We start from the raw sequence: 144,179 nt of genomic DNA on the forward strand, positions 1-144,179 counted from the left end.
ATCTTCTTCTTCTCTACTCAACACTCAACACACCATATACAAGATAAGAGTACTCACAATATGAAAGGTACTCAACCAATACATACATGGGTTCTCTATAGTGTGAACCCAACTAAATGAGCTGGCACTATAACTATCACTACAAGACAATGCTGCCATACACGCGTTTCATACACGCGATAAATTACGAACGCGTGTATGGTCGCGCCTGTATTTGAATAGAATCGGGCGCGTGTATTTTTGCATTTAAATTCGCGTGTATATTTGCATTAATAAACGCGTGTATAAAAGCGTCTATATACACGCAGTAATACACGCACCTATACACGATAATATTTACGGGGTAATACTCGCTATTATACACGGATAAATACACGCTACTATACACGGATTAATACACGAATGGCAGAGAAAAACTGAAAAAAAACTGAATTCCTTTACAAAATTAAAAACTATTTTCCTTAAACCATCTCATAGTACATTACAGTATAGATCATTACACAATCCCACTACATGCATTTACAACAATGAAATATATTCAAGAATAAATCATATTGCATATGAGATGATGGAAATGTCATCAATTTAGAACATACAGTGACGGATTGGTTAGGGTTCGATCTCATCTTCAATAAGATCCATCCTTGCCAAACGATCAACATCAATATCCATTTGATCAATTGGTAAGGCTACGATTAAATTTATTCCACTATCGATATTCTGTACTCCATTGATAATGGTATCGATGTCCTGATCATCCTCATCAACATCACCATCATCCTCAATGGTAGGGTCATTCTCATGATCATGAGAAATGGCATGCTCATCCTCATTATCACGATCATCTCTTATTTCTTGATCATCGATCACAACATCTTCAATGGCATATGCATGTTCGACGTCATCTTCATTGCGGCTTGTTACATCCTCCATATGCTCCATATCAGTGAATGTATTATACATCACTTTGGAACGTGGTGCAATAGGGATGACGTACCACCATTTGATGTCATGCACCATTGGTAGATAGATAACCTACTCAAATACACACAGTACAGTAATTAATTAGCATATCAAAAGTCAAGGGGTACGCGAGCTTAGATATATATGTACATGAAACACATTAGTAAAAAAATGCATACCTGCTCACATTGTTGTGGCAATACGAGCCTATCTTTCTTTGTTTGCCAGAACTTTGTAGAGTCAATAGTTACATATCCACTTGCATGGCGTTTTATCGTTGCATCAGGCCCTTTTTCCACCACGTTCATTTGCCATTTGACATCCAAAACATACACAAAGAAGCGACGAAAGTCGAGCCTAAATATGTCTTGGATTATGCCACAATAATCATCCATTTTTCCATTAGCTCCCTCAAAGCTACTAATGACACCGCAATCTTGTGTATTTCTCTTTTCATCAATTCTTTGTGTTCGAAAATGCTTGCCTTCACACCATATAGCATTGAACATAGTGCACTGGACCAAAATAGAAACAATATTTGTGTAAGCAATGTGAATAAATATTAAAAGAAAATCACTTACAACTAATGCAAAACATTAGTTCTATGTACCTTTGACATGCATCCTCGTGCATACTCCCATTCTTCCGCCGTGATATGCAGCCCCTCGTCACTCTCTGCTCTCTCCATTTCCTCATGCAACCAATCAACATGGATATCATTCGGAAGTGTTGCTAGATGCTTAGGGTACGCCTTCCGAGAGCCATGTTGCCTCCGAAAGAGAGCTCTTTCTGCTTGCCTTTTTGTCTTTGCATCCTCATATCTTGTAACCCATCTGCTCATCACATCACTATTAAGGATACAAGTGAAATTGAGATCATCAATCAACGTTTTGTCAATTACTTTACTCTGTCCTTTTCCTTGAGGCACAATAGAGGTCATCCTCAAGTCCTCTTCATTGCTCCATAGTCGTGGCAAAGAGCTGTCCACCTGACCAAGAAATTCTGAAATATATACAAGCGACTCTTGTATCAACCAACCCTCGGCCATGCTTCCTTCAGGCCTTGCACTTTGCCTCACAAAGTCTTTTAAGGTCTTCATGAAGCGCTCTAGGAAGAACATCCAACGTGCATGCACAGTACCACATAAAGCAATTTCGTCCACTAAATGCACAATGAGATGTAGTTGACTTGTGAGAATGGTTCGCGGAAAAGTCTCCTCTACCAAACAAACCACCTCCACTGCCATAACACGCGCATCATCCAACGTGGCTGGATCAATTGCTTTGGAACTAACATATCTGAAAAATAAATAAATAGTACGTTATACCTCATGCACGTTCATTTTGCAAGGTATAATGAAGGGTGATCTGAGCATGGGTTTTACATACCTCACAAGCTCGCCCATCTTATAAATACATTTTTTCAAACTCTTATTCGCACAATGGTCGATGCTAGTAGGTAGTATGAACTGCGCACATAAGAGCACATTTATGGTTTATGGCATTACAAAATTTAATTTCAACGTACGTACAAAACTTGGAAAACGCTTACTTGAAGCATCTTGTGCCAATCGTGGGACTTCAACCCATATAGTTGCTCAACGCCTCTTTTCTTAGTGGTTGTAAAGGCTCCCTTCAATGATCTCATGCATCCAGTGGGAGTACGCAAAGTGGTGATGGCCTGCTTTACCTGCTTCTCCTCTTTCTTTGATATAATCCATGGTGCAGGCGGAAGACGAACGTGCCCACCCACCTCTCGTGGCCAAGCTTGACGCATACGTCCTGCGACCCGCAAGTCCTCACGTACGCTAACATTGTCTCGTTTACCAGTAATATGTTCCCAAATACCAGATCCCACATTCTTGAAGATGTGCATGGGATCAAGAAGATGGTTGATCTTAAGATGGGTCCAATATGGCAGCCGGAAAAAAATGGAGTACCTGCACAAGGGATTGCTCTATGTGACCTTTAATCCAATTAGAGACTACACAAAACAAGATTGAAAAAACATCACTATACCTGTTCATGCCATCTGGAGGAAGAATAGTTGTAGACTCCCAAATACGCTTCCAATCTTTTGCACGAAGTGTTTGTGGAGGAATGTTACTCTTACTAGCAACATATTTAGGATGATCTGAGGGGAGAAATCGATGATGATTATCGAATATAGTCTTACACAAACCATCAGCATACTCATGTACTAACGAAGGGCCACAAACAGGACATGCATGTTTACCCGATGTTTTCAAACCTGTTAAAATATAAACAAAAGTTAGAATAATAAAGTCAAACCGTCTAATTAATATATATAGCCAATAGTAATAGAGTAGGGAGGTAATTAGACGTCTTACCAGAACAATCGCTGTATCCTGGAAAGTCATGCATTGTCCACATCAACACTGCTTTTAAGTCGAAGTGTCGAGAGGAGGGAGGCCTACTAATGTCAACCACCGCAACACCTCTCCATAGTTCCTCCAACTCATCAATCAGTGGTTCAAGATAAACATCCATATGCTTGACTTTATGTTTCCCTGGAATTAGAAGGGATAACATAAGATGTCCCTTCTTGATCGCCATTGATGGTGGAAGGTTATAATTCACCAGCACAACTGGCCACACGCTGTACGCGGTGCTTTTGAAACCAAATGGATTCACTCCATCCATACCCAGGCCAAGTCTCAAGTTTCTGGGCTCTGTTTTAAAGCTGGGCCACTCATCTTCAATATGCTTCCAAGCAGGTGTGTCTGCGGGAATTCTCCACATGCCATCATCCGATCGATGTGAGGAATGCCATGACATGAGCTCTGCTATAGATTTGCACTTGAACATGTGTTTGATGCGAGGAATTATAGGAAAGTGTCGCAAGACTTTACGAGGTACATCAAAACTCTTCATATCTGTTCTGTACCTTGCTTCACCACAAGTGGGACATGTCAGAGCCTCCTTATGCGTCCCACGAAAGAGAATGCAATCATTGACGCATGCATGTATTTTATCATAATCCAGTCCTCCAAGAGATGTCACATAGCGCCTCGCTATGTCTCTTGAGGTGGGCAGTCTATTTTCCTTTGGAAGCATATTTGACAATAGCCTGCATCCAATATCATCAATTATAATTAGTCTTAAATCCTAAACCTTAAACCACTAATTCAAATTTATAAGTTAGAATGCTTACTTCAACAATGCGTCAAGACTTGCATTGCTCCATCCATAAACTGTTTGTATATTAAGTAGTTCAAGGGAAGCACGTAAAACTGAGAATGTGCACCCTTCAAACACCGGTGTCGATGAAGCTTTATAAAGATGCTCTTGTTCCATATCATCGTCGTCCATACCTTTGGGATCATCCTTAAAAAGATTTCGCACCATATCATCAAGCACCTCCTCTTCCACAACTTCGTGAGGTGCAGGGCTATTGTCGTCCCTTTCCCACTCATCTCTGACATTAGATCCCGAAGCTCCAGCATCATCTCGTCGACGCTTTACGTGCTCTCGTCGCGCGTAGGGTACCATGTTAGGGTGTGGTACTGCATCCTGCTTCAATTTATCAAATTATATGTTACAACTCTATTAATTTAATTTGGATACCATGAGTCATTTGAATACCATCAATTTACATCTACTCACCTCCAAACCTGTTTGATTCCATTCTCCATACATGGAGATATGATTCAAGGTAATTCGACGTGCTCGTACAATGCATCCTTGACATCGATTACACATACATTTGATCCGTTGTCCCAACCACACATCGCGATTACGATGACGCATTGTCTCATCTTCCTCAGAACTGCTTGAAGAGGTTGATGACATCCTGTGTACAAATCAGAAAACACAAACTCATTATATATTTTTAATGAAAGCACAAAAACGCGTGTATTCACGCGGCTATCTCCTACAATTTGCGTGTATAAACGCGGCTACTTCCTAAAAAACGCGTGTATTCACGCGGCTAATATCTGCAAAACGCGTGTATAAACGCAGCTACAATCATGTACACGCGAATATACCTGCGTTTATATACGCGAGTATAAACGCACACATAAACGCGGCGGCATATTTAAACTAAACATAGCCCGCCTTCCCCAAATATAGATTTTGAACTTAGAAATCAACAGTGCGCCTGTTTTCGCCTCTTCCAACAGCAAAGAGGGAGCAGAGAAAGGAGCACACACACGGGAGAAGGAGGGAGCAGAGAAGGAGCAGAGAGGACTCACTTTTTCAGAGGTGAGTCACTTTGTCCTGTGCCTTGTCTCTTTTGTCAGATTTGTTTACTTTGCTCTTTGCTCTTTGGGTTTGTCTTTTTGCACACGATTGGGTTGCTGCATCCTGACAGGGGCGACAATGGCTGGTCCTTTTGTAAGGACATTCTGTTTTTGTCGGGGGGTCGGTCTTTTCGAGAAATTTTTTTCGCAGGTCGCGTGTAAGAACGCGTGTAGGAGCGCGTGTAACCTGTCTGCAGAGTTTTTCCACGCGCATATACACGCGTTTTTTGCCGGGTATATACACGCGTTTTTTGCCGGGTGTATACACGCGTTTCTGCAGACAGAAAACTGCCGCGTTTCAGATTTCAGGGTTTGCAGGCATTTGACTTGTGTAATGACAATGTGTGAGTCAAGAGACAGCCCATGATGTACATGATGATGTTTGTTGCAGGTTCTTTATGGATATTCCAGGTTCTTCATCCGATCCATTTGCGTACAGCAATTGGTTGATGGAGATGATGAATCACTTTGGGCGCCAACCTGGTCCGGTTGAGCTTACAGAGTATATGTATGTCCATCCCCCTCCTTCCCTGCCTGGTGTCTATACCCCTGTCGCGAGTATCCAGGGCACTCCAGTGCCGTCTATTCCTCCGAGTCCGACGAGACGGCATGCAGCTTCTCCTCTTCCACGTCCACCGAGGAGACATACCTCGTCCCAGACACACTCACGTACACCCTCACAGCCACCATCACGTGCTCCCTCAGAGCCACCGTCACGTCAGGGCTCACAGCCACCGTCACGTAGACAATCCCCCAGTCGTGACTCCACCCGCAGCAGTAGGAAGAGTGGGAGTGGGGGAGGATGCGGCGGGTGCTTTGGTGGGGGAGGTGGGGGAGGTGGGGGAGGTAGTAGGGCACGGGGTGAGAGAGGAGATAGAGGGAGAAGAGTTAGAGGAGACAGTTCGGAAGAGGAGGAGATGAGAGAGATGGAGAGAGTGGTTTGCTATGATGTGACGGATAGGGGCGGGATAGTGATGGATGCGAGGGGGAGGGAGGTAATGGAATACATGCGTGGGGTAGTATCAAACTCATATAGAAATTGTTTTATTAAATTTAAAGATCAAAATAGCCGATTAGTTGGGGAGGTGATAGAGGCTGTACACAGTCGGTACCCCAATCCCCCACATGCTACATTCTCGGATGTATGGGGAAGGACGCGAATAAGGGAGATCTTAAGTAATAAAAGATCTCACCTTAAAAAACTCGCGTACGATGACCGGCTAAATGTAGCTGCGGGTGGCTATCCTGCCGAGAAACCTGCCACTGCGCACAAACGCGAGTGGAAGGAGGCAAAGAAACGAGCAGAGGGTGGCGTGAAGAGCAGGCAGCATGTGGAGGCACGACGGATCCAGATGGAGACCGTTGGATCTTCGCATTTCGGATCTGGCGGCGTCGAGTCATGGGAGGCAGAGTTCGTAAGTATCCTGTCACTTTATTTGATTGTTTACTTAATTCATTGATTCTATGAATTGTTTTAATCTTACAAATTGTGTTGATTATGATACAGCGACGGGTTACGGGGAGGAAGCCCACAACCCACGATACTGCGTATGCTCGCCGGCATAGCAGACGTGACACGTGGGCCATCTTCAGAGCCGAGGGACGTATTACGGACGCGCAGTTTGAGTTGGCCATGAGACCATACGGTCGACAGGTACTTGAAAATTCGTAACGAATGGTTTTGGTTTATTGAATTGCATATATATATATATATATATACTTATATACTATATATTACTTGAACAGGCACAAGCTGCTGATGATCCACCGGCCGCCGCTGCAGAGGGTGGACGTGAGCACTACTCCTCGGACATTCCGACCGATGCGAGCTCATCTGAGCATGAGGGGAGCACCGAGTCATCATCTGGGTCTGAGTAGTACTCAGATTTGTAGTATCACATTCCATATTTAGGATGTGATTGTATATATTTTTTTGTAAACTCAAGCCATGGGCTACTTCGAGATATGGACTCCCTTGTATACATGTATGAAATTTTGATAGTAATATTGAATTGATTGATCGATAGTATTACATTCATGGCTCTCTTGAATCGTGTAATGACAATGTATGCATTCATGTCGTTCTTGTCTTAATCTCCCTCGTGCATATGTTCTTCGTGGATGGTCTAATGCACCAAAAACCCTAAACCAGAGAGTGCTATTGGGTGCTGGAATGCTGGAACAGTATTCAGGCACCAAATAGCACTCTCTGGATTTTTTTTTTTGCTCTCTGTTCGCGTGTATAAACGCGTCAAAACTGCTAAAAATTGCGTGTATCTGCGCGGATACACTGGAAATAACGCGTGTATACACGCGTATAAACTGGCAGTAACGCGTGTATAAGCGCATCTAAATAAAATAAACGCGTGTACAGACGCAATTAAAAACGCGGCTGGGACATTGGAACTGAACAGGATGCGGCTATACACCCGTGTATAACCGCGTCTAATAGAAGAAGACGCGTGTATACTGGCGTGTATTAATGCGTCTGAAAAAAAAAACGCGGCTACACACCCGTGTATACGCGCGTCTGAGAGGTACTTTACACGCGTTTTTACACGCATGTCTGTGGCCGCGAGAATACACGCGCTGATACACGGGCCCGCTACTTTTTTTCACAAGTCATTTTTAGCGGCTAAGAGCGCGGGTATGAGCCCAATCCCTTGTAGTGTATGCTAGTCTCGAGAATGGCTGTCACACAGCCTGTCATCCCACTGGCCGCATATCACCCAAGATCTCACCAACCATGCCAGTGGTGTAAGTGTGGGGCCTATCCCCCAGGCGGGTCATCAGTGTCCACCGCCTTACTAGACGAGCTCGATATCTCAACATAGTGTAAGGTCTCCTAGAGATTGAGGTCTTCTATGAGGTTAATTTTGTATTGAAGGAGAGAGGGTTAGCATAGATAAAAACAATATTAGTGTTTGAGGAGGAACCCAAGGAGTCACTAGCAAACAAGCCTATCTCTATGTTCGATGAGTCGTAATTCATTAGTCTTCTCCATCCTATGATATCTTTCTTAGAGGGCAAGCTGGTGTTCCAGTACCTGGATCCTTGATTCTTTGGTGGTGAGGAGTGTGGAGCTACTAGTTTCTTGCACTTCCCAAGCAAGCAGCATTCAGTTCGGTATATCTTCTATCTGCTTCCTCTGCTGTAATCCTGGAAGGTGTGGCCTGAATAGTAGCTTCTTCAAGTAGTATTTGTCGCTTCTCAGCCAAGCTTTGGCTTGTAGTCAGCTACACGTGTATGTGCTCAAGTACTTGTCGATGACTAACAAGAATTTGATCTTTCTTGGGACTTTGCATTGATTACCTCATTTAGGGCCTTCAATTTCTCGGCATGCACTTTGTTCATTTGCTCTCTTTCTGTCTGTAGGCTTACCACTCTATTTTTTTCCTGAGTAAGTGCTTTTGTGAGTGTTTTGATTTGTCGTGTATACAATGCTTCAATGGAGTGTTTTGATTTGTCTTGTGTACTCATCTTCTTTTGCTTAGAATGTGGCATGTGCCTCCTCTAGTTGTCTTGCATATTGTGCTTTCTTCTCCTTGGTATATGCCACTTCCTTTTGTATTTGGACCTTGGCTTGCTCTAATCTTGCCTTTAGCTCCTCGTTTTCTTTTGTAGTACGGACTATGGTTTTGCTGGAATCTGTTATTACTTTCCACCCAAAGTCTGCAATCTGGCCTCCTATTCCTCAGCTTCCTTTAAGCTTTTTAGGATGACTTCCCTGTTAGTGGCATCAGCCCTATGCTAGCTACTCCTTAAGTGCTTTCACTTGGTTTTGTAGACTCCGAGACTTATTTCTGTAGTGTAGCATTCCTTTCATGATGTAGCAAGTGAGTGGTAAGCAAGTGAGACTCCATACTCTTTGCTCTTGGGTCCAAAGATCTGCACTTGTGGATGTCGATCCTTTTGTTTGGTGCACCAGCAACGTATCGAGGCCTTCCATGGTTTCTTGAGAAAGAAATGAGCATTAAGATTGTGCAAGAATGATCCTTTATCAACTGTGCCCTCTGCTTCCAATCACCTTCTCTTACTTAGACTCGTGGTCTCATTGGGTCTCTTCCTCTTCTCAACTTCTTGGGCTTCTTGAGATTCTGGGTGTGTTGAGGTGGCCTCTTCATTCCTTTCACCCTCATCCTTTTGTGGCACTTGTTTTGCGGGAGCTTGTGTTGCACCCAACTCCACTGAGAGGGGTTGATCAAAGATTATGGAATCGCAGAGTGGTGAAAGGTTTATGAATACCACTTGAGCAAGGATGGAAGGTGGCATTTGTTGTGAGGGATGGAAGGTGGCATTTGTTGTGTTGACTCTGGAATTGCTTGTGCTGTCATGCTGATATTTTCTTTATCTTTGGCCTTTTGTTCCTCTAGAACGTGTTGGAAACATGCAATATCCTATGCCACCTCTTCTTCCATTTGATGCGTTTTATATTCCAATTGTTGTAAGCTGCCATGCATATTTTTACCTTTCTTTGATTTCTTTCCCCCCTTTAGTTCCTGAATGAGTTCCTTTGTCTCTTTTAAGACCCCCTATCCCTACTGCAGCTCTTCTGAAATGTGTGTTGAGGGCTCCAATATTTTTTCATTCTGGGATACCCCTTTTGCCTCCCAAGTGCCTTCGGGAATGGGTAGATGAGTTACATGGCTGAGAACTTTGGTAAGAAGATAGGGATTACACACCTTTGATTGGTGTAACTTTAAGTAGTTCTCCATCTCCCAATGGATGTACCAAGTCCAGTCTTTTTGTTTTTCTTCATGGACTTTTGCTATTCTATTGAGGGGGACCCTGTTATACCTATCAACTGGCTTGACTTGCATGAACATTGACATTGCTTTGTAATCTTTTTCATCCACTTCATCTATAATCTTGTCGTATTCTGCTCCATTTGAGTTGAAAGAGAACCTATCATTAGGGGAAGGTTGAGGTCTAAAGGGGCCCTTTAAGATGCCATGTGATTAAAGGGTTATTAAGGAAAAGGGCCAATCATGTGATGCCATGTATACAAAAATGTTGGGGTTGTTTCGCATAAGTTTTGATGAGTGGGAACTTTTCATTTTCCCCTCCATCCAATGGAGGAGTACATCCGTTTTTTGCTTCCTGTGACTGTGAGTGCACGTCGTTCTCATCCTGGCCCATGGCTTGGTTCAACTTTTCCTCCTTGGTGGATGTCATTGGCAATCGCGCTCTCCCTTGATTACTTGGTTGAGCTTGCTTCTTTTCTCAGATCAACTTTGTATTTCCTTAGCATTTGATTTTGTTGGGACTTGGTCCTGTCTATGATTATGTCACTCTCTTATTCCTTTGGAAGTACATACGGAATTGGGTTTTGGATTTGTTTTTGGTACCCATACCGTTTCAATTTCTTGCTACTAGTAACTATGTGCTGCTAGTAAGTCCTTTTAGACCCACCGCTGTTGAATGTTAAGTTATGTGCGGGCTTTCCTAGAATACAGATTCCTATTTATGTTCAACTTCCCTTATCTCTTTCTTGTAGCATGTTTGTTTTTCTTTGCTACACCCATGAGGGCTTTGTCTGTCTCATAATATCCTTGTTTATGAAGTTGGGCCTTGGGAACCCATTGTTTTTTGCCTCATGGATACTTTTGCTGCCTTTGCTTTGATTCTCTGATTCTCTTGAAGTGGGAAGGCCTTTCGATGAGGATGCTTGTTCTGTTAAGTCTTCTATTTTTCGTGGCATTGCAGAGTTGCACTTCTTGTTTTTCCCATTATTCATAAGGGCTTATTTGGTGGACTACATAAGGGCATGGTGACGGTGTCTTTGTCATCATTGAGTCACACTTCTCATTTTTCCCATTGGATGTGGTTGTTGTTGGCGCAAATCCATGTTCGTTTGCAAGAATCATTTCCTTTTCCATTGTCCCTATAGGCATAACAAACACCTTCCTGGCCAATGGATTATTTATGACATAGATGTTTACATTCAAAAGCCTTACTGCATGTGGAACAGATGGATTCATGTTGAAATATGCAAGTGAATGGGTGTGTGCGGGAACAAGCCCTTAGCAAGAGACTATAAAGGGGGCTTGTAATTGAGTTGGTAGAAGTGAAAAGGTGAGAAGTACCTACCGATGAGAGAATCAAGGGTAGCATGAGTGAATATAGGGGTGTGGAAAGATTCTAGGAAAAGGTGCCCCTAGATGTAGGGGAGGTGGCACAAATCAAGGAGAAATCAATGCTTGGCATCTTGTGGATGTACAACCTATAAATTGAGGCATTGTCCTAATGAGAAATTGCTGGTTTTTGAGTATCCATGCCTACATTATTGTATTAGATTAATTGCTCTCACTAATCTCATCTAATCTCATCTTAATCACATGCTAATTATGTTGATTCTTGCATTTGATCCACCTTAGCTCATCATCTTGCTTTTATTTTATCTTAGTATCAAAGCATTCCATCCACTCCATCCATTAGCATGCTTCATTAAGCTCCTAGTCCCCTTCATTAGGTATCCCTGATTATCTTCACCTCTCCCCCCTTGAAACTAGGATCTGGGACAGCAAGTCGGTGGAGGAGCTCAAGCACAAAAGATATAGTGCACCATTTGTGTAAGATTCCTCCCCCAACCCCTTTTTGATGTCTAGTATCTTCCCCTGTAATCAACCCTCTTCAGAAATATAAAGACCTTGTTTCTATCTGTTTTAGCCTAGAGAGAGAAAAATATTCTAGAGAGAGAATATTCAGATTTTGAATATTTTTGGATAGAAAAATATCTCTTATAATTCAGATGAGTTCCCCTGAAATAGAAGTTCAAAAAGAATTTTCCAATGTGCAATTGGAATTAATTGGAAATAGGTATAAAGAACCTTAGTCTAAGGGTCTAGATTTTCAGAAATCTTTAGACTATGGTCCAATTAAGGTTCCTATGGGCCAATAGCATCAATCCATGTGTAGGGAAGAGATAAATCCAAATTTGTAAAAAAAGAAGATACCCAAAAATGAGTAAATGCTCACATAAGGTGAAGAGTTGAAAATGTACAAGGTTTATTAGTAAAAAACTATGAGCAATATTAAAAATATGAGATATTTTGGGTATCCAAAAATGAGTAAATGCTCACATAAGATGAAGAGTTAAAAATGTACAAGGTTTATTAGTAAAAAACTATGAGCAATATTAAAATGATGCCATTATGACACATATGTAAGGAAGGGGAATTCTTTAAAGGAGGTGCATATTTCACATAAGATGAAGAGTTGAAAATGTACAAGGTTTATTAGTAAAAAACTATGAGCAATATTAAAATGATTCCATTATGACACATATGTAAGGAAGGGGAATTCTTTAAAGGAGGTGCATATTTCACATAAGATGAAGAGTTGAAAATGTACAAGGTTTATTAGTAAAAAAAAACTATGAGCAATATTAAAATGATTCCATTATGACACATATGTAAGGAAGGGGAGTTCTTTAAAGGAGGTGCATATTTCACATGCTTGAATGAGTTTTAAACTCATAAAAATTGAGATATTTCATCTCTCCTCTCTCCTCATTCAAGTCTAGTTCCAAAAAGTTAGCTTAACTGACCTAAAAATGGTCAAATATTGACCAAACTGATTTAGAAAATTCTAGAATCAGTTTGTTTGGTTAGGAGCTCAATTTTTCCTATAAATAGAAGCCTCCCCCTTGTTGAAAAATAGTTAGTGTTTATGCATCGTTACTCTACTCCACCTAAGCCAAGAACTGTGAATTCATTTAATAATTCACTAGTTTTTGGAGCTTCCCTCTTTCTTCAATCCCCATTAGTGGCTCCATCAACATACTTAACCAATTGATTGGTTGGGGGCCTCTACCGTGAACAAAGAATCAAGCAAGTTGTAAGGTAATTAGTGAATATTGATCTTTCTATAATTTCTCAATGTTTCTCTCTTCTCAACCCCTCTCAAGCTTGAGAAGTTTAATTGGTATGGTTTTTCTTTAAATACTATTGAAGTTTGAATAGTAGTGAAGAGTTACATAAGTTAATAAATGCTATTGAAGTTAATTTTCATTTATGTTTAAATTCTAATGATTTTTATGTAAATTCTCTCTCTCACTCAAGAAATGGTCATACTCATGACCCGTTCTCAATCCAAATCAAGCTTTTCATAAAGCTTTTCCTTAACCCAAGATTAAGCTATGCTTGAGGCCAATTTAATGGCTTTTTTCTATGCTTTTAGTTTATGCATATTGATGATTCAATCAACTATAGATTAATGATCCAATTAGAGATCATTTTAATTATTTCCTTAATGATAAGCTTTATCCTTTAGAAAAAATTGAGATTTATCAGTCATAGCAGCGGAGCTATGGCAAAATTTTTATAAAAATTATGCATAAAATAATTTCATTCAAAGCATAAAAAGAGGACTTCCTACCATATTCTAGGAATTATCATCCTAGATTAATTGAAAGAATTTCATTATAATCATGGAGAAATTGAATTTTAATATCATGCATAAAGGATAATTTTTTTTATATCAAAAGTGTTACTTTTATCATTTTTAATTTTCATGCATAGAAGTATGCATAAAGGATAATTTTTTTATATCAAAAGTGTTACTTTTATCATATTGGATTTCATGCATAGAGGTATGCATAAAAGTTGAATATTTTATTATAAAAGTGTTACTTTTAGCATAATTGAATTTCATGCATAGAGGTATGCATAAAAGATATGGGAAGTGATAAGATATGATAAGATGCATGTGGATGTGGATGTGGATGTATGAATGTGGATGTATGGATGTGAATGTGGATGTGGATGTGGATGTATGAATGTGGATGTATGGATGTGGATGTGGATGTATGAATGTGGATGTATGGATGTGAATGTGGATGTGGATGAGGATGTATGAATGTGGATGTATGGATGCATGAATGTGGATGTATGGATGTGAATGAGGATATAGATGTGGATGTATGGATGTGAATGTGCATGTAGATATGGATGTATATATGTGAATGGGAATGTGGTTGTGGATGTATGTATGCATGTGGATGTGGATATGGATGTGTATGTATGAATGTGGATATGGGATGTGGATGTATAAATGAGGATGTGAAAATGGAGATAAGCATGTAGATGTGGATGCATGAATGTGGATGTATGGATGTGAATGAGGATATAGATGTGGATGTATGGATGTGAATGTGCATGTAGATATGGATGTATATATGTGAATGGGAATGTGGATGTGGATGTATGTATGCATGTGGATGTGGATATGGATGTGTATGTATGAATGTGGATATGGGATGTGGATGTATAAATGAGGATGTGAAAATGGAGATAAGCATGTAGATGTGGATGTATGGATGTGAATGTGGATGTGGATGTGGATGTATGAATGTGGATGTATGGATGTGAATGAGGATGTGGATGTGGATGCATGGATGTAAATGTGGATGTGTATGTATGGATGTAGGCATGTAGATGTGGATGCATGAATGTGGATGTATGGATGTGAATGAGGATATAGATGTGGATGTATGGATGTGAATGTGCATGTAGATATGGATGTATAGATGTGAATGAGAATGTGGATGTGGATGTGGATGTATGTATGTATGTATGTGGATGTGGATGTATGAATGAGGACGTGATAATGAATGTATGCATGTGGATGTGGATATGGATGTGTATGTATGAATGTGGATATGGATGTGTATGTATGAATGTGGATATGGGATGTGGATGTATAAATGAGGATGTGAAAATGGAGATAAGCATGTAGATGTGGATGTATGGATGTGAATGTGGATGTGGATGTGGATGTATGGATGTGAATATATGATATGTGATGTGAAGGAATCTGAAGTGAAGAGATGGAAAATGATATGATTGGATGAGTACACATATAAATGAAATGTGGAATAAGTAATGTGGATTGCATGAGGGATAATGTGGAAAAATGAGAGTTAATATAGAAATTGTATTTGTAAACTGTTTGTAAATGCTGTTTGTAAATGGCTGTTTTATGTCAAGAATGCTGGGAAAGCATTTTGACCGTCTTGTGATTAAGGTCGTGGAGACCTAACTGATAAAGTTGCAACTGCTGACGGAGAGTCAATGGAGGACGTCTCGCGTAGCAAGGTCGGCCGAGGTCTTGACCAGCCTCGGTTCGATTAAAATGGTGAGCTTCCGGTACGGTGGATGAGGGACCAAGAAAGCGGCCTATGAGTGAAGCGCTAGGTCACCTGCGAAGGATCCTAGAGGGTGCTGACCATACGGTGCTCGGGCTCTGGGTCGCCCAGGATACCCACGCGTGCGTCGAGGAAGATATTGGAACAAGGAGTAAGAGTTGTTTTCTGGAACCAGGCATGGATCTGGTTGACTGACCTTGCTGGTCCTCAACGGATGAGTCCATGGCTCTTTTATATGGATCTGTTGGTTGATCTTGCTGATCTTCAACGAGAGTCCATCTTGATAAGTGATTATATTGTTGAGTATTATGGGCTAGGAACTATTGAAACGGCCCCTGTGTGGACAGGTGGTGAGCGTTCTAGTTGCCAATGATGCCATAGATACTCTGATGAAGGAATGATGGGAAATTATGAATCAACTGGATAAATTGGGAGATTGTGATCAGTGGTACTATGGTTTCATTAAAGGATTGTTTTAAAGTTAGCTGATGCTAAGAAAAAGGCAATTTTCATATTGGGTGTGTAAGTGGTGTGGCTAGTTTTATGTTTGCATGAAATTCCGGCTAGGGGGCCTTGGAACTCTTTTCCTTGGTACCCGGGACAAAACCTAACAAAATTCCAAATTGGATCCCATCACTACAGTGGTTGGGCGGTTGGCTAACCCATGGGATCGGATGGGGTTAGGCTGGACTGATGGATCCGTAAATCGAGACTCAATTTCTGTTATTACGATAGATAAAGTAAATCCCGGATAGTAATTGTTCTATGGATAGGAATCAACGGCTGTGCCTCCTTGGTGGGGAAAAAAGCGTTGATCCCAATGATCCAAGTACAAGTTTCTTCCTTGATCTGACCAAGTATCTTTATAGATGCAGTCGGATCTGTTTGATCAGTAAGAGTTTTGACTACGTTAGAGTAAAAATTATCCTGGTGGAATCGCCCGTGCTTTCCGGATAAGGGAAGTTTTTCTGGGTCTGGTTTTGGAAAAACCGACGGATTAGTCTTTTGTCCGGATATCCGTGGACGAGGCCCCGAGTGTGGGACCCTGCCTCGCGCAAGAAGTGCTACTTCCGCTGCTAGTACCCCGAATCCGTTGCGCGGTGGGAACAGGGATCTCACAGTTGGTATCAGAGCATTTGGTTAATAAAGATCAACTGAGAAGACAAATATGTCAAAAATTTATCAAGAAGCACAAAAAGGTTGTAATTGTGTGATATAATTCATACAATTTGATATTCAAACTGAAATTCGTAATTTGGTAATTGGGTCTTCAGATGGAAGTACCGCAATTATATAGAATCCCTGACTTGCTTGAGGCCTAGACATGATGGTATTTACCTTATAATTCCAAGAGCCACGACTACCCGTATATACCGAGAGTATACTGCAGCTCTTTACTGACAGTATATACGAGTAAATCTAAGACTTGAAATTATAAGCGTTAATGCTATCCAGATGATGGTTTCAAATGTGATTGATATGATTTTTAATTCTGTTTGAGAATTGATGAATTGAATTGGATTCTGATTGAAAATTCTGATTGAAAAATGATGATTTTTGAAATTAGTTGAAATATAAAAATCTGAACAAAACCACAATGAGGATGAATGGGACGAGTCCCAGTGATGATATTCATAACTGGAATGATGATAATGAATTCAGCAAATCACTATGAGATTAGTGGGTTGTGCTATCAAATTGTTACTGTTAACACTTGATCAGTAGATCAAGTTAAGGGATGACAAATTGAGAACTTGCTTGACTGAAATTCCCGTGGAGGAATGTTCAGAAGGAAATTTTTCGGTCTAATGGACCATTATCATGTTAAAGATATGAATGATATGATCTGAATATTAATGATGAGTTCTATATAAGGGATATTTATCCCAGTGTTCTGCTGGGTTGACCAGAATATAAGGAACCCCAAAATAAAATTGGATGTTAAGCAAAAAAGTTGTCCTCTACTTGCGAGATGAGGACATCTTGCACCTTTTAAGTGGGGTAGAATGTAAGATTCCTCCCCCAGCCTTAGAGGTATACAGGAGTAAGAATCTCCCTTTCTGATCTTATAATTATTCTCTCTCTAAAATAAAAGAAAGATTCTGTTTAAAAAAGAAAGAACCTTTTTCCTAGAATACTTCTCAAGAGTCCCACCTGTTTTAAGGATTCAGAACAATGAGTTCAGAAGTGAGAATCGATGTTTTGGATATCAAGGTTTTGGTCTTCATTCGAGTACGGCCCAAAAGAAGTTCTTTATCTCTTGGGGAGTATATGAAGTTATCCCCCAGATATTGTGAGCCTTATATCTGTCAATGAAAGTAGGTGACTTAGCCTACAAGCTTCTTTTATCTCTTCATCTCAAAATTCTTAATGCCTTCTATAGAAAAATGTGTCAAACCCAAATCATGGAAAGACGGTAAAACTTCAGTGGCAAGTTACCGTTGGCTTCTAAGTTACGCTAGCTCCTTCCTTTATATAAGTCGTAACTTTTAATTGTCGCTCACAGTAATCTTACTTCCATCGATCTCCTTTCTTTCTTAATCTCCTTCATGGCTTGGCAACAAGAACTAGTTTTATCCCTAATGATTTCTCACCTTCAAGACGCAAGGGAGTCTGTGAAGAAAGATTTTATAGAGCAGTATGAGCGCTCACTTTTCCCTCACTTGGGAACTTCTGTAGCGCAGACAAAATGGCGGACCTATCAAGACATAACTAGGGTAACACCCTGGGGTCAGCAGCACTTTCGTAACAATGTCCGCTTGGCCATGGTTATTGAAGCTTTGGGTTTGGGTCCCCGATACTACTGCGTCATGAGATCAAGGCATCCTGGTTTTTCTGAGCGGGTCTTCTTACTGGCGTGTTTTCTTCCTCATGAGAAGATATGCCTTTACCCCATTTTTGGCTTGCCTCTCAGAGGTCCTTTTGTTAGAACACCTCATACCACTGAGATAGGCGCAGCAATAACCCACAGAATCATTCCCATAGATGAGTTACCTTATACTTGTGCAGCTTGTGAGGACTGCTTTTGTGATCATATGATGGACGGGCTTATGGAAGTGTAAAGAGTTCTTCTATCTTTACTATATAAGTTCCGAGAATGAATAAAGTTTAAATCTTGTTCTTATTTTGAATCTTGCTCTCTTTAAGACGTTTCTTGGTGGTTAATCTTGATTAAAATTTTTCTCTAAGTCTCATATTCGTGAATCTTGCGAAATTATCACAAATTGCGAGATGAGGACATCTCGCGTTTTCTAAGTGGGGTAGAATGTAAGATTCCTCCCCCAACCCCTTTTTGATGTCTAGTATCTTCCCCTGTAATCAACCCTCTTCAGAAATATAAAGACCTTGTTTCTATCTGTTTTAGCCTAGAGAGAGAAAAATATTCTAGAGAGAGAATATTCAGATTTTGAATATTTTTGGATAGAAAAATATCTCTTATAATTCAGATGAGTTTCCCTGAAATAGAAATTCAAAAAGAATTTTCCAATGTGCAATTGGAATTAATTGGAAATAGGTATAAAGAACCTTAGTCTAAGGGTCTAGATTTTCAGAAATCTTTAGACTATGGTCCAATTAAGGTTCCTATGGGCCAATAGCATCAATCCATGTGTAGGGAAGAGATAAATCCAAATTTGTAAAAAAAGAAGATACCCAAAAATGAGTAAATGCTCACATAAGGTGAAGAGTTGAAAATGTACAAGGTTTATTAGTAAAAAACTATGAGCAATATTAAAAATATGAGATATTTTGGGTATCCAAAAATGAGTAAATGCTCACATAAGATGAAGAGTTAAAAATGTACAAGGTTTATTAGTAAAAAACTATGAGCAATATTAAAATGATGCCATTATGACACATATGTAAGGAAGGGGAATTCTTTAAAGGAGGTGCATATTTCACATAAGATGAAGAGTTGAAAATGTACAAGGTTTATTAGTAAAAAACTATGAGCAATATTAAAATGATTCCATTATGACACATATGTAAGGAAGGGGAATTCTTTAAAGGAGGTGCATATTTCACATAAGATGAAGAGTTGAAAATGTACAAGGTTTATTAGTAAAAAAAAACTATGAGCAATATTAAAATGATTCCATTATGACACATATGTAAGGAAGGGGAGTTCTTTAAAGGAGGTGCATATTTCACATGCTTGAATGAGTTTTAAACTCATAAAAATTGAGATATTTCATCTCTCCTCTCTCCTCATTCAAGTCTAGTTCCAAAAAGTTAGCTTAACTGACCTAAAAATGGTCAAATATTGACCAAACTGATTTAGAAAATTCTAGAATCAGTTTGTTTGGTTAGGAGCTCAATTTTTCCTATAAATAGAAGCCTCCCCCTTGTTGAAAAATAGTTAGTGTTTATGCATCGTTACTCTACTCCACCTAAGCCAAGAACTGTGAATTCATTTAATAATTCACTAGTTTTTGGAGCTTCCCTCTTTCTTCAATCCCCATTAGTGGCTCCATCAACATACTTAACCAATTGATTGGTTGGGGGCCTCTACCGTGAACAAAGAATCAAGCAAGTTGTAAGGTAATTAGTGAATATTGATCTTTCTATAATTTCTCAATGTTTCTCTCTTCTCAACCCCTCTCAAGCTTGAGAAGTTTAATTGGTATGGTTTTTCTTTAAATACTATTGAAGTTTGAATAGTAGTGAAGAGTTACATAAGTTAATAAATGCTATTGAAGTTAATTTTCATTTATGTTTAAATTCTAATGATTTTTATGTAAATTCTCTCTCTCACTCAAGAAATGGTCATACTCATGACCCGTTCTCAATCCAAATCAAGCTTTTCATAAAGCTTTTCCTTAACCCAAGATTAAGCTATGCTTGAGGCCAATTTAATGGCTTTTTTCTATGCTTTTAGTTTATGCATATTGATGATTCAATCCACTATAGATTAATGATCCAATTAGAGATCATTTTAATTATTTTCTTAATGATAAGCTTTATCCTTTAGAAAAAATTGAGATTTATCAGTCATAGCAGCGGAGCTATGGCAAAATTTTTATAAAAATTATGCATAAAATAATTTCATTCAAAGCATAAAAAGAGGACTTCCTACCATATTCTAGGAATTATCATCCTAGATTAATTGAAAGAATTTCATTATAATCATGGAGAAATTGAATTTTAATATCATGCATAAAGGATAATTTTTTTTATATCAAAAGTGTTACTTTTATCATTTTTAATTTTCATGCATAGAAGTATGCATAAAGGATAATTTTTTTATATCAAAAGTGTTACTTTTATCATATTGGATTTCATGCATAGAGGTATGCATAAAAGTTGAATATTTTATTATAAAAGTGTTACTTTTAGCATAATTGAATTTCATGCATAGAGGTATGCATAAAAGATATGGGAAGTGATAAGATATGATAAGATGCATGTGGATGTGGATGTGGATGTATGAATGTGGATGTATGGATGTGAATGTGGATGTGGATGTGGATGTATGAATGTGGATGTATGGATGTGGATGTGGATGTATGAATGTGGATGTATGGATGTGAATGTGGATGTGGATGAGGATGTATGAATGTGGATGTATGGATGCATGAATGTGGATGTATGGATGTGAATGAGGATATAGATGTGGATGTATGGATGTGAATGTGCATGTAGATATGGATGTATATATGTGAATGGGAATGTGGTTGTGGATGTATGTATGCATGTGGATGTGGATATGGATGTGTATGTATGAATGTGGATATGGGATGTGGATGTATAAATGAGGATGTGAAAATGGAGATAAGCATGTAGATGTGGATGCATGAATGTGGATGTATGGATGTGAATGAGGATATAGATGTGGATGTATGGATGTGAATGTGCATGTAGATATGGATGTATATATGTGAATGGGAATGTGGATGTGGATGTATGTATGCATGTGGATGTGGATATGGATGTGTATGTATGAATGTGGATATGGGATGTGGATGTATAAATGAGGATGTGAAAATGGAGATAAGCATGTAGATGTGGATGTATGGATGTGAATGTGGATGTGGATGTGGATGTATGAATGTGGATGTATGGATGTGAATGAGGATGTGGATGTGGATGCATGGATGTAAATGCGGATGTGTATGTATGGATGTAGGCATGTAGATGTGGATGCATGAATGTGGATGTATGGATGTGAATGAGGATATAGATGTGGATGTATGGATGTGAATGTGCATGTAGATATGGATGTATAGATGTGAATGAGAATGTGGATGTGGATGTGGATGTATGTATGTATGTATGTGGATGTGGATGTATGAATGAGGACGTGATAATGAATGTATGCATGTGGATGTGGATATGGATGTGTATGTATGAATGCGGATATGGATGTGGATATGGATGTGTATGTATGAATGTGGATATGGGATGTGGATGTATAAATGAGGATGTGAAAATGGAGATAAGCATGTAGATGTGGATGTATGGATGTGAATGTGGATGTGGATGTGGATGTATGGATGTGAATATATGATATGTGATGTGAAGGAATCTGAAGTGAAGAGATGGAAAATGATATGATTGGATGAGTACACATATAAATGAAATGTGGAATAAGTAATGTGGATTGCATGAGGGATAATGTGGAAAAATGAGAGTTAATATAGAAATTGTATTTGTAAACTGTTTGTAAATGCTGTTTGTAAATGGCTGTTTTATGTCAAGAATGCTGGGAAAGCATTTTGACCGTCTTGTGATTAAGGTCGTGGAGACCTAACTGATAAAGTTGCAACTGCTGACGGAGAGTCAATGGAGGACGTCTCGCGTAGCAAGGTCGGCCGAGGTCTTGACCAGCCTCGGTTCGATTAAAATGGTGAGCTTCCGGTACGGTGGATGAGGGACCAAGGAAGCGGCCTATGAGTGAAGCGCTAGGTCACCTGCGAAGGATCCTAGAGGGTGCTGACCATACGGTGCTCGGGCTCTGGGTCGCCCAGGATACCCACGCGTGCGTCGAGGAAGATATTGGAACAAGGAGTAAGAGTTGTTTTCTGGAACCGGGCATGGATCTGGTTGACTGACCTTGCTGGTCCTCAACGGATGAGTCCATGGCTCTTTTATATGGATCTGTTGGTTGATCTTGCTGATCTTCAACGAGAGTCCATCTTGATAAGTGATTATATTGTTGAGTATTATGGGCTAGGAACTATTGAAACGGCCCCTGTGTGGACAGGTGGTGAGCGTTCTAGTTGCCAATGATGCCATAGATACTCTGATGAAGGAATGATGGGAAATTATGAATCAACTGGATAAATTGGGAGATTGTGATCAGTGGTACTATGGTTTCATTAAAGGATTGTTTTAAAGTTAGCTGATGCTAAGAAAAAGGCAATTTTCATATTGGGTGTGTAAGTGGTGTGGCTAGTTTTATGTTTGCATGAAATTCCGGCTAGGGGGCCTTGGAACTCTTTTCCTTGGTACCCGGGACAAAACCTAACAAAATTCCAAATTGGATCCCATCACTACAGTGGTTGGGCGGTTGGCTAACCCATGGGATCGGATGGGGTTAGGCTGGACTGATGGATCCGTAAATCGAGACTCAATTTCTGTTATTACGATAGATAAAGTAAATCCCGGATAGTAATTGTTCTATGGATAGGAATCAACGGCTGTGCCTCCTTGGTGGGGAAAAAAGCGTTGATCCCAATGATCCAAGTGCAAGTTTCTTCCTTGATCTGACCAAGTATCTTTATAGATGCAGTCGGATCTGTTTGATCAGTAAGAGTTTTGACTACGTTAGAGTAAAAATTATCCTGGTGGAATCGCCCGTGCTTTCCGGATAAGGGAAGTTTTTCTGGGTCTGGTTTTGGAAAAACCGACGGATTAGTCTTTTGTCCGGATATCCGTGGACGAGGCCCCGAGTGTGGGACCCTGCCTCGCGCAAGAAGTGCTACTTCCGCTGCTAGTACCCCGAATCCGTTGCGCGGTGGGAACAGGGATCTCACAATTTGACAATATTTCAAGCTTGGGATCTCCAACACATTCAGGCACATAGGCATGGCCCTTCAATTGCTCAAGACAGTCTGCGCAACCAGTGTCATTACAACTTCCCCCAAATCGACGGCGGCGGAGGTTTTGCACCGGGATGGTCGTACATCCCGTTTGAGCTCCATTTTTGGAATTGGGGCCAACCCCATGAATTGGAGCTTCCCTAGGACCTCTCCTAGGTGCCCCTACTAAGAGGGTTTGTCAGATGGTTTTGGGAGCTGGCCACACTGACAAAAAAACCAGAGCCCTATCCTGCAGGCTGCCATAGCCAAAACTCCAATTTTTGAACAAAAGTGGTTTAACCACTATTCTATTTTTTGGCATTAATCTTGATTTCTGGGCTCTTACAGATCTTCAAGCATATTGAGGCCACTCATCAAGGCTGTCACACACAAGTCCAAAGCTCAAAGCTTCCTCATTGTGCCTCACAAATGAACATTGAATTACCTTGGTAAAATTCCTTAATTAATTCACCTCATCAAGGTCTTAATTAGGCATTGGTGGATCTAATCCAACACTGGGAAGGTGCTGCACAAGTCTATGTGTTCAAATTAATTTTTTTGTCACAATTACTACCCCAATTAATCCCTCCAAATCAGTGTATTCTCTGCACACACAAACTGTGAACTAGTACACCTAGTTTTTTGAGCATCATTAGTGGTCAAAACTTGCTATAATCATCAGATTGGAGTTGTAAAAGGGTAGACACTACCCTTGAATCTTGAATTAGATCAAGAGGTAAGACCCCCCCTTCACATCATCATGAGCACTACATAAGAAATAGCTAAATTTCATGGGATTCAGCAGTTCCCTACATGGCAAACAAAGACCATGTATTTGCTCATGAGAAAGAATCTGTGGGGGCTAGTTGAGGGAAGAGATAATTTTCCAGAAGATATTGGGGAGAATAAGTGGAAGAGCAGAAATGAGAAAGCATTAGGACTCATTTTACTTAGCTTAAATCATGAAATCATTCACCACATTATAGGGATACATACAGTGGGCTAAAGATGCATGGGGTGAACTTAACAAATTATTTTGCACTCACGCAAAAAATTCAAAGATAAATCTGCTTAATGAAATTCTACAAACTTGACATGAAGGAAAGTGAACCTCTAACAACGCACTTGAACAAATACAAAAGCATTGTGATGTACCATAATGAATTAGGAACCATATTACATGCCAAGACTTTCACATAAGGGTCAAACTTGAGTTTGAGCCTCACTTACAAGGGCAAAGTAAAGATCGCTCAACTTGAGATTGTGCTTTATGTTAGAAGACATCCCCAAGGTTGGACATAAGTGAAGGTACGGCTCAAACTTAAGTTTGAGCCTCACCGCTACACTAGGATATGGAGTAAGTGTAATTTCTCAATAGTAAGTGTGCGTCATCATTTGTATTAGGCTCAAACTTAATTTTGAGCCTCACTGCTACACTAGGATATGGAGTAATTTTTTAATAGTAAGTGTGCATCATCATTTGTACCAGATGTTGGCATGAAATAAAGGATAATTAGAATAGAAATATTCACTTTAATAGAAAAATGTTAAAAGTGAATCCAAAAAAGCCAATGTATCAAAAGACTAATAATTATTTCAACAAATCCACACTTTGAACAAGACCTATGTTAATATTAGTTGTTGATAAGCTCCTTTCAATGATCACCATTCGTCGTTGTACATTCATAAGCACTATCAATGCACTTTTCTACCTTTCTTTGGTTGAGAGCTGGATTGGCTATGAGCATGGAAAGCCTTGTTGACATCTGTATCCCCAATCTTCTCAATGGCCATAGCAACCCCAACATTTGAAGCTTCCATGGCTTTTGCAGTATCCAATATATCATCACCATTCCCACCTTCATCATCATTTTCATGCCTTCCAATATCTTCAAAATTGTCTTCGACATCCTCATTGAATATCGCATCATTCCCTTGGTCCTCTTCATTCCTTTGCCCTGCATCTTCAAAGTCTATAGCATCCCCAACTTCTTTATCATCATCTGTGTCATTTTTGTTGTCAATATCATCACCTTCGTCTTCCTCCTCTATACTTGGCGGGTCGTCAATGTGAAGATTTTGAAGGTTCTCTTTTTCTGCATCATCTAGTTTTTGCTTTTTTGTGCCGCCACTTGCACCACACCACTCTTGTAAGGATGGGTGACCCTCTAAAAGAGTAGAGCACTTTGATTCTAATGCCATTGCTTCCAAATCATCTTTGCATAAAGCAATACATCGTCTCTTCTTTAGCAAGCTCTCCTCTAGCACAACTCCACCACAATATATCTCTACGACATAGTTGTGTTCAGGACAAAACCCTGTGATGAGACCGTCGATAAAGCCTTTGTCGATGAATTCTCTATTTTGGCCACTAGAGCCTGAGATGAATAATTTTTTTTGTAAGAACCTTATCAATGGCCTCAAACTTGTCAACCTTGCTCTGATGAAAAGAATAACAGTTGCAATCTCAACTGTTCCAGATGTCCAAGCATCATCTTTTTGTTTGTGGATCATGCCAAATTCATAGTGCACCTTTGTTGACTGGCTTCTAGAAATCCCTTCGATAAGCATTCCAATGGTGATGAAATCTACAAAACACACAAGAATATATTCATATTGTGAGTTTAGTGTGTTCAAAGTAAGTGCCAACTTGGAGAAAAATTCTGACGAGAGCTGCTCCTTTGTACCATGTAGGTCCATGATTGCCAGTTGAAATGGTACATGCTCTTCACTAACAAAAGGCTATAATCTTTGTCATATTAAAACCCACCCCCTAATTGTCCAAGGAATAGACTCTTGTTGAGATACAATACCCATAGATGCTATATATAGGTGATTCAGTAAAGTTACTACACTTTTTGGAAGTGAAGGATTTTTTTTTGAACGATTGAGAGCGTCCCTAACAAAGGACTGACTGTAGCTCCTCAATTGATTATCCTCATACTCCCTTAGCTTATATGTCTCACACACCTGTTCCCAAGTCATCTTTGCCCTTGTCAGATCAAAATAGAAGGCGATTATTGCATCTTTGAGCACTCGATCTGTTTTTAGCTTCCAAGCCATCTCCTCCATATCCATTATTTGATGGGTTTCCTTTCCCTTATTAAGCAATATTCTATTGTCAAAAAGTGCTATTTGAATGTCCAAAACTTTATTCTTTTGAAGGCGTAAAATGCACCTAAACAACGTTGGGCCTAGCATGACTGTTCCTGGTGCTTGCTGAATTTGCGCACTCTTCAAAGTTGGGAAGTTTGGGATTTCAAGACCTTTAGTTTGAGTTTCGCCCTTTGTATTTGGTAGCAAGCCTTTTGCATATAGCCTCATGATCTTAACCCAATTCTGCCATGCATCATCATCACATAGAAGCAAGTGTAAATAATTTTTGACAAAATTCTTATGTAGTGTGTGCTGCGTGGTCTCCACAAAGGCTTGCAACATTGCAAAGTAAGAAGTTAGCCCCCTTACTATAGATATCACAAAATATAAGGAGGAATCATGCATCTATAGATTTTCAATCATTTGGAGCTTATGCTCAAACTTGATTTTGAGCCTCACTTGCCAGTGCTAAACTAGTATAAAATGGTGATGCTCGATCTTAGGTTTTAGTGTCACCTCTGTATGCAAATCTAGCACTTGCAAGTGAGGCTCCAACTTAAGTTCGAGCCACAATTAGATATGCAAGTGCTACACCATCATAGAGAGGTGAGGCTTGAAGTTCAATTTCAAACCAAAGTATTAAGTTTATGCAGTTTGAGAAGAAGCCTCACATGCATCTTTCTTATGCTACTGCTACACTTAAAACTATAGATATGTAAAAGATATTATGAAAAGTAAAGAAGAAGTAATGTATGTTTATGATTTACCAAGATATAGCAAAGAATCAAAAGAGTACCTTCCAAGACTCGTCCATCTTGGGTTGATTGACACCAGGCAAAGGTTTACTAGGGCCAAAAATGTCTCAAAATGGGCTGTGTAAGGAATTTCGCTAACTTGCTAATTAGTAGAATGTTGACGGTCAAAACGGCTCCAAATTTGGCCGTTTTGGATATTTAAAGCGTATCTATCTGATTGAACACGTATCTAAGTAAATATTTTAAAATCTAAAAAAATATATCGTTTTCATGCTACTCTTTAATGGCTCGTCTCGAAATTTGTCCTCTTTTAGTGACTTCACGGCAAAATGACCATTCCCTCCAAACGTGCTCTCATCCATTCTCCAAAAAAATTTCACTCCTCTGCTTCTCTAAGAATTTCACAAGCTACATCTCATTCTCATTCTTCTGTGTCTCTCATGTTTTAATAGCTTTGTTAGTAATGAGTGATACATCTAATCGTAAGTTTCATTTGAATATCAAGCTCAACCAAGAGTATGCAACTACACAGAGTGTCTCTCATGTTTTAATAGCTCTGTTAGTAATGAGTGATACATCTAATCGTAAGTTTCATTTGAATATCAAGCTCAACCAAGAGTATGCAACTACACAGAGTGTCTACCAAAGATCCCTTTCATGTGCAAATGAAGCTCAACATCTTCGCAACGAAGGAAAGAAGCATATTGACCTATGGACAGATGGAAGTCTATATCCACCGGATCCCAGAACAGGAAGGTATCCTTCTTTTCACACACCACATGATTTGATTAGATTTGTTGGTGATGGGGTGGATGGCTTACTTGGTTATAGTTCAAGACTATCTCAATCACATATTAATTATGCAGAATATACTACATATCTTCAAAATACTTCATCTTTGAATGCAACAAAATTTATAGAACTTGAAAAAAAAATAGTGTCTTTGAAACAAGAAAATGATCAATTGAAAACCTTAAAAGAAACTCCAATAGGGTTAAGAGCACGAGTAAAACGAATGCGGGATGTAGTTAACTTAACAGAGAGATCTGGACAAAGAAAAAAAAGGTTAAAGCTTGTAAGAGATCATGTTACTAACCTTCTAGGATTTGACATGTCTAATGCTCAGGAAAGGGTAAGATTTTTGAATGAGCTTATGAATAGGTCGGATATCTTGAAACTTTTGGAACTTCTTGAAAATCAAACTAAAAAAAAACTAGTCTTTCAACATATATTAAAAGATATGGACTTATTAGTCCAGCCTTCCCAAATGCAAGAAGTTTATGACACAGTGGAAGTGAGTAGAAAGGGATACAGAGCCATCTCTAAAACCTGGTTCAGGGTCCTTAAGTATTACAAAATCAAAGCTTTTGGGTTGCCTAGACCTCACAATGTTGGAAAATATAGAACTCTGTTAAATGAGGAAATTTCTAAACATTTCGGAGAGTATTTCCATATTGAGGGAACAATGCCATATGAGAGACAAAAAAAAAATCGTCTTTTGAATACAACGTTTATAATAATATTTGGATGAACATTAGAAAAGTCCAATCTTTTATGGTGAGATATTACAACATAAGAGAAATAGATTGTGAAGGAAAACTTGTATTTGTTTTAAAATTAGATGAAGCTCGAATCCAAAAATGTCAAAAAATGGAAAGAATATCTATATCCCTAATGAATAAAGCATTGGACTATAGTCAAGGTAAGCTTGATTCTCCATTCCACAAAACTCAATCAGAAATGGAGCTATGGTGGATTGGATCAGCTCATGTACCAGTAGAGAGTCATGAAACATTAAAGTGGCTCTTCTCACAAACAGACATTCCTTCAGTTATTCAGAGCCAAAATATAGGTGAACACCTTCATGTAGACGACATAGGTGATTTCATTGTGGAATGGCATTTGAGTGCCGACCTCAAGGCGTTGAAGTGTATGTTTGGTGTATGTGGAGGAGAAAATACCAAATATCCATGTCTTTATTGCATGGACAGGGACAAGAGAATGGCTTGCAGAAAATGAGATTGGAAAACCACCATCAAGAAATAATGTGAATGTTGTCGCTTATCCAACTTCTATTAAAATATGGGATCCAATTCTACCAATAGATTTAAAAAATGTGCATATATGTACATTGCATGCAGAGATAAGAATCTTGGACAAATTGCTCAGAATCGTCTGGACTATGCATATTCTATTAAGCCGACTAAACTTGCAGATGAGTGCATAGAAAAATGCGAAGCCTTGCTCTCTCAAATGGGTTTCCATGATTGGGAAGTGCATCTTAAAAAAGATCCTATTCTTTCTGGAGGTATAGGTGATGTTCTGCAAGATGTTTCAATGGGAGGAGCAAAAGCGAGAAGATTTTTGAGCAACCATGACACCAAACAAGTCAATGCAATGTGGAACTGCTGGAAACAGCTATGTGTTATCACCACATATGTCAAAAGTAGACCAGATGTAGCCAACAAACGTATGGAAGTTTGGAAAAAACTCGACAATTTTTTCAAAGTCCTTAGACAACAAGTTGGTTCAAATACTTATGCAGATGATTTCAAAAAAGCAATAAAGCTTTTGATCAAAGCTATCATAGATGCCTGGGGAGAAAAAGACATAACTTATTACTTGGTGAGTGTTCAGACTTATCAAAATAGTTAAAATTAAAGTGTAATTTCTTAAATTTACTAACAAAAAATTATCTTGTAGCATATTCTTTACTTGCATGGACCATATTTTGCTACAGAAGGACCCCTTGCAACATGGAATACACAAGGAATGGAAAAGTCTCACTATCAAGCGAGAACTTCCTTTTTTAGATGTACCAGAAGAGGAGGTGGTCAAAGAAGAAGCAATGCACTTAAAGAATTATTCAATTGGTTCTACAGGAGGCAATTACAAAGGATGAGATCAAAGACCCAGCAATCTGAAACTACACAAACACCTCAAGACAGAGACTAATGATTTACTAACACATTTGTATCTCTTACAAAATATTTGCTGAAATATAATCAGTCCTTGTAAAATATTGTGTACATTAGTTTTTGATTCTCTTGGGACTACTTGGCATATCACCTCTGTATCTCAAAATTTTTTTCCTTCTATAACCTCCAAGAAGATTGATATCTGACACCTCAGCTCTGCAGCTACATAGCTAGAGTAGCAAAGAAAGTATCCTGCTCTTGAGGCATTGAAACCTGCAACATATCCAAAGATTCTAAGAGCAGCAGCTCTCTCTAGAAGCAAAACCTTGTTAGCATTTATTTGAAGGGGAGTGTATCCCATGAACCTTGACAAAACCTTCATGGCAAATATTGGCAACTCAGCATCTTCAGAGAAGTTCATGTGGAATGCACAGAACACAGCCTTATCCAATGTAGGTAAGTAGTGCATGAGAGCAGATGAAGGCCTTCTTGACCTAGTGTCTGTAGCTTTCACTCTGCTGCCTCTAGCTCTTCCTAGAAAATCATCCTTATCAAGCAATTCAATTTGCAAGACAAAAACCTCAATTTAAAAAAATAACAATCACAATAACATTTTACAATCACAATAACATTTTACAAAAACCTCAATTTAAAAAAATAACAATCACAATAACATTTTACAAAAGATTAAATGGAAGCTACCTTCTGCAACTCATCCTCAATTAATACTTTGTCTTTCATCAAGTTGCATGAGCCAACCCTTCCCACTTTATCAGAATCTGCCTGAAGCTTGAAATCTCTGCCAAAAGACTCAATGCCTAACTCAATAAGCCTGTCCTCAAAATCCTCATCTCTAAGTGAAGGTTTCCCCTCATCCACTTTTTTAAGGCACAAGGCAAGGGCATCAGTAGCAGGGATAAATGAGTGGTCAGATGTTTGCAAATCAAGTGCCAAAAACTCTTCCTTTGACTCTACTTCTGTATCAATAAAGTCTTTGGTCACTTCACAAGCTTCTGAAATTGCTGCAATACAGTAGTCTTCTCTGATATTGAAGAGACATTGAAGATAGGGCAGAGGAATAAAATCTTTCTCATTGATATAGAAGAAAGGAAGGTTTGGAACAGTAATTGAGGATTCAAATATGCTTGCTTCCTCTGAGGGCTCTTCAGTTATAGTGAAAGCCCTAAATTCTGCAACATCAAGATTGGCACTTTCTCTCTCCTCAGCTTGAACATCAATTTCTTCCTCTTCTAAAATCTCACTTTTCTCTAAATTTGAGACTGTGGTGACATTAAAGTTTTCTTCCTCATTCTCTGCATCAATTTCTGGTTGTTGCTCTTTATCTTGTATTTCTGCTTTCAAAAATAGGAAGAAAAGAAAGGAGACATCCTTGGGGACAAGGTTGCAATGCTTTTTATGGATTGGACAAGAAATGGATGAAGGGCATGTGAAAGAGGTTCTATTCGAGAATCTACTGAACCTCTTTGTCACTTTGGCTTTCTCCACTGACAGCTGTGTAAAATCCGTAAGGTGACAAAAATCATTGTCTCGGATATGAATACAATCAGCTTCAATTGACATTTCAAATTGTTTGTACTCCTCTTCAAGAATGCCCTTAAGCTTCAACAAAACATCTGAAAGAGAAAACCTTGGATTGAATATCTCCACTGCATCTACGAATATCTTCATATCATGACCATCTTGCAAAATAGCATTCAAGAGTCTTTCACTTGGGCTTTCTTCAAGAAGTTCATGTCGACCCGCAACACTTTAACTTATTGAGATATTTGAAAAAAATGCTGGAATAATTTTGATGAGCCCGAACGAAGCGAAAATGAATGGTCCAAAACTTTTGGAATTCCTCTATCGCTTGGTGCGGGCTTTGGCAATTCCAAGGTCCCAAAAAAAAATATAGAGTTTTGCAAAATAGGGCTAGGAAGACACTGTAGTGCAGAGGTTGACTAGATGAAAACAAGTGGTCCAAAATCGGGGAAAAAAATATTTGTAGCGTGATAAAAACACCTGAAATAGTGACCGTTTATGCCACGTGGCAAAAATGATTACATGACACGTGTATCCAACGGTCCATTGTACGACAGATTCGAGGTATAAAAGTTTAATTTTGTTGAAAATATTTCTATTTTTCGCCGACACGGTATCAAGCAAGATCAGTCCACCTTATTTCCCAAAAACTACTTTTACATTTCTTACCCATATCAAGCGATTGCACGTTTCCACTACATTTGGATTCCTTCAATCGCTTCGTTCCGTCTTTCTCTTGATTGCCCGAATCAAGCGATTAAGCTTATCCGACTTTTTTGGATTTCCCTCATCGCTTCGTTCGGGCCTCCTTTTTCACCCTGCTGAGCGATTGTGTGATTTTCCGAATCAAGCGATTATCCCTTTCCAACACCCTTGGATTTGCTCTATCGCTTCGTTCGGGCCACTTTATTTTTTTATCTTATTACACAAATCACATCCATCGAGTCTCTTTTTTTTACTTCAATGGCGAGGACAAAACAGACTGCAAGGAAAGTCTACCCACCTTTGGAGACTGAAAAAGCTGAGGACAAACCAGGACCTTCCAAGCAAGAAAAGCCTCTTCCAAAGCCTCGTGCAAGGGCAACAGCAAGAAAGAGATTAAACTATCAAGTGAAGTCCTTAAGAGAGATCAGAGCAGCACAGAAATCTACTAGTCTTCTCATCCCTCGATTGCCATTTACTCGGGTTGTCAGGGACATATCAGAAAGGTTAGTTGGCAAAATGAGAAACACAAATCTTGATAAAGTCCGATGGGAGTCACAGGCCCTTATGTGTCTTCAAGAGACTGCTGAAGATTTTTTAATCGACTTTATGAATGATGGATACATTGCTGCTGCATTTGCTCATAGGATCACTCTTATGAGCAAAGATTTTGTGCTTGTGTCCAGACTTAGATATAAGTTTGACAAAGCTTTGGAGCCCATTCCAAGTCAAGATATGAGAGCTTTTGAAATTCTTAATATCCCTCCAGCAAGACAATCCAAACAATCAGTTGTTATTGAAGATATTTCTCATACTTATGGCACAAGAAAAGCTCAGGATATCAAAGAAGAAGTTGAGAAAGAGAGAGAGCAGGAGAAGATTACAGAGGATGCCATTCTTTCTCAGCAAGCTGAAATTCTCCATGCATCCAATTCAGAGCTTTATCAGACTATGACAGGTCAAATGATAGTAGATGTGTCCATGCATGGAGAGGATGAGGTTTATTGTGACATTGCCCCTGAAGACACAAGTATGCTTGTGAATCACAATATTGAGATATCTGACACAGTCCTCTTTACCTGTGTGAGGTTTGTGTGGATTTGCTTTTGCCTTCTTGATGAATTTCTCATATTCCATATTTTGTTGACATGTTTTGTTTATGTCTCCAGATGTCTTATGAGGGATCTTCATGAATCAATGGCTGTGCAAGTGACCATCCTTGATCCCCTTGTTACACAGTGCCTTTTCAATAGGCAAGGGGATCTTGCAAGTTTTCTCAAAAACTTTGATATGCTTACTTGCAATTACATTGTATACCCTTATGTTGAAGTGTAAGACTCACACTCAATTATCTTTTGCCTATAATAGATATTTTAATATTCACAACTAATTGCAGTATCCATCTTATCACAGGGGCCTTTGGAGTCTTATTATCTTGGATAGAGATGTGATCTTTAGCATCCATTCATGGGAGAAGTAAAATGTAAGAATCAACTTTTCCATGGTTTATGTCCTAGAACAATATTTTGTATGTTTTCAATTATTTGGTTGACCCTCAATATTTTTTGCTTGCAGTGCTGCCAAACTTATCTTGAGTTTTCTAGGTTCTACCTATGTAGACTACAAACTTGAAGATTTTAAGTACTACAATCAGGAAGTTCCTTTGCAGAAAGACTCAACATCTTGTGGATGGATGGTGCTTGCTAATGCTTGGAGATATCTTGAGTCAAGATTTAGAATGACAACACTTACTGTAAGTTCATGAATGAAAACCATTGATTGATTTAGTGGATACATTTAGTGACCTATTTTCTTACTTTCTTATTTTCTTTTGTCTAAGTTGCATGAATATCCAGATTCTTGGGTAAGTTAGGTAAGGGAGAAGGCAGTGTCCATGGTTTTGAATAGATCCATCAATCCATACGATCCTGATTCCCCCTTTCCACCTAATAAAGGAGCCAAGGATACAACTTCAAAGAAAAGGAAAAAGGAGGAGAAGGAAAGCAATGTCAAGGATGGCTCATCCAAAAAGGAAAAGACCTCTGCCAAAGAGAAGAAGAAAAGAAAGAAGAGCCCTTCTAAGAGCATATCTTCCAAGGGGAAAAAGAGCCATTCTAAAGAGAAGACCCATTCTAAAGGAAAGATCCCTCAAGCTACAGAGAAGAGCCCTACCCCTCCTGCTAAAGAGAAGAGCCCTAGCCCTCTTGCTAAAGAGAAGACCCCTGGCCCTCCTGCCAAAGAGATGAGCTCTTCACCAGCTCAAGGGAAGACTCCTATCAAAGAGAAGATCCCTAGTCCTCCTGCCAAAGAGAAGATCCCTAGTCCTCCTGCCAAAGAGAAGAGCTCTTCTCCAGCTCAAGAGAAGACTCCTATCAAAGAGAAGATCCCTAGTCCTCCTGCCAAAGAGAAGAGCTCTTCTCCAGCTCAAGAGAAGACACCTATCAAAGAGAAGACCCCTGTCAAAGAGAAGAGTGCTACTAAAGGTCTTCCGTTTCACTCACCAGTGAAATTTAAAATTCAGAAGCATCGTTTATCCAAGAAAGATAGTAAGAGTGCAAATGTTGGCTCTCCATTAAATTTCTTTTTCATGTTTCCCAAGAAGACTGCCAAGTCTCCAAGGCCAACCTCCAAAGAACCTTCTCCAAAACCAGACCCCACTGCCAAATCTCCCTCACCAACACCTAAAGATCTCAGAGAAGAGCCCAACTTACCACCATTTGAGGAATTCACTCTAAAGTCTTTCTCTCCAACACCTCAAGAGCTGAAAACTCTAGAACTTGAACCTCAATCAGCAAAATTTGAACGAAGCAAACAGAAGAGAGAAAGATTCTCTAAAGATGCAGGGTCATCTCATGCCAAAAGGAAAGTTGATTTTGTTGAGTGATTCCACAAGTTGGCTTTTGTTTTGTTCATTTTGTCCATATGAACACACCCTTTTTGGGACAATATTCTGTACTTAAATTCAGTATCAATAATTTGATATTTAACTTTTAAACCTTGTTCTGTGTTGTAAACAATATGTTGGCCATTTTTGTGAAGAAGTCAAGACGAAATTTAGCAGAATATGTTGATTACATTATTGGAGAAATCCTTTTCAGCTATACAAACTTGCCCTTGCAAGTGGCTCAAATATAACTTTTTTTGGGGGGAGACATGTGATGCATGAGGTTACTTTCTCCATCCTTGTACTGACAATAATATCATCTACTTTGAATCTATATTCTGGTGGTATTTCGTCTAGAAACTCAAGCGACTCTCTTACATGTTGTAGTCGCCAGTTTGATGTTACTATGAGTTTCCTGGGATCTATGAATGGATGGACTATGATGTTAAATTCAAACTCTGGACAATTCTCTTCAGAATCCAAAGGGACCCAACTACCAAGCTTGCTTTTCCGTCTCCTATAGTCATAGCCCAAAACTAGGGATTGGCGACATAGTTGGTATGAGATAGACAAAGAATTTGGGCTTACTCTACAACTGATGTTGTCTCCCATATGAAAAGTTTCCTTGGTACTCCATCCTTCTCCAAGTACAGTGTCCAGATCAGTCAGAGATAGTCTTCTATTAAGCCACATCGTTCTTGTCCTCTCCAATTCCATTGTATTGAAACATGCCACAAAGACATGTATAGACTAGAACCATTGAATTTTTATCCTTCTTGAAATCCTTCCAGGAGACATAGCTTTAAGAATATCATCTTTGATTTTGGATTTGAAGCTTGTTATGGTATTTCGATCAGGAACTTCCCATTCCAGTGACATTAATGTGGGAATAGGTATGTCATATAATTCTCCATGAACACCTTCTCTTGATGGAACCCTATATTTTGCAAAATATACAAATAAATCCACTGATTTGTAAAATGAAGGTGGTTTGTCTGCATACATGACATCTGCAATCCCCTTGTGAATTGCTTTGAATGTGCCACTTAAGCTCTCAACAGGCTGCCACTCCACAGCTGTTGACGGAAAGATAACTGAAATAAAACAAACAACAAATATATCAGAAGGAGAAATATTGTGTTGTATCAAATAGATAAAGTTTTGTTGAATTACAGTAAGAATGGAGAATTGGATGTTCATCCAAGTTCAACACCATGTCTTTGGCCATGTAGACATGAACTTTTGCAAGCCAGTCCCATTGTCGGTCACTTTGAAGGCAAGAACATGACCTTTCCAATGGGATTTCACTTCATTTCGCTTGGTTCTTTTCACCCTGTGGTGGGCACCTTTGCAAGAGGGAAGCATTGTTACCCAATCATTCACACAAAAAGACATGGGTTTCCAAACACCATCTTCTCTGGTGTTATGAAAATCACAAGAAGTTATATTATGAGAAGAACGACGTGAGGACGCCATAGAAACTCACAGATGAGAGAAAAATAGTGAGTCTTTTGAAAGTGCAAAGAAAGGATAATAAACCATATGCCAAAATGGAGGGAAGGTGGAAAAGGGAATGAGCCATACCAAAATGGAGGGAAGGTGGAAAGTAGACGTTGTCATTAATTTGTCATTAATAGCATTGTTTTCAGAGCCCAAAAAGAGGATTTCGTATCTTCCAGCTTGATTTTTTGAAATAAAAAATGGAACAAGATGTCACTATTTTGGACCCAAACTTTAATGTTAGCCATCGTAAACGTCTAAATTAAGCCGTTTTAGCCGTTCGCCACTAAAATAGAACCGTTAAGAAGACATTTAGAGGAGACAAGAATGCCATACTTTTGTATATGTGTCAATTCACAATTGGATAATTTCTTAATCCTTAGATTAACAAACGGCCCTTTTCTAGCCGTTTTTGGCCCTAATGTAAGTCCTTTTAGACCCACCGCTGTTGAATGTTAAGTTATGTGCGGGCTTTCCTAGAATATAGATTCCTATTTGTGTTCGGCTTCCCTTATCTCTTTCTTGTAGCATGTTTGTTTTTCTTTGCTACACCCATGAGGGCTTTGTCTGTCTCATAATATCCTTGTTTATGAAGTTGGGCCTTGGGAACCCATTGTTTTTTGCCTCATGGATACTTTTGCTGCCTTTGCTTTGATTCTCTGATTCTCTTGAAGTGGGAAGGCCTTTCGATGAGGATGCTTGTTCTGTTAAGTCTTCTATTTTTCGTGGCATTGCAGAGTTGCACTTCTTGTTTTTCCCATTATTCATAAGGGCTTATTTGGTGGACTACATAAGGGCATGGTGACGGTGTCTTTGTCGTCATTGAGTCACACTTCTCATTTTTCCCATTGGATGTGGTTGTTGTTGGCGCAAATCCATGTTCGTTTGCAAGAATCATTTCCTTTTCCATTGTCCCTACAGGCATAACAAACACCTTCCTGGCCAATGGATTATTTATGACATAGATGTTTACATTCAAAAGCCTTACTGCATGTGGAACAGATGCATTCATGTTGAAATATGCAAGTGAATGGGTGTGTGCGGGAACAAGCCCTTAGCAAGAGTCTATAAAAGGGGGCTTGTAATTGAGTTGGTAGAAGTGAAAAGGTGAGAGGTATCTACCGATGAGAGAATCAAGGGTAGCATGAGTGAATATAGGGGTGTGGAAAGATTCTAGGAAAAGGTGCCCCTAGATGTAGGGGAGGTGGCACAAATCAAGGAGAAATCAGTGCTTGGCATCTTGTGGATGTACAACCTATAAATTGAGGCATTGGCCTAATGAGAAATTGCTGGTTTTTGAGTATCCATGCCTACATTATTGTATTCGATTAATTGCTCTCACTAATCTCATCTAATCTCATCTTAATCACATGCTAATTATGTTGATTCTTGCATTTGATCCACCTTAGCTCATCATCTTGCTTTCATTTTATCTTAGTATTAAAGCATTCCATCCACTCCATCCATTAGCATGCTTCATTAAGCTCCTAATCCCCTTCATTAGGTATCCCTGATTATCTTCACCTCTCCCCCCTTGAAACTAGGATCTGGGACAGCAAGTCGGTGGAGGAGCTCAAGCACAAAAGATATAGTACACCATTTGACAATATTTCAAGCTTGGGATCTCCAGCACATTCAGGCACATAGGCATGGCCCTTCAATTGCTCAAGACAGTCTGCGCATTACAACTTCCCCCAAATCGACGGCGGCGGAGGTTTTGCACCGGGATGGTCGTACATCTCGTTTGAGCTCCATTTTTGGAATTGGGGCCAACCCCATGAATTGGAGCTTCCCTAGGACCTCTCCTAGGTGCCCCTACTAAGAGGGTTTGTCGGATGGTTTTGGGAGCTGGCCACACTGACAAAAAAACCAGAGCCCTATCCTGCAGGCTGCCATAGCCAAAACTCCAATTTTTGAACAAAAGTGGTTTAACCACTATTCTATTTTTTGGCATTAATCTTGATTTTTGGGCTCTTACAGATCTTCAAGCATATTGAGGCCACTCATCAAGGCTGTCACACACAAGTCCAAAGCTCAAAGCTTCCTCATTGTGCCTCACAAATGAACATTGAATTACCTTGGTAAAATTCCTTAATTAATTCACCTCATCAACGTCTTAATTAGGCATTGGTGGATCTAATCCAACACTGGGAAGGTGCTACACAAGTCTATGTGTTCAAATTAATTTTTTTGTCACAATTACTACCCCAATTAATCCCTCCAAATCAGTGTATTCTCTGCACACACAAACTGTGAACTAGTACACCTAGTTTTTTGAGCATCATTAGTGGTCAAAACTTGCTATAATCATCAGATTGGAGTTGTAAAAGGGTAGACACTACCCTTGAATCTTGAATTAGATCAAGAGGTAAGACCCCCCCTTCACATCATCATGAGCACTGCATAAGAAATAGCTAAATTTAATGGGATTTAGCAGTTCCATACATGGCAAACAAAGACCATGTATTTGCTCATGAGAAAGAATCTGTGGGGGCTAGTTGAGGGAAGAGATAATTTTCCAGAAGATATTGTGGAGAATAAGTGGAAGAGCAGAAATGAGAAAGCATTAGGACTCATTTCACTTAGCTTAAATCATGAAATCATTCACCACATTATAGGGATACATACAGTGGGCTAAAGATGCATGGGGTGAACTTAACAAATTATTTTGCACTCACGCAAAAAATTCAAAGATAAATCTGCTTAATGAAATTCTACAAACTTGACATGAAGGAAAGTGAACCTCTAACAACGCACTTGAACAAATACAAAAGCATTGTGATGTACCATAATGAATTAGGAACCATATTATATGCCAAGACTTTCACATAAGGGTCAAACTTGAGTTTGAGCCTCACTTACAAGGGCAAAGTAAAGATCGCTCAACTTGAGATTGTGCTTTATGTTAGAAGACATCCCCAAGGTTGTGGACATAAGTGGAGGTACGGCTCAAACTTAAGTTTGAGCCTCACCGCTACACTAGGATATGGAGTAAGTGTAATTTCTTAATAGTAAGTGTGCGTCATCATTTGTATTAGGCTCAAACTTAATTTTGAGCCTCACTGCTACACTAGGATATGGAGTAATTTCTTAATAGTAAGTGTGCATCATCATTTGTACCAGATGTTGGCATGAAATAAAGGATAATTAGAATAGAAATATTCACTTTAATAGAAAAATGTTAAAAGTGAATCCAAAAAAGCCAATGTATCAAAAGACTAATAATTATTTCAACAAATCCACACTTTGAACAAGACCTATGTTAATATTAGTTGTTGATAATCTCCTTTCAATGATCACCATTCGTTGTACATTCATAAGCACTATCAATGCACTTTTCTACCTTTCTTTGGTTGAGAGCTGGATTGGCTATGAGCATGGAAAGCCTTGTTGACATCTATATCCCCAATCTTCTCAATGGCCATAGCAACCCCAACATTTGAAGCTTCCATGGCTTTTGCAGTATCCAATATATCATCACCATTCCCACCTTCATCATCATTTTCATGCCTTCCAATATCTTCAAAATTGTCTTCGACATCCTCATTGAATATCGCATCATTCCCTTGGTCCTCTTCATTCCTTTGCCCTGCATCTTCAAAGTCTATAGCATCCCCAACTTCTTTATCATCATCTGTATCATTTTTGTTGTCAATATCATCACCTTCGTCTTCCTCCTCTATACTTGGCGGGTCGTCAATGTGAAGATTTTGAAGGTTCTCTTTTTCTGCATCATCTAGTGTTTGCTTTTTTGTGCCACCACTTGCACCACACCACTCTTGTAAGGATGGGTGACCTTCTAAAAGAGTAGAGCACTTTGATTCTAATGCCATCGCTTCCAAATCATCTTTGCATAAAGCAATACATCGGCTCTTCTTTAGCAAGCTCTCCTCTAGCACAACTCCACCACAATATATCTCTACGACATAGTTGTGTTTAGGACAAAACCCTGTGATGAGACCGTCAATAAAGCCTTTGTCGATGAATTCTCTATTTTGGCCACTAGAGCTTGAGATGAATAATTTTTTTTGTAAGAACCTTATCAATGGCCTCAAACTTGTCAACCTTGCTCTGATGAAAAGAATAACAGTTGCAATCTCAACTATTCCAGATGTCCAGGCATAATCTTTTTGTTTGTGTATCATGCCAAATTCATAGTGCACCTTTGTTGACTGGCTTCTAGAAATCCCTTCGATAAGCATTCCAATGGTGATGAAATCAACAAAACACACAAGAATATATTCATATTGTGAGTTTAGTGTGTTCAAAGTAAGTGCCAACTTGGAGAAAAATTCTGACGAGAGCTGCTCCTTTGTACCATGTAGGTCCATGATTGCCAGTTGAAATGGTACATGCTCTTCACTAACAGAAGGCTATAATCTTTGTCATATCAAAACCCACCCCCCTAATTGTTCAAGGAATGGACTCTTGTTGAGATACAATACCCGTAGATGCTATATATAGGTGATTCAGTAAAGTTACTACACTTTTTGGAAGTGAAGGATTTTTTTTTGAACGATTGAGAGCGTCCCTAACAAAGGACTGACTGTAGCTCCTCAATTTATTATCCTCATACTCCCCTAGCTTATATGTCTCACACACCTATTCCCAAGTCATCTTTGCCCTTGTCAGATCAAAATAGAAGGCGATTATTGCATCTTTGAGCACTCGATCTGTTTTTAGCTTCCAAGCCATCTCCTCCATATCCATTCTTTGATGGTTTTCCTTTCCCTTATTAAGCAATATTCTCTTGTCAAGAAGTGCTATTTGAATGTCCAAAACTTCACTCTTTTGAAGGCGTAAAATGCACCTAAACAACGTTGGGCCTAGCATGACTGTTCGTGGGGTGCTTGCTGAATTTGCCCACTCTTCAAAGTTGGAAGTTTGGGATTTCAAGACCTTTAGTTTGAGTTTCGCCCTTTGTATTTGGTAGCAAGCCTTTTGCATATAGCCTCATGATCTTAACCCAATTCTACCATGCATCATCATCACATAGAAGCAAGTGTAAATAATTTTTGACAAAATTCTTATGTAGTGTGTGCTGCGTGGTCTCCACAAAGGCTTGCAACGTTGCAAAGTAAGAAGTTAGCCCCCTTACTATAGATATCACAAAATATTAGGAGGAATCATGCATCTATAGATTTTCAATCATTTGGAGCTTATGCTCAAACTTGATTTTGAGCCTCACTTGCCAGTGCTAAACTAGTATAAAATGGTGATGCTCGATCTTAGGTTTTACCGTCACCTCTGTATGCAAATCTAGCACTTGCAAGTGAGGCTCCAACTTAAGTTCGAGCCACAATTAGATATGCAAGTGCTACACCATCATAGAGAGGTGAGGCTTGAAGTTCAATTTCAAACCAAAGTATTAAGTTTATGCAGTTTGAGAAGAAGCCTCACATGCATCTTTCTTATGCTACTGCTACACTTAAAACTATAGATACGTAAAAGATATTATGAAAAGTAAAGAAGAAGTAATGTATGTCTATGATTTACCAAGATATAGCAAAGAATCAAAAGAGTACCTTCCAAGACTCGTCCATCTTGGGTTGATTGACACTAGACAAAGGTTTACTAGGACGACCGTTTGCATGCCATTGTGCTCGAGCTTGTAGAAGTTGATCGAGGAATGGCTCCTTTTGCATTGACTTTGCAACAGATAAATTTGCATCCTTGGAAATGTCACGAGAAATCTTGGGTGGGCAATTTACAATTATCTTTGATCTCCTGAACCTAAATTGCTGACGCAGTTGAGAGGTCACTTTAGCCATATTTAGAGCCTGCAAGCTTTTTGCAGCACTAATGGAGTGTTGACTAGAGATAATCCAATATTCAAGTTTATGAATATCTTCTTTTTCCAGTTTATCAAGGGATTGTTTCGTAGCACGATTACAGGGCATCAAAATTTCAAGTATCTCCTCTTGCTTTGGGTCCTCAATAAAGTCTTGGTTCAAAATACGAACCCAATCCTTATTTAACCTTCTATACACATAGTTTGAAGGAGCAGGATAACATTTTATCACATCAATATTGAAGACCTCATTTAGACCAAAGGGATAATATCCCTTCTTTATTTCTAAAGAGATCATTTCTTTACTAGCCTTGTTTGGAGTCTCAACCTCCATTAGCTCGTCATCGGATGCATCTATCTCCTTTGAACCACTTGCTGGTTTTGTCCTATGCCTCTTTGAAGAGATTTCTTAAACCTTTGTAGAGTGCTTTGCCTTTCTCTTCTTTGCAAGTGCTTGCTCCTCTTCTTGCACCTGAGAGCCTTCCATGTCTTCAGTTGCTATTGTGCTTACATTAAGGACTTTTGTTTTGTCACCCTCTTTTTTTATGTTTTGAAGAAGTTGCACCAGCATTTCTAGATGCTTCAAGTGCACTCTTCACTATGGCCCTACCTTTTTTCTCCACAATTTTCCTAACTTGAGTGGTTGTTGTCTCCTTTTCAGGTATGGACTTTTTTAGTGAATCCAAAGCCTTCTTTGCATGCCTCACCGCTTTCACCAGGTCCTCCACATTATCCACCCCTAAGTCTTCTTGATTGGAAAAGTCAATGATCTTCAATCCTAGCTTTACAATAGAATTGTCCTTTCCTAGTTTACTGCCAGTCATGTCTTATGGGTGAAAAGTGTCCAATGATAAGCAAAACTTATTTTCTTTTGTAGTTTATGTTGAAATGTCAAGCTCGTATACAGCTGGAGGATAGCACATGGGTGCTGACAGAGTGACTGACAGAGTGACAGTATGGTAGATAGATATCGTGTGGTGTGTTTATGACCGCGTCCAGCTGGTCATGTGTGGTGTGGACATTACATTAGGTTTACTTTGTAGTGTGGACATAACACTATGTTGTGTTCTCCTTTGTGTGTGTGAGAGAGATGGTGACTATGGCTTCTCTCCTTCTTTATGATTGATGGTTATGGATTAGGGTTTGCTTCTCTTGTGTGTGTTTCATCCTGCTTCTGTTTTTTATCATGGTATCAGAGCCTAGAGCTTCTCTTGTGTGTGCTCCCTCTTGCTTCTGTTTTTTATCATGGTATCAGAGCCTAGGGCTCATTAGCTGTGTTGTGAGAGTGAGTGAGAGAAGAGGGAAGAAGAAGAAAAAGCTGTGAAGGAAGCCATTGGAGCTTGGAGCAAAGGAGAAGCTGTGGAGCTCACCTCGGTTATAGATCTGAAGCTTGGCCTAACTGGTAAGAGTAGCAAAACTCCCTTGAGCGGATTGCAGGTGCCAAAGAGCAGGTTCAGTGAAGATTGAAGTGCATAAAGCAAGCAGAAAATTTTTGGTTTTTCTCTAAGCTTTCATGGAAAGCTTGAAGTGAATGTACTCTTGGCAAATGTATACACAAAGGCACATGTATTTGAACTAGCACATGTATTAGCAAAGTGGGCACAAGCAACATACAGAATCTTGAAGCAGATTGATGCATACACATTTGAGGAAAATCAAGTGTAGGTGAACTTATGCAAAAGTTTCTGGTTTTTCATAAAAACAGTGGACATATCCCCCGTGGATTGCAGAAGTTAGAGGAAGAATTGAGCCAAACCCCTTATACCCATGATGCATTAGGTCATTGCTAAGAGGCCTATCATGTCAATGGTATAAAGCCCTCTCCCCAGGACCCCTACAAGCAGGCGGCGCATTCTGGAGCTGAAGTCCTGACAGTTTTCAATAAAACTCATGTAATTCACTCAATACTACTCCATGTGATGCCATTCAAAGCTTGGGGAGTTTAGCAAAGACATTGCTAAGGCCTTGTGATGCTTGGTTGCAGCTCATTTGATGTATTTGGAGCTCATTGAAGTCATTTATCAGAGGTGTGCAGGTTTGCAGAAAGTCTGTCCAGAAACAGAGCATTTTTAATCAAAGCATTAATCCTTGTCTATATCAAATTGGCCTAATTCCTTTGGTACAAGTAGAGTCCTATGAGTTGCTAAACTTTTGATTCAAAAAGTTTTGAATTTGGATAAGATTTGAAGGAGATAGAGCACTTTTAGTGAGAGGTGGTACCTGACAGATGCAGAAAAAAGCAAACCAGGAAGCTACAAAAATTGGTGGTTCTCATTCACCTTGAAGAATTTGATCAAACCCTTCTAGGATATGTTGGAGCAATGTGTTGGGAAGCCAATGCAAGTTGAATCATTGAATTTGGACAAGATTTGAAGGATTTAGAGCATAATCTTGACTGGTTACTGGCAAGAAATTACTGGCGAGAAAAAAACCAGAAAATTTTTTGTGGAGTATCATTTGGTTTCAACTTTGATCGAGTGTACATTGTTGGTGAATCATTGTGGGATGTTAATGCACAAAATTTGCAAGAATTTGATGTGATTTGGAGAGATTTGAAGCTTTACAGGACCGGCATACAACTTGTCAAAGGGGTACATCTACTATATTTTTGCAACAATGGGAGATGGTCCGATACAGATTGTTGGAGAGAAGCTTGACCGCACTAACTTTCAAGTGTGGAAGTTTCGAATGAAGAGTTTTTTGAAAGGCAAAGGTTTATGGAGTCTTGTCTCGGAGGAAGACCTGGAGCCATACCTACCTCCTCAACCAAATAATGCTCAGTTACTGGCTCACAAGCAATGGGTAGAGCGGTCTTCGAAAGTGTTGCATTATTTTTCAATATGTGTAACAGATGCCTTGCTTATTCACATCCAAGATGCAGATACACCGAAAGAAGCATGGGGTATATTGTGCCGAATGTATGAGACAGACACTGGTGCAAGGAAGATACAACTAAAGCAACAGATTCACAGTGTAACACGAAGGAATAGGAGTATACATGAGTATGTTCAGGAAATCAAGGGTTATGCATATTCCTTGTCATCAATCCATGCCCCAATGGATGATGATGATTTGGTTGCTCTCACATTGCGTGGTTTAGGCAAAGAATACAAATCTTTTGACACTTCCATCTCAGTAAGGTTGGGAGGAATGCCAGACTTTAATGAGCTTGTGTCATTGCTCATTGTAGAAGAATTGAAGCTTGGCCTTGGTGGTATGAGTGTTACAGGTGGTGCATCCTCGTCAAGCAATGATGAGCATGCAAGGAATCAGGCTTTTTACTCATCTAGAGGCTTTTGAGGTAGGGGGAGATTTACCCCTTGAGGCCGTGGAGGACATGGTTGGAATGACAGGTCTACTCAGCCACAATCAAATCAGAATTTTCAGAATTCACAGTCATCATTTGGATCACGTGGAGGTCGTGGATTTCAATCCCATAGGGGGAGATTTGGAACAGGTGCTCGTGGTAGAGGACGATGGCAAGGTCCTCAACAAAATTTGAATGGGATTGAATGTCACTATTGTGGTAAACTTGGACATATGGCAAAAGATTGTTACAAAAAGCAGAATGATATGAGGAATGGAAGACTTTAAGCATGGCTGTAGATTGATTGCCAAGGGCAAGAAGGAAGGAAGGTTGTTCAAATTAGATGCAGGCATACCAGAATTGAGCTCAGCCATGTTTTCAAAGAGCAATGGGATTGTGCAGGACATTGACATGTGGCACAAGAGGATTGGACATGTCAATATACAGAGATTAAAGAACATGCAAACAAGAGGCATTGTCAGTGGATTGCCTCGATTCAAATATGATGGACATATGCATGTTTGTGAAGCCTGTCAGTTTGGAAAGCAGGCAAGGTTAAGGTTTCCTAGAGAAGGAAATATGAGTAATAGGCCACTTGAGATAGTGCACAGTGATGTATGGGGCCCAGCACAAAACCCATCTATCAAAGGCAGTCTATACTATGTGACGTTTATAGATGATTTCAGCAGGATGACATGGATATATTTTCTGAGAGAGAAGAGTGAAGTGCTGGAAAAGTTCATGGATTTCAAGGCTCTTGTAGAAAAACAATATGGCTGTTGGATTAAGTGTCTGAGAATAGATGGAGGTGGTAAATACACCTCAAAAGCTTTTGAGCATTTCTTGCAGAAGCATGGGATAAGTGTAAGATCCCTGTTCCCACCGAGCAACAGATTCGGGATACTAGCAGCGGAAGTAGCACTTCTCGCACGGGACAGGGGTCCCACATTCGGGGCCTCACCCACGGATATCCGGATAAGAGACTAATCCGTCGGTTGTTCCAAAACCGAACCCGGAAAAACTTTCTTTACCGGAAAGCACGGGCGATTCCACCAGGATAATTTTTTACTCTAACGTAGTCAAGAACATTTCTGATCGAGCTGATCCAATTGCATCTATAAGATACATGGTCAGATTAAGGAAGAACTTGCACTTGGATCATTGGGATCAACGCTTTTTTCCCCATTCAAGAGGCACAACCGTTGATTCCTATCCATAGAACAGTTACTGTCCGGGATTTATTTTATCTATCGTAAAAACAAAAGTTTGAGTCTCGATTTACGGATCCATCAGTCCAGCCTAACCCCATCCAATCCCATGGGTTAGCCAACCGCCCAACCACTGTAGTGATGGGATCCAATTAAAAATTTGGTTAGGTTTTGTCCCGGGTACCAAGGAAAAGAGTTCCAAGGCCCCCTAGCCGGATGTTCATGCAAAATAAAACTAGTCACACCACTCACACACCCAATATGAAATTGCCTTTTTCAACCAGATTCAACCAATTTAAAACAATCCTTTAATAAAACCATAGTATCATTGATCACCATCTTCTAATTTATCCAATTGATTCTTAATTTTCCATCATTCCTTCATCAGAGTATCTATGGCATCATTGGCAACTAGAACGCTTAGGAGCCGTTTCGATAGTTCCTAGCCCATAATACTTGGCAATATAATCACTTAACAAGATGGACTCTCATTGAAGATCAGCAAGATCAACCAACAGATCCATATAAGGAGCCATGGACTCATCCATTGAAGACCAGCAAGGTCAATCAACCAGATCCATGCTCGATTTCAGAAAACAACTCCAACTCTGTTCCAATATCTTCCTCGACGCACGCGTGGGTATCCTAGGCAACCCAGAGCCCGAGCACCGTATGGTCAGCACCCTCTAGGATCCTTCGCAGGTAACCTAGCGCTTCACGCATAGGCCGCTTCCTTGGCCCCTCATCCACCGTACCGGAAGCTCACCATTTTAATCGCACCGAGGCTGGTCAAGACCTCGGCCGACCTTGCTACGCGAGATGTCCTTCATTGACTCCCCGTCAGCAGTTGCAACTTTACCATCACGACTTTAATCACAAGACGGTCAAAATGCTCCCCCCAGCATTCTTGACATAAAACAATCATTTACAAACAGCATTTACAAACAGTATTTACAAACAGTTTACAACACAATTTCTATTTTAACTTTCATTTTTCCACATTATCCTTCATCAATCTACATTACTTATTCCATATTCCATTTATATGTATACTCATCCCATCACATCATTTCTATCTCATCACTTTAGATTCCCTCACATCGCATATCGTATATTCACATCCATACATCCACATCTATATGCGTACATTCACATCTACATGCATACATCTACATCTCTATGCATACATCCACATCCACATTCACATTCACCTCCATACATCTACATCTACATGCATACATCCACATCTCCATTCATATCTACATCTATACATCTACATCTACATGCATCCATCCACCTCCACATCCACATCTACATCTATACATCTACATCTACATGCATACATCCATATCTCCATTCCCATCTATATCTATACATCTACATCTACATGCATCCATCTACCTCCACATCCACATCTACATCTATACATCTACATCTACATGTATACATCCACCTCCACATCCACATCCGTATCTATACATCTACATCTACATGTATACATCCACATCCACATCTATACATCTACATCTACATGCATACATCCACATCTCCATTCACATCTACATCTATACATCTACATCTACATGCATCCATCCACCTCCACATCCACATCTACATCTATACATCTACATCTACATGCAAACATCCACATCTCCATGCATAATAAAATTCTTTTAATTAATCTAGGATGATAGTTCCTAGAATATGGTAGGAAGTCCTCTTTTTATGCTTTGAATGAATTTATTTTATGCGTAATTTCTATAAAAATTTTGCCATAGCTCCGCTACTATGACTGATAAATCTCAATTTTTTTCTAAGGGATAAAGCTCATTATTAAAGAAATAATTAGAATGGTCTCTAATTGGATCATCAATCCATAATGGTCTCTAATTGGATCATTATGAAAACAATTAGAATGGTCTCTAATTGGATCATCAATCCATAATGGTCTCTAATTGGATCATTAAGAAAACAATTAGAATGGTCTCTAATTGGATCATCAATCCATAATGGTCTCTAATTGGATCATTAAGAAAACAATTAGAATGGTCTCTAATTGGGTCATCAATCCATAATGGATTGAATCATCAATGTGCATAAACTAAAAGCATAGCAAAAGCCATTAATTTGGCCTCAAGCATAGCTTAATCTTGGATTAAGGAAAAGATTTATGAAAAGCTTCATTTGGATTGAGAATGGGTCATGAGTATGACCATTTCTTGAGTGAGAGAGAGAAATTATAAAAACCATTAGAATTTAAATATAAGTGAAAATTAACTTCTATAGCATTTATTAAATTATGTAACTCTTCACTACTATTCACCAATTAACTTCAATAGTATTTAAAAAAACCATACCAATTAAACTTCTCAAGCTTGAGAGGGGTTGAGAAGAGAGAATCATTGAGAAATCATAGAAAAGATCAAAATTCAATATACTTACCTTATGATTTGCTTGATTCTTTATTCACGGTAGAGGCCCCCAACCAATCAATTGGTTTAGTATGTTGATGGAGCCACCAATGGGGATTGAAGAAAGAGAGAAATATCAAAAACTAGTGAATTATTAAAGAATTCACAGTTCTTGGCTTAGGTAGAGTAGAGTAACAAGGCATAAGACACTATATATTTTAGCTTAGGTGGAGTAGAGTAACAAGCATAAGACACTATCTAATTTGGCTTAGGTGGGGTAGAGTAACAAAGCATAAGACTCTATCTAATTTGGCTTAGGTGGAGTAGAGTAACAAGCATAAGAGACTATATATTTTGGCTTAGGTGGAGTAGAGTAACAAAGCATAAGACACTATATGTTTTGGCTTAGGTGGAGTAGAGTAACAAAGCATAAGACACTATCTAATTTGGCTTAGGTGGAGTAGAGTAACAAAGCATAAGACACTATCTAATTTGGCTTAGGTGGAGTAGAGTAACAAGGCATAAGACTCTATCTAATTTGGCTTAGGTGGAGTAGAGTAACAAGGCATAAGACTCTATATTTTTTTTCAACAAGGGAAGGCTTCTATTTATAGGAAAATTTGAGCTCCTAACCAAACAAACTGATTCTAGAATTTTCCAAGTTAGTTTGGTCACTTTTTGACCATTTTAGGTCAATTAAGCTAACTTTTTGGAACTAGACTTGAATGAGGAGAGAGGAGAGATGAAATATCTTAATTTTTTTATGAGTTTAAAACTCATTCAAGCATGTGAAATATGCACCTCCTTTAAAGAATTCCCCTTCCTTACATATGTGTCATAATGGAATCATTTTAATATTGCTCATAGTTTTTTACTAATAAGCCTTGTACATTTTCAACTCTTCATCTTATGTGAGCATTTAAGGGACTCCCCTTCCTTACATATGTGTCATAATAAAATCATTATTCCCAAAATATCTCATATTTTTAATATTGCTCATAGTTTTTTATTAATAACCCTTGTACATTTTCAACTCTTCATCTTATGTGAAATATGCACCTCCTTTAAAGAACTCTCCTTCCTTACATATGTGTCATAATGGAATCATTTTAATATTGCTCATAGTTTTTTACTAATAAACCTTGTACATTTTCAACTCTTCATCTTATGTGAGCATTTAAGGGACTCCCCCTTCCTTACATATGTGTCATAATAAAATCATTATTCCCAAAATATCTCATATTTTTAATATTGCTCATAGTTTTTTACTAATAAACCTTGTACATTTTCAACTCTTCACCTCATGTGAGCATTTACTCATTTTTGGGTATTTTCTTTTTACAATTTGGATTTATCTCCTCCCTACACATGGATTGATGCTATTGGCCCATAGGAACCTTAATTGGACCATAGTCTAAAGATTTCTGAAAATCTAGACCCTTAGGCTAAGGTTCTTTATACCTATTTCCAATTAATTCCAATTGCACATTGGAAAATTCTTTTTAAATTTCTGTTTCAGGGGAACTCATCTGAATTATAAGAGATATTTTTCTATCTAAAAATATTCAAAATCTGAATATTCTCTCTCTAGAATATTTTCTCTCTCTAGGTTAAAACAGCCACAAACAAGATCTCTTATATTTTAGAAAAGGAATTGATTACAGGGAAATATACTAGACATCAAAAAGGGGGTTGGGGGAGGAATCTTACATTCTACCCCACTTAAAAAACGCGAGATGTCCTCATCTCGCAACTTGGAATAATTTTGCAAGATGCACGAATATGAGACTTAGAGAAAAATTTTAATCACGATTAACCACCAAGAAAAGTCTTAAAGAGAGCAAGATTCAAAATAAGAACAAGATTTAAACTTTATTCATTCTCGGAACTTATACAGTAAAGATAGAGAAACTCTTTACACTTCCATAAGCCCGTCCATCATATGGTCACAAAAGCAGTCCTCACAAGCTGCACAAGTATAGGGTAACTCATCTATGGGAATGATTCTGCTGGTTATTGCTGCACCTATCTCAGTGGTATGAGGTGATCTAACAAAAGGACCTCTGAGAGGCAAGCCAAAAACGGGATAAAGGCATATCTTCTCATGAGGAAGAAAACACGTCAGTAAGAAGACCCGCTCAGAAAACCCAAGATGCCTTGATCTCATGACGCAGTAGTATCGAGGACCCAAACCCAAAGCTTCAATAACCATGGCCAAGCGGACATTGTTACAAAAGTGTTGCTGACCCCAGGGTGTTACCCTAGTTATGTTTTGATAGGTCCGCCATTTGGTCTGCGCTACAGAAGTTCCTAGGTGAGGAAAAAGTGAGCGCTCATACTGTTCTATAAAGTCTTTCTTCACAGACTCTCTTGCGTCTTGAAGGTGAGAAATCATCAGGGATAAAACTAATTCCTGTTGCCAAGCCATGAAGGAGATTAAGAAAGAAAGGAGATTGATGGGAGTAAGATTACTGTGAGTGACAAGTAAAAGTTACGACTTATATAAAGGAAGAAGCTAGCGTAACCTAGAAGCCAACGGTAACTTACCACTGAAGTTTTACCGTCTTTCCATGATTTGTGTTTGACACATTTTTCTATAGAAGGCATTAAGAATTTTGAGATGAGGAGATAAAAGAAACTTGTAGGCTAAGTCACCTACTTTCATTGAATTCAGATATAAGGATCACAATATCTGGGGGATAACTTCTTATACTCCCCAAGAGATAAAGAACTTCTTTTGGGCCATACTCGAATGAAAACCAAAACCTTGGTATCCAAAACACCGATTCTCACTTCTAAACTCATTGTTCTAAATCCTTAAAATAGGCGTGACTCCTGAGAAGTATTTTAGGAAAAGGGTATTCCTTTTTTAAACAGAAACTTTCTTTTATTTTAGAGAGGGAATATTTATAAGATCCGAAAGGGAGATTCTTACTCCTATATACCTCGAAGGCTGGGGAGGAATCTTACATCCTACCCCACTTAAAAAGTGCGAGGTGTCCTCATCTCGCAAGGTAGAGGACAGCTCTTATTCTTAAGATCCAATTTTTATTCTGGGGTTGCTTATATTCTGGTCAACCCAACAGAACATTGGGATAAATATCCCTTATATAGAACTCATCATTAAATAACAATTCATTCAGATTATATCATTCATATCTTTAACATGATAATGGTCCATTAGTATGAAAAGTTTCCTTCGGAACATTCCTCCACACGGAAATTTCAGTTAAGCAAGCTCTCAATTTGACATCCCTTAACTTGATCTACCGGTCAAGTATTAACAGTAGCAATCTGACAGCACAACCCACTAATCTCATAGTGATTTGCTGAATTCGTTATCATCATTCTAGTTATGAATATCATCACAGGGACTCGTCCCATTCCCCCTCATTGTGGTTTCATTATATTTCAACTAATTTTTAAAAATCAACATTTTTCAATCAGCATTTTCAATCAGAATCCAAATCAATTCATTCATTCTCAAACAGAATTAAAAATCATATCAATCACATTCGAAATCATCATCTAGATAGCATTAACGCTTATAATTTCAAGTCTTAGATTTACTCGTATATACTGTCAGTAAAGAGCTGCAGTATACTCTCGGTATATACGGGTAGTCACGGCCCTTGGAATTATAAGGTAAATACTATCATGTCTAGGCCTCAAGCAAGTCAGGGATTATATATAATTGCGGTACTTCCATCTGAAGACCCAATTACCAAATTACGAATTTCAGTTTGAATATCAAATTGTATGAATTATATCACACAATTATAACCTTTTTGTGTTTCTTGATAATTTTTTGACATATTTGTCTTCTCAGTTGATCTTTATTAACCAATTGCTCTGATACCAACTGTAAGATCCCTGTTCCCACCGAGCAACAGATTCGGGATACTAGCAGCGGAAGTAGCACTTCTCGCGCGGGACAGGGGTCCCACGTTCGGGGCCTCACCCACGGATATCCGGATAAGAGACTAATCTGTCGGTTGTTCCAAAACCGAACCCAGAAAAACTTCCTTTACCGGAAAGCACGGGCGATTCCACCAGGATAATTTTTTACTCTAACGTAGTCAAGAACATTTCTGATCGAGCTGATCCAATTGCATCTATAAGATACATGGTCAGATTAAGGAAGAACTTGCACTTGGATCATTGGGATCAACGCTTTTTTCCCCATTCAAGAGGCACAGCCGTTGATTCCTATCCATAGAACAGTTACTGTCCGGGATTTATTTTATCTATCTTAAAAACAAAAGTTTGAGTGTCGATTTACGGATCCATCAGTCCAGCCTAACCCCATCCAATCCCATGGGTTAGCCAACCGCCCAACCACTGTAGTGATGGGATCCAATTAAAAATTTGGTTAGGTTTTGTCCCGGGTACCAAGGAAAAGAGTTCCAAGGCCCCCTAGCCGGATGTTCATGCAAAATAAAACTAGTCACACCACTCACACACCCAATATGAAATTGCCTTTTTCAACCAGATTCAACCAATTTAAAACAATCCTTTAATAAAACCATAGTATCATTGATCACCATCTTCTAATTTATCCAATTGATTCTTAATTTCCCATCATTCCTTCATCAGAGTATCTATGGCATCATTGGCAACTAGAACGCTTAGGAGCCGTTTCGATAGTTCCTAGCCCATAATACTTGGCAATATAATCACTTAACAAGATGGACTCTCATTGAAGATCAGCAAGATCAACCAACAGATCCATATAAGGAGCCATGGACTCATCCATTGAAGACCAGCAAGGTCAATCAACCAGATCCATGCTCGATTTCAGAAAACAACTCCAACTCTGTTCCAATATCTTCCTCGACGCACGCGTGGGTATCCTAGGCAACCCAGAGCCCGAGCACCGTATGGTCAGCACCCTCTAGGATCCTTCGCAGGTAACCTAGCGCTTCACGCATAGGCCGCTTCCTTGGCCCCTCATCCACCGTACCGGAAGCTCACCATTTTAATCGCACCGAGGCTGGTCAAGACCTCGGCCGACCTTGCTACGCGAGACGTCCTTCATTGACTCCCCGTCAGCAGTTGCAACTTTACCATCACGACTTTAATCACAAGCCGGTCAAAATGCTCCCCCCAGCATTCTTGACATAAAACAATCATTTACAAACAGCATTTACAAACAGTATTTACAAACAGTTTACAACACAATTTCTATTTTAACTTTCATTTTTCCACATTATCCTTCATCAATCTACATTACTTATTCCATATTCCATTTATATGTATACTCATCCCATCACATCATTTCTATCTCATCACTTCAGATTCCCTCACATCGCATATCGTATATTCACATCCATACATCCACATCTATATGCGTACATTCACATCTACATGCATACATCTACATCTCTATGCATACATCCACATCCACATTCACATTCACCTCCATACATCTACATCTACATGCATACATCCACATCTCCATTCATATCTACATCTATACATCTACATCTACATGCATCCATCCACCTCCACATCCACATCTACATCTATACATCTACATCTACATGCATACATCCATATCTCCATTCCCATCTACATCTATACATCTACATCTACATGCATCCATCTACCTCCACATCCACATCTACATCTATACATCTACATCTACATGTATACATCCACCTCCACATCCACATCCGTATCTATACATCTACATCTACATGTATACATCCACATCCACATCTATACATCTACATCTACATGCATACATCCACATCTCCATTCACATCTACATCTACATGCATCCATCCACCTCCACATCCACATCTACATCTATACATCTACATCTACATGCAAACATCCACATCTCCATGCATAATAAAATTCTTTTAATTAATCTAGGATGATAGTTCCTAGAATATGGTAGGAAGTCCTCTTTTTATGCTTTGAATGAATTTATTTTATGCGTAATTTCTATAAAAATTTTGCCATAGCTCCGCTACTATGACTGATAAATCTCAATTTTTTTCTAAGGGATAAAGCTCATTATTAAAGAAATAATTAGAATGGTCTCTAATTGGATCATCAATCCATAATGGTCTCTAATTGGATCATTAAGAAAACAATTAGAATGGTCTCTAATTGGATCATCAATCCATAATGGTCTCTAATTGGATCATTAAGAAAACAATTAGAATGGTCTCTAATTGGATCATCAATCCATAATGGTCTCTAATTGGATCATTAAGAAAACAATTAGAATGGTCTCTAATTGGGTCATCAATCCATAATGGATTGAATCATCAATGTGCATAAACTAAAAGCATAGCAAAAGCCATTAATTTGGCCTCAAGCATAGCTTAATCTTGGATTAAGGAAAAGCTTTATGAAAAGCTTCATTTGGATTGAGAATGGGTCATGAGTATGACCATTTCTTGAGTGAGAGAGAGAAATTATAAAAACCATTAGAATTTAAATATAAGTGAAAATTAACTTCTATAGCATTTATTAAATTATGTAACTCTTCACTACTATTCACCAATTAACTTCAATAGTATTTAAAAAAACCATACCAATTAAACTTCTCAAGCTTGAGAGGGGTTGAGAAGAGAGAATCATTGAGAAATCATAGAAAAGATCAAAATTCAATATACTTACCTTATGATTTGCTTGATTCTTTATTCACGGTAGAGGCCCCCAACCAATCAATTGGTTTAGTATGTTGATGGAGCCACCAATGGGGATTGAAGAAAGAGAGAAGTATCAAAAACTAGTGAATTATTAAAGAATTCACAGTTCTTGGCTTAGGTAGAGTAGAGTAACAAGGCATAAGACACTATATATTTTAGCTTAGGTGGAGTAGAGTAACAAGCATAAGACACTATCTAATTTGGCTTAGGTGGGGTAGAGTAACAAAGCATAAGACTCTATCTAATTTGGCTTAGGTGGAGTAGAGTAACAAGCATAAGAGACTATATATTTTGGCTTAGGTGGAGTAGAGTAACAAAGCATAAGAGACTATATATTTTGGCTTAGGTGGAGTAGAGTAACAAAGCATAAGACACTATATGTTTTGGCTTAGGTGGAGTAGAGTAACAAAGCATAAGACACTATCTAATTTGGCTTAGGTGGAGTAGAGTAACAAAGCATAAGACACTATCTAATTTGGCTTAGGTGGAGTAGAGTAACAAGGCATAAGACTCTATCTAATTTGGCTTAGGTGGAGTAGAGTAACAAGGCATAAGACTCTATATTTGTTTTCAACAAGGGAAGGCTTCTATTTATAGGAAAATTTGAGCTCCTAACCAAACAAACTGATTCTAGAATTTTCCAAGTTAGTTTGGTCACTTTTTGACCATTTTTAGGTCAATTAAGCTAACTTTTTGGAACTAGACTTGAATGAGGAGAGAGGAGAGATGAAATATCTTAATTTTTTTATGAGTTTAAAACTCATTCAAGCATGTGAAATATGCACCTCCTTTAAAGAATTCCCCTTCCTTACATATGTGTCATAATGGAATCATTTTAATATTGCTCATAGTTTTTTACTAATAAGCCTTGTACATTTTCAACTCTTCATCTTATGTGAGCATTTAAGGGACTCCCCTTCCTTACATATGTGTCATAATAAAATCATTATTCCCAAAATATCTCATATTTTTAATATTGCTCATAGTTTTTTATTAATAACCCTTGTACATTTTCAACTCTTCATCTTATGTGAAATATGCACCTCCTTTAAAGAACTCTCCTTCCTTACATATGTGTCATAATGGAATCATTTTAATATTGCTCATAGTTTTTTACTAATAAACCTTGTACATTTTCAACTCTTCATCTTATGTGAGCATTTAAGGGACTCCCCCTTCCTTACATATGTGTCATAATAAAATCATTATTCCCAAAATATCTCATATTTTTAATATTGCTCATAGTTTTTTACTAATAAACCTTGTACATTTTCAACTCTTCACCTCATGTGAGCATTTACTCATTTTTGGGTATTTTCTTTTTACAATTTGGATTTATCTCCTCCCTACACATGGATTGATGCTATTGGCCCATAGGAACCTTAATTGGACCATAGTCTAAAGATTTCTGAAAATCTAGACCCTTAGGCTAAGGTTCTTTATACCTATTTCCAATTAATTCCAATTGCACATTGGAAAATTCTTTTTAAATTTCTGTTTCAGGGGAACTCATCTGAATTATAAGAGATATTTTTCTATCTAAAAATATTCAAAATCTGAATATTCTCTCTCTAGAATATTTTCTCTCTCTAGGTTAAAACAGCCACAAACAAGATCTCTTATATTTTAGAAAAGGAATTGATTACAGGGAAATATACTAGACATCAAAAAGGGGGTTGGGGGAGGAATCTTACAATAAGGAGACAGTTGACATGCAGGTATACACCTCAGCATAATGGTGTGGCTGAGAGAAAGAATCGAGTCATATGTGAAGTGGCAAGGGCAATGCTCAATGAAAAGAGCATGCCAGATTACTATTGGGCAGAAGCATGTGCTACTGCAGTGTATATCCTGAACAAAACACCTACAGCAGCTATTCATGGAAGCACGCCAGAGATGCGGCTTACAGGTTACAGGCCAGACATTGGACATCTCAAAGTCTTTGGATGCGTAGCTTATGTCCATGTGCCTGATGAAAGAAGACGGAAGTTGGATCCTAAGGCAGAGAAATGTGTATTTGTTGGATATGCACAGGATCGAAAGGCCTACAAATGTTATAACCCTCAAACTAGACAAGTAGTCATCTCACGAGATGTGGTGTTTGATGAGCTTGCTAGTTGGTACAAAGCAAAAGATGAGGGAGTCATTGACACACTTGAAGCTAATGTGCCTATGAACTTGCCATCACAAGCAAGTTCTAGTTCTACTACTATGTCTGGGCCAGCAGCAGAAGCTGAGAGTAGCAGTGTACGTCCATGGTCAGGACGTTTGAGGCATGAGAGTGTGAGCACTGGGAGTAGTGCTATGGATAAAGGCAAGAAGAAAGTCAAAGGAATTGGGATCACAGGTTATGAGTCCTCTAGTTCTGAGAGTTTGGATGAGGAGCTCGGTATACCTGTTTTACGCACACCTGGTGCTAGGCAGGACAGATACGTGCCACCACATGCTCGTGTTACAGGTGTATAGAGTGACCCGCATGCATTGCGGAGATCCCAGAGAGTCAGATATCTAGTGGAAAGATTGACATATAGAGATTTTGCTATGCACTATGCATACATGACATCTATGGTAAAGCATGTGGAACCTACATGTTATACAGAGGCTATTGGAGAGCATGTATGGCAGAAAGCCATGGATGAAGAGATGGATGCTTTGGACAAAAATGATACATGGGAATTCGCTGAGTTACCGCAAGGAAAGAATGCAATTGGTTGCAAATGGGTGTATAAGGTAAAGTGCAAGTCAGATGGCAGCCTAGAGAAACATAAGGCAAGGCTGGTCGCTAAAGGATATGCACAAACTTATGGTCTTGATTATGATGAAACTTTTAGCCCAGTGGCTAAGATGGCTACAGTGAGGTCTATCATTGCACTAGCAGCACAAAAAGGTTGGGCTTTACATCAAATGGATGTAAAAAATGCTTTCTTGAATGGTGAACTACAAGAAGAGGTGTACATAGAACAGCCAGAAGGATATGTACATCTAAAATATCCGACTTTTGTTTGTAGGTTAAAGAAAGCAATCTATGGTTTGAAGCAAGCACCTCGTGCTTGGAGTGACAAGATCAGCAGATATCTTGTCAGTATTGGATTTGTGGTCGGAAATGCAGACTCTTCACTTTATGTGAAGAAGACACATGATGGTATCGTGATGATAGTCATTTATGTTGATGATTTGATTATCACAAGTGATTGTGGGAAAGGCATTGATGAGGTTAAGGCCTCTTTATGCAAAGAGTTTGATATGAAAGACCTTGGTGATGTAAGATCCCTGTTCCCACCGAGCAACGAATTCGGGGTACTGGCAGCGGAAGTAGCGCTTCTCGCGCGGGACAGGGGTCCCACACTCGGGGCCTCGCCCACGGATATCCGGATAAGAGACTAATCCGTCGGTTGTTCCAAAACCGAACCCGGAAAAACTTCCTTTAACGGAAAGCACGGGCGATTCCACCAGGATAACTTTTTACTCTAACGTAGTCAAGATCATTTCTGATTGAGATGATCCGATTACATCTATAAGATACTTAGTCAGTTCAAGGAAGAAACTTGCACTTGGATCATTGGGATCAACGCTTTTTTCCCCATTCAAGAGGCACAGCCGTTGATTCCTATCCATAGAACAGTTACTGTCCGGGATTTTTTTTTTTTCTATCGTAAAAACAAAAGTTTGAGTCTCGATTTACGGATCCATCAGTCCAGCCTAACCCCATCCGATCCCATGGGTTAGCCAACCACCCAACCACTGTAGTGATGGGATCCAATTAAAAATTTGGTTAGGTTTTGTCCCGGGTACCAAGGAAAAGAGTTCCAAGGCCCCCTAGCCGGATGTTCATGCAAAATAAAACTAGTCACACCACTCACACACCCAATATGAAATTGCCTTTTTCAACCAGATTCAACCAGTTTAAAACAATCCTTTAATAAAACCCTAGTATCATTGATCACCATCTTCCAATTTATCCAATTGATTCTTAATTTCCCATCATTCCTTCATCAGAGTATCTATGGCATCATTGGCAACTAGAACGCTCAGGAGCCGTTTCGATAGTTCCTAGCCCATAATACTTGGCAATATAATCACTTAACAAGATGGACTCTCGTTGAAGATCAGCAAGATCAACCAACAGATCCATATAAGGAGCCATGGACTCATCCATTGAAGACCAGCAAGGTCAATCAACCAGATCCATGCTCGATTTCAGAAAACAACTCCAACTCTGTTCCAATATCTTCCTCGACGCACGCGTGGGTATCCTAGGCAACCCAGAGCCCGAGCACCGTATGGTCAGCACCCTCTAGGATCCTTCGCAGGTAACCTAGCGCTTCACGCATAGGCCGCTTCCTTGGCCCCTCATCCACCGTACCGGAAGCTCACCATTTTAATCGCACCGAGGCTGGTCAAGTCCTCGGCCGACCTTGCTACACGAGACGTCCTTCATTGACTCCCTCCCCGTCAGCAGTTGCAACTTTCTCATCACGACCTTAATCACAAGACGGTCAAAATGCTCCCCCCAGCATTCTTGACATAAAACAATCATTTACAAACAGCATTTACAAACAGCATTTACAAATAGTTTACAATACAATTTCTATTTTAACTTTCATTTTTCCACATTATCCCTCCTCAATCCACATTACTTATTCCATATTCCATTTATATGTATACTCATCCCATCACATCATTTCCATCTCATCACTTCAGATTCCCTCATATCACAATCGTATATTCACATCCATACATCCACAACTATATGCGTACATTCACATCTACATGCATACATCTACATCCCTATGCATACATCCACATCCACATTCACATTCACCTCCATACATCTACATCTACATGCATACATCCACTCCACATTCACATCCACATCTATACATCTACATCTACATGCATACATCCACCTCTACATCCACATCTACGTCTATACACCTACATCTACATGCATACATCCACATCTCCATTCACATCTACATCTATACATCTACATCTACGTATACATCCACATCTCCATTCCCATCTACATCTATACATCTACATCTACATGTATACATCCACATCTCTATTCACATCTACATCTATACATCTACATCTACATATATACATCCACATCTCCATTCTCATCTACATCTATACATCTACATCTTCATGCATCCACCCACCTCCACATCCACATCTACATCTATACATCTACATCTACATGTATACATCCACATCTCTATTCACATCTACATCTACATGCATACATCCACCTCCACATTCACACTCACATCCATACCTCTACATCTACATGCAAACATCCATATCTCCATGCATAATAATATTCTTTTAATTAATCTAGGATGATAGTTCCTAGGATATGGTAGGAAGTCCTCTTTTTATGCTTTGAATGAATTTATTTTATGCGTGATTTCTATAAAAATTTTGCCATAGCTCCGCTACTATGGCTGATAAATCTCAATTTTTTTTTTCTAAGGGATAAAGCTCATTATTAAAGAAATAATTAGAATGGTCTCTAATTGGATCATCAATCCATAATGGTCTCTAATTGGATCATTAAGAAAACAATTAGAATGGTCTCTAATTGGGTCATCAATCCATAATGGATTGAATCATCAATGTGCATAAACTAAAAGCATAGCAAAAAGCCATTAATTTGGCCTCAAGCATAGCTTAATCTTGGATTAAGGAAAAGCTTTATGAAAAGCTTCATTTGGATTGAGAATGGGTCATGAGTATGACCATTTCTTGACCATTAGAATTTAAATATAAGTGGAAATTAACTTCTATAGCATTTATTAAATTATGTAACTCTTCACTACTATTCACCAATTAACTTCAATAGCATTTAAAAAAAACCATACCAATTAAACTTCTCAAGCTTGAGAGGGGTTGAGAAGAGAGAATCATTGAGTAATTATAGAAAAGATCAAAATTCAATATACTTACCTTATAATTTGCTTGATTCTTTATTCACGGTAGAGGCCCTCAACCAATCAATTGGTTTAGTGTGTTGATGGAGCCACCAATGGGGATTGAAGAAAGAGAGAAGTATCAAAAACTAGTGAATTATTAAAGAATTCACAGTTCTTGGCTTAGGTAGAGTAGAGTAACAATGCCTAAGACACTCTATATTTTGGCTTAGGTGGAGTAGAGTAATAAAGCATAAGACACTCTATATTTTGGCTTAGGTGGAGTAGAGTAACAAAGCATAAGACACTATATATTTTGGCTTAGGAGGAGTAGAGTAACAAAGCATAAGACACTATCTAATTTGGCTTAGGTGGAGTAGAGTAACAAAGCATAAGACTCTATCTAATTTGGCTTAGGTGGAGTAGAGTAACAAGCATAAGAGACTATATATTTTGGCTTAGGTGGAGTAGAGTAACAAAGCATAAGAGACTTTATATTTTGGCTTAGGTGGAGTAGAGTAACAAAGCATAAGAGACTATGTTTTTTTCAACAAGGGGAGGCTTCTATTTATAGGAAAATTTGAGCTCCTAACCAAACAAACTGATTCTAGAATTTTCCAAGTCAGTTTGGTCACTTTTTGACCATTTTTAGGTCACTTAAGCTAACTTTTTGGAACTAGACTTGAATTAGGAGAGAGGAGAGATAAAATATCTCAATTTTTATGAGTTTAAAACTCATTCAAGCATGTGAAATATGCACCTCCTTTAAAGAACTCCCCTTCCTTACATATGTGTCATAATGGAATCATTTTAATATTACTCATAGTTTTTTATTAATAAACCTTGTACATTTTCAACTCTTCATCTTATGTGAGCATTTAAGGGACTCCCCTTCCTTACATATGTGTTTATTTACTAATAAACCTTGTACATTTTCAACTCTTCATCTTATGTGAAATATGCACCTCCTTTAAAGAACTCCTCTTCCTTACATATGTGTCATAGTTTTTTTTTACTAATAAGCCTTGTACATTTTCAACTCTTCATCTTATGTGAGCATTTACTCATTTTTGGGTATCTTCTTTTTACAATTTGGATTTATCTCCTCCCTACACATGGATTGATGCTATTGGCCCATAGGAACCTTAATTGGACCATAATCAAAAAATTTCTGAAAATCTAAACCCTTTAGACTAAGGTTCTTTATACCTATTTCCAATTAACTCCAATTGCACATTGAAAAATTCTTTTTGAATTTCTGTTTCAGGGGAACTTATTTTAACAAGATGAGTTATTTTTCTATCCAAAAATATTCATAATCTGAATATTCTCTCTCTAGAATAATTTTCTCTCTCTAGGCTAAAACAATTAGAAACAAGGTCTTTATATTTCTGAAGAGGGATTGATTACAGGGGAAGATACTAGACATCAAAAAGGGGTTGGGGGAGGAATCTTACATTCTACCCCACTTAAAAAAACGCGAGATGTCCTCATCTCGCAACTTGGAATAATTTCGCAAGATGCACGAATATGAGACTTAGAGAAAAATTTTAATCACGATTAACCACCAAGAAAAGTCTTAAAGAGAGCAAGATTCAAAATAAGAACAAGATTTAAACTTTATTCATTCTCGGAACTTATACAGTAAAGATAGAGAAACTCTTTACACTTCCATAACATTAGGAAGTGAATGGGGTCTTCTTGGGCCCTTTAATTTGCCCAAGCCTAATCAAGGTAATTAAGAAATAGCCAAATGGGGGGTTGCCATGTGGACTGAAATGTTGGGTTTTTAAGAGAGGTGTAAGAGTGGTCAAAGGGGAGGGGGGCAATTTTACAATTTTCGGACCTCCATAACTTCCACATACAAACTCTGATTTGAGCGGAGATTATAGATCCGTGATCTACGCATCAAGAGCTTTCCATAGATATGTTACATGATATGGTTTTATCCGCTAGATTTTAAATTCCATTTTCTCCCCAAAATTCAAATTCGAATAAAGTAGCCGTTTTGAAGCTTCTAATTAGAAAACGTTTCTTCTTAAGAGAAAAGGTTTGACTCCCTTAAACTGCCAAATAAAAGGGCCCAAGAAGCCTTCCATTGAGGTCCTAATGGCCCGTCCATCATATGGTCACAAAAGCAGTCCTCACAAGCTGCACAAGTATAGGGTAACTCATCTATGGGAATGATTCTGCTGGTTATTGCCGCACCTATCTCAGTGGTATGAGGTGATCTAACAAAAGGACCTCTGAGAGGCAAGCCAAAAACGGGGTAAAGGCATATCTTCTCATGAGGAAGAAAACACGCCAGTAAGAAGACCCGCTCAGAAAACCCAAGATGCCTTGATCTCATGACGCAGTAGTATCGGGGACCCAAACCCAAGGCTTCGATAACCATGGCCAAGCGGACATTGTTACGAAAGTGCTGCTGACCCCAGGGTGTTACCCTAGTTATGTTTTGATAGGTCCGCCATTTGGTCTGCGCTACAGAAGTTCCTAGGTGAGGAAAAAGTGAGCGCTCATATTGTTCTATAAAGTCTTTCTTCATAGACTCTCTTGCGTCTTGAAGGTGAGAAATCATCAGGGATAAAACTAATTCCTGTTGCCAAGCCATGAAGGAGATTAAGAAAGAAAGGAGATTGATGGGAGTAAGATTACTGTGAGCGACAAGTAAAAGTTACGACTTATATAAAGGAAGGAGCTAGCGTAACCTAGAAGCCAACGGTAACTTGCCACTGAAGTTTTATCGTCTTTCCATGATTTGTGTTTGACACATTTTTCTATAGAAGGCATTAAGAATTTTGAGATGAGGAGATAAAAGAAACTTGTAGGCTAAGTCACCTACTTTCATTGAATTCAGATATAAGGATCACAATATCTGGGGGATAACTTCTTATACTCCCCAAGAGATAAAGAACTTCTTTTGGGCCATACTCGAATGAAAACCAAAACCTTGGTATCCAAAACACCGATTCTCACTTCTAAACTCATTGTTCTAAATCCTTAAAATACGCGTGACTCCTGAGAAGTATTTTAGGAAAAGGGTATTCCTTTTTTAAACAGAAACTTTCTTTTATTTTAGAGAGGGAATAATTATAAGATCAGAAAGGGAGATTCTTACTCCTGTATACCTCGAAGGCTGGGGAAGAATCCTACATTCTACCCCACTTAAAAAGTGCGAGATGTCCTCATCTCGCAAGGTAGAGGACAGCTCTTTTTCTTAAGATCCAAATTTTATTCTGGGGTTCCTTATATTCTGGTCAACCCAACAGAACACTGGGATAATTATCCCTTATATAGAACTCATCATTAAATAACAATTCATTTAACATGATAATGGTCCATTAGACCGAAAAATTTCCTTCGGAACATTCCTCCACGTAAACTTCAGTCAAGCAAGTTCTCAATTTGACATCCCTTAACTTGATCTACCGGTCAAGTATTAATAGCAGCAATCTGACAGCACAACCCACTAATCTCATAGTGATTTGCTGAATTCATTATCATCATTCTAGTTATGAATATCATCACAGGGACTCGTCCCATTCCCCCTCATTGTGGTTTCATTATATTTCAACTAATTTTTAAAAATCAACATTTTTCAATCAGCATTTTCAATCAGAATCCAAATCAATTCATTCATTCTCAAACAGAATTAAAAATCATATCAATCACATTCGAAATCATCATCTAGATAGCATTAACGCTTATAATTTCAAGTCTTAGATTTACTCGTATATACTGTCAGTAAAGAGCTGTAGTATACTCTCGGTATATACGGGTAGTCACGGCCCTTGGAATTATAAGGTAAATACTATCATGTCTAGGCCTCAAGCAAGTCAAGGTTTCTATATAATTGCGGTACTTCCATCTGAAGACCCAATTACCAAAATTACGAATATCAAATTGTATGAATTATATCACACAATTATAACCTTTTTGTGTTTCTTGATAAATTTTTGACATATTTGTCTTCTCAGTTGATCTTTATTAACCAACCTGCTCTGATACCAACTGTAAGATCCCTGTTCCCACCGAGCAACGAATTCGGGGTACTGGCAGCGGAAGTAGCGCTTCTCGCGCGGGACAGGGGTCCCACACTCGGGGCCTCGCCCACGGATATCCGGATAAGAGACTAATCCGTCGGTTGTTCCAAAACCGAACCCGGAAAAACTTCCTTTACCGGAAAGCACGGGCGATTCCACCAGGATAACTTTTTACTCTAACGTAGTCAAGATCATTTCTGATTGAGATGATCCGATTACATCTATAAGATACTTAGTCAGTTCAAGGAAGAAACTTGCACTTGGATCATTGGGATCAACGCTTTTTTCCCCATTCAAGAGGCACAGCCGTTGATTCCTATCCATAGAACAGTTACTGTCCGGGATTTATTTTTTTTTTCTATCGTAAAAACAAAAGTTTGAGTCTCGATTTACGGATCCATCAGTCCAGCCTAACCCCATCCGATCCCATGGGTTAGCCAACCTCGGGGGGGTCACTCGTATAAATATGTAAGTATCACGTGGGTTCAATAGAAGGACATTTTAAATATTTAAAACTTACAGAAATATATTTACAGAGGGGATTTATTTATTGTATTTTAAAAAAAATTTACAGATTTGAATAGGAAAGGATACATTATATTCACTAAAAAATTCACAGATAAGGGACTTTTTAAATAGGCCTTGAACGCACGTGATATAGAGGATTTATATATAGTGACCCCCCCGAGTAGCCAACCGCCCAACCACTGTAGTGATGGGATCCAATTAAAAATTTGGTTAGGTTTTGTCCCGGGTACCAAGGAAAAGAGTTCCAAGGCCCCCTAGCCGGATGTTCATGCAAAATAAAACTAGTCACACCACTCACACACCCAATATGAAATTGCCTTTTTCAACCAGATTCAACCAGTTTAAAACAATCCTTTAATAAAACCCTAGTATCATTGATCACCATCTTCCAATTTATCCAATTGATTCTTAATTTCCCATCATTCCTTCATCAGAGTATCTATGGCATCATTGGCAACTAGAACGCTCAGGAGCCGTTTCGATAGTTCCTAGCCCATAATACTTGGCAATATAATCACTTAACAAGATGGACTCTCGTTGAAGATCAGCAAGATCAACCAACAGATCCATATAAGGAGCCATGGACTCATCCATTGAAGACCAGCAAGGTCAATCAACCAGATCCATGCTCGATTTCAGAAAACAACTCCAACTCTGTTCCAATATCTTTCTCGACGCACGCGTGGGTATCCTAGGCAACCCAGAGCTCGAGCACCGTATGGTCAGCACCCTCTAGGATCCTTCGCAGGTAACCTAGCGCTTCACGCATAGGCCGCTTCCTTGGCCCCTCATCCACCGTACCGGAAGCTCACCATTTTAATCGCACCGAGGCTAGTCAAGACCTCGGCCGACCTTGCTACGCGAGACGTCCTTCATTGACTCCCCGTCAGCAGTTGCAACTTTCTCATCACGACCTTAATCACAAGACGGTCAAAATGCTCCCCCCAGCATTCTTGACATAAAACAATCATTTACAAACAGCATTTACAAACAGTTTACAATACAATTTCTATTTTAACTTTCATTTTTCCACATTATCCCTCCTCAATCCACATTACTTATTCCATATTCCATTTATATGTATACTCATCCCATCACATCATTTCCATCTCATCACTTCAGATTCCCTCATATCACAATCGTATATTCACATCCATACATCCACAACTATATGCGTACATTCACATCTACATGCATACATCTACATCCCTATGCATACATCCACATCCACATTCACATTCACCTCCATACATCTACATCTACATGCATACATCCACTCCACATTCACATCCACATCTATACATCTACATCTACATGCATACATCCACCTCTACATCCACATCTACGTCTATACACCTACATCTACATGCATACATCCACATCTCCATTCACATCTACATCTATACATCTACATCTACGTATACATCCACATCTCCATTCCCATCTACATCTATACATCTACATCTACATGTATACATCCACATCTCTATTCACATCTACATCTATACATCTACATCTACATATATACATCCACATCTCCATTCTCATCTACATCTATACATCTACATCTTCATGCATCCACCCACCTCCACATCCACATCTACATCTATACATCTACATCTACATGTATACATCCACATCTCTATTCACATCTACATCTACATGCATACATCCACCTCCACATTCACACTCACATCCATACCTCTACATCTACATGCAAACATCCATATCTCCATGCATAATAATATTCTTTTAATTAATCTAGGATGATAGTTCCTAGGATATGGTAGGAAGTCCTCTTTTTATGCTTTGAATGAATTTATTTTATGCGTGATTTCTATAAAAATTTTGCCATAGCTCCGCTACTATGACTGATAAATCTCAATTTTTTTTTTCTAAGGGATAAAGCTCATTATTAAAGAAATAATTAGAATGGTCTCTAATTGGATCATCAATCCATAATGGTCTCTAATTGGATCATTAAGAAAACAATTAGAATGGTCTCTAATTGGGTCATCAATCCATAATGGATTGAATCATCAATGTGCATAAACTAAAAGCATAGCAAAAAGCCATTAATTTGGCCTCAAGCATAGCTTAATCTTGGATTAAGGAAAAGCTTTATGAAAAGCTTCATTTGGATTGAGAATGGGTCATGAGTATGACCATTTCTTGACCATTAGAATTTAAATATAAGTGGAAATTAACTTCTATAGCATTTATTAAATTATGTAACTCTTCACTACTATTCACCAATTAACTTCAATAGCATTTAAAAAAAACCATACCAATTAAACTTCTCAAGCTTGAGAGGGGTTGAGAAGAGAGAATCATTGAGTAATTATAGAAAAGATCAAAATTCAATATACTTACCTTATAATTTGCTTGATTCTTTATTCACGGTAGAGGCCCTCAACCAATCAATTGGTTTAGTGTGTTGATGGAGCCACCAATGGGGATTGAAGAAAGAGAGAAGTATCAAAAACTAGTGAATTATTAAAGAATTCACAGTTCTTGGCTTAGGTAGAGTAGAGTAACAATGCCTAAGACACTCTATATTTTGGCTTAGGTGGAGTAGAGTAATAAAGCATAAGACACTCTATATTTTGGCTTAGGTGGAGTAGAGTAACAAAGCATAAGACACTATATATTTTGGCTTAGGAGGAGTAGAGTAACAAAGCATAAGACACTATCTAATTTGGCTTAGGTGGAGTAGAGTAACAAAGCATAAGACTCTATCTAATTTGGCTTAGGTGGAGTAGAGTAACAAGCATAAGAGACTATATATTTTGGCTTAGGTGGAGTAGAGTAACAAAGCATAAGAGACTTTATATTTTGGCTTAGGTGGAGTAGAGTAACAAAGCATAAGAGACTATGTTTTTTTCAACAAGGGGAGGCTTCTATTTATAGGAAAATTTGAGCTCCTAACCAAACAAACTGATTCTAGAATTTTCCAAGTCAGTTTGGTCACTTTTTGACCATTTTTAGGTCACTTAAGCTAACTTTTTGGAACTAGACTTGAATTAGGAGAGAGGAGAGATAAAATATCTCAATTTTTATGAGTTTAAAACTCATTCAAGCATGTGAAATATGCACCTCCTTTAAAGAACTCCCCTTCCTTACATATGTGTCATAATGGAATCATTTTAATATTACTCATAGTTTTTTATTAATAAACCTTGTACATTTTCAACTCTTCATCTTATGTGAGCATTTAAGGGACTCCCCTTCCTTACATATGTGTTTATTTACTAATAAACCTTGTACATTTTCAACTCTTCATCTTATGTGAAATATGCACCTCCTTTAAAGAACTCCTCTTCCTTACATATGTGTCATAGTTTTTTTTTACTAATAAGCCTTGTACATTTTCAACTCTTCATCTTATGTGAAATATGCACCTCCTTTAAAGAACTTCCCTACCTTACATATGTGTTTATTTACTAATAAACCTTGTACATTTTCAACTCTTCATCTTATGTGAAATATGCACCTCCTTTAAAGAACTCCCCTTCCTTACATATGTGTTTATTTACTAATAAACCTTGTACATTTTCAACTCTTCATCTTATGTGAGCATTTACTCATTTTTGGGTATCTTCTTTTTACAATTTGGATTTATCTCCTCCCTACACATGGATTGATGCTATTGGCCCATAGGAACCTTAATTGGACCATAATCAAAAAATTTCTGAAAATCTAAACCCTTTAGACTAAGGTTCTTTATACCTATTTCCAATTAACTCCAATTGCACATTGAAAAATTCTTTTTGAATTTCTGTTTCAGGGGAACTTATTTTAACAAGATGAGTTATTTTTCTATCCAAAAATATTCATAATCTGAATATTCTCTCTCTAGAATAATTTTCTCTCTCTAGGCTAAAACAATTAGAAACAAGGTCTTTATATTTCTGAAGAGGGATTGATTATAGGGGAAGATACTAGACATCAAAAAGGGGTTGGGGGAGGAATCTTACAGGTGATTTAAGGTTCTTTCTTGGCATTGAGGTGATTAGAACAAGCAAGGGTATATGGTTGGTGCAAAGGCAATATGCACTTGACATGCTTGCAAAGTATGGTATGACAGCATGCAAACCAATGTTGACACCATTAGAGCAAAACATGAAGCTTAGGGCTGATTTGGGTGATGAGCTTGATGATATCACCATGTACAGGAAAATGGTTGGTAGCCTTATCTACATGACCATTACGAGGCCAGATCTCAGTTATGCAGTTGGCTTGGTGAGTCAGTTTATGCAAAGTCCTCGTAAACCTCACTTGGATGCTGTGAGATGTATTCTGAGATACGTCAAAACTACCGTGCATTATGGTCTTTTCTATGAGGCAGGAAAAGACATGCATGTCTATGGATATACAGATGCAGATTGGGCCGGTAGTGCATATGACAGGAGATCTACCAGTGGATATGTTTTCAGCCTTGGTAGTGGAGCTGTGAGTTGGAGCAGTAAAAAGCAACCTACAGTTGCTTTATCTACCACAGAGGCAGAATATCGTGGAGTAGCCATAGCTGCATGTGAGGCTATGTGGTTGAAGAAGTTGCTAGATGATGTCAGGTTACAGAGTGATATGAGAGTTGTCATTCATTGTGACAACATGAGTAGTATTCAGCTTGCTAGCAACCCATTTTATCATGCCAGGACCAAACATATTGAGGTCCACTACCACTTCATCAGAGAGAAAGTGCTAGATGGGCATGTTGATTTGACATATGTGCAGACAGATGAGCAGGTTGCAGATATCTTTACCAAAGCACTTGGTAAAGATAAGTTCGAGTATTTTCGTACTAGATTGGGAGTCCTAGAGATGGACATGTCGAGCTTGAGGGGGAGTGTTGAAATGTCAAGCTCGTATACAGCTGGAGGATAGCACATGGGTGCTGACAGAGTGACTAACAGAGTGACAGTATGGTAGATAGATATCGTGTGGTGTGTTTATGACCGCGTCTAGCTGGTCATGTGTGGTGTGCACATTACATTAGGTTTACTTTGTAGTGTGGACATAACACTATGTTGTGTTCTCCTTTGTGTGTGTGAGAGAGATGGTGACTATGTCTTCTCTCCTTCTTTATGATTGATGGTTATGGATTAGGGTTTGCTTCTCTTGTGTGTGTTTCATCCTGCTTCTGTTTTTTTTCAGTTTCTCCTTCTGGCAATACATTGCATGTGAAGCATGGGTTTGCTCTTGCATCTACATCATCCTTAGTGCGCCTACCACAATCCCCATATCTCCATATGATGTATCACCTTGAGACAAAAACAAATGGAGGACTCCTTTGAAGTTTGCACTAGCATCGTAGCTATCCACAAACCATTTTACTCCTTCTTGGTTACTCAATTCGAAGGTTTTATCCACCTTAATTATGGGAGTGACACTTTTAGCTTGAGTTGTTGTTTCGAGAGCATCCAGAGTAAAGATTGGTGCACCATGTGGTTGCGAGGTAGCGGGCAATCTGCTAGCTTCCATTCCTGTGAAGCACAAAAAAAGTTTCAAAACCTTAGAAAAAAATGGATTTAAATGCTACATATCCCTATCAAACTTAAGAAACTTAATGCATGCTACAATTATTGATGCTTCACTTAGTTTTCTTGAATAGCGGGGGCCTCACTTGCATTTACTTAATCCATACAGAAGCTCGACTTAAGCTGGAGCCTAGATCCAAGTTATGCACTCATATGCTAGGGGTACGCTAGCATAGAGAGGCAAGGCTCAAACTCAAGTTTGAGCCTTAAGGTGAAGTTCCATGTATGAGAGGCTTGAACTTAATCTGGAGTCTAGATCCAAGTTGTGCACTCATATACGAGGGGTACACTAGTATATTGGAGCCTTAAGGCCCAAGTTCCATATAGGGAAAACCCAAACTTAAGCTAGAGCCTAGATCCAAGTTGTGCATTCATATGACAGGGGTACACCAGCATATAGAGACAAGGCTCAAGCTTAAGTTCGAGCCTTTAGGCCAAGTTTTATGTAGGAGAGGCTGGAACTTAAGCTGGAGCCTAGATCCAAGTTGTGCACTCATATGCTAGGGATACGCTAGCATAGATAGGCAAGGCTCGAACTCAAGTTGGAGCCTTAAGGCCAAGTTCCATGTAAAGTTAAGCATGGAGAATGAGCCTTAACACATAAGTTCCATGTAGGGGAGGTTCAATCTGAAGTTCGAGCCTTAAGGCTCGTGTACACTAGCATCGAGAGCAAAGGCTCTAACTCAAGTTCAGGTCTTAAGGCCAGGGTACACTAGCGTTGAGAACGAAGGCTCAATCTGAAGTTCGAGCCTTAAGGCCGGGGTGCACTAGCATGGAGAGCAAAGGCTCAAACTCAAGTTCGAGCCTTAAAGCTGGGGTACACTAGCATGGAGAACGAAGGCTCAATCTGATATTTGAGCCTTAAGGCCGGGGTGCACTAGCATGGAGAGCAAAGGCTCAAACTCAAGTTCGAGCCTTAAGACCGGGGTGCACTAGCATGGAGAGCAAAGGCTCAAACTCAAGTTCGAGCCTTAAGGTCGGGGTGCACTAGCATGGAGAACGAAGGCTCAATCTAAAGTTCAAGCATTAAGGTCGGGGTGCACTAGCATGGAGAGCAAAGGAGCAAAGGCTCAAACTCAAGTTCAAGCCTTAAGGTCGGGGTGCACTAGCATGGAGAGCAAAGGAGCAAAGGCTCAAACTCAAGTTCAAGCCTTAAGGTCGGGGTGCACTAGCATGGAGACTAAAGGAGTAAAGGCTCAAACTCAAGTTCGATCCTTAAGGCCGGGGTGCACTAGCATGGAGAGCAAAGGCTCAAACTCAATTTTGAGCCTTAAGGCTGGGGTGCACTAACATGGAGAACAAAGACTCAATCTAGGTCAAGCGTTAACACATAAGTTCTATGTAGGGAGCCGAATGGGGGGAGGCTCGAACTTAAGGTGGAGTCCAAGTTGTGCACTCAGATATGTGACACATATACCATGTTTATATAGGGAACTCTTGTCATTTAGATTATATAATGTACACAAAGATCAGTTTTATACGTTCTCAACATATGTGAAGATACAAAAGAGAGCAGAACGATTGACAAATGGCACACTTAGCGTGCAATCAAGTAAGCATTTATATTGATATAGACAATCAATTAAAGAAGGACTTACTTGTTGCATAAAGTATTCAATTAGATGAGGGAACACACGAAACGCAGATGGGCGCACGAAAGTCTTCGTGTTGCACAGACGTGACAGATGCTTGAAGTCTCCGATGGTGTGTGGGCATGATGGTTTTGTAGGAAACAGAGGTCGAAACCAACGTAGACGTGTCGATTGCAGGAGGAAAAGAACCTGTTTGAAACGCAGGAGGATGCAAGCTGAGCGAGTACTTCAGAGACAGGAAACAGAGATGATTATTACATACGATGGTGATTATGAGAAGTGTACGCTCACCACACAGAATCGTGTTCGCTCACCACACAGAATCGCTTGTGCTTTGGGTGCAGAATCGCGTTAATCGCATTTAGGGTTTGCAAGTCCTGTGGGTTGGTTCAAACGCGAGGTTGGTTTTTTAATAGAAGGGATGTGTGAGGTCGGTCATTCTTTTTTTTACGTGGATGGAAAAATTGAATTTCAAAGTCGGGCACCGAGCAGGTAGTTGGGGGGAAATTTGAAATTTGAATTTGGGGCGCGGGCGCCGAGCAGGTAGTTAGGGGGAAATATTTGAAATTCAAATTTCAAATGAACTGCATGGGTGGGGCGGACGGGGCTCCACAAGACGAGAGGGGGGCGGGGGGCACTGCGGCTGCACGAGAGGGGAGGGGCGTGGCACTGCAGAGGGAGAGAGGGGCGGCGGGGCGCTGCTCTGCACGAGAGGGAGAGAGGGGGTGGCTGTGAGAGGAGAGGAGATGGGGGCGATGGCGAGAGAGAGAGGGAGAGGGGGGTGGCTGCGAGAGGAGAGGAGAGGGGGGCGATGGCGAGAGAGAGGGAGAGGCTGCGAGAGGAGAGGAGAGGGGGGCGATGGCGAGAGAGAGGGAGAGGGAGAGGGGGGTGGCTGCGAGAGGAGAGGAGAGGGGGGCGATAGCGAGAGAGAGAGAGAGGGGGCACTGCAGAGGGAGAGGGGGCTGGCGATGGCGAGAGAGAGAGGCGAATGGTGAGAGAGAGAGGGGGGGCGAGCGCGCAGGTGTCATCATGCAGAAAGAAATTTTGATTTTGATTTCATTCCCCAAGCCCAAGCCCAAGCCCAGGCCCCAGGTCTTTTGATTATAGTTAGTTTCGCTTTTGTTTATATACCCTTCTTCACCCGCACCCCACTTGTTCTCTGGGATTATCCTTGCTTCCCTCTCTATTCCTACTTGCTTGTGTAATAGACAAGGCTCAAACTCAAGTTTGAGCCTTGAGCTTGAGCTTGAGATTTCTTCTTTTCTTTCCTCTTTCCCCATACACCCAAATATCCTTTCAGCTTCCTACAACTTTACTTTCAGCTTCCTAGAAGCGAACTAGCATCCGCGGGTGAGGCTCAAACTTTTTTTGGAGGAGCCTACCCTTCTAGCTAATATATGAAAACTAATATATTATGCAAGTGAGGATGATAACTTTAACTGGAGCCTCCTAGCAAACTAACATATGATGGTGAGGCTCATGGAGCCTCCTACTAGCAAACTAGCATTGATAGGTGAGATTCAAACTTTGGTTGGAGCCTGAACTCATGTTGAGATTGAATGACATTTATAGTTTTGTTTACTACCATAAAAACATCGCTTCAATCTTTCTTATTGAGATCTTGATTTTCTCAGGGATTGTAGGGTCTAAAACAAGGTGCTTCAGTGTTTCTCATTGATGGTTCTACAAGGAAGGCACGCGGGGTTATTCATTCCATTGATGCATCTCAAACATGTGGTTTTCAATTCATTGGTGAGACATGTGCAACAATACATGTTCAACAAAGCTTTGATGACACATTTCTCATTCCATTTGCCACAATGGATGCAAGAACAATGTCTCAAGTAGTTGGAAGCATCATCACATGGCCATTGGTCAACCTTGTTATGGACAAAGACATTACTAATACCAAAGAGGATAATTTTGCGAAACTTCTTATTGATCAAGAAGATCACTTTATAGATAGGGAGAGTTGGAAAGAGAAAAGTGTCATCCTCTGGGATGACAACAGATCTACAAAACTTGGCAATGGAGTAGTATTGTTGGTCCACCCATACGAGGCTATAAATTGTAGAGAACTAGGGGAGAGTAGCTTGGGTGTCATTATAGAAGGATCTTTGCATCCAAGTTCAGATTGTGTTTCAGGTCTGAATTTGGTTAGTTGGCCGATCAGGCAACTCATATTTGAGAATGGTGAACCATTAGTGAAGGACACAAAATCTTCTTCTATTGATGAGGGTATTCAAGATCACTTCATGCAAAAAAATATTGACAGCCTAAACAATTCAAGTGGTGAAAAAGAGGATGATGATGTAGAGGGCAATGATGGCGATAGTTCTGATGATGATAGATACCATGATGCCATGATCACTGACTATGAAATCATTGAAGGGACAAATAAGATAAGGAGCTATGTCCATAGGATAAGGGTAATGAAAAATTACGATAAAACCCATGGAGCTAGCAAAAAATGTGATGTTGCAAACATTCACAACATCGCAACCATTGATTGTTGCGAGAAGCGATGTTGTCAATTTACAGATAGATCCAAAATCATGCAAGCTAGGGTACAATTTTGGGGATAGAGCTATAGTACATGATACACATTTGTACTGGATTGCATGGGCATGGCCTATAGACAAGGTCAAGATGACGAGTGCTTTGAGTTCACATTTGATGGGAAGAAGGTTTGTAGTAAAGCATGGTATGTAATGCATGGCATTGGTAAGTCAACATTCTATAGGCTCAGAAAAAAGTTCTTGAATGGTGCATGTAATGTCAGTCATGGCAACAGTGGGATAATACAGAAGGGCATGGCACATGTTGAGATGGCAAAATCAATCATACAGGGCTTCATAGATAATAATGCCGATCAAATGCCACATAGGTCAAGGACAACTATGCATGGAGCCCGCGAGACCCAACGTGTTCTACCAGCAATGTACAAACAGGTGGACATATTGCATGAACTGAATGACACACTTGTCTCATTTGAAAACCGAACACTCTCACAACCATCATTCTCAAGATTGTGGAACACAGAGTTCAAGACAGTTAGTTTATCAAAAACCAGCACCTTCTCAAAATGTGACATTTGTACGGCAATCAAGGTCAAGTTGAAATCAACAAAAAATCAAGAGGAGCATGCTAGATACATGGCACAAAGAAGGGCACACATGTTGCAGCAAATGAGTTGTAGAAATCTATACTATGCTTGGAGGAGCTCTTCCGAAATGAACCCAAACAGGTATTTGTGTATTATACATGATAAGATGGACCAGAGCAAGAGTGCCATACCACAAATTAAACCAGTTCCTAAATCTCTCAATGGGGTTGAGAGGCTTCCAATATCCTTAACAGGAATGCTCACTCATGGACATGGACAAACAGCTTATGGTCACTTTGCCTTGGGCTTATGGGCCAAGTGATCCCAACTTCACAATTTCATCTCTCTCAAAATGTTTAAGAAATTTAGAAAGAGGAGAGCAACACATGTATGGTGACTTGAGCTCACAAAACTCAGATACAGAACCACAAACAGATCTTTTTTATTGTGTTTTGTATACTATGGCCCTGTATCAGCATATGGAAGTGCTAAAGGAGAGAAACGCATATTGCAAGGAGAGCATTGAGGATGCAGATGCAGAGACACATGTAGAAACAAATGTGGATATAGAGGAAAATTGTTCTTCACATATGCAGTCAGTCTTTCATATGGAAGTGCTAAAGGAGAGAAACGCATATTGCAAGCAGAGCATTGAGGACGCAGATGCAGAGACACATGTAGAAACAAATGTGGATACAAAGGGAAATTGTTCTTCACATATGCAGTCAGTCTTTCATACTAACACACGTGCACGATAGGGGCAATGTCAATGCCTCAAGTTTAATGCCATCAAATTCAAGGACATTTTTCAAGAGATTGCCAAGGACATTGTTGTTGCAACTTGACAATTGTGGTTCTGAAAATAAGAATCGTTATGTATTTGTGTATCTATCCCTATTGGTTGCACGAGGAGTGTTTGACATGGTGCAACTTGGTTTTCTTATGGTTGGTCATACTCATGAAGATATTGATGCATTGTTTAGTCGCTTCTCTGAGAAGTTGAGGAAACAAACCATTTTCACATTTCCACAATTAATGAAGATCTTTAATGAGTGTGTTTGCATGCATCCAGCACCCTTTCTCCTACAAAAGGTGGCAGACTTCAAAGGCTTTGTCAAGGGATGCTTACATTATAATGGAGCCGATAGCTTGATTGGACATTCAAAGCCATTGCAATTCAGGTTTTATATGAGTGATGGAATACCTTTGATGCAATACAAAGTACACCCCAAAAATGTTGATTGGTTACTAGAAAGCGGTAGAGTTATGGAAGAGAAATGACCAGGGAGGACCCAAGATTCCTGAAAGTTTTCCAAAAGTATTACCACCCTTTGAGTATGTTAAGGAAAATGAGAAGGTTGTAGAGGGCTTAAAAAAACATGTCAATTGGTGGAAAGAGCACTTGCAAGAGAAAGGAGACCAAAGTGATTATGCTTAGTGGATCAATACGGTCCTTGCCTATTGGGAGAATCTTATGCTAAACATGCAAACCCCTAGTGCAAGGGAAGATATTGGATTTCATGACTTTTGGCCAAGGAGTGTATGCGAAAAAGCTGAGCCTCTTAACCTTCAAGTGGAGGATGATGTAGATGAAAGGTTTGATGTAAATGAGGACCATTATTGTGGTCCAATGCACAACAGACCTGCTGAAGAGTTCAACCCGACTCTTGATGTGTCTAAAGGAGATTTTGTGCTTGTACAACCTTGTGATGCAAATTACCCAATATGGTTGGGAGTGACAACAAGTGATGTTGATCAAAACAACAACTCGATAAACTACCTACAAGTTCAGATACAATATTAGGCACCAATTTCGAAGAAGAAGAATGCAAGTAGAAGAAGAATGCAAGTGATGTGGAGGTTTATAAGGATTGCTGGAACAAGTATTGGCAAGAGAACAGAAATGATCCTCAGCACTGGGAAGACACTAGCTGCATCATTTGGGCATGGAAGCCCAAGGGGGTGGATGACTTCCAGAGAAAATCAAGATTCCAAAGGCTATAATACTCAAGGCCAAAGAGAATCAATTGAATCAACATGAAAGTGTGGCACCATCACACGTCAGTGCAGTTAAGCAATAATGATTTGTTAGCAATCAATTGAATCAACATGAAAGTGTGGCACCATCACACGTCAGTGCAGTTAAGCAATAATGATTTGTTAGCACATGGGCAACTAGCTTCGTAATCTTTTAGCAATGTTGTATGAATCTACCAAACTCATAGTTCAATCATTATTTAGATTGTAAGGCTTTCTTAAGCTTTTAGATTTAGGGTTCACCCATTGTTCAAGAATTTTGATTCAATATAGATGGTGATCTTTTTAATTCTATCACCTAGTCTTTCTTACAACTTAAAGTTACATTGAATATCCTTTCTTTGTTAAAGTTTCTGTGTTTAATGGTCAACTGGAGGCTATGTGATATAAAAAAACTTAATTCTTGGTGTGCATGTGTGTGTGTGTGTGTGTAGGCAAATTTACATCCCACCAACATCATATATACTTGTTACAAATGTACAATAGTACATAAATCATATCGCATTATTCATCAAATGCTTGTTGAGAACATTCAATAATAAATTTTGCATATCGTGCAGTAAACATTGTATTGGATCTAACAAAGAATTGTCCCAAAATTGTGCATATTTTCCACCAAAATTGGTCCAAGAAAGTATAAGGTGGTGAACATGGATGTGTGTTGAAAAATAGGTAGAGGGAGAGGAGACACACACACAGGAGCAAACCCTAATGTATATTGCAAACCCTAACCATAGAGAGAAGGCATATCCCTTCTCACACAATGCATAAATCCATTATCCATAATACACAACACTCTATATGTTGTGTACACACACATCTAACCCTAGCTAATGTCCACACACTATGACCAGCTGGACGCGGTCATTTATGTCTCACACATGCTGCTACCTAACATGCCAGCACATAGCATAGCTGGCACACACTGACATCGAGCTTGAATCTCAACAACCCCTCTCAAGCTCATGATGTACTACCATAGATGAAGATGTAGATGAGCTTCGGATATCAAGGCTCTCAACACTCCCCCTCAAGCTCATCCCATGTACTCCCAACATAGTACGGAAGTACTCAAACTTCTCCCTGCTAAGTGGCTTGGTAAAGATGTCAGCCACCTGCTCATCAGTCTTCACATACTGTAGATCAATTGTACCATCTAGCACCTTCTCTCTGATAAAGTGATAATGGACCTCTATGTGTTTGGTCCATGCATGAAACACTGGATTCTTTGCCAACTGTATACTGCTCATGTTGTCACAATGAATGACAACTTTGCCATCAATAGGCTCACCCAAATCTGCCAAGAGATTCTTTAACCATATTCCTTCACAAGCAGCAATGGCTGCACCTCTGTATTCAACCTCTGTACTAGATAAAGCGACTGTAGGTTGCTTCTTGCTACTCCAACTCACCACGGCACTTCCAAGTGTAAAGGCATAACCACTAGTAGACCTCCTGTCATATGAGCTACCTGCCCAATCAGCATCTGTGTAGCCATGTATATCCAAGCCTTTACCACTCTCATATAAAATACCATAATGTGCAGTGGTTTTTACATATTGCATGATGCGTCTCACTGCATCCAAATGAGGTTTTCTAGGGCTTTGCATAAACTGGCTTACTAGCCCCACAGTATAACTCAAATCTGGGCGTGTGATAGTCATGTAAATGAGACTACCAAACCATCTTTCTGTACATAGATGGATCATCTAACTCCTCACCAAAATCAGCCCGCAACTTCACATTCTGCTCCAAAGGTGTACTCATAGGCTTACACCCTATCATGCCATATTTTGCCAACATATCCAATGCATATTGGCATTGCACTAACCATGTACCTGCATGGTCTTTGATCACTTCAATTCCAAGAAAGTATCTCAACTCACCCAAGTCTTTCATGTCAAATTGTCCACTCAATGCTTTCTTGACATGCATCACATCTATACCATGATCACCTGTGATAATCAAGTCATCCACATAGATGACAAGTAAAACAATCCCATGATCTATTTTCTTCACATAGAGTGAAGAATCTCTTGTAGAAACCTAAAATCCAAGGGAGATAAGATATCTGCTCATCTTATCACTCCAAGCACAAGGTGCTTGCTTCAAACCATATAATGCCTTTTTCAATCTGCATACATGAGTGGGATTCTTTGGGTGTACATAACCTTCTGGCTATGCCATATAAACCTCTTCTTGTAGATCACCATTTAGAAATGCATTTTTCACATCCATTTGATGCATTTCCCAACCATTAGCTGCAGCCATAGCAAGGACTGCTCTCACGGTTCCCATCTTTGCCACTGGATTAAATGTTTCATCATAGTCCAAACCTTGGGTTTGTGCATAACCCTTAGCTACCAATATTGCTTTATGTCGCTCAATGGAACCATCTGACTTGCACTTTACTTTGTAAACCCATTTACAACCAATGACATTTTTGTCCTGTGGTAATGCAACCAAATCCCATGTGTCATTATGAACCAATGCGTCCATCTCAACATCCATTGCTTTCTCCAATATACATGCTTTCCAATAGCTTTTGTATAGCATGTAGGTTCCACATACTTCACCAAAGACGTCATATATGCATAATGCATAGCAAAATCACGGTATGTCAACTTGTCAACTAGATATCTGACCCTCTGGGATCTTCGCAATGCATGCAGATCACTCTGAACACCTGCCACTCTAGCATGTGGTGGCACATATCTATCCTGCCTAGCACCAGGTTTGCGTAAAACAAGCATGCCAAGCTCCTCATCCAAACTCTCTGAACTTGACGACTCATAGCCTGTAATTCCAATTCCTTCAACTTTCTTCTTTCCTTTATCCATAGCACTACTCCCAGTGCTCACACTCTCATGCCTCAAACGTCCTGACCATGGATGTACAGTGCTACTCTCAGTCTCTGCTAGCCCAGACATAGAAGTAGAACCTTGCTTGTGGCAAGTTTACATGCACATCAGCTTCAAATGACTCAATGACACCCTCAGCTTAGTTTGTGGATTGTAACATTTGTATGCCTTACGATCCTGTGCACAACCAACAAATACACACTTTTCTGCCTTAGGATCCAACTTCCTCCTTCGTCAAGCACATGTACATAAGCTATGCATCCAAAAACTTTGAGGTGTCCAATGTCTGGCCTAAAACCTGTAAGCCACATCTCTGGCGTACTTCCATGTATGGCTACTGTAGGTGTTTTATTCAATATATACACCGCGATAGCACAAGCTTCTGCCCAATAATAATCTGGCATGCTCTTTTCATTGAGCATTGCCTTGGCCACTTCACAAATGGCTCTATTCTTTCTCTCAGCCACACCATTTTGCTGAGGTGTATACCTGCAAGTCAATTGTCTTCTTATTCCATGCTTTCTCAAGAAATTCTCAAAAGCATTTGAGGTGTATTCACCACCTCCATCTATCCTCAAACATTTAATCCAAGAACCATATTGCTTTTTTGCAAAAGCTTTGAAATCCATAAACTTTTCCAATACTTCACTTTTCTCTCTGAGAAAGTATATCCATGTCATTCTGCTGAAATCATCAATGAATGTCACATAATATAAACTGCCTTTAATAGATGGGTTTTGTGCAGGACCCCATACATCGCTATGTACTATCTCAAGTGGCCTGCTACTCATGTTGCCTTCTCTAGGAAACCGCAACCTTCCCTGCTTTCGAAACTGACAGGCTTCACAAACATGCATATTCCCATCATACTTGAATCTAGGGAGCCCACTAACAATGCCTCTTGCTTGCATGTTCGTTAACCTTTGTATATTGACATGTCCAATCCTCTTATGCCACATATTAATGTCCTATACCACATTTCTACTTTTAGAGAACTTGGCTGATGTTAACTCAGGAATCCCAGCATCCAGCTTAAACAACCTGCCTTCTTTCTTGCCTTTAGCATAGACTCTGCATCCATGTTTGAAATCCTCAACGAAGCAACCATGCTCGTTGAAACGAACCTGTAATCCCTGTTCCACCATTTGACCAACTAAGGCCAAGCTTTTTGTAATTGAGGGCACATACAATACATCTGACATAGACTTTGTTTGACCATTGTCCATAACCAATGGTACACTTCCAACATGTGTAATGGCATGCTGAGTATCATCTCCTATCTCCACATAGCCTTTCACATCCATAGGCTTCATATGCTCAAACCATTCACCATGACAAGTCATATGGTTTGATGCTCTAGAATCCATATACCAAGTGTCATCATTTTCAGCATTTGTCATCATAGATCCAACAACATGTTTTATGGCAAACAAGTGATTTGCGCTACCATCATTACTGCTTGATGCATAATTTCCACCACCATGTTGTGCATAACTTCCACGATGTTGTGCTCTACCCCCTCTCAAATCATTCTATTTGCAGAAACAATCTCTTGCCATATGACCAAATTTCCCACATTAATGGCATTCCACATCTTGCATAGATGTTTGTTGGCCTTGCCAACATCCTCTACCACGAGAATTACCTCTGCCTCTCTGAGGTGTATATCCATGACCACCTCTAGCACCATATGAAGGCTGAAAATTCTATTGTGGTGACCTGTCCTGCCATCCACGACCATTACCACGGCCATGTGATGCAAATCTCCCCCTGCCTCTAAATCCTCTTTGCGAATAGAAAGCTTGATTTTTGCCATTGTCATCATGGCTAGTAGATGCATCCTGAAATGAATCACTAAGTTTGATTTCCTCAACAAGCAAGAGTGAAACCAACTCATCAAAGTCTAGTAAACATGTACTCCGAACCGAGATGGATGTATCAAAAGATTTATACTCCTTGCCAAGACCACGCAAGGTAATGTCTACCAAATTGTAAGATCCCTGTTCCCACCGAGCAACGGATTCGGGGTACTGGCAGCGGAAGTAGCGCTTCTCGCGCGGGACAGGGGTCCCACACTCGGGGCCTCGCCCACGGATATCCGGATAAGAGACTAATCCGTCGGTTGTTCCAAAACCGAACCCGGAAAAACTTTCTTAACCGGAAGCACGGGCGATTCCACCAGGATAACTTTTTACTCTAACGTAGTCAAGACCATTTCTGATCGAGATGATCCAATTACATCTATAAGATACTTAGTCAGTTCAAGGAAGAAACTTGCACTTGGATCATTGGGATCAACGCTTTTTTCCCCATTCAAGAGGCACAGCCGTTGATTCCTATCCATAGAACAGTTACTGTCCGGGATTTTTTTTTTCTATCGTAAAAACAAAAGTTTGAGTCTCGATTTACAGATCCATCAGTCCAGCCTAACCCCATCCAATCCCATGGGTTAGCCAACTGCCCAACCACTGTAGTGATGGGATCCAATTAAAAATTTGGTTAGGTTTTGTCCCGGGTACCAAGGAAAAGAGTTCCAAGGCCCCCTATCCGGATGTTCATGCAAAATAAAACTAGTCACACCACTCACACACCCAATATGAAATTGCCTTTTTCAACCAGATTCAACCAGTTTAAAACAATCCTTTAATAAAACCATAGTATCATTGATCACCATCTTCCAGTTTATCCAATTGATTCTTAATTTCCCATCATTCCTTCATCAGAGTATTTATGGCATCATTGGCAACTAGAACGCTCAGGAGCCGTTTCGATAGTTCCTAGCCCATAATACTTGGCAATATAATCACTTAACAAGATGGACTCTCGTTGAAGATCAGCAAGATCAACCAACAGATCCATATAAGGAGCCATGGACTCATCCATTGAAGACCAGCAAGGTCAATCAACCAGATCCATGCTCGATTTCAGAAAACAACTCCAACTCTGTTCCAATATCTTCCTCGACGCACGCGTGGGTATCCTAGGCAACCGAGAGCCCGAGCACCGTATGGTCAGCACCCTCTAGGATCCTTCGCAGGTAACCTAGCGCTTCACGCATAGGCCGCTTCCTTGGCCCCTCATCCACCGTACCGGAAGCTCACCATTTTAATCGCACCGAGGCTGGTCAAGACCTCGGCCGACCTTGCTACGCGAGACGTCCTTCATTGACTCCCCGTCAGCAGTTGCAACTTTACCATCACGACTTTAATCACAATACGGTCAAAATGCTCCCCCCAGCATTCTTGACATAAAACAATCATTTACAAACAGCATTTACAAACAGTATTTACAAACAGTTTACAACACAATTTCTATTTTAACTTTCATTTTTCCACATTATCCCTCATCAATCTACATTACTTATTCCATATTCCATTTATATGTATACTCATCTCATCACATCATTTCTATCTCATCACTTCAGATTCCCTCACATCGCATATCGTATATTCACATCCATACATCCACATCTATATGCGTACATTCACATCTACATGCATCCATCTACCTCCACATCCACATCTACATCTATACATCTACATCTACATGCATACATCCATATCTCCATTCCCATCTACATCTATACATCTACATCTACATGCATCCATCTACCTCCACATCCACATCTACATCTATACATCTACATCTACATGTATACATCCACCTCCACATCCACATCCGTATCTATACATCTACATCTACATGTATACATCCACATCCACATCTATACATCTACATCTACATGCATACATCCACATCTCCATTCACATCTACATCTATACATCTACATCTACATGCATCCATCTACCTCCACATCCACATCTACATCTATACATCTACATCTACATGCATACATCCATATCTCCATTCCCATCTACATCTATACATCTACATCTACATGCATCCATCTACCTCCACATCCACATCTACATCTACATCTATACATCTACATCTACATGTATACATCCACCTCCACATCCACATCCGTATCTATACATCTACATCTACATGTATACATCCACATCCACATCTATATATCTACATCTACATGCATACATCCACATCTCCATTCACATCTACATCTATACATCTACATCTACATGCATCCATCCACCTCCACATCCACATCTACATCTATACATCTACATCTACATGCAAACATCCACATCTCCATGCATAATAAAATTCTTTTAATTAATCTAGGATGATAGTTCCTAGAATATGGTAGGAAGTCCTCTTTTTATGCTTTGAATGAATTTATTTTATGCGTAATTTCTATAAAAATTTTGCCATAGCTCCGCTACTATGACTGATAAATCTCAATTTTTTTTTCTAAGGGATAAAGCTTATCATTAAGGATATAATTAGAATGGTCTCTAATTGGGTCATCAATCCATAATGGATTGAATCATCAATGTGCATAAACTAAAAGCATAGCAAAAAGCCATTAATTTGGCCTCAAGCATAACTTAATCTTGGATTACGGAAAAGCTTTATGAAAAGCTTCATTTGGATTGAGAATGGGTCATGAGTATGATCATTTCTTGAGTGAGAGAGAGAAATTACATAAAAACCATTAGAATTTAAACATAAATGGAAATTAACTTCTATAGTATTTATTAAATTATGTAACTCTTCACTACTATTCACCAATTAACTTCAATAGCATTTAAAAAACCATACTAATTAAACTTCTCAAGCTTGAGAGGGGTTGAGAAGAGAGAATCATTGAGAAATTATAGAAAATATCAAAATTCAATATACTTACCTTATAATTTGCTTGATTCTTTATTCACGGTAGAGGCCCCCAACCAATCAATTGGTTTAGTATGTTGATGGAGCCACCAATGGTGATTGAAGAATGAGAGAAGTATCAAAAACTAGTGAATTATTAAAGAATTCACAGTTCTTGGCTTAGGTAGAGTAGAGTAACAATGCCTAAGACACTCTATATTTTGGCTTAGGTGGAGTAGAGTAATAAAGCATAAGACACTATATATTTTGGCTTAGGAGGAGTAGAGTAACAAAGCATAAGACACTATATATTTTGGCTTAGGTGGAGTAGAGTAACAAGGCATAAGACTCTATCTAATTTGGCAAAGCATAAGACTCTATCTAATTTGGCTTAGGTGGAGTAGAGTAACAAAGCATAAGACTCTATGTCTTTTTCAACAAGGGAAGGCTTCTATTTATAGGAAAATTTGAGCTCCTAACCAAACAAACCGATTCTAGAATTTTCCAAATCAGTTTGGTCACTTTTTGACCATTTTTAGGTCAGTTAAGCTAACTTTTTGGAACTAGACTTGAATGAGGAGAGAGGAGAGATAAAATATCTCAATTTTTATGAGTTTAAAACTCATTCGAGCATGTGAAATATGCACCTCCTTTAAAGAATTTCCCTTCCTTACATATGTGTCATAATGGAATCATTTTAATATTGTTCATAGTTTTTTTTCTAATAAACCTTGTACATTTTCAACTCTTCATCTTATGTGAGCATTTAAGGGACTCCCCTTCCTTACATATGTGTCATAATAAAATCATTTAAGGGAAATATGCACCTCCTTTAAAGAACTCCCCTTCCTTACATATGTGTCATAATGGAATCATTTTAATATTGCTCATAGTTTTTTACTAATAAACCTTGTACATTTTCAACTCTTCATCTTATGTGAAATATGCACCTTCTTTAAAGAATTTTCCCCCTTCCTTACATAGGTGTCATAATGGAATCATTTTAATATTGCTCATAGTTTTTTACTAATAAACCTTGTACATTTTCAACTCTTCATCTTATGTGAGCATTTAAGGGACTCCCCTTCCTTACATGTGTCATAATAAAATCATTTAAGGGAAATATGCACCTCCTTTAAAGAACTCCCCTTCCTTACATATGTGTCATAATAAAATCATTATACCCAAAATATCTCATATTTTTAATATTGCTCATAGTTTTTTACTAATAAACCTTGTACATTTTCAACTCTTCACCTCATGTGAGCATTTACTCATTTTTGGGTATTTTCTTTTTACAATTTGGATTTATCTCCTCCCTACACATGGATTGATGCTATTGGCCCATAGAAACCTTAATTGGACCATAGTCTAAAGATTTATGAAAATCTAGACCCTTAGGCTAAGGTTCTTTATACCTATTTCCAATTAACTCCAATTGCACATTGGAAAATTCTTTTTAAATTTCTGTTTCAGGGGAACTCATCTGAATTATAAGAGATATTTTTCTATCCAGAAATATTCAAAATCTGAATATTCTCTCTCTAGAATATTTTCTCTCTCTAGGTTAAAACAGTCACAAACAAGATCTCTTATATTTCAGAAAAGTAATTGATTACAGGGGAATATACTAGACATCAAAAAGGGGTTGGGGGAGGAATCTTACATTCTACCCCACTTAAAAAACGCGAGATGTCCTCATCTCGCAACTTGGAATAATTTTGCAAGATGCACGAATATGAGACTTAGAGAAAAATTTTAATCACGATTAACCACCAAGAAAAGTCTTAAAGAGAGCAAGATTCAAAATAAGAACAAGATTGAAACTTTATTCATTCTCGGAACTTATACAGTAAAGATAGAGAAACTCTTTACACTTCCATAAGCCCGTCCATCATATGGTCACAAAAGCAGTCCTCACAAGCTGCACAAGTATAGGGTAACTCATCTATGGGAATGATTCTGCTGGTTATTGCCGCACCTATCTCAGTGGTATGAGGTGATCTAACAAAAGGACCTCTGAGAGGCAAGCCAAAAATGGGATAAAGGCATATCTTCTCATGAGGAAGAAAACACGCCAGTAAGAAGACCCGCTCAGAAAACCCAAGATGCCTTGATCTCATGACGCAGTAGTATCGGGGACCCAAACCCAAAGCTTCAATAACCATGGCCAAGCGGACATTGTTACGAAAGTGCTGCTGACCCCAGGGTGTTACCCTAGTTATGTTTTGATAGGTCCGCCATTTGGTCTGCGTTACAGAAGTTCCTAGGTGAGGAAAAAGTGAGCGCTCATACTGTTCTATAAAGTCTTTCTTCACAGACTCTCTTGCGTCTTGAAGGTGAGAAATCATCAGGGATAAAACTAATTCCTGTTGCCAGGCCGCCATGAAGGAGATTACAAAAGAAAGGAGATTGATGGGAGTAAGATTACTGTGAGCGGCAAGTAAAAGTTACGACTTATATAAAGGAAGGAGCTAGCGTAACCTAGAAGCCAACGGTAACTTACCACTGAAGTTTTACCGTCTTTCCATGATTTGTGTTTGACACATTTTTCTATAGAAGGCATTAAGAATTTTGAGATGAGGAGATAAAAGAAGCTTGTAGGCTAAGTCACCTACTTTCATTGAATTCAGATATAAGGATCACAATATCTGGGGGATAACTTCTTATACTTCCCAAGAGATAAAGAACTTCTTTTGGGCCGTACTCGAATGAAAACCAAAACCTTGGTATCCAAAACACCGATTCTCACTTCTAAACTCATTGTTCTAAATCCTTAAAACAGCCGTGACTCCTGAGAAGTATTCTAGGAAAAGGGTCTTCCTTTTTTAAACAGAATTTTTCTTTTATTTTAGAGAGGGAATAATTATAAGATCAGAAAGGAAGATTCTTAAGTATACCTCGAAGGCTGGGGAGGAATCTTACATCCTACCCCACTTAAAAAGTGCGAGATGTCCTCATCTCGCAAGGTAGAGGACAGCTCTTATTCTTAAGATCCAATTTTATTCTGGGGTTCCTTATATTCTGGGTGGTCAACCCAACAGAACACTGGGATAAATATCCCTTATATAGAACTCATCATTAAATAACAATTCATTCAGATTATATCATTCATATCTTTAACATGATAATGGTCCATTAGACCGAAAAGTTTCCTTCGGAACATTCCTCCACACGGAAATTTCAGTCAAGCAAGTTCTCAATTTGACATCCCTTAACTTGATCTACCGGTCAAGTATTAACAGTAGCAATCTGACAGCACAACCCACTAATCTCATAGTGATTTGCTGAATTCGTTATCATCATTCTAGTTATGAATATCATCACAGGGACTCGTCCCATTCCCCCTCATTGTGGTTTCATTATATTTCAACTAATTTTTAAAAATCAACATTTTTTTTTCAATCAGCATTTTCAATCAGAATCCAAATCAATTCATCAATTCTCAAACAGAATTAAAAATCATATCAATCACATTCGAAATCATCATCTGGATAGCATTAACGCTTATAATTTCAAGTCTTAGATTTACTCGTATATACTGTCAGTAAAGAGCTGCAGTATACTCTCGGTATATACGGGTAGTCACGGCCCTTGGAATTATAAGGTAAATACTATCATGTCTAGGCCTCAAGCAAGTCAGGGTTTCTATATAATTGCGGTACTTCCATCTGAAGACCCAATTACCAAAATTACGAGTTTCAGTTTGAATATCAAATTGTATGAATTATATCACACAATTATAACCTTTTTGTCTTTCGATGAATTTTTGACATATTTGTCTTCTCAGTTGATCTTTATTAACCAAATGCTCTGATACCAACTGTAAGATCCCTGTTCCCACCGAGCAACAGATTCGGGGTACTGGCAGCGGAAGTAGCGCTTCTCGCGCGGGACAGGGGTCCCACACTCGGGGCCTCGCCCACGGATATCCGGATAAGAGACTAATCCGTCGGTTGTTCCAAAACCGAACCCGGAAAAACTTTCTTAACCGGAAGCACGGGCGATTCCACCAGGATAACTTTTTACTCTAACGTAGTCAAGACCATTTCTGATCGAGATGATCCAATTACATCTATAAGATACTTAGTCAGTTCAAGGAAAAAACTTGCACTTGGATCATTGGGATCAACGCTTTTTTCCCCATTCAAGAGGCACAGCCGTTGATTCCTATCCATAGAACAGTTACTGTCCGGGATTTTTTTTTTTCTATCGTAAAAATAAAAGTTTGAGTCTCGATTTACGGATCCATCAGTCCAGCCTAACCCCATCCAATCCCATGGGTTAGCCAACCGCCCAACCACTGTAGTGATGGGATCCAATTAAAAATTTGGTTAGGTTTTGTCCCGGGTACCAAGGAAAAGAGTTCCAAGGCCCCCTAGCCGGATGTTCATGCAAAATAAAACTAGTCACACCACTCACACACCCAATATGAAATTGCCTTTTTCAACCAGATTCAACCAGTTTAAAACAATCCTTTAATAAAACCATAGTATCATTGATCACCATCTTCCAGTTTATCCAATTGATTCTTAATTTCCCATCATTCCTGTAAGATTCCTCCCCCAACCCCCTTTGATGTCTAGTATCATCCCCTGTAATCAATTCCTTTTCTAAAATATAAGAGATCTTGTTTGTGGCTGTTTTAACCTAGAGAGAGAAAATATTCTAGAGAGAGAATATTCAGATTTTGAATATTTTTGGATAGAAAAATATCTCTTATAATTCAGATGAGTTTCCCTGAAACAGAAATTTAAAAAGAATTTTCCAATGTGCAATTGGAATTAATTGAAAATAGGTATAAAGAACCTTAGCCTAAGGATCTAGATTTTCAGAAATCTTTAGACTATGGTCCAATTAAGGTTTCTATGGGCCAATAGCATCAATCCATGTGTAGGGAGGAGATAAATCCAAATTGTAAAAAGAAAATACCCAAAAATGAGTAAATGCTCATATGAGGTGAAGAGTTGAAAATGTACAAGGTTTATTAGTAAATAAACACATATGTAAGGAAGGGGAGTTCTTTAAAGGAGGTGCATATTTCACATAAGATGAAGAGTTGAAAATGTACAAGGTTTATTAGTAAATAAACACATATGTAAGGAAGGGGAGTTCTTTAAAGAAGGTGCATATTTCACATAAGATGAAGAGTTGAAAATGTACAAGGCTTATTAGTAAAAAACTATGACACATATGTAAGGAAGAGGAGTTCTTTAAAGGAGGTGCATATTTCACATAAGATGAAGAGTTGAAAATGTACAAGGTTTATTAGTAAAAAACTATGAGCAATACAATTTTGACACATATGTAAGGAAGGGGAATTCTTTAAAGGAGGTGCATATTTCACATGCTTGAATGAGTTTTAAACTCATAAAAATTAAGATATTTCATCTCTCCTCTCTCCTCATTCAAGTCTAGTTCCAAAAAGTTAGCTTAATTAATCTAAAAATGGTCAAAAAGTGACCAAACTGACTTGGAAAATTCTAGAATCAGTTTGTTTGGTTAGGAGCTCAAATTTTCCTATAAATAGAAGCCTCCCCTTGTTGAAAAAAACATAGTCTCTTATGCTTTGTTACTCTACTCCACCTAAGCCAAATTAGATAGTCTCTTATGCTTGTTACTCTACTCCACCTAAGCCAAAATATATAGTCTCTTATGCTTGTTACTCTACTCCACCTAGATAGTCTCTTATGCCTTGTTACTCTACTCCACCTAAGCCAAAATATATGAGTCTTATGGCTTGTTACTCTACTCCACCTAAGCCAAAATATATGAGTCTTATGCTTTGTTACTCTACTCCACCTAAGCCAAAATATATGAGTCTTATGCTTTGTTACTCTACTCCACCTAAACCAAATTAGATAGTGTCTTATGCTTTGTTACTCTACTCCACCTAAGCTAAAATATATAGTGTCTTATGCCTTGTTACTCTACTCTACCTAAGCCAAGAACTGTGAATTCTTTAATAATTCACTAGTTTTTGATACTTCTCTCTTTCTTCAATCCCCATTGGTGGCTCCATCAACATACTAAACCAATTGATTGGTTGGGGGCCTCTACCGTGAATAAAGAATCAAGTAAATCATAAGGTAAGTATATTGAATTTGATCTTTTCTATAATTTCTCAATGATTCTCTCTTCTCAACCCCTCTAAAGCTTGAGAAGTTTAATTGGTATGGTTTTTTAAATGCTATTGAAGTTAATTGGTGAAAAGTAGTGAAGAGTTACATAATTTAATAAATGCTATAGAAGTTAATTTCCACTTATATTTAAATTCTAATGGTTTTTATAATTTCTCTCTCTCACTCAAGAAATGGTCATACTCATGACCCATTCTCAATCCAAATGAAGCTTTTCATAAAGCTTTTCCTTAATCCAAGATTAAACTATGCTTGAGGCCAAATTAATGGCTTTTTGCTATGCTTTTAGTTTATGCCCATTGATGATTCAATCCATTATGGATTGATGACCCAATTAGAGACCATTCTAATTGTTTTCTTAATGATCCAATTAGAGACCATTATGGATTGATGATCCAATTAGAGACCATTCTAATTATTTCTTTAATAATGAGCTTTATCCCTTAGAAAAAAAATTGAGATTTATCAGTCATAGTAGCGGAGCTATGGCAAAATTTTTATAGAAATCACGCATAAAATAAATTCATTCAAAGCATAAAAAGAGGACTTCCTACCATATTCTAGGAACTATCACCCTAGATTAATTAAAAGAATTTTATTATGCATGGAGATGTGGATGTTTGCATGTAGATGTAGATGTATAGATGTAGATGTGGATGTGGAGGTGGATGGATGCATGTAGATGTAGATGTATAGATGTAGATGTGAATGGAGATGTGGATGTATGCATGTAGATGTAGATGTATAGATGTAGATGTGGATGTGGAGGTGGATGGATGCATGTAGATGTAGATGTATAGATGTAGATGTGAATGGAGATGTGGATGTATGCATGTAGATGTAGATGTATAGATGTGGATGTGGATGTATACATGTAGATGTAGATGTATAGATGTAGATGTGGATGTGGAGGTGGATGGATGCATGTAGATGTAGATGTATAGATGTAGATGTGAATGGAGATGTGGATGTATGCATGTAGATGTAGATGTATAGATGTGGATGTGGATGTATACATGTAGATGTAGATGTATAGATGTAGATGTGGATGTGGAGGTAGATGGATGCATGTAGATGTAGATGTATAGATGTAGATGGGAATGGAGATATGGATGTATGCATGTAGATGTAGATGTATAGATGTAGATGTGGATGTGGAGGTGGATGGATGCATGTAGATGTAGATGTATAGATGTAGATGTGAATGGAGATGTGGATGTATGCATGTAGATGTAGATGTATGGAGGTGAATGTGAATGTGGATGTGGATGTATGCATAGAGATGTAGATGTATGCATGTAGATGTGAATGTACGCATATAGATGTGGATGTATGGATGTGAATATACGATATGCGATGTGAGGGAATCTGAAGTGATGAGATAGAAATGATGTGATGGGATGAGTATACATATAAATGGAATATGGAATAAGTAATGTAGATTGATGAGGGATAATGTGGAAAAATGAAAGTTAAAATAGAAATTGTGTTGTAAACTGTTTGTAAATGCTGTTTGTAAATGATTGTTTTATGTCAAGAATGCTGGGGGGAGCATTTTGACCGTCTTGTGATTAAAGTCGTGATGGTAAAGTTGCAACTGCTGACGGGGAGTCAATGAAGGACGTCTCGCGTAGCAAGGTCGGCCGAGGTCTTGACCAGCCTCGGTGCGATTAAAATGGTGAGCTTCCGGTACGGTGGATGAGGGGCCAAGGAAGCGGCCTATGCGTGAAGCGCTAGGTTACCTGCGAAGGATCCTAGAGGGTGCTGACCATACGGTGCTCGGGCTCTGGGTTGCCTAGGATACCCACGCGTGCGTCGATGAAGATATTGGAACAGAGTTGGAGTTGTTTTCTGAAATCGAGCATGGATCTGGTTGATTGACCTTGCTGGTCTTCAATGGATGAGTCCATGGCTCCTTATATGGATCTGTTGGTTGATCTTGCTGATCTTCAACGAGAGTCCATCTTGTTAAGTGATTATATTGCCAAGTATTATGGGCTAGGAACTATCGAAACGGCTCCTGAGCGTTCTAGTTGCCAATGATGCCATAGATACTCTGATGAAGGAATGATGGGAAATTAAGAATCAATTGGATAAATTGGAAGATGGTGATCAATGATACTATGGTTTTATTAAAGGATTGTTTTAAACTGGTTGAATCTGGTTGAAAAAGGCAATTTCATATTGGGTGTGTGAGTGGTGTGACTAGTTTTATTTTGCATGAACATCCGGCTAGGGGGCCTTGGAACTCTTTTCCTTGGTACCCAGGACAAAACCTAACCAAATTTTTAATTGGATCCCATCACTACAGTGGTTGGGCGGTTGGCTAACCCATGGGATTGGATGGGGTTAGGCTGGACTGATGGATCCGTAAATCGAGACTTAAACTTTTGTTTTTACGATAGAAAAAAAAAATCCCGGACAGAAACTGTTCTATGGATAGGAATCAACGGCTGTGCCTCTTGAATGGGGAAAAAAGCGTTGATCCCAATGATCCAAGTGCAAGTTTCTTCCTTGAACTGACTAAGTATCTTATAGATGTAATCGGATCATCTCGATCAGAAATGATCTTGACTACGTTAGAGTAAAAAGTTATCCTGGTGGAATCGCCCGTGCTTTCCAGTAAAGGAAGTTTTTCCGGGTTCGGTTTTGGAACAACCGATGGATTAGTCTCTTATCCGGATATCCGTGGGCGAGGCCCCGAGTGTGGGACCCCTGTCCCGCGCGAGAAGCGCTACTTCCGCTGCCAGTACCCCGAATCCGTTGCTCGGTGGGAACAGGGATCTTACAATTCCTTCATCAGAGTATCTATGGCATCATTGGCAACTAGAACGCTCAGGAGCCGTTTCGATAGTTCCTAGCCCATAATACTTGGCAATATAATCACTTAACAAGATGGACTCTCGTTGAAGATCAGCAAGATCAACCAACAGATCCATATAAGGAGCCATGGACTCATCCATTGAAGACCAGCAAGGTCAATCAACCAGATCCATGCTCGATTTCAGAAAACAACTCCAACTCTGTTCCAATATCTTCCTCGACGCACGCGTGGGTATCCTAGGCAACCGAGAGCCCGAGCACCGTATGGTCAGCACCCTCTAGGATCCTTCGCAGGTAACCTAGCGCTTCACGCATAGGCCGCTTCCTTGGCCCCTCATCCACCGTACCGGAAGCTCACCATTTTAATCGCACCGAGGCTGGTCAAGACCTCGGCCGACCTTGCTACGCGAGACGTCCTTCATTGACTCCCCGTCAGCAGTTGCAACTTTACCATCACGACTTTAATCACAAGACGGTCAAAATGCTCCCCCCAGCATTCTTGACATAAAACAATCATTTACAAACAGCATTTACAAACAGTATTTACAAACAGTTTACAACACAATTTCTATTTTAACTTTCATTTTTCCACATTATCCCTCATCAATCTACATTACTTATTCCATATTCCATTTATATGTATACTCATCCCATCACATCATTTCTATCTCATCACTTCAGATTCCCTCACATCGCATATCGTATATTCACATCCATACATCCACATCTATATGCGTACATTCACATCTACATGCATCCATCTACCTCCACATCCACATCTACATCTATACATCTACATCTACATGCATACATCCATATCTCCATTCCCATCTACATCTATACATCTACATCTACATGCATCCATCTACCTCCACATCCACATCCACATCTATACATCTACATCTACATGTATACATCCACCTCCACATCCACATCCGTATCTATACATCTACATCTACATGTATACATCCACATCCACATCTATACATCTACATCTACATGCATACATCCACATCTCCATTCACATCTACATCTATACATCTACATCTACATGCATCCATCTACCTCCACATCCACATCTACATCTATACATCTACATCTACATGCATACATCCATATCTCCATTCCCATCTACATCTATACATCTACATCTACATGCATCCATCTACCTCCACATCCACATCTACATCTACATCTATACATCTACATCTACATGTATACATCCACCTCCACATCCACATCCGTATCTATACATCTACATCTACATGTATACATCCACATCCACATCTATACATCTACATCTACATGCATACATCCACATCTCCATTCACATCTACATCTATACATCTACATCTACATGCATCCATCCACCTCCACATCCACATCCACATCTATACATCTACATCTACATGCAAACATCCACATCTCCATGCATAATAAAATTCTTTTAATTAATCTAGGATGATAGTTCCTAGAATATGGTAGGAAGTCCTCTTTTTATGCTTTGAATGAATTTATTTTATGCGTAATTTCTATAAAAATTTTGCCATAGCTCCGCTACTATAACTGATAAATCTCAATTTTTTTTTCTAAGGGATAAAGCTTATCATTAAGGATATAATTAGAATGGTCTCTAATTGGGTCATCAATCCATTATGGATTGAATCATCAATGTGCATAAACTAAAAGCATAGCAAAAAGCCATTAATTTGGCCTCAAGCATAACTTAATCTTGGATTACGGAAAAGCTTTATGAAAAGCTTCATTTGGATTGAGAATGGGTCATGAGTATGATCATTTCTTGAGTGAGAGAGAGAAATTACATAAAAACCATTAGAATTTAAACATAAATGGAAATTAACTTCTATAGTATTTATTAAATTATGTAACTCTTCACTACTATTCACCAATTAACTTCAATAGCATTTAAAAAACCATACTAATTAAACTTCTCAAGCTTGAGAGGGGTTGAGAAGAGAGAATCATTGAGAAATTATAGAAAATATCAAAATTCAATATACTTACCTTATAATTTGCTTGATTCTTTATTCACGGTAGAGGCCCCCAACCAATCAATTGGTTTAGTATGTTGATGGAGCCACCAATGGGGATTGAAGAATGAGAGAAGTATCAAAAACTAGTGAATTATTAAAGAATTCACAGTTCTTGGCTTAGGTAGAGTAGAGTAACAATGCCTAAGACACTCTATATTTTGGCTTAGGTGGAGTAGAGTAATAAAGCATAAGACACTATATATTTTGGCTTAGGAGGAGTAGAGTAACAAAGCATAAGACACTATATATTTTGGCTTAGGTGGAGTAGAGTAACAAGGCATAAGACTCTATCTAATTTGGCAAAGCATAAGACTCTATCTAATTTGGCTTAGGTGGAGTAGAGTAACAAAGCATAAGACTCTATGTCTTTTTCAACAAGGGAAGGCTTCTATTTATAGGAAAATTTGAGCTCCTAACCAAACAAACCGATTCTAGAATTTTCCAAATCAGTTTGGTCACTTTTTGACCATTTTTAGGTCAGTTAAGCTAACTTTTTGGAACTAGACTTGAATGAGGAGAGAGGAGAGATAAAATATCTCAATTTTTATGAGTTTAAAACTCATTCGAGCATGTGAAATATGCACCTCCTTTAAAGAATTTCCCTTCCTTACATATGTGTCATAATGGAATCATTTTAATATTGTTCATAGTTTTTTTTCTAATAAACCTTGTACATTTTCAACTCTTCATCTTATGTGAGCATTTAAGGGACTCCCCTTCCTTACATATGTGTCATAATAAAATCATTTAAGGGAAATATGCACCTCCTTTAAAGAACTCCCCTTCCTTACATATGTGTCATAATGGAATCATTTTAATATTGCTCATAGTTTTTTACTAATAAACCTTGTACATTTTCAACTCTTCATCTTATGTGAAATATGCACCTTCTTTAAAGAATTTTCCCCCTTCCTTACATAGGTGTCATAATGGAATCATTTTAATATTGCTCATAGTTTTTTACTAATAAACCTTGTACATTTTCAACTCTTCATCTTATGTGAGCATTTAAGGGACTCCCCTTCCTTACATGTGTCATAATAAAATCATTTAAGGGAAATATGCACCTCCTTTAAAGAACTCCCCTTCCTTACATATGTGTCATAATAAAATCATTATACCCAAAATATCTCATATTTTTAATATTGCTCATAGTTTTTTACTAATAAACCTTGTACATTTTCAACTCTTCACCTCATGTGAGCATTTACTCATTTTTGGGTATTTTCTTTTTACAATTTGGATTTATCTCCTCCCTACACATGGATTGATGCTATTGGCCCATAGAAACCTTAATTGGACCATAGTCTAAAGATTTATGAAAATCTAGACCCTTAGGCTAAGGTTCTTTATACCTATTTCTAATTAATTCCAATTGCACATTGGAAAATTCTTTTTAAATTTCTGTTTCAGGGGAACTCATCTGAATTATAAGAGATATTTTTCTATCCAGAAATATTCAAAATCTGAATATTCTCTCTCTAGAATATTTTCTCTCTCTAGGTTAAAACAGTCACAAACAAGATCTCTTATATTTCAGAAAAGTAATTGATTACAGGGGAATATACTAGACATCAAAAAGGGGTTGGGGGAGGAATCTTACACAAATCATCATCAGGCATGGGGGCATTTATTGTTGCCAATGCATCTGCAAACTTCTTTATCTCTTGTACATGATCATTGTGAGATCCCTGACCCCACCGTGCAACGGATTCGGAATGTTAGCAGCGGAAGTAGCACATCTTACGTGGGGCAGGGTCCCACACTCGGGGCCTCGCCCACGGATATCCGGACAAGAGACTAATCCGTCGGTTTTTCCAAAATCGAACCCGGAAAAACTTCCTGTACCCGGAAAGCACGGGCAATTCCACCAGGATAACTCTTTACTCTAACGTAGTCACGACTAACACTGATCAAGCTGATCCGACTGTACCTATAAAGATACTTGGTTAGATCAAGGAAGAAACTTACACTTGGATCATTGGGATCAACGCTTTTTTCCCCATCAAGAGGCACAGCTGTTGATCCTATCCATAGAACAATTACTATCCGAGATTTACTTTATCTATCGTAATAACAGAAATTGAGTCTCGATTTACGGATCCATCAGTCCAGCCTAACCCCATCTAGTCCCATGGGTTAGCCAGCCACCCAACCACTGTAGTGATGTAATCCAATTAGGAATTTGGTTAGGTTTTGTCCCGGGTACCAGGGAAAAGAGCTCCTAGGCCCCCTAGCCGGAGGTTCATGCAAACATAAAACTAGTCACACCACTTACACACCCAATATGAAATTGCCTTTTTCTCAGCATCAACTAACTTTAAAACAATCCTTTAATGAAACCATTATGTCACTGCTCAAAATCTCTGATTGAATCCATATTTCCAATCACTCATTCATTGGTGTACTTATGGCATCATTGGCAATGAGAACGCTCACCACTTGTTCACTCAGGGGCCTTTTCAATAGTTCCGAGCCCATAGTACCCGGTAATATTTTCACATATAAAAATCAAGATGGAATCCTCGTTGAAGATCAGCAAGATCAATCAACAAATCCATATAAGAGAGCCATGGACTCATCCGTTGAGGACCAGCAAGGTCAATCAACGAGATCCATGCCCGGTTTCAGAAAACAACTCTTACTCCTTGTTCCAATATCTTCCACGACGCACGTGTGGGTATCTTCGGCGACCCAGAGCCCGAGCACCGTATGGTCAGCACCCTCTAGGATCCTTTGCAGGTGACCGAGCGCTTCACTCATAGGCCGCTTCCTTGGTCCCTCATCCATCGTACCGGAAGCTCACCATTTAAATCGAACCGAGGCTGGTCAAGACCTCGGTCGACCTTGCTACGCGAGACGTCCTCCATTGACTCTTCGTCAGCAGTTGCAACTTTATCAGTTAGGTCTCCATGACCTTAATCCACAAGACGGTCAAAATGCTTCCCCAGCATTCTTGACATGAAACAGTCATTTACAAACAGGTCACAAAATACAGCTTCTATATGAACTCTCGTCTTTCCACATTATCCCTTCTCAGTCCACATTACTTAATTCCACATTCCATTCATATGTGTACTCATTCTCATCCATTCACTCATATCGACGACACATTATTTCACATACACATTCACATCCATTATTCTACATACACATCCATATTTGTACATCGACATCATACATCCAATCTCATATCCGCATTCATATATACACATCCATATCCACATCCATTCATCCACATTCACATCTATACATCCACATCTACATGCAATACATCCATTTTCACATCCTCATTCATAAATCCACATCCACATACATACATCCACATCTGTATCTAAATCCATACATCCACATCCACATCCACATTCATATCCATACATCCACATCTACATGCATACATCCACATCCACATTCATTCATTCACACTTCCATTTCCACATCCACACATCCACATTCACATTCATACATCCACATCCACATTCACATTCATACATCGACATTTACATTTACATTCATACATCCATTTCCACATTCCCATTCATATAACCACATATGCCTTCACATCTATTCTTTTATATCACATCCATTCTCGCCCTATCACAACCCATATACATCTTATCCCATCACATACACTTCTTACCTCATCCCCTACACATCTTATCACATCTTAACTCATCTTATCACATCCTAACTCATCTCCTATGCATCTTATCACATCTTATCACATCTCATACACCTCTTATCACATCCTATCACATCTCATACACATCCTATCACATCTCATACACATCTTATCACATTTGAACTCATCTTATCACATCTTAACTCATCCCATATGCATCTTATCACACCCTAATATCTATTTATAGAATACAAGAGAATTCTTATATTTGATATAAGATTTCTTTACGCATTTATTTATGCATAAATTCCAATTTAAGGAGACTAACACTTTCGAATTAAAAATAATCTTTTATGCATCTTCCTATGCATGAATTCATTTTAAATGAGAATAACATACTTTTGAATAGAAAATCAATTCTTTAATACATCTTCCTATGCATAAAATCGAATTTGACGAAAATAACTCTTTTGAACTAAAAATAGATTTCTTTATGCATCTTTCTATGCATAAATCCAATTTAGTAGGAATTATACTTTTAGAATAAAAGAATTTCTCTTATGCATCTAATTTATGCATAAAATCCATTTATGATGAAAATCACACTTTTAGTATAAAAAAATATCTTTTATACACCCATTTATGCATAAAAATCAAATATGATAAAAGTAACACTTTTACATTAAAATAATAAACTTTTATGCATACCTCTATGCATGAAAATCAACTATGATAAAAGTAACACTTTTATATTAAAATAATAATCTTTTATGCATACCTCTATGCATGAATATCAAATATGATAAAAGTAACTCTTTTATATTAAAATAATAATCTTTTATGCATACCTCTATGCATGAAAATCAATTATGATAAAAGTAACACTTTTACATTAAAATAATAATTTTTTTATGCATACCTCTATGCATGAAAATCAATTATGGTAAAAGTAACACTTTTTCATTAAAATAATAATCTTTTATGCATACCTCTATGCATGAAAGTCAAATGTGACAAAAGTAACAAAAATAATCTTTTATGCATACCTCTATGCATGAAAATCAATTATGATAAAAGTAACACTTTTATAATAAAAATAATAATCTTTTATGTATACCTCTATGCATGAAAATCAACTTTTATAATAAAAATAATAATCTTTTATGCATACCTCTATGCATGAAAATCAATTATGATAAAAGTAACACTTTTATAATAATTTTTTTTCAATACACATAATCAAAATGCATCTTCTATGCATGAAAATGATACTTTAGAATATAGAAACCATAAGGATTACTCTTTTAGAATAATAAAAGATGAATTTTATTTCACTAATTTCTAAAAATTTTACCATAACCTCATTTGTATGGCTGACCATTTTTAAATTTTTAAGTCTTTCAAACTAATTAAAAGTACACCAAAACACATAATCAAAATGCATCTTCTATGCATGAAAATGATACTTTAGAATATAGAAATCATAAGGATTAGGATGAATTTTATTTCACTAATTTCTAAAAAAATTTCGCCATAATCTCCTTTGTATGGCTGACCATTTTTCAAATTTTTAAGTCTTTAAAACTAATTGAAAGTGCACCAAAAGTATTGAAATTATCCTAAAGTAAATATTTTTCCACTTAATTGAGATAAACATTATAAAAACTTGTCATTAATCAATTAACCATTCACCTAGGATAGAGAATGGTTGGTTTTGCTAGAGAAGAGAGGGGAATGCCTTTTTGTAATGAGGCATAACATTTTTAGAGAAGACATAAAGCATAAAAACCATTTAAAACCATAAAAACCATAAAATAAGTGAAAAAGAAGAATCACCAACTTACTAATGACTTTGAGAGCTTTCCTTTGGCTTGATGGTTTGAGGGTTCAACTCTTGTTTGGAACAAGAATGGCCACCAATCTTTGGAAGAGGGAAATGTCAAAAACTAGTGAATTATTAATAAATTCACAGTTCTTGGCTTGGGAGAAGTAGAGTAACAATGCATAAAACGCTATTATTTTTCAACAAAGGGGAAGGCTTCTATTTATAGGAAAATTTGAGCTCCTAACCAAACAAACTGATTCTAGAATTTTTCAAATCAGTTTGGTCAATTTTTGACCATTTTTAGGTCAGTTAAGCTAACTTTTTTGAAACTAGACTTGAATTAGGAGAGAGGAGAGATGAAATATCTCAATTTTTGAAGATTTAAAACTCAATTGCACATGTGAAGTAGGTGCCTCATTCATGAGGGGGAAATCCCCATGCAGAGGTGTCAAAAATGCATCATTACTTCTAAATATCTCCTCTTTTTAACTATTAGCCTTGTCCTTATTCAACTCTTCATCTTATGTGAGTATTTACTTCTAAATATCTCCCCTTTTTAATTGTTATCCTTGTCCTTATTCAACTCTTCATCTTATGTGAGTATTTAGTTCTAAATATCTCCCCTTTTTTAACTATTAGCCTTGTCCTTATTCAACTCTTCATTTTATGTGAGCATTTACTCATTCTTTGGATATCCAAAATATCTCATATTTTTGATATTACTCATAGTTTCTTACTAATAAACCTTGTACATAGTCAACTCTTCATCTTATGTGAGCATTTACTCATTTTTGGGTATCTTCTTTTACAAATTGGATTTATCTCCTCCCCACACATGGATTGATCCTATTGGCCCATAGGAACCTTAATTGGACCATAATCCAAAAATTTCTGAAAATCTATACCCTTAGGCTAAGGTCCTTTATATCCATTTCCAATAAATTCTAATTGCACATTGGAAAGTTCTTTTTGAATTTCTGTTTCAGGGAAATTCATTTTAATAGTATGAGAAATTTTTCTATCTAAAAATATTCAAAATCTGGATATTCTCTCTCTAGAATATTCTCTCTCTCTCTCTATGCCAAAACAGGCAGAGATAAGATCTTTTATATTTCTGAAGAGAGAATTGATTACAGGGGAAGATGCTGGATATCTTGAGAGGCTGGGGAGGAATCTTACAATCATGGATGCTCCTTCTATTCCGCTTCACTTTATGTATCTGTTGTCGCAATTGAGACTTGCGACGAGCACTCGTGTCTATATCAAACAACTTTACCAATGTATCCCATGCATCCTTGGGATTCTCAGCATCGTGTATGTGTATGAGCATAGCATCCGAAATACATATAGATAGATAATGCAAAACTTTGAATGCTCTTTTTTGAAAAGATGCAGGGGGGAAGAGAGCTTGAGCTCTTGCAAGCACACACACACACTCACAAAACCCTAATAGAGAACACACAAGGTGAGAGGCTGAAAATCTTCTTCTTCTCTACTCAACACTCAACACACCATATACAAAGATAAGAGTACACATAATATAAAAGGTACTCAACCAATACATACACGAGTTCTCTATAGTGTGAACCCGACTAAATGAGCTGGCGCTATAACTATGCCAGTCTCTAGAATGGCTGTCACACAGCCTGTCATCCCACTGGCCGCATATCACCCAAGATCTCACCAACCATGCCAGTGGTGTAAGTGTGGGGCCTATCCCCCAGGCGGGTCATCAGTGTCCACCGCCTCACTAGAGCTCGATATCTCAACACTCCCCCTCGAGCTCAACTCCATCTCATGTACACCAAGCGAAGCCCTGAATCTGCGGAGCTTCTCTGTACCCAATGCTTTGGTGAAGATGTCAGCTACCTGATCCTCTGTGCTGACATAAACAAGGTCAAGGTCTCCTGCCAAGACCTTCTCTCTGACGAAGTGGTAGTGGACCTCTATGTGCTTCGTACGAGCATGAAAGACTGGGTTCCTGGCCAACTGTATACTGCTAATGTTGTCACAGAAAATGACAACTTGTCTATCCACTGATAGACCCAAATCTGCAAGTAGCTTTCTCAACCAAGCTACCTCACATGCTGCCATAGCAGCTCCTCTGTACTCGGCCTCTGTACTCGATAGAGCAACCGTAGGCTGCTTCTTGCTGCTCCAAGTCACAGCAGCACTCCCCAAAGAAAACATGAATCCACTGGTAGATCTTCTATCTGAGATACTACCAGCCCAATCAGCATCTGTGTACCCATGTACACATATCTCTGTCCCAGTCTCATAGAATAGTCCACAATGCAAAGTAGACCTCACATACCTCAGTATGCGTCTCACTGCATCCAAATGCGGTTTCCGTGGAACCTGCATAAACTGACTCACCAACCCAACAGCATAGCTCAAATCTGGTCTGGTGATCGTCATGTAGATCAAACTTCCTACTATGCGTCTATACATAGTAGGATCCTCCAAGATCTCTCCTGAATCTGCACTCAACTTGCCATTCTGATCCAATGGCACAGAAATAGGCTTACAGCCTGTCATACCATACTTGGACAACATGTCCAAGCCATACTGTCTCTGCAGTAATCCAATACCATGTGGTGACCTAATCACCTCAATGCCCAAGAAATATCTGAGCTCCCCCAGATCTTTCATCTCAAACTTCTGTCTAAGCAAGATCTTTACATCAAAGATCTCTGCATCATGGTCCCCCGTAATGATCAAGTCATCTACATAGATGACAACAAGCACAACTCCTCTATCATGATGTCTCACATACAATGAGAAATCTGCATTGGCTACATGAAATCCAATAGTGACAAGATATTCAGAAATCTTGTCAGACCATGCTCTTGGTGCTTGCTTTAAGCCATACAAGGCTTTCTTCAACCTGCAAACATGCTCGGGGTGACCCACATCCTCATATCCAGGTGGCTGCAACATATACACCTCTTCTTGCAAATCCCCATGCAAGAATGCATTCTTTACATCCATCTGATGTAAAGACCATTGCTTTGACGCAGCCACTGCTATCACAACTCTCACCGTTGCCATCTTGGCAACTGGGCTGAAAGTTTCCTCATAATCAATCCCATATGTCTGCGCATATCCTTTGGCTACCAATCTAGCCTTGTACCTGTTTATGCTTCCATCACTGTTATGTTTAACTTTGTACACCCACTTGCATCCAATGGCCTTCTTGCCTTCAGGCAATTGCACTAAATCCCAAGTTTCATTTCCATATAGTGCATCCATCTCCTCATCCATAGCTTTCTCCCAATGCACATTTCCAACAGCCTCATCAATGCATGTGGGCTCAACAACCTGCACAACCTTTGCCATATATGCATAGTGATGTGCCACATAACCATCATATGTAAATCTCTGCACAGGGTTCTTCACTCTCCCTGATCTTCGCAGCTTTTCATTCATGGCTTCCATAGCCTTCTTTACACCAGGTGTTCTCATAGCTGGGATCCCAAGCTCCTCATCAAGACTCATATCTGAGCCACTAGACTCTCCATCAACATGAGAATGCCCTGCAAAAATGTCAGGCATACCAAGGGGCTCAACCACTTTCTCTTTTCCTTTTCGTGATGTAGTAATCACATTTGCAGGGCTGGTATTATGACGCAGCCTGCCACTCCATGGTCTATCAACAGACCCACTAGATGAGGACTCTCCTGGTCCACTCAAAGACTGTGATTGCTGACCTGTATTCTGTGCAACCACACTTCCACTCACATCAGCCCCAACAGCTTCTTTTTCAGCAGCATACCAGCTGCTCATCTCATCAAAAACAACATCCCTGCTTACCCTCAACTCACGTGTAGCAGGGTTATAACACCTGTATCCCTTTTGCTCAAGGGAATATCCAATAAACACACATTTTTCAGCTTTCGGATCCAGCTTAGTTCTCAGCTCATCTGGCACATGCACATATGCAATGCATCCAAAAACTTTCAGATGAGACAAATCTGGTTTTCTACCAGTAAACCTCTCCTCTGGAGTTACATCATGTATGGCTGCAGTTGGAGTCCTGTTCATGATGTATACTACTGTAGAAACAGCCTCAGCCCAATAGCAATGCGGCATATTCTTCTCTTCCATCAATGCTCACGCAATCTCAGCAATGTGCCTGTTTTTCCGCTCAGCAACTCCATTTTGCTGCGGAGTATATCTGCATGTGAACTGTCTCCGAATACCATTCTTCTTCAAGAATTCAGAGAACTCATTGGAGAAGTACTCTCCCCCTCCATCTGACCTTAGGCACTTTACATATTTCCCTGTTTGCTTTTCAACCAAAACTCTGAAATTCTGAAAGTGAGTGAACACCTCACTCTTCTCCTTCATGAAATATACCCACACTTTCCTTGTGTGGTCATCAATGAAAGTGACATAGTACCTGCAGCCTCCCATAGACACGGTCTTCGTAGGACCCCATACATCTGAATGCACAACATCTAGTGCATTTCTGCTCACATACCTGTTACGTGGAAACACATGCTTTGTTTGCTTCCCAAATTGGCATGCTTCACATATTTTCTGCATACCTTCCACTTTAAATTTTGGTAGCCCTGTCACAATTCCTTTTGTCTGCATAGACTTCAATCTCTGCACATTCACATGACCAATCCTTTTATGCCATATGTCTGTGTCTGCAACAACTCCTGAACCATTTGCAAACATTGCAGCACTCATTTCAGGCATGTCTACATCCAACGTAAACATTCTGCCCACTCTGTTGCCTTTTGCAACCAACCTGCACTTGTCTTTGAAATCTTCAACATAACATCCATCAGGGTTAAACCGAACCTGCAAACCCTGCTCAATCATCTGGCCAACTGAAACCAGATTCTTTGTTATGTTCGGTACATGAAGTACATCTGCAAGGTACTTCACTTTGCCATCCTGCATAGACAATGGCACATCTCCAACGTGGGCAATTGGATGAGCCGTGTCATCCCCTGTTTCCACAAAACCTGGTCTTTCCGATTTTTTCATCTCCTTGAACCACTCCCCATGACTTGTCATGTGGTTCGAAGCGACATACCATACATTATCTTTTTGTGCTGCATCCACATTTTCAGACATGGCATTCACGACATGCTGCATAACAAACAACCTTTCATTATCCTCATTGTTTCTGCTTGAGGATGCATAGTTGTTTTGCTGCACTTTCCCATTTTGCATGTCAGCCTGCTTCTTATAACATTCTGCCTGCACATGTCCAGGCTTACCACAATAATAGCATTCACGTGCATCATTATATTGCCTTTGCCAACTTCCACGGCCTCTTTGACTCCCCCTGCCTCTGAATTTGCCTCTTCCACCTGCGTGTTGTTGTTGTTGTTGATTCTGGGACTGTTGTTGTTGCTGCTGCTGCTGGCCATAATTCTGATTACCTGTTCGGCCACCTCCTTGACCGCGTCCACGGCCTCCTCTACCTCGTCCTCTTCCTGAACTCGTGTAGAAGGCCTGTTGCTCTGAACTGTTTTTGCTTTGTGAAGATTGTTGGTCTTCACCCAATCTCTTCTCTTCGATAATCAGCATAGACACCAAATCTATAAAGTTGGGAATGTTTTCCCGAGTCTGAATAGACGTCTTGAACGCCTTGTATTGTGGCCCGAGACCACGTAGACAGACTTCCACCTTGTCATCATCATCTACTGACACACCAATAGATGCAAGGGATTCCACAATACCCTTTATCTTCAACGCATAGTCATTCACAGACATGCTCTTTTTCTCCACAGTATGAAGTTCATTCTTCAACTGTATCTTACGTGCCTTGGTATTTGTTTCATACAGCTTTACCAAGGTGTCCCACGCCTCCTTGGGGGACTTGGCATCCTGAATGTGCCCAATCATGGTGTCCTGTATACTAATGGAAAGCCAATACATAACCTTCCTGGCTCCTTGGTTCCAGTCTTTAAACTCTTTCACATCTGCAGCAGTCGGATTTATATCCGGTATCTCCGGTGCCTCTTCATGCTCACCTTCTATGTAGTCCCAATAGCCTTTTCCCATCAGGAAATTCGTCAACCTGGACCTCCAAGCATGGAAGTTATTCTTATCCAGCTTCTCAGCCACAATCTATGTTATGCCATCATTAGACATCTTGCCAAACACACAATTTCACCAGAAACTGCACTCTGGTTTTTCCTGCACAAATGCTGTATTTTCTGCACAGCGGTACTGTAGTACTCTCAAATGTCACAACCAGTGACTTCAATGTGCATACATACACCCAATGGCAACTGTAGACCTCTTGCAGCACCCACAGTGTCTGCACAGTCAATCTGTCTTTCTGCAGTTCTTAAAACAAAGTTCTGCAGAGAATCGATGACTTACCCGCAGTGCTTGAAATCGCCTGCTTTTTGAAAAACGGAGGTCCAGACGCGCCTGAAACGCGTTTTCGGCCCGAAAATCTCAGTCCAAAGTCCAAAGGATTGTATAGTTGCCCTATAGCTTCACTCCGGCGAAGAAAGCTCCTCAATCGGAGATCGTTTGCCGGTGCCTCCCGTAGAGCTCCCGACAAGGGTGTAGTCACCAACACAAATAGGGAAGAGTAGTTGAAGCTCTTACCCTTGTACCGCTTCCTATGGTTCTCTTGCTTGCAGCTCAGCCCTTAGCACGAACCAGGCTCTGATACCATGAAAAGATGCAGGGGGGAAGAGAGCTTGAGCTCTTGCAAGCACACACACACACTCACAAAACCCTAATAGAGAACACACAAGGTGAGAGGCTGAAAATCTTCTTCTTCTCTACTCAACACTCAACACACCATATACAAAGATAAGAGTACACATAATATAAAAGGTACTCAACCAATACATACACGAGTTCTCTATAGTGTGAACCCGACTAAATGAGCTGGCGCTATAACTATGCCAGTCTCTAGAATGGCTGTCACACAGCCTGTCATCCCACTGGCCGCATATCACCCAAGATCTCACCAACCATGCCAGTGGTGTAAGTGTGGGGCCTATCCCCCAGGCGGGTCATCAGTGTCCACCGCCTCACTAGAGCTCGATATCTCAACATTTTTGACCATTGCTTGTTGTGAGCTATAACGTGCTGTTGTGTAGGTTGTGTGGGGGTAGTTCCGACTCTGGCTCAGCACCTGTAATGAGATTCCAAAAACCTTTTCCCTTCAAGAAACTTTTGATCCTGTACTTCCATGCCTGGAAGTTCTTCCTATCCAGCTTTTCACCAACAATCTGTATTGGATTATCCGACATGTTTGCTCAATGCAAATACACCTTCCGCACAATTCCAAATCTGTAATCCTCCCCCTATAGTAGGCGACGCAGGCTGAACAGAGAAACATGGCATATTTTTGATACTTTTGATACGAGGTTGATACGAGGTTGATACGAGGAGGTCAAATTCCACTTGGGTGCTTGATCAATTCCAAAATTGACTTAGCAATTAGTTGCTACACACACTTGAGAAGAAGGCTATATGATTGGATTGATCAATTATCATCAATTGAACTGGAAATGAGCTGATTAAACATGCTGTCCAGTGGTTGCAGAGAAACAGAGTGAGTTTAATCGAACAATTACTCATTGGTCTTAAATAATTGGACTAATTTCTTTTACATGGAGTTAGTGGACATCACTGCTAAGCTAATGAATGCCTAGTTGCTCAATTTGGACAAGGATTGAAGAAATTAGAGCAAATTTACTACTGGTTTTTCTGGTTTTTCTGGTTTTTCTGGTTTTTCTCAAAACAGAGAAGGGGGTTTGACAAAATTGATATGTACGCATGTTGGTTGGTGTTGATACTCAACATTGAGGTTGTTTAGGTGTCAATTCAAGTTACCCATACTTGATTGCACCACTACATTGTAATTTGGAGCCTTGGAAAGCGCATCAACACAGGGTATCTTGGACTGTGTGAGCCAGTTCATTTTGGATGCATACAGGTTGATTTTCTACATCCAAATTGAAGTTTTTTGACTACATTGGAGTATTTGGAACACTTATTGAAGTGTGGTTGAGCTGAGGAAGGCTCGTTAGGAGTGATTATAATGTTAATTGATGATGTATAAAAGTGACCAACACACCTAGGCAAGTGTGAAACCCATCAATGCTTTGATTTTTGCTAAAAACATGCTCCAAATTCATCAAAAATTGAGTTCCTTTTCTCTGTTTTGTGAGAGCTCAAAAACTAGTCAATTTCACACATTCAAATGCATCCAAAATGCTCCAAAATTAGTTTAGGGCTTGCATATAAGTTCCCAATACATTCCTCCTTGTCAGAAACATGTGTCTTTGCTAGATTTACATGTATTTCCACCATACATCACCGCTTCCAAGCTTTAATGGAAAGCTTCCAAAAACCAAAATTTTTCTTTGCTTTGGGTTGCCCTAATTTGCTTTGTTTTTGCCTGAATCACCTGCAATCTGCTCAAGGATGTTTAGAATACCTTACCCGGTAGGCCAAGCTCTCAGATCTGATAGTAATCATCAGTGTGCTCCAAGCTTCATAGCTTCAATGGCAAGCTTCACAGCTTCTTCTCCCTCTTCTCTCACTCACTCATAAACCCTAATAGACAGCACAAGGCTCTGATACCATGTTGAAAAATAGGTAGAGGGAGAGGAGACACACACACAGGAGCAAACCCTAATGTATATTGCAAACCCAAACCATAGAGGGAAGCCATATCCCTTCTCACACAATGCATAAAGCCATAATCCATAATACACACAACACTCTATATGTTGTGTCCACACACATCTAACCCTAGCTAATGTCCACACACTATGACCAGTTGGACGCGTTCATTTATGTCTCACACATGCTGCTACCTAACATGCCAGCACATAGCATAGCTAGCACACACTGACATCGAGCTTGAATCTCAACACAATGTGTACCTCAAGCCTTTTATTAAGGAGATTGAGACACTATAGCAAGGTATCAAAGTACATGACGTTTCAAGGCCAATAAATATGTGTGAAGCGGAGGTGAAAGAAGTTTTGCTTTGGATGATGCACGACTACCCCGGGTTCTCTTAATGCTTAAGTACCTACTTGAACCTTATATGCATAAGGTTCCCTCTCCTCCACACACTTGATTTAGCATGAGCACCACGTTTTCTTAACATGGTATCTAGAGCTTTGGTTGAGTAGGTCACATTTGTGGTGTAGAATAGGTCAAAATCCTCACCTTCTCTTGTGTGGAGCTCAACCTCCTGCTGGTGGAGGACTTCTAGCCAGTTGTAGAGGCCATATCTTGAGGCGTTTTCAACTAGGGAAGTGAAGTAGACTCATAGGCGCACACATTTGTACAGCCGGTTGCTAGATTCATCTGCTCCTCGCCGCAGCATTGCGCTATTTGCAGGCCGGTGCATATTCTGGCTGTAGGCGTGGTCGTACTGAAATACGCTACCTATAGTTGATCATAAGCTCCATAGCCTTAGGTCTTTTGAATCCCACTCTCTCCCCTATCCACAGCTCGATTTTCAGCTGTAATGGAGGCGTAAATCGACCGTGGGAATGAAAAAACCAGTCGGCTGCAGTTTTCTCCATGGAAGCTCTCCATTAAAGCTTCAAATTTACCTTTTTTCTTGCTCTAATCCTTCCCTCTTTGCTCTAATCACCCAAGTGATAGTGTGTGAGCTTGTTGCTGATCCTTCTCTTGATTTTGAAGCGGTGGCCAACCACATAAGGCATTCATAAGTCTCATTCAAAACGTCATCAACCTTCCTCATCATCTTCAAGTTCTCAAAGCTCTTCTTCACCAGATCCTCCAATGGCACTCTTGAAAACGCACACAAACCATTAACCATATGCCATAAAGATCACCGAAAATCATTTTAAATTCTATCTTGATTTGAATGCATATACATACATGTCAAAGATAAGATCTTGCCCTACATCAAGATCATCACCTAGTGCTAAATCCCTTAGTTGATCCCCATGCATCACAAAGCTTGTAGCAGGAGATGTTGAGCGAACAAAAACAGCCAATATTAGACAAGTGACCTACAAGCAAAGACACATTGGTTGTTCATGCATTTTCACCTTAAATGGGACAAAGAAGATAACAGGAGATTATGAAAAAGCGCAAGAACTAACACAAAGCAAATATGTGTGTGTGTGTGTGTGTGTGTGTGTGTGTGTGTGCGTGCGCGTGTGTGTATACATACACACACACACACACACAAACATATATACATATATACATGTACTCTTTTTGATACCCTTCATTATGACTGTTTTTGCAATAAATATTTTTATTTGCTTCTACCCATAGTCTTAAAATGAGCCTGGTAAAATTGTATTATGGCTAGTATATGCTATTGATTAGAGCAAGAACATCTAGTATTAAAATATTTTTGGCTAATATTCAATGTAAATTCCTTAATTGTTGTTGTGATTGCATTATGCAGGGAGGCTCGTGTAATCCTCCATTCTACAATGGGTGCATGCATCCGAGTCCCCTTCTCGAATGGCAAATGTCTTGTGTCAATCAACATGATCCGGGGGAAGCTTGGAACAAATGGTGGGATAAATGTGGAGGCCTTACTTGAAATTGGAGGAGAGTATGAGCCCATTTTTCCTTTACACTTGTATGCAGGGATTGGAGACGAGGCATATTTTATCCTGGAGCATTCATTGTCCTCTGTATATATTGCCAAATCAGAGAATTATTTTGAGACCCCAGAACAAGGCCCCTCAACTATATTTCCTCCCGGTTCTCGAAAGAGTACTCCAATGTAAGTGGCATTAACTTTGACTTTCACATTTTTTGTTTTGCATTGTGCATTGAATTAGAGAGCATTGTGCTTTGCAGTGACTTGGACACTGAAGAGATAGAAGAAATCAATGTCCAAGCACATGGGTCATTGCAAGAGGAGATAGAGGTATCTCCTGTGGAAAAGTGCTTTCAACATTTGGAAGAGGAAGATGTTCAGTTTGATACTGCGGTCTCTTGCTTTCAAATAGTCCGCATGTTACCTCCTACTGATGTCTTGCACACTTTAATCCATGATTGTGATTACAAAGGCAAGGTAAAAGAGCTTCCCAAGTTCAGTACATATGAGCTTGAAGGTGGGAAAGGTATGGAAGGGATGGAGCAAAAATACGAGGGCAACATTTGGACAAAGCCACAAACGCAAACTAGGGCCAATAAAACTTTTGTTCTTAGGAAGAGCTTCTGCGGGGGAACCTTCTAGTGCATGAATGAGCACTGCTCCTTTAGGACACGTATGAATCAACCAAACAAACTCCATTGGAATGGGCAGCTGATAAAATCTCCAAAATATGGGAATTTAGCAATTGGGAGCTTCGGGAACCTTGAGTGTTTTTTCTGCAAGCATGTGCCAATGTGTCTTAAAGAATGTCCTGCTTGTGTCTATTATTTTATGCCAAAAGAATCAATGCACAGCAGACTATTTATTCATTATGGCAAACATACACACATGGTTTCCAAGGGAATGTGCCGAGCATCGATACGAAATATCAAGGCCTTTGTAGCACGTGCAGTGGGCATCAACCACAACGCTGGGCCCAGAAAGGTACAAATGATTGTGGCAAGGGAGGTGGTTCTAAGAGCATTCACTGATGATGACAAGGCACAGGGAGAATTCATGACAGAGAGGGAGCTACAGGAGATGTCGCAAGAGTTGCAAAGTTTGATAAATGTCAAAAAGTACGTAGGAAGTGCAATTTAGCAAAGAATAGTATGCAATTATCATCTTTGATACACTAAGTATGCTTTATGAATGCAGGGTGAAGCAGATGGTAATGCAAACACGAAAAACAACATGGCCTCTGGGTGAAGGATATGAAGCCATTCTTAATCTAAAAATAACATGCCATTTTGAGTTCTTCCATGGTTCTCGATTTCCATTGCAAGCCACCACTACTACTGAGCGTTGCTTTATCTTTAAGATGTCTACTACTGGACCTGGTTCTGGGATTGACATTGTTCGGCGAATGGACAAGGATGGTAATGGGGATCTTAATCAAGCATGGGTCTGCTTTGATCATGTGCATGGATGGCATACAATGGGAGCACATGTTTATGACCACATGTAAGTTACAAGCGGTAGAGAGCATTGCTTAATTTGTGTCTTTAATATAACTCTGTTTCCATTTGTGGCATGCAGGATTGGTGCGCTATTGACAATAGCAACTTGTGAATTTAGAGAAGAGGATGAGGATGCTCAAGTCATGTTTTGGGAAAATATGAATTTGGTAATGGTGGAGCACACAGGGAAGGTAGCAAATTTTTTTGGGTTTATGGCGGATGAGGCTGGCGCTAACTGGAATGCAGTGAGACGTGTCTTCAACGATGGAAAAGAGATGATTGAAAGGGAAAGGTCATGTTTATGGCATTGGGAAGACAACCTTCGTGTCCACACGCAGCAGAGGTACATCTATAGCCCACATCAAGAAAAGCACAGGGAGATGTGTGAGAAGTGGAGGACTGCCCCAAACAAAGAAAGTGCCCTTCAGTAATTTCGCAGGATACGAGCATGGTGGGCAACTGGGAAGGTAGCTGATAGAAACATCCCTAAGCTTCTTAGCTGGTTAAGTTGGTGGCACTATAGGGTTAGTCGATGGGGTCATTTCATTTTAAAGGTAATGTTTGTAAGAGATTATTCATTGTATTATTGTGTGCCTCCTACTTATGTGCACTGCATTGTTTTTAATCAATTTCTACCACTCTTATAGGATGGAGAGCCTATTGTCAATGCTCTTGTCCCAAGGACAAATATGTCAAAGACCAAGCATGCAAGCTGGTTGGCAGGGGAGGGGTATAGGCAAAAGATTAGTCTTTATGATGCTTGTGTGACAGATCTAATCAATGCTTACTTCCAATGTGCCAGACAACTGGCTTTCTTGGAAGGAAAATACACAGGCTGTGGGCCTACATTGGAGCTTTTGGTTGAGAGAGCTCTTTCTCGACAGAATCCAAGTCCATCCCCAATAGCTACCTCACGAGCAGTGGATGATGCAGTGGCGGGGACCCCTATGTTTTCAAATAGGGTAAAATTCAAGGGTGAGAATAAAACTATTCGAGCCAAAAGGCCACTACACGACTCGACAGAAGAAAACTTTGGCAACTCTAGCCATAGGCCTGAGTTTAACTATGTGACAAGAGAGAGGTTAGAGCCTGCAATAGAGGTCGATGAGCAATGCAAAGTTTTAGAGAGCCTTGAAAGTGATGTGCATGATATAAAGTGGGCCTTGCGGAGGATACCAACAGTGAATCGAGTTGAGTGCAACCACTGGGCATCGGGGAAAAAGTGTAGCTCAAGGTTGCGAGGGGGTGATGTCAGTCCTTGTTTTTGGAGTGATTGTCAACTATCCTCCTGGAAAAAGGAGAAGTATTGCTATTTTTGTAATACAGATGTTAGGCACACTTGGAAAATTACAAAGACAATATTACATCCACCAGAGGATGTCCCTTGTGTTTGGCCCATTGCTAAAGGTACCAAGTTACAAGTGAGAGAAGCCTGCAAGCTTATTAGAGCAGGATATGACATTGGTATTCCTCTTGAGTTTTTTCTAGAAAAGGAGCTTGCAAAAGGCACTAGCGAGACAAACAAGGAGGTGAAACAATTTCCATATCGACGAGGAATTTCAAAGGCTGCATTTGGTCAAATCACTGCGGCCTTAGATATGCATGCAGAAGTTGTAGGCAGCCATATACATATAGAAGGGGTAAAGGAAACATTTAGTATTAATCCATTGACCAATGGGAGCCAAGACACACCTCTGATAGAGGTCACTATTCAGAAGAATCCAATGTGTTTATGTGTGGAGTTCAGAGATAGAGTGGCCAAGAAAAGACCATATCTTGCATGCAAGCACATATACTTTGTGTTCTTAATGATTCTTGGACAGGATGTGAACAACAATATGCATATTCATCAAGTTTGTATTTCTGAGAGAATTGTAAAAGACATGCTAACTAAGTCTATTAGAAGTCATCCTCAACAGCTTTAGGAACCTGCAACCCACTTTAGTTGAAATATGTATGGGGGTCATGTCATACCAGCTGAACCGTAGTACGAGTTTATTAGTTATTGTTTTGGAAATGTTTTGGTTATTTTATAAATTTTCCTATCTATTGTCTTTTGTTTGCTAATGGCTCTCCAACATTGTGAATACTATAGATTCAACATCTTTTTAGCGAGCCAAGCAATATGGGTTTAATAGTGATTTTTTGTATCTGCACCATTGGTTCGAAAAAAAAATTATTGCAATGGTCATTTTAGAACATTTCATGTCTTCTTTGTTTGATTGCTACAGAATTGCACTGTGGTTCCACTCTTCTCTTTAACATTTCATGCTCTCTTAACATCATACCATGCCCCTACCTGCTCACTTTCACAAGAACATGATCTCTACTCATTGCTTTGTGCTCGCTGCTCTTGGCTCGCTTTTTGACCATCCCCTAAGCCAAAGAGGTTGAAGATTTCTGGTTTTTTCATCAACAAACTCAGGTTTTGAGTGGTTTAAAGTTGGGCACATGTACACTAAGTGTTCATCTTCAATGTTGTTATGTATCACCCTTGAGGATCTTATTTGCAAGAGGCATAGGCATGTCATAAGCCATATGCTCTCATTTCCCAAGCCCAAGGCATGTTATTCTGCTGCATATTCAACATTTTCATCTTCTAAGATGAGTTGTAAGGTTGAGCATAGCATCACTAAGTGCTCTACCTTGTTGTTTGTCATGTTTTTAAGCATCTCTTGGCTTTCTCTTTGTAAGAGACATAGGCAACATTATGAGCCATGCCCTCGCATTCTTGAGCCAAGAATGATGTACCTTATTGGTTTGAGCATTTACCTACTCACTTTCATTAATCTTGCAACTTCAAACCCTAATGGGTATCATGTAACCAACATGCACAAAAGCTTTTGTTGTAATTATGGAGTAGACATTGCCCTTGACCAATCCATAAGGCAAGTGGTAAGACCCGCCCTTTCCCTTTCCGTTTCCCATATAAATCAACCTCATAACCATTACTCTAAGAAGGAAGGCCCTCATTGCCCATGGAGGAGGTATGGTATTCAAGGAAGCATCAAGCATGTTGAAGGAACATCTATAAGCAAACCACTTAAGGGTGGTAGCCTTGTTTTGATCATTGTGTGAGAATGGTCAAGGTGGAAATCATGTGGAAGCAATGGCATGTATGTCTAAAGCATGTCAACTACAAGAGGTCAAGCAAGCACAAAGAGTGGGGTGCACAATCATCAAGGTGTACATCTTCATCGACAACAAATAAAGACTTAGATGGCATCATTGTATTAGCCTCCAAGGCTCTAGGAATATGGTTGTAAGTCCTAGATAACCACACCACCTATATTATTCCAAACCTTGTAAGTTGTACGCCTAATGTTATAAAGGCATCCTATGTCCAAGACCACCTATTCCATTCTTTCATAGTTGGTATTGAAGGGGGGTATTAAGAGACTAAGGTTATGTAGAAGGGGAAGAGAAGGGTGTTTGTGTGAAGGGACTTAAGGTCCACTAGCTCACCTATTTAAAGGTGAAGCTAGGAGGCATTTTGTATTGAGCAAGGCCTAGTTGTATTCATAAACAACTTAATAAGCAAGATAGTTTTCTTGTATTTTGTGAGTCCCTCTCCTCCACACACTTGATCTAGCATGAGCACCACGTCTTGTTAACACAAGAGACATCCTTTGATGACTCCCCACTAGCTATTGCAACGTGAACTCTCCTTAGATTAAACAATAAACCAAATGCTTCCTCTAGCATTCTAGCGTAAGATAGTCCTTTACAAAAATAGAGTTTCTAGGCATGTAAGTTTTTCCCATTGAGTTTGATTTCCTCTCGCAAAAAGCCATTTCATGAGAAAACATCTCTAGTTTTGGATTCACAATCCCCTTTATTCAAAACCCAGACTTCCTAAATGAAAATCATGAATCTCATATCTCAGGTGATCCATCCATCAAATACAATCAAACAAATTTCTAACTTATTTCTAAATGATTTTGATCTTTAAGGAAAATTCTCTAAATGAGACGATCATCCCTTCTTCATACTGAAGAAATGGGAATGATCACAAGTCTTGGCTTAATTTACGATTCAAGAGATGGGCAGGTATCTTATTGACCCACCTTTCTCAAGTGGTCATTGTCTAGCACCGAATTACTTGAATTTATTCCTATATTTATTTCCTAAATATATTTGTTCATTTATCTCATAAAATAATTGTGATTTCTAATCGTAAGGATAAACATCCAATAATATGAAAATTCATTCTACTTTGGATATAAAAGAATTATAAATAATTCTACTCAAGAATAATGGAATTTAAACAAGGATATCTCTTTTTCTAAATTATCCGTCAATAAATATGCGGACATAATTTTATTAAAATATTCATATGGAATTATTCTTAAATATTCTCTCTTCCATTTGAACCTAGGCATCAACATGCCATAATTATCTACATAGAAATATGATGAAACATTCTCTTTTTGATACTAAAACTAATTATGCATTTTCCTATTTAAAGATATGATAAAAATTCTTCTTTTTGATAAACAAAAATATTCATGTATTTACATACCATGGAAATACAAATTTAAAATATTCTCACACATCTACTTATAATTTTTAGATTGTCTAGGCATAAGCATACCATGAATATACATAATAATATATTCGCATAACCTCATTTGTCATTTAAATAATCATACATACACATGCATGAATATATTTATGAAAATATAGTAAAAATCTCTCTTTTTGACATCTAGACATTTATGCATACACATACTATGAATGTATATTCAAAAATGTAACGAAAATCCCTCTTTTAGCATTAAAATGTTTATGCATAGAATATCATGAAAATTCGTCTTTTAGCATTATTAAATTTATGTATAAACATAATTACATAAAAATATGGTGGGACTTCCTCTTTTAATTCTTTATGCATAAACCTAAGCATAAATATAAGCATAATTGCATCTAAGCATCTTGTTTATTTTTAAAAATATTCAAATATAACTTCCATATGAAAATAAATATATGAATGTTATCATAAGCTCTCTTTCATCATAAAATTAATAAATATAAGATTTCTTATCATAAAAACAAGCTAAAATGAATTCACCTCATTCTAAGTAGGTTAATAATCATAAAAATATTTAATCTTCATCTCTAGCGTGTTAGGCTTAGAGTTTTGGGTAAGAAAATGAGATCACAACAATTAAGATTTATCCTTCCAAGAAGGAATTAACCAGTGAGTATTCTTACCAAAAAGAGTAATTACAAATAAAAAACAATACATTTAAGCATAGGAGATTAACATTACCTCATCATAAATCATGAAGGGCATTGTTTTAAGAAGAAAGCATGAAATAAAATGCTTCCCAAGCATGTAGAGAGGTTGGGAAGAAGATTAACATTTAAAGAGGAGAATAAACATCATTTGTTTAGGCTTACCCTTGGTATGCTTGATTCTTAGCTTCTTGTAAGAGATGAGTATCCCTCAAGGAAGAGGCTTGGTCTCCAAGAGAAGAGGGTAGTCTTCAAGAGAAGAACAAGTTTAGTGAAGCTCCAAAGCTTCACAATGGAGAGGCAAGGGAGAGAGATATTGGAATTACACTAAAGTAAAAATTACACTAGCATGTAAATACACTAAGATGAAAATACAAAGGAATGGGGTTCTATTATAGGAGAGGGAGACCACAAACCAAGTCCAACTGGGATCTAGAGGCTTCTAGCTTCAGTTTGATCCAATTTGGACATAGGCCTACTTTTTTGATCTAGTTTGGAATAGGAGAGAGGAGAGATGAAATATCTCATTTTTTAAATTAAAAAATGGACAAATGATGAGGATTCTAGGCACCTCCTTCATGAGCTCCACTCACCCTCCTAAGGTGTCAAAATTCCCATTTTTATACTATTAAGTACCAGTTTTAGTCAACTCTTCATCTTATGTGAGAATTTACTCAGTTTTGGTGGATTTTCTTTTATTCTTGAATTTTTCTTATTCAAACACTTGGATTAACCCCATTGGCCCATTAGTACACTCTTTGGACCTTAATCCATATTTTTCTGAAAACAAGTATCCCTAGGCTAAGGTGTCCAGTGCACATATTCAATTAATTTCTAATGCATATTGGAAAACTCTTTTGAAACTTATGTTTCAAGGGAATTCATCTTTTTTTAAAAGGATAAATTTGTATCCAAAAATATTTCAAAATTGTATTATCTCTCTCTAGAATAGTTTCTCTCTATAGGCCAAAAACAAGCAAAACAATGCCTTTTTGCATTCTGAAAAAGGGAATGATCACACTAGGGACTAAAGGGAGAACTTATACATCTTTTTAATACTGGGGAGGAATCTTACATTCTCTCCCACTAGAAAAACATGAGATGCCCTCATCTCACAAAGCAGGGGTAATCCTTGACCAGTTCATCTTCTTTTTCCCAAGTGGCGTCCTCTAAAGGATAGAACTTCCACTTGACCAAAAATTCTCTAAGAACTTTGTTCCTTGATAGCCTTCTCTTGAACATTTAGGATTTCTTTGGGTTGGAGTTCCATCTGACCTTGAGTCGAAAAAGTCAACTGCTCATCATCTAGCACATGACTCAAGCTAGGTACATCCCTTTTAAGCAAACTGACATGAAACACATTACGTACCTTGAAATGGGGAGGTAGAAGAAGTTCATAGACTAAATCTCCTACTTTATTTGTAACGGTGTATAGTCTATAATATCTAGGAGACAGCTTTTTGTACTTCTCTATAGAGATAAAGAACTTCTTTTGGATTATACCCAAATGAAGACCATATCTAATTCTTCAAACACTCTCTCCGTTCTCTTCTTATCAGTATACTGCTTTTGTCTATCCTGGACAGCCTTAATATCTTTGCGGATTGATTGCATTTGCTGCTCCATATCATCTAGCACCTTTCTGGACATCTCGACCCTGATCAATGGGTCAAACCAAGTTAATGGTTTGAGGAGCTTTGAAAGGGCTCATCCCGATACTTCAATGATAAGAGGCATTATAAGAAAACTCAACTAGATGAAAGTAGCTTAACCACTTCCTGGGTTCTCTGCCACAGCACGATCGAAGGATATATTCTATTACTTGGTTCACTCTTTCTGTCTGGCCATCTATCTCAGGGTGATAGGTTGTACTGAGATTTAAGAAAGTTCCCACTGCTTCGAAGAATGTAGTCCAGAACCTTGACATAAACTTAGGATCTCGATCGCTCACTATCCTCCTGGGTAAGCCGTACAACCTGAAAATGTCCTTAAGGAAGACTTTGGCAACATCCACTACAGTGCAGGTTTCTTTTACTAGAATTAGATGGGCAACCTTGGTTAGTCTATCAACTACAACAAAAATGGACTTGTAACCTGATTGCACTGACAGTAGTCTAGTAACAAAATCCATACTGACACATTCCCACTTCATCTATGGAATGTCTAAGGGATGCAACTTTCTTGGCATCTTAACTCTTTCTGTCTTGACTCTTTGACATACTAAACACTCACACACATGATTAAGTACATCGTTTTTGAGTCCTGGCCAAAAGAAACTCTTCTTTACAGACATGTAGGTCTTTATGAACCCTGGATGTCTAGCTATTGAGCTATCATGGGCTTCTCTCAAAATTTTTCCCTTTGTTTCCTCATCATTGGGAATGCATAGCCGATTATTGTAATACATGTATCCTTCGTCCAATCTGTACCCAAGAACTCAACTCATCTCCTAAGGAGTCTTGCTTTCCAGCATACATAGGGTAACAATAGAGGCAAAGAATTTATCCTGCATGATCTTCTCTGTAGCTTCACTAATCAACGAATTTGACACCAATGTTATTGCGAGCAAGGAGGGTTTCCTACTAAGTGCATTTGCTACCACATTTTTCTTCCTTGGCCGGTACTTAATCTCAAAATCAAATACTTGCAAGGTCTGCATCCACCTTCTTTGACGCATGTTGAGATCCTGTTGGGTGAAGATCCACTCCAGACTTTGATGATCTATCATCAAGGTGAATCTTTGTCCCAAGAGATAATGTCTCCATAGCTTTAGAGCATAAACTACTAAGAGTAACTCCAAGTCATAGGGACATCATAATTTCTCTCATGCGTTCTGAGTTTTCTGGATTCATAGGTGATAAAAAACAGAAGCAGGATGTAACACACACAAGAGAAGCAAACCCTAATCCATAATCATCAACCATAAAGAAGGAGAGAAGCCATAGTCACCATCTCTCACACACACAAAAGGGAACACAACATAGTGTTATGTCCACACTACAAAGTAAACCTAATGTAATGTCCACACACACAATGACCAGCTGGACACGCGGTCATTTATGTCTCACACATGTTCCTACCTAATCTGCCAGCACATAGCATAGCTGGCTCACACTGACATCGAGCTTGAATCTCAACAGCCCCTCTCAAGCTCATGATGTACTACCGATGAAGATGTAGATGAGCTTGGGATATCAACACTCTCAACACTCCCCCTCAAGCTCATCCCATGTACTCCCAACATAGTCCGGAAGTACTCAAACTTCTCCCTGCTAAGTGGCTTCGTGAAGATATCAGCCACCTGCTCATCAGTCTTCACATAGTGAAGATCAACTGTACCATCCAGCACCTTTTCTCTGACAAAGTGATAATGGACCTCTATGTGTTTGGTCCTCGCATGAAATACTGGATTCTTTGCCAACTGCATACTGCTCATGTTGTCACAATGTATGACAACTTTGCCATCAAGAGGCTCACATAAATCTGCCAAGAGACTCTTTAACCATATAGCCTCACAAGTAGCAATGGCTGCACCTCTGTACTCAGCCTCTGTACTGGATAAGGCAACTGTAGGTTGCTTTTTGCTACTCCAACTCACCACAGCACTGCCAAGTGTAAAAGCATATCCACTAGTAGACCTCCTGTCATATGCGCTACCTGCCCAATCAGCATCTGTGTAGCCATGTATGTCCAAGCTTTTACCACTCTCATAGAATAAACCATAATGTGCTGTGGTTTTCACATATCTCATGATGCGTCTCACTGCATCCAAATGTGGTTTCCTGGGGCTCTGCATAAACTGGCTCACTAGCCCCACTGCATAACTCAAATCTGGGCGTGTGATAGTCATGTATATGAGACGACCAACCATCTTCCTGTACATAGAAGGATCATCCAATTCCTCGCCATAATCAGCCCGCAATTTCACATTTTGCTCCAATGGTGTACTCATAGGCTTACACCCTGTCATGCCATACTTTGCCAACATATCCAAGGCATATTGGCGCTGTACTAACCAAGTACCTCCATGATCTTTCACCACTTCAATGCCAAGGAAGTATCTCAATTCACCAAGATCTTTCATGTCAAATTGCCCACTCAAGGCTTTCTTGACATGCATCACATCTGCACCATGATCACCTGTAATAATCAAGTCATCCACATAGATGACTAGTAACACAATCCCATGCTGTGTCTTCTTCACATACAGTGAAGAATCTGCTGTAGAAGTCTGAAAACCAAGTGAGATAAGATATCTGCTCATCTTATCACTCCAAGCACGTGGTGCTTGCTTCAGACCATATAATGCCTTTTTCAACCTGCATACGTGAGTGGGATATCTAGGGTGTACATACCCTTCTGGCTGTGCCATGTATACTTCCTCTTGTAGATCTCCATTCAGAAATGCATTCTTAACATCCATCCGATGCATTTCCCAGCCATTAGCTGCAGCCATAGCAATGACTGCTCTCACTGTGCCCATCTTAGCCACTGGGCTAAACGTCTCATCATAATCCAATCCTTGGGTCTGTGCATAACCCTTTGCTACCAATCTTGCTTTATGTCTTTCAATAGAACCATCAGATTTGCACTTCACTTTGTAAACCCATTTACATCCAATAACATTCTTATCCTTTGGTAGTGCAACCAAGTCCCATGTATCATTATGGACCAATGCGTCCATTTCCACATCCATTGCTTTTTCCCATACATGCTCTCCAACAGCCTCTGTATAGCATGTAGGTTCCACATGCTTCACCATAGATGTCATGTATGCATAGTGCATAGCAAAATCTCTGTATGTCAACCTGTCAACAGGATATCTGACCCTCTGGGATCTCCGCAATGCATGCGGGTCACTCTGTACACCTGTGACTCTAGCATGTGGTGGCACATATCTGTCCTGTCTAGCACCAGGTGTGCGTAAAACAGGTATGCCAAGCTCCTCATCCAAACTTTCAGAACTGGATGACTCATATCCTGTGATTCCAATTCCTTCGACTTTCTTTTTGCCTTTATCCATAGCACTACTGCCAGTGCTTACACTCTCATGCCTCAAACGTCCTGACCATGGACGTACACTGCTACTCTCAGCTTCTGCTGCTGGCCCAGACATAGTAGTAGAGCTAGAACTTGCTTGTGATGGCAAGTTCACAGGCACATCTGCTTCAAGTGTGTCAATGACTCCCTCATCTTTGGCTTTATACCAACTAGCAAGCTCATCGAATACAACATCTCGTGAGATGACTACTTGTCTAGTTTGAGGGTTATAGCATTTGTAAGCTTTGCGATCCTGTGCATATCCAACAAATACACATTTCTCTGCCTTAGGATCCAATTTCCGTCTTCTTTCATCAGGCACATGAACATAAGCTACACATCCAAAGACTTTAAGATGTCCAATGTCTGGCCTATAACCTGTGAGCCGCATCTCTGGCGTGCTTCCATGAATGGCTGCTGTAGGTGTTTTGTTCAATATATAAACTGCAGTAGCACATGCTTCTGCCCAATAGTAATATGGCATGCTCTTTTCATTAAGCATCGCCCTTGCCACTTCACATATAACTCTATTCTTCCTCTCAGCCACACCATTCTGCTGAGGTGTATACCTGCATGTCAATTGTCTCCTTATTCCATGCTTCCTCAAGAAATGCTCAAAGGCCTTTGAGGTGTATTCACCACCTCCATCTGTCCTCACACATTTAATCCAACAGCCATACTGCTTTTCTGCAAAAGCTTTGAAATCCATGAATTTTTCCAATACTTCACTCTTCTCCCTGAGAAAGTATATCCATGTCATCCTGCTAAAGTCATCAATGAATGTAACATAGTATAAACTGCCTTTGATAGATGGGTTTTGTGCAGGACCCCATACATCACTGTGTACTATCTCAAGTGGCCTGTTACTCATATTTCCTTCTCTAGGAAATCTCAATCTTGCCTTCTTCCCAAACTGACAGGCTTCACAAACATGCATATGTCCATCATATTTGAACCTAGGCAATCCATTAACAATGCCTCTTGTTTGCATGTTCTTTAATCTCTGTATATTTACATGGCCAATCCTCTTGTGCCACATATCAATATCCTGTACCACATTCCTGCTCTTTGAGAACATGGCTGATTTTAGCTCAGGAATTCCAGCATCCAGCTTAAACAGTCTTCCTTCTTTCTTGCCTTTAGCAATCACTCTACATCCATGTTTGAAGTCTTCAACGAAGCATCCATGCTCATTGAATCTAACCTGTAATCCCTGTTCTACCATTTGACCAACTGAGGCCAAGCTTTTAGTGATTGAAGGCACATACAGCACATCTGACATAGACTTTGTCTGACCATTATGCATGACCAATGGTACACTTCCAACATGTGTAATGACATGCTGGGTATCATCACCTGTTTCCACATAGCCTTTGACATCCATTGGCTTCATGTGCTCAAACCATTCACCATGACATGTCATATGATTTGATGCTCCTGAGTCCATGTACCATGTATCATCATTCTCAGCATTTGTTGTCATAGAACCCACAACATGCTTCATGGCAAACAAATGATTTGCAGTTCCATCATTGCTACTTGATGCATAGTTGCCACCATGTTGTGCATAGTTTCCACCATAATGACCACCACGTTGTGCTCTTCCCCCTCTCAAATCATTCTGTTTGCGAAAGCAATCTCTCGCCATATGACCATATTTGCCACAATAATGGCATTCCACATCTTGCATAGAATTTTGTTGGCCTTGCCAACGTCCTCGTCCACGGGGGTTACCTCTGCCTCGCTGAGGTGCATAACCACGACCACCTCGAGCACCATATGAAGGCTGAAAATTCTGCTGTGGAGGCCTATCCTGCCATCCACGACCATTACCACCACGTCCACGTGATGCGAATCTCCCCCTCCCTCGAAAGCCTCTAGATGAGTAAAAAGCTTGATTTCTTGCATGTTCATCATTGCTTGACGAGGATGCACCACCTGTAACACTCATACCACCAAGGCCAAGCTTCAATTCTTCCACAATGAGCAATGACACAAGCTCATTAAAGTCTGGCATTCCTCCCAACCTTACTGAGATGGAAGTGTCAAAAGATTTGTATTCTTTGCCTAAACCACGCAACGTGAGTGCAACCAAATCATCATCATCCATTGGGGCATGGATTGATGACAAGGAATCAGCATAACCCTTGATTTCCTGAACATACTCATGTATACTCCGATTCCTTCGTGTTACACTGTGAATCTGTTGCTTTAGTTGTATCTTCCTGGCACCAGTGTCTGTCTCATACATTCTGCACAAGATACCCCATGCTTCTTTCGGTGTATCTGCATCTTGGATGTGAATAAGCAAGGCATCTGTTACACATATTGAAAAATAATGCAACACCTTCGAGGACCGCTCTACCCATTGCTTGTGAGCCAGTAACTGAGCATTATTTGGTTGAGGAGGTAGGTATGGCTCCGGGTCTTCCTCCGAGACAAGACTCCACAACCCTTTGCCTTTCAAAAAACTCTTCATTCGAAACTTCCATACTTGAAAGTTAGTGCGATCAAGCTTCTCTCCAACAATCTGTATCGGACCATCTCCCATTGTTACAAAAAAATAGAGTAGATGTACCCTTTCGATCACAATGTACGAAGTACCTGTAATGCTCCAAATCTCTTCAAATCACATCAAATGCTTGGAAATTGTGTGCATTAACATCCCACAATGGTTCACCAACAATGTACACTCGATCAAAGTTGAAATCAAATGAAACTCCTTCACAAAAAATTTTCTGGTTTTTTTCTCGCCAGTAAATTCTCGCCAGTAACCAGTCAAGATTATGCTCTAAATCCTTCAAATCTTGTCCAAATACAATGATTCAACTTGCATTAGCTTCCCAACACATTGCTCCAACATATCCTAGAAGGGTTTGATCCAATGCTTCAAGGGGAATGAGAACCACCAAGTTTTGTAACCTCTGGTTTGAATTTTTCTGCACCTGTCAGGTACCACCTCTCACTAAAATTGCTCTATCTCCTTCAAATCTTCTCCAAATCCAAAACTTTTTGATTCAAAAGTTTAGCAACTCATAGGACTCTACTTGTACCAGAGGAATTTGGCCAATTTGATATAGGCAAAGATTAATGCCTTGATTAAAAATGCTCTGTTTCTGGACAGAATTTCTGCAAACCTGCACACCTCTGATAAATCACTTCAATGAGCTCCAAATACATGAAATGAGCTGCAACCAAGCATCACAAGGCCTTAGCAATGTATTTGCTAAACTCTCCAAGCTTTAAAGCATTCAATTTGGTGTCCAAATGAGTGAATTAGGATGTAATCTTATCAAACTCTTCAGAAATCTGCATAGAAAAGCGCCGCCTGCTGTTGTGGGCTGTAGAGAGAGGGGAAATCAAAATTGAATAGATAGGCCTCTTAGCAATGACCTAATCTACCTTGGGTATGAAGGGTTTAGCTCAATTTTGCCTCTAGCTCCTGCAATTGATCCTCCACGGGGGGTATGTCCACTGGTTTTGTGAAAAACCAGAAACTTTTACATAAATCCACTTTCTCTTGATTTTAATCAAATCTGTATGCATCAATCTGCTTCAAGATTCTGTATGTTGCTTGTGCCCACTTTGCTAATACATTTGCAAGCCCAAATACATGTGCCTTTGTGTATACATTTGCCAAGAGTATACATTCACTTCAAGCTTTCCATGAAAGCTTAGAGAAAAAACCAGAATTTTTCCTTTGCTTTGTGCCCTTCAATCTTCACTTAACTTGCTCTTTGGTACCTGCAATCCGCAGAGGGGGTCTTGCTACACTCACCAATGGTCCTTAGCTCTCAGATCTGATGCCGGTGTGTGCTCCACAGCTTTTCCTTTGCTCCAAGCTCCAATGGCTTCCTTCACAGCTTTTTCTTCTTCTTCTCTCTTCTCTCACTCACTCTCACAACTCAGCTAATGAGCTCTTGGCTCTGATACCATGATAAAAAACAGAAGCAGGATGTAACACACACAAGAGAAGCAAACCCTAATCCATAATCATCAACCATAAAGAAGGAGAGAAGCCATAGTCACCATCTCTCACACACACAAAAGGGAACACAACATAGTGTTATGTCCACACTACAAAGTAAACCTAATGTAATGTCCACACACACAATGACCAGCTGGACACGCGGTCATTTATGTCTCACACATGTTCCTACCTAATCTGCCAGCACATAGCATAGCTGGCTCACACTGACATCGAGCTTGAATCTCAACAGCCCCTCTCAAGCTCATGATGTACTGCCGATGAAGATGTAGATGAGCTTGGGATATCAACACTCTCAACAATAGGCTACCGCATGACCTTCCTGTATGAGTGCACCTCCTAAGACAAAGCCACTGGCATCAGTTACTACTTCAAAGGGTATGGAAAAATCTGGCAATTTAAGAATAGGATTGGTTACTAAGGCTGTATTCAACTTATCAAAAGCACTCTGACACATAGCGGTCCAATGAAATAGGGTACTATTCTTGAGAAGGTTGGTCAAAGGACATGCTATCTGAGCATACCTGGGTATGAAGATTCAATACCACACGGTTAATCTAAGAATCCTCTAACTTCTTTCATTGTCTTAGGCTTTGGCCAATCTATGACTACTTGGATTTTAGCAGGGTCAGGAGAAATCCCATCCTTAGATACTATAAATCCTAAGTATTCGACATGGTCAGCAGAGAAAGCACACTTGCTCTTTTTTGCAAAGAGTTGGTGCTTCCTTAGGATCTCCAAGGCTTTATGCACATGATCTTCATGATCTATTGCATTCTTAGAGTATACCAGGATATTCTCTGAGGATGTCCTGCATGAGGCGATAAACATGGCTGCAGCATTTGTTAATCCGAACGGCATGACTATAAATTCATAATGCCCATAGCAAGTATTAAAGGCTGTCTTTGGGATATCTTGATCCTTGATTCTAATCTGGTAATATCCAGATTTGAGATCTATCTTTGTAAACATTTGGGTTCCACTTAACCGATCTAAAAGTTCATCAATCCTAGGGATAGGATACTTATTTTTTATTATCAAAACAACTGATTTAATCCTCTGTAATCAATACAAAGTCTTAACGTTCCATCTTTCTTTTTCTGAAAGAGAACATGTGCAAGGTGAAACACTAAGTCTTATGAATCCTTGCTCTAACAACTATCTTAACTTCTCCTTAAGTTCTATGGCTTCTAGGACTGGCATTTTGTATGCAGGCTGGGCTATCAGGGCTGAGCTTCAGGGGGTTAGCTCTATCTCATGATCTACTTCATGAGTCGAAGGCATCTCAGTCAGCTCTTCTGGGAATACATCTCAGTTAGCTCTTCTGGGAATACATCAACATACTCACTTAACCACTCTGGTTAAACCACTCTAGTTCCTTAGCCTTGGATTTTTTATCTATTGAATTCATTTTAAGGACATAGACAGCTTACTTCTTTTTGAGTCCTTTTAGCAACTTAGAAGCTTTGACTAATTGTAGAACTGGGAATCCAAAAATTCTAGTTCCTGGAAATTGATTCCTGTGAAGGTCGAGGAAAGAGATGGTTCCATTGTGACAGTGAATGTCAGCCTAATTCTTATGGAGCCAATCCATTCCAAGTATTCCATCATAGATTCCCAAATGTAAGACTCTAAACTCGTAGTCTGTTACATTCCCATCTAGATTAAACTGAATACGGTTTGTCTCATGGTGTGTGAAAAGAATCTTCCCACTGGTCAATTCTACTTGCATAGGTTTTCCTATTTTTTGATCTAGGACTAACTTACGTAAACATCCTAGGGAAATAAAAGAATGCATACTGCTTGAATAAATCAAAAGCTTAAAGTGCTTACCCTTGTACTTTGCTGGAGTATAAATGACCGAGAACTGACAATTCTGCCCTTGATGTTCAATGGCAGCATAAATTTATCCTCTTTCTTCCTCCTCTTTCTTCCTCCACTACATCAGCTATTGTGGTGACTTTGGCTGCTGCTCTCTGGGGTGGAACTCTCTCTCACTGGCTTCCCCAATTCTAGGAGGGGGATTTGAGACTACTCTGCATTGAGGCTGCTGCAAGCTGAGTTGGCATTCTTCTAGGCTTGCCCTGATTTTGGTGAGAGGGACCTTGATTAGATTGATATATGAAGGGGTCGGTCTCGGCACTCTAGGACCTTGGCTTCCCTGGCCCATTGACATAGAAGGAGTTGGGCAGTCCTTGAGCTGGTGCCCAAAACCTTGACAGCCAAAACATCTATTCTCACTTCTAAGCTATTTCTTCTACATCCTGGAAAGAGCCGGAGTTCCAGAAAATGTGTTCGGAGGAAAAGGCCTTCCTTCCATTCTGAAACTTCCCGTATCTTGGGTTAATTAGGACCTTGCTGTCTCTTAGGAGGTGGAAAGTTTACTTCCTGGGGTTTTGAATCTTTTGAAAGATGAGGGTGCTGGATTTGGCGAGACCTTGACAACAAATGCCTTGGTGAAATCCTTCGCCATCCGCACTGCTTCAGACATAAAAACTAGCTTAGCATTCTTTACCAAGGTATCCAAAGGTTCGTTTATTCCCCAAATGAACCTGGCCATCAGTTTTTCTTCATCCAGCGGTGGCGAGTATTTGCGGAGTAGAGCGAATGCCTGGTGATATTCCTTCGTAGTTCGTCTTTCCTGGGTTAGCTCTAGGAACTCATTCATCTTTATTTCCAAGAAGCATGGAGGAAAAAATCTCTTTTTGAGGTATGCTTTGAGATCATTCCATGCTTGGGTGTTCCGATCCAAGCAGTTTTTGTCTCGTAGTGGTTCCTCCATGCTACTCTGGCTATCTCTATGATCTTCAACCTATGGCAAGAGCCACCTTACTTTTTTTGTTATAACATGTGACATTAAAGTACTCCTCCATAGCTTCGATCCACTTTTCTACGGCCTCACCTAAGTGTTCCCCCCTTCGCCCTTGAGGGACATGGCTGAGATCTATGTAGAGCTTTATGAACGTCAGGGTCAAGCTCATCCTCATTCGTGTGAGGATCTAGCTATCTACCACGATGTGCACGTCTCATGATTATGCCAAAATGATACATCATTAAATTTTCTTTTCAACTTTGTTACGAGATTCTTAGACTTAAGAAGTTCAAAAATAATTCCTTAAGAAGTTCAAAAATAATTCCTTCAAACAAGGTAATCGTTCTACTATAGATCCATGACATACGTCCTGAGAAAATATAACTTATTCCTTTAAACTCGATATCTGGTGGTCACAATCACTTAGACAACTGGAATTTTTACAAAACATTATTTATTTTCATAAGGTTTATAATATATACATAGAGAAACATGGCTCCAAAAAGTCAATGCCTTAATTACATACGCATGAAGTGGCGATAGTGCAATGTGGACATGTCGTGATACATGGGTGCCCTCACCGCCATTGGTGTAACAATACTTCTCCTCGAGATAAAATGACTGAGAAGTCTGAAAATATGACAAGTGACCCTAAAATCTTGAGGTGTGGGGTGATAAAATATAACACCACGAACCACCCCTAGCCTCAACAAAACCATAGATAAAGAGACGTTCTGTCTCAGCCTTTGTCACGCTGATTGCAAACATGCATGTATATATTTCCCTGAGAACCACATAGGCAGAGGAGAGGATATGCTCAAAAGCAAAGGCAGTCATATCCTAATTTTGGGTAAGGTCGGGGGTACGGGGCGTCCATCTATACAATCCAATTTATCAATTATAAGTCTTCATCAGTGAAGCTTGATCTGAATGAAAATACAACATATGAATGCACCTTTCTAAGATTTCATTATAAATTCCAGACAAAAATCGTCTTCAATTCTTAAGCTTTCAACAAAGCTCTGATACCGGCTGTGAGACCCATGCCCCCTGTAAGATTCCTCCTTCTGGCTTTTGAGGTGTGTAGGTGTAAAAACCTCCCCTTCTAATCTTATAATTATTCCCCTCTGTGAAATAAAAGAAAGATCCTATTTTACCCTGTTTTAGCTTAGAGAGAGAAAATGTCTAGAGCGAGGTAATTCAAAATTGAGATATTTTTGGATATAAAAATCCTCCTAGTGTCTAAAATGGTTTCCCCTGAAACTAATATTCAAAAAGAAATTTCTAATGTGCAATTGAAATAAATTGAAATCAGGTAAATAGGACCTTAGCCTAAGGGTCCAGATTTTCTGGAATTTTTGAACTAAGGTTCCTATGGACCAATTATATTAATCCAAATGTAGGGAGGAGATAAATTGAAGAATAAAAGGAAATCCCTCCAAAAATGAGTAAATAATCACATAAGATGAAGAGTTGACTAAGGACAAGGTTATTAGTTAAAAAAGAAGAGATATTTAGAAGAAATGATGCATTTTTGACACCTCAGTGTGGGGGAATTCCCCTCATGAAACTGACCTAAAAATGGTCAAAATTTGACCAAACTGATTTGGAAAATTCTAGAATCAGTTTGCTTGGTTAGAGGCTCACTTTTTCCTATAAATGAAGCCTCCCCCTTTGTAAATGCATAATAGTGTTTTATGCACTGTTACTCTACTCCTCCCCCCAGAGCCAAAAAACAGTGAATTTATTGATATTTCATTAGTTTTTGACCATTTCCTCTTCAAAAGAATTGGTGGACACTCTTGTTGTAAACAAGAGTAGATCCCTAAAACCATCAAGCCAAAGGAAAGCTCACAAAAATTCATGTAAGCTAGAAATCCTACTTTTTCTTTATTCCATTTAATCTTTTTCTAATTTTTATTTTCTATAAAATGAAAAATGATGCTATGCCTTGTTGGAAAGGCTTTCCCCCTCTCTTAATTCTTGAATTCAGCCTTTCTTTATCATAGATGTGTAATCAAATTGTTAGAATTAAACTTTTCATATTGTTTTTCTTTAAAAATAGAATTTGATTAGTTTAGAATGCTTTAAACCATTTGGGATAATGTCTAAGTAACTTGAGAATGAAAAAAAATGAAAAATGGTCAGCCATACAAAGGAGGTTATGGCAAAATTTTGTGAAATAAGTTTTATCATTTATTATTAAAAAAGAGTAATCCCCACCGCTTGTGTATTCTAAAAGTGTTATTTTTATTCTATGCATAGAAAAATGCATATTAGAAATATTTTTATAATAAAAGTGTTATTTTTATTAGAATTAATTTCTATGCATAGAAAGATGCATGTTGGGAATATTTTGATTATAAAAGTGTTACTTTCATCAAAATTGATTTTTATGTATAAATAGATGCATAAAAGATTTTTTTAATTTTAAAAGTCTTACTTTCATTAAAATTGAATTTATGCATAAATAGATGCATAAAAGAGTTTTTTTATAAAAGCGTTACTTTCATCAAATTTTGACTTTATGCATAGAAAGATACATAAAGAAATTTATTTTTATTTCAAAAGAGTTATTCTCATTAATTTTGATTTTATGCATACTACTCTCAGCTTCTGCTGCTGCTGGCCCAGACATAGTAGTAGAACTAGAACTTGCTTGTGATGGCAAGTTCACAGACACATCTGCCTCAAGTGAGTCAATAACTCCCTCATCTTTTACTTTGTACCAACTAGCAAGCTCATCAAACACTACATCTCGTGAGATGACTACTTGTCTAGTTTGAGGGTTATAACATTTGTAGGCCTTTCGATCTAGTGCATATCCAACAAATACACATTTCTCTGCCTTAGGATCAACTTCCGTCTTCTTTCATCAGGCACATGGACATAAGCTACGCATCCAAAGACTTTGAGATGTCCAATGTCTGGCCTGTAACCTGTAAGCCGCATCTCTAGCGTGCTTCCATGAATGGCTGCTGTAGGTGTTTTGTTCAGGATATACACTGCAGTAGCACATGCTTCTGCCCAATAGTAATCTGGCATGCTCTTTTCATAGAGCATTGCCCTTGCCACTTCACATATGACTCGATTCTTTCTCTCAGCCACACCATTCTGTTGAGGTGTATACCTGCATGTCAACTGTCTTCTTATCCCATGCTTCCGCAAGAAATCCTCAAAAGCTTTTGAGGTGTTTTCACCACCTCCATCTGTTCTCAAACATTTAATCCAACAGCCATATTGCTTTTCTACAAGAGCTTTGAAATCCATGAACTTTTCCAGCACTTCACTCTTCTCTTTCAAAAAATATATCCATGTCATCCTGCTGAAGTCATCTATAAATGTCACATAGTATAGACTTCCTTTGATAGATGGATTTTGTGCAGGGCCCCATACATCACTGTGTACTATCTCAAGTGGCCTGTTACTCATATTTCCTTCTCTAGGAAACCTCAACCTTGCCTGCTTTCCAAACTGACAGGCTTCACAAACATGCATATGTCCATCATATTTGAATCGAGGCAATCCACTGACAATGCCTCTTGTTTGCATGTTCTTTAATCTCTGTATATTGACATGTCCAGTCCTCTTGTGCCACATGTCAATGTCCTGCACAATCCCATTGCTCTTTGAAAACATGGCTGAGCTCAATTCTGGTATGCCTGCATCCAATTTGAACAACCTTCCTTCCTTCTTGCCCTTGGCAATCAATCTACAGCCATGCTTAAAGTCTTCCACAAAACAGCCATTCTCATTGAATCTTACTTGTAATCCCTGCTCAACCATTTGGCCTACAGATGCCAAATTCTTTGTGATGGATGGTACATATAACACTTCTGACATATTCTTCACATTTCCATCATGCATCCTCAAAGGCACACTGCCAACATGTGTTATAAGATGCTGAGTATCATCTCCTGTGACCACATAACCATTTGTATCCAATGGTTGCATCTTCTCAAACCACTCACCATGACATGTCATGTGGTTTGAGGCACCTGAATCCATATACCATGACTCATCTCCTGCATTCTGAGAATCCATTGTCCCCATAATGTGCTTCATTGCAAAAAGATGATTTGAACTCCCATCATTGTTACTCGTAGATGCATAATTTCCATGTTGTGGTCTTCCATTCCTCACATCATTCTGCTTTTTGTAACAATCTTTTGCCATATGTCCAAGTTTGCCACAATAGTGGCATTCAATCCCATTCAAATTTTGTTGAGGACCTTGCCATCGTCCTCTACCACGAGCACCTGTTCCAAATCTCCCCCTATGGGATTGAAATCCACGACCTCCACGTGATCCAAATGATGACTGTGAATTCTAAAAATTCTAATTTGATTGTGGTTGAGTAGACCTTTCATTCCAACCACGTCCTCCACGGCCTCGAGGGGTAAATCTCCCCCTGCCTCGAAAGCCTCTAGATGAGTAAAAAGCCTGATTCCTTGCATGCTCATCATTGCTTGACGAGGATGCACCACCTGTAACACTCATACCACCAAGGCCAAGCTTCAATTCTTCCACAATGAGCAATGACACAAGCTCATTAAAGTTTGGCATTCCTCCCAACCTTACTGAGATGGAAGTGTCAAAAGATTTGTATTCTTTGCCTAAACCACGTAATGTGAGAGCAACCAAATCATCGTCATCCATTGGGGCATGGATTGATGACAAGGAATCTGCATAAACCTTGATTTCCTGAACATACTCATGTATACTCCGATTCCTTCGTGTTACACTCTGAATCTGTTGCTTTAGTTGTATCTTCCTTGCACCAGTGTCTGTCTCATACATTCGGCACAATATACCCCATGCTTCTTTCGGTGTATCTGCATCTTGGATGTGAATAAGCAAGGCATCTGTTACACATATGGAAAAATAATGCAACACTTCCGAAGACCACTCTACCCATTGCTTGTGAGCCAGTAACTGAGCATTATTTGGTTGAGGAGGTAGGTATGGCTCCGGGTCTTCCTCCAAGACAAGACTCCATAAACCTTTGCCTTTCAAAAAACTCTTCATTCGAAACTTCCACACTTGAAAGTTAGTGCGGTCAAGCTTCTCTCCAACAATCTGTATCGGACCATCTCCCATTGTTGCAAAAAATATAGTAGATGTACCCCTTTGACAAGTTGTATGCCGGACCTGTAAAGCTTAAAATCTCTCCAAATCACATCAAATGCTTGAAAATTGTGTGCATTAACATCCCACAATGATTCACCAACAATGTACACTCGATCAAAGTTGAAACCAAATGATACTCCTTCACAAAAAATTTTCTGGTTTTTTTCTCGCCAGTAATCGCAGTAACCAGTCAAGATTATGCTCTAAATCCTTCAAATCTTGTCCAAATTCAATGATTCAACTTGCATTGGCTTCCCAACACATTGCTCCAACATATCCTAGAAGGGTTTGATCAAATTCTTCAAGGTGAATGAGAACCACCAATTTTTGTAGCTCCCTGGTTTGCTTTTTTCTGCATCTGTTAGGTACCACCTCTCACTAAAAGTGCTCTATCTCCTTCAAATCTTATCCAAATTCAAAACTTTTTGAATCAAAAGTTTAGCAACTCATAGGACTCTACTTATACCAAAGTAATTAGGCCAATTTGATATAGACAAGGATTAATGCCTTGATTAATAATGCTCTGTTTCTGGACAGACTTTCTGCAAACCTGCAAACCTCTGCTAATTGAGTTCAATGAGCTCCAAATACATCAAGTGATCTGCCCCAAATGTTATCTTGCTCTCAATAACACTTTTGCTAAGTACTCCAAGCTTTAAAGCATCCAATTTGGTGTCCAAATGAGGGAATTAGGCCATAATCTTTGAAACCTGTCCAAGAATCTGCTCCATGATGCGCCGCCTGCTCCTGGGGGCTGTAGAAGAAGGGCAAATGCTCATTGACATCATCAGCACCTTAGAAATGACCTAAAATAACATGTGCTTGAAGGGTTTAGCTCAATTCTTCCTCTAGCTTCCGCAATTGATCCTCCACGGGGAGTCTGTTTTCTGTTTTGCAGGAGTTCACAAAACCAGAATTTTTCCTTCACACATCACTTGTAATGCATCAATTTTTTTGCATGAATGATTTGCTCCTGAGTTGCCAGTACATGTGCCCTTCCAAATACATGAGACCTTCACTTCTTTGCTTGCATTTCCCAAAATACATGCGCCAAAGTACATTCATTCACAAACTTTCCATGAAATCTTCAAAACAAAAATTTTTTGCTTTCTTTTGCACCTTTAATCTTCTCTTACACTTGCTCTTGATACCTGCAATCCGCAGAGGGGGTCTTGCTACACTTACCAATGGTCCTTAGCTCTCAGATCTGATGCCGATGTGTGCTCCACAGCTTTTCCTTTGCTCCAAGCTCCAATGGCTTCCTTCACAGCTTTTTCTTCTTCTTCCCTCTTCTCTCACTCACTCTCACAACACAGCTAATGAGCTCTAGGCTTTGATACCATGATAAAAAACAGAAGCAAGAGAGAGCACACACAAGAGAAGCAAACCCTAATCCATATCCATCAATCATAGAGAAGGAGAGAAGCCATAGTCACCATCTCTCTCACACACACAAAGGAGAACACAACATAGTGTTATGTCCACACTACAAAGTAAACCTAATGTAATGTCCACACCACACATGACCAGCTGGACGCGGTCATAAACACACCACACGATATCTATCTACCATACTGTCACTCTGTCAGCACCCATGTGCTATCCTCCAGCTGTATACGAGCTTGACATTTCAACAGAAACCAATGTAGACGTGTCAATTGCGGGAGGAAAAGGACTTGTTTGAAATGCAGGAGGACATAGGCTAAGCGAGTACTTCAGAGACAGGAAACAGAGATGATTATTGCATACGATGGTGTCGATTACAAGAAGTGTACGCTCGCCACACAGAATCACGTTCGCTCACCACATAGAATCGCGTTCGCTCACCACACAGAATCGCTTGTGCTTTGGGTGCAGAATCGCGTTAATCGTGTTTAGGGTTCACAAGTCCTTTGGGTTGGTTCAAATGCGAAGTTGGTTTTTTATAATGGAAGGGATGTGTGAGGTCAGTCATTCTTTTTTTTACGTGGATGGAAAATTTGAATTTCAAAGTCAGGCGGCGCGGAGCAGATAGTTGGGGGGAAATTATAAATTTAAATTTGGGGCGCGGGTGCCGAGCAGGTAGTTGGGGGGAAATATTTGAAATTCAAATTTCAAATGAACTGCATGGGTGGGACGGGCGCGACTGCACGAGAGGAGAGGGGGGCAGGCGGCACTGCGACTGCACGAGAGGGGAGGGGCATGGCACTGCAAAGGGAGAGAGGGGCAGCGGGGCACTGCTCTACATGAGAGGGAGAGAGGGGGGTGGCTGCGAGAGGAGAGGAGAGGGGGGCGATGGCGAGAGAGAGAGAGGGAGAGGGGGATGGTTGCGAGAGGAGAGGAGAGGGGGGCGATGGCGAGAGAGAGAGAGAGAGAGAGAGAGGGGGGCACTGCAGAGGGAGAGGTGGTTGGCGATGGCGAGAGAGAGAGAGGTGAATGGCGAGAGAGAGAGGGGGTGGGTGCAGGTGTCATCATGTAGAAAGAAATTTCGATTTTGATTTCATTCCCCAAGCCCAAGCCCAGGCCGCAGGCTGCAGGCCCCAGGTCTTTTGATTATAGTTAGTTTCACTTTTGTTTATATACCCTTCTTCACCCACACCCCACTTGTTCTCTGGGATTATCCTAGCTTCCCTTTCTATTCCTACTTGCTTGTGTAATAGACAAGGCTCAAACTCAAGTTTGAGCCTTGAGCTTGAGCTTGAGATTTCTTCTTTTCTTCCCTCTTTTCCCATACACCCAAATATACTTTCAGCTTCCTACAACTTTACTTTTCCGCTTCCTAGAAGCGAACTAGCATCCACAGGTGAGACTCAAACTTTTGTTGGAGGAGCCTACCCTTCTAGCTAACATATGCAAACTAATATATTATGCAAGTGAGGATGATAACTTTAACTGGAGCCTCCTAGCAAACTAACATATGATGGTGAGGCTCATGGAGCCTCCTACTATAGCAAACTAGCATTGATAGGTGAGATTCAAACTTTGGTTGGAGCCTGAACTCATGTTGAGATTGAATTACATTTATAGTTTTGTGTACTACCATAAAAACATCCCTTCAATCTTTCTTATTGAGATCTTTATTTTCTCAGGGATTGCAGAGTCTAAAACAAGGTGCTTCAATGTTTCTCATTGATGGTTCTACAAGGAAGGCACGCGGGGTTATTCATTCCATTGATGCATCTCAAACATGTGGTTTTCAATTCATTGGTGCGACATGTGCAGAAATACATGTTCAACAAAGCTTTGATGACACATTTCTCATTCCATTTGCCACAATGGACGCAAGAACAATGTCTCAAGCAGTTGGAAGCATCATCACATTGCCATTGGTCAACCTTGTTATGGACAAAGACATTACTAATACCAAAGAGGATAATTCTTGTTGATCAAGAAGATCACTTTATAGATAGGGAGAGTTGGAAAAAGAAAAGTGTCATCCTCTAGGATGATAACAGATCTACAGAACTTGGCAATGGAGTAGTATTGCTGGTCCACCCATACGAGGCTATAAATTGTAGAGAACTAGGGGAGAGTAGCTTGGGTGTCATTATAGAAGGATCTTTGCATCCAAGTTTAACTTGTGTTTCGGGTCTGAATTTGGTTAGTTGGCCGATCAGGGAACTCACATTTGAGAATGGGGAACCATTAGTGGACACATAATCTTCTTCTATTGATGAGGGTATTCAAGATCACTTCATGCAAAAAAATATTGACAGCCTAAACAATTCAAGTGATGAAAAAGAGGATGATGATGTAGAGGGCAATGATGGCGATAGTTCTGATGATGACAGACACCATGATGCCATGATCACTGACTATGATATCATTGAAGGGACAAATAAGAAAAGGAGCTATGTCCATAGGGTAAGGGTAATGAAAAATTACGATAAAACCCATGGAGCTAGCAAAAAATGTGATGTTGCAAACATTCACAACATTGCAACCATTGATTGTTGCGAGAAGCGATGTTGTAATTTTGGAGATAGATCCAAAATCATGCAAGCTAGGGTACACTTTTGGGGACAGAGGTATAGTACACAATACACATTTGTACTGGATTGCATCAGCATGGCCTATAGACAAGGTCAAGATGACGAGTGCTTTGAGTTCACATTTGATGGGAAGAAGGTTTGTAGTAAACCATGATATGTAATGCATGGCATTGGTAAGTCAACATTCTATAGGTTCAAAAAAAAGTTCTTGAATGGTGCATGTAATGTCAGTCATGGCAACAGTAGTGGGATAATATGAAACGGCATGGCACATGTTGAGATGGCAAAATCAATCATACAAGGCTTCATAGATAATAATGCCGATCAAATGCCACATAGGTCAAGGACAACTATGCATGGAGCCCGCGAGACCCAACGTGTTCTACCAGCAATGTACAAATAGGCGGATATATTGCATGAAGTGAATGACACACTTGTCTCATTCGAATACCGGACACTCTCACAACCATCATTCTCAAGATTGTGGAACACAGAGTTCAAGACAGTTAGTTTATCAAAAACCAGCACCTTCTCAAAATGCAACATTTGTACGGCAATCAAGGTCAAGTTGAAATCAACAAAAAATCAAGAGGAGCGTGCCAGATACATGGCACAAAGAAAGGCACACATGTTGCAGTAAATGAGTTGTAGAAATCTATACTATGCTTGGAGGAGCTCTTCCGAAATAAACCCAAACAGGTATTTGTGTATTATACATGATAAGATGGACCAGAGCAAGACTGCCATACCACAAATTAAACCAGTTCCTAAATCTCTCAATGGGGTTGAAAGGCTTCCAGTATCCTTAACAGGAATGCTCACTCATGGACATGGACAAACAGCTTATGGTCACTTTGCCTTGGGCTTATGGGCCAAGTGATCCCAACTTCACAATTTCATCTCTCTCAAAATGTTTAAGAAACTTAGAAAGAGTAGAGCAACCCATGTATGGTGACTTGAGCTCACAAAACTCAGATGCAAAACCACGAACAGATCTTTTTTATTGTGCTTTGTCTACTATGGCCCTCTATCAGCATATGGAAGTGCTAAATGAGAGAAACGCATATTGCAAGGAGAGCATTGAGGATGCAGATGTAGAGACACATGTAGAAATAAATGTGGATATAGAGGAAAATTGTTCTTCACATATGCAGTCAGTCTTTCATATGGAAGTGCTAAAGGAGAGAAACGCATATTGCAAGCAAAGCATTGAAGATGCAGATGCAAAGACACATGTAGAAACAAATGTGGATACAAAGGAAAACTGTTCTTCACATATGCAGTCAGTCTTTCATACTAACACACGTGCAGGATAGGGGCAATGTCAATGCCTCAAGTTTAATGCCATCAAATTCAAGGACATTTTTCAAGAGATTGCCAAGGACGTTGTTGTTGCAACTTGACAATTGTGGTTTTGAAAATAAGAATCGTTATGTATTTGTTTATCTATCCCTATTGGTTGCACGAGGAGTGTTTGACATGGTGCAGCTTGGTTTTCTTATGGTTGGTCATACTCATGAAGATATTGATGCATTGTTTAGTCGCTTCTCTGAGAAGTTGAGGAAACAAACCATTGTCACATTTCCACATTTAATAAAGATCTTTAATGAGTGTGTTAGCATGCATCCAGCACCCTTTGTAATACAAAAGGTGGCAGACTTCAAAGGCTTTGTCAAGGGATGCTTACATTAATTATGGAGCCGATAGCTTGATTGGACATTCAAAGCCATTGCAATTCAGGTTTTATATGAGTGATGGAATACCTTTGATGCAATACAAAGTACACCCCAAAAATGTTGATTGGTTACTAGAAAGCGGTATAGAGTTATGGAAGAGAAATGACTAGGGAGGACCCAAGCTTCCTGAAGGTTTTCCAAAAGTATTACCACCCTTTGAGTATGTTAAGGAAAATGAGAAGGTTGTGGAGGGCTTAAAAAAACATGTCAATTGGTGGAAAGAGCACTTGCAAGAGAAAGGAGACCAAAGTGATTATGCTAAGTGGATCAATCCGGTCCTTGCCTATTGGGAGAATCTTATGCTAAACATGCAAACCCCTAGTGCAAGGGAAGACATTGGATTTCATGACTTTTGGCCAAGGAGTGTATGCGAAAAAGCTGAGCCTCTTAACCTTCAAGTGGAGGATGATGTAGATGAAAGGTTTGATGTAAATGAGGACCATTATTGTGGTCCATGCAGACTTGCTGAAGAGTTCAACCCGACTCTTGATGTGTCTAAAGGAGATTTTGTGCTTGTACAACCTTGTGATGCAAATTACCCAATATGGTTAGGAGTGACAACAAGTGATGTTGATCAAAACAACTCGATAAACTACCTACAAGTTCAGATAGAATATTGGGGACCAATTTCAAAGAAGAAGAATGCAAGTGATGTGGAGGTTTATAAGGATTGCTGGAACAAGTATTGGCAAGAAAACAGAAATGATCCTCAGCGGCGCTGGGAAGACACTAGCTGCATCATTTGGGCATGGAAGCCCAAGGGTGGATGACTTCCAGAGAAAATCAAGATTCCAAAGGCTATAATACTCAAGGCCAAACAGAATCAATTGAATCAACATGAAAGTGAGGCACCATCACACGTCAGTGCAGTTGAGCAAAAATGATTTGTTAGCACATGGGCAACTAGCTTCGTAATCTTTTAGCAATGTTGTATGAAGCTACCAAACTCATAGTTCAATCATTATTTAGATTGTAAGGCTTTCTTAAGCTTTTGGATTTATGGTTCACCCATTGTTCAAGAATTTTGTACAGATGGTGATCTTTTTAATTCTATCACCTAGTCTTTCTTACAACTTAAAGTTACATTGAGTATCCTTTCTTTGTTAAAGTTTTTGTGTTTGATGGTCAACTGGAGGCTATGTGATATAAACAAACTTAATTCTTGGTGTGCATGTGTGTGTGTGTGTGCAGGCAAATTTACATCCCACCAACATCATATATACTT

This window comes from Cibotium barometz, chromosome 36 (assembly GCF_041138505.1).
Source record: "Cibotium barometz isolate CiBa-2024 chromosome 36, ASM4113850v1, whole genome shotgun sequence".
Lineage (NCBI taxonomy): Eukaryota > Viridiplantae > Streptophyta > Polypodiopsida > Cyatheales > Cibotiaceae > Cibotium > Cibotium barometz.